The following is a 144,179-nucleotide window of genomic DNA, read 5'->3' on the forward strand; positions in this document are numbered from 1 at the left end:
AAATGGAAGGTAAATGCTCAAAAAACCCTCAAAACCCATCACTGGAAAGCTCCAGTTGGGTAAATCCGTTCTTCTTATTAACTGAGCATTTTCACTACACCTTTTATGGCTGTCACACTTCATTACTCTTCATGTTTGGTAATAGATTTTATGGTATTGTCAAAGTGATACTGATCACTCCCTTGAAATGTTCCTAATTTGAAAATGTGCTGTGCTGTACTATGACAACTTTGCTTAGGTGTCTGATGCAACTGTCTTTTGTTATAGGTCAGCTGGTGTGAATCCCATCACTGGTAATGAGAGAACTACATAAAGCTGATTGTATGGAATCATTACTATTTATTAGAATAAAGATCATTCATTGCCGAAAATTTACACTAGATGAATATGCATGTGTATCTAGTAGAAATCATGCCAGCTCAAATAATTTAAAGTGATTATAATTTTCCTTAGCAATTTTTTGTTAAACAAATAGAAATCAAACTTGAGATGAAAAGTACTTGAGAGATTTTACTACCTTAAAATTGATATTTGTGTTCTTTATCTTTCAGTTTCAATGTCAATACTTTTACTTTAGAAATTATATTTACTTGTTAAAAATTCATAGCTAATATGAATCCTGATTACATATTGTTCCTAATCAGAAGGTAATGAAAATTATCCTTGATATAAGTGACAACAACAAACATAGGTATTTATAGCATTACTCAAAAATTGAAATTGTGACCCATAGGAATATTTACTGTATTTCTAAAACACAAGTTTTAGATTGTGTTGAAGACACTGACATGTCAAAATGTGTTTTCATGTTGAACCAAAAAAAAATGAAAAATGTCATTTCTCTCATGAGTAAGTTTTATAAAAAAATAGTTTATTCCACTTAACTGGAAAAATCTTGTTCTATAAATATATATATATTGAAAAAAACAGAATAAATAGAGTCTGTTCAAGTTTTATCTCTTTTATTTGTTGTTTTTTTAGTTGATTCTTATAAATAAATACATAATGTCTCACTCAGAACCATGCAATTTACTGCTGAGTAGAATAAAAAGAAGCATGGAGACCAAAGTATATTCAATAATGGATGTCACGGGTTAAGGCTGGCCAGACACCCACCAAAGCTGCTCTCTCACTCGTCACCACAAACTGGGCATAGGAGAGAAAATTTAAAGAAGGGTTAATGAGTTGAGGTAAGGACCAGGAGACAGACCACTCATCAAATACCATCATGGGCAAAACAGGTTCAACTTAGAGATATGAATTTATTATTAACAAAATCAGAGCAGGATAATGAGAAGTCATAGAAGCCCTTAAAAACACCTTCCCCCTACCCATTCCTCCTTCCTGGCTCCACCTCTTTCCCCAGTGGTGCAAGGAGACAGAGAATGGAGGTTATGATCAGTTTATCACCTGAGGTTTTCTTCTGCTGTTCAGGGAGAGAAGTCCTTCCTCTGCTGCATTGTGGGGTCTCTTCCATGGTACACAGTTCTCCACAAACTTCACCAACGTAAGTCCATCTCGCAAGCGGCAGCTCTTTGCGAACTGCTGCAGCATGGGTCACTCTTCCACAGGGTGCAGTCCTTCAAACTCAGGCTGCTCCAGCATTGGCCTCTCTCTCCATGTCTCCCATGGGGTCACAGCCTCAGGCATCCACCTGCTCCAGCATGGGCACCTCCATGGGCTGCAGGTGGATCTCTGCCTCCCTGTGGATCTCCAAGCACTGCAAGGGTACAGCTGCTTCACCATGGGCTTTACCAGGGGCTGGAGATGAATCTCAGCTCTGGTGCCTGGAGCACCTCCTCCCCTCCTTCTTCACTGACCTTGGTGTCTGCAGACTTGTTCTCACATGTTCTTACTCTGCTCTTCTCTGGTTGCAAATAAAACTGTGGCACAACCTTTTTATTTCCTTTTTCTTAAATATGTTATCATGCATTACCACCATTTCTAATTGGCCCAGCCTTGGCCAGGGGCACATCCATCTTTGGAGCCACCAGGGATTGGCTCTGCCAGACACTGAGGAAGCTTCCAGCAGCTTCTCAAAGAAGCCACCCGTGTAGCAACTCCCCTGCTTCCAAACCCAAGAAATGCAAACCCAATACAGTGTCACTTCACACTCTTATGGGTTCCAGCCTTTCACCATATCAAGTTGTAAATGCATAATCTTTTTGGGCCTTTTGAGTGCACTGGAATGCCAGCTACAGTACTCTCCTACTGAGCTCACAAATATCAGCATCAGATTTACCCAGGGTTTGTTTTTTGGAGGCTGAGGGGTGGAATTTCTTTTAGCACAGATAATTGAAACAGGAAAATTTTTTTTTCTTTGGATATTTTTGGTCTTTTGTTCATTTGAGAGCATTTTGTGGAAAAACTACTTTGTCCTAGACACTTATGTGAAAAATTCACCCTAACTAATAGCTAAATACAGGCTAGCCTAATAACTACGTTTATATTAAGCTAGTTGTACAGGATCTCTTTACAGTGAGTGAAAAGTAGAGGTACTTACAGAAAAGGACTAAACTCACTTAAGGATGAAACTTACTAAAAATCCAAATGCTCCAGTATGATGAAGGTAGTATTGAGGTTTCCATTAAGTAGAATATCTAAGTTTTCAGTGAAAATGGTCTGAAATGGAAATTTAAAAAATCGTCTTATGTTTTCACTGCAGTATTATTATCACTGCAAACTTATTAAACTGCAATATTTCAGTTACTCAGAAAGGGGGAAAAAAAGAAAAAAATATTGGCATGTGGCATACTCTTTTAATTATACTGAAGACAATATCTAAAAGTGGAAACTAATTTCACAGGTGAATTTTTTGTAAAGGTGTGATCAACTCCTTTTTTTTTTTTTCTCTTTAATTTGTTTATCCTGAGCTGGAATTTAATGTCTTACAGAAAGGTTTTTTTCTTATTATCTACCACATTTTTATATTTAAAAGTGATATTCAATGTACATGTATATTATAGATGTGTTTGGTTTATGGTTCACTTGGGAAATATGTCACATTCTAAGGTTTACTGAGGGTCATTTTACAAAAGGCAGACTTTCTAAATAGCTATACTGTCCTGAAAAAGGTGGTATATAGTTATCATAGTTAGTAGATCAGATGGTTTCTGAAATGCAACACCAGAAATAACTTGTCCTTTTGAGAAAGCATGTCATGTGTCATATTTTCATATGGTGTTTGTAAGAAATTGAACATTCACTATAGTCAAACAATATTTTAAAATCGTGCCTCATGGAAAAGTGATTATGAAGTTTAACACAAGACCTGTTACTAATATATAAAGCCCACAAATAAAATTGTGCATATAATCTCTAAAAACTAATTCTTCTCTCTTTTTTTTTCAAACAGATAAAACAAATAATCACTCTGAGCTTTATGGCATTTTGAAATTGACAGAGGCTGCATGTAAAGTGGAAGTTATGAGGTGTTGAAACATATCTGTTATGGGCACTGTACAAATATAAGAATTTTGTTTCATGCTTTCAACTCTGAAATAATAAAAACAAAGCTCTGTGAACTGGAGAAAATGAGGCCAGGCTTCCCATAAGTAGACCTGTGGAGATATTTTTCACATCAGTGTGAACTTCTGCTTGTGTTAAGGGCAGAGTACTGTCGGGGGGAAGTTTATAAATATCACTGTTGGGTTCGATGTCTCTCATTTGGAGCCAACAGATTAAGAACAACACCGGCTTCAGGTTTGCTACTAAATTTCCTATATCAAAACTAAAATGAAGGCTTAGCTCCTTCAGTGTCCTGCCAAAAACCAAGCTGTTCTTTAAGCCAGGTTCAATGTAACTGCATGTGTATTCTCTGTAAGTAGTTTTGTTGAGCTGAAATAATTCTTATGCAAACTGTAGGCAAGATAGAGCACCGAATCAAAGAGAAATATTATATTTGGGGATTCAAATAACTTGTATCTGGAAAAATTTCTGTTTGTTGATGTTACTGCTGGAAATACACTCTTGTTTTTTAAAACCTGATCCCCTAGGGTCCCTCATGTTTTACGTATGAGGAAAGAAATATTCAAGTGAATGCTTGTTTCTCCACTATATCACTCCATGAAATAGCATAAATAAATGCAGAAGTGAGAGGAAAGACTTCTTGCCAGCAAAGGAAAAATGGATGACAGAATAAATGGCAATTGAAAGAAATTGTTCATTCTGCATTTGTCAGTGGTCCATACAACAAAATATGGACATGACTAGAGGGTATCTATAAAGTATATATGAGACTTAGTTTAATTATTTGCTCAAACGCTGTTCTGGAATTGATGTTCATAGGACTTTGGAGGATCTGACTAAAGGGTTTCCCTCACTGTAATCATGAAAAGAAAACTCCAGCAACACTCAAAGGAACAGCTTATGTAGTTAATTACTACTTGTGAGGCTGGTGCCCAGTGGATCTGGATTTAATCTGTTACTCTCCAGGTCCAGCTTCAGATATGTGAGCATGGGTGCTGGGGTCTGAGCACAGCCATTTTCATTTGAAACAGTGGTTGCATCTCAGTAAATCAATGTTTGAAAAAGAAATAGTCTCAAAACCTGAATAACAGATAAATAAGACAAGTGGGCTAATGAAAATACAAATGAAGTATGCAGATGTAAACTTTCATATGTGGTCTTTGTCTTCTTTCAGTGATATTAAACCCCGTGGTTTAGTCATGTGTCACTCAATCCCTCTGCCATGTCTACCCTCCCTTTGGAATGGTCCAGATTGTGAAACATGCATCCCAAACCCGCTGGATTTATCTGCGTCTTCATTGCAACTGTTGCATACTGCCATCTGCCTCAGGAAGCTCAGCTGTCCTGTACTCCACTTGGTATTCAAAGATACCTTGCAGAGGGGTATTGGTCCAGTTACCATCTGTCCTAAGGGGTTAATCTCAGTTCTCTGTCTTTGTCCATAGCTGAGGAGCTCCAGGAAGAAGAGGTGTGGCAATGAGTTGCCTAATACAGCCTGCTCTCCTTTCCTAAGGGCCCTTCAGGTATGAACAGGGGGTACACATCTTCCTTTGGCTAACTGGATATAGATCTTTAAGCTGGACTTTCCTGCTGTAATGAATTGGGATCTCCAAACTACCACAGGTGTTCTCTATGACCCTGAATAAGCTACTCAGTTGAATTTTGATCTCCTGTGTTTGCTCATGTCTGTTGAAACGATAACATTTTCAAGGTATCTGGCCTCTCTCTGTGTATTTTCCAGTCCAGCACAATGGAGTCTTGATCTTTGGTGGAACCTCTATATACTATTTGATTACCAATCATGAATAGAACATATTTGCCTTGCAAAGGTAATGGATGTAGAATACAGAAGGAGGAAGACAGGCCCTTATTCTTCTTTAATGTTTATTATACATACTGAGAAGAAACTAAACATCTTTTGCATGGGATTGGAAAATAACATTTTTAACCTCAAACAACAGCAGTACCACAATCTGCTGTTTGCACAGTAAAGAAGCAGAAGTCCGTTCATTTTGTGCTTGGTTATCCATGCTCCTCTAAATTTCCTCACCATAAATTCTTCTACCTCAGACTTTTGCTTGTATTGTCTCTGGACAGTGGATGAATGTAACTGTTTTTAGGTGATTTGGGAGGAACCCTATAAACATATAAAGTAATGCTGGAATATGTGTAACACTGCTTTTGTGACCCCATAAATGAAGAGCAGTGGGCTTTGGGACTGTAGAGCTGTCATGCAGTCATGCTCCTGAGCGCATTGTTATACAAGAGACAAAATTGCTTAGACAGGTACCTAATTTCTTGTGGAAACTCTGATTGTCATCTCCACCCTCACCACTACACTGAGCAAGTGACTGTCACTCATGTAAGTCTTTACATACTTTTTTAATATATAATTTATAATGAGAAGCAAATGAGGCACAAAGCAGACAACTGAATAGCAGAACCTGATGCAGCTCTGACTATGCCTGGGACTACTGCGTGGGACCACAGGAACGTTCCATGTTTCTCACCCTCTCTTGTCCCTAATGGAAAAGGAAGACTGGGGCAAGAAGATCCTGGGTTTCTGGGAAATGCAGCCAGGAGACTAAAAAGACTAAAGATTCAAAGTTGTTTAGAGGTAGGCTTCCTACTGAGTTTGATGGAAGAATAAACAGCTTTGATGATTTGAGATCAACTGCCTCCATCAAAACCATGTCAAACCAAACTTAGGTAGCCCAATTACTAAATAATTTTCTGTGTGGTTTTCTGTATTTCTGTGGCTCTAAATAACAGACATTTTACCAGATCTCACGAATGTGAGTTCTTATTTTTTTTGGAGAAATCCTAGGAACTAGAGGACATGGCACGTAACAGCCTGTGATTGTTGGAAGGCACAGTCACAGGTTCAGGAGGCCATTGTAGTCCTGAAAATGCATTACAGTAGAGATAATTCCTAGGGAAAACCAAGTTTCATGTCTTCTCCCTGATTGCTCACATGAGAAGCCCTGTCTAACACTTCACAAGGAAATAATTCTGACTATGGCAATGGCATGCTGATAGAATAGGTACACTTAGACATGCTTCTTTATAGCTGAAGCACTCGTGCAGTAGAGAGGAGAATTTATCTTAGAGAGGAACTGTGAAGCAAAATGAATGAGAAAAACATGAGGAGGTCCAGAAATTGCTCGAAAGGAAGTGTCTACTGAATGGTGAAAGTTGTCTCCCTGCACAAGTGCAGAACTATATGCTGTTCTCAATCTACTGCACAAAGGCAGCCTGACTTGAAATTGTTAAACAATGAATTACAGCAATCAGAAATCTAAGCCAAATTCTTGAATCATATAGAGTAGCAACACTCTATTGATTTGAGTGGAGTTACCTTGGTTCTCACCTGCAAAAAGATATCAAAAGCAATCTACATAATTTAACAAAGAAGCTGAGTGGGATTTACATTTTATTAAATGTTTCAAAAAGTCTGTTAATCCCTAAATAAAACATAGTGGCCATGATGTAGGTAATATGCAGCTTCATAAAGATACCGTCCTGCCCCAAAGATACAGCACCTAATAAAGGAAACAGCCAAATATGTGGAAAGAGGTCCTTGCACCAAAGTATTGGATGACAGATGGAATTATGAGGATATATTATATCTATATAATATATAATATATAATATATATAATATAACATAACATAACATAACATAATATAATATAATATGGATTAATATATGCTCTTTTAGTTTGTTCATGCAAGTTTATAATTCTTAGTGACATGCAACTTAGGAATGGATTGGGACAATATGGTTTATGATAAATTGGTTACTCAATTTAAATTAATAAAACCTTACGTACATTAATTTTGTTGTTTATAAATTCTTGTGAAAGCACTGGAAAATATTTTGCCCTCTCCTTATAGATGATGTCCAATCACCTGTTTTTTCAGTTGGATAAATCACCTTTGAACTGGTCTCTTTATTTAACAGTATTAGATTCTTTATCAGTCAAAGTATTTATTTTGCTTCACTGATGTAGTAAGTTGTGGTCCTTCTGTGCAAAGATTTTCTTTGACTACCCAGGGAGGACAGATCTCCCTAGCACCCATCACCACACAGTACCATCCCTTATACAAAAGACTATTTCAGAGAATAAGTAAATCAAATGGAGGAAAAAATAAAAAGAAAACCTATTAGTAAAATCCAGCATGGATGAATGAATATATTTTTGGTTTTTCTAATAGAAAAATGATAGTATTTGTTGAATTATAAAACAGTGACTTTCATATTCATTAAATAAGGAAGAAAAATTAAAAAACCCACAACTCTTGACATTAAGAGCATGCACCATATTCAGTGCTCAAATTAAAATATATATTTATAGACATACTTCAGGTTGCTTTGATCTTTAAAGCTTTTAATTTAGCTGAAAAATGTAGAGTTTAGTTTTATGTACTCTCTGATTTACTAGGATATATTTAAAAAATCTGTTTCATACAAACGCTCTCTGTCTCTCTCGTTCAATAAAGATAAGTAAGGAACAGCATGCAAAATGATGGATCCCAAGTATACTGACTCTTTTTGCTTTCCGATCTTCTACTTGGTCTTTAGTTATTATTGTTTTAAAAAAGTTTTAGATTGAAATGCCATTGTGTTAACTGATTTAGAAACACAGGTGCATAAAATGTAAATTAATGAAAAGAGAGGTTTCTCCTCCTTTCCTTAGCCTAAGGAGATGTAACACAAACTAAATTAACTCTGCTCTTGGACTAATGGTTGTAACAAAATATAAAATTAATTGACATTAAGCACTTCCATTTCAGCAATGATAGGGTTTATTTGTTTGGTAACAAGTAGGCTAGAAATTTGAAACTCTGTTTTGAATGTTTATATATGCATGTGTGTGATTTCATTTAAACATGGTCAATTATTTGCAGAATGGAATTTTTACTTTTATTAAGTACTTTTCATTTGAAACACTCCTTAACCCATATATAAACTGAATAGTTGGATGCTTTAAGGTTACCTGAAGATGAATAAGGAGCTATAACTAATCACTGAAAACCCAAAGCAGAAATTCCTTTGAAGTACGGCATGTTTATGATTTTTCCCTTTTAAATAATAGCAAAATAATCTCTAATTTGAAATGTAATATTTTATTGACATTGAAGCATTTTCCGCAGGTATCTATCCGAACATGAAGCAGATCTTTTTGTTCAGGCAAGCTGAAGCAGAAAAACAACGTCTGAAAAAATATGGACGATCATGGTGTTATCTTTTATGATACTAAAGTGTTAGGATCATAAATTGCCACATTGCTGCTGGCATACACAAATGTGTGAATGTGAGCATCATTAAAGAAAACTATATAGATACTTGAATATCTTAGAGTGGAAAATATAATTATTAAGGTTTTTAATTTAAGGATCTCAGCTGTGAGATGTTACAATAAAGGCTTGTTATATATATATATTTATTTTGTTATTATTTATTTTGCTTCAGGGGACAGAGCATTTATACACAAGGCAACAAAGAGTTTGTATTGCCTCTCATTTATCCTCTTAAAACCAGAGACCCACCTAGGTCCTCACTATTTAGAAAGGTAGAAATAAAATCTCAGATATAGACAGTGAAGTATTTCAGACTTACCAGAATGCAGACCTTGGTCTTAAGTTTATGTGTCATAATTTGTCTAAGTAGCATAGTACATTATATATCCAGGACATTAGCTGCATGCACTGTTTTTTTCTCATTCAAGAATTAATCTTGCAACTGTACACCCAAGTTGATAGGTGTGGCACTGAGAGTTTTATTTTCAGTCCTAAATAATTTCTACAACAAATAATAAAACTGTAATGTTGGGACTGAATCATCCTCCCTCTGTACTATCACTTTGGATTCAGATCCTGTTCCTGTCCCCATGGACCACTCTTGGGTCCTTTGTTTGAAGTTGATGTTTTGTCAGAGTAATGATATGGGCTGCAGGCATGAGGTAAAGCTAGTGGTTTTATCTTGTGTACAGCAGAAGCGTTATATACCAGAGTTGAATGTAAGACAGATTTAATTAGAAGCCGGGGGGGAATGAAGGTTTGTGACAGGAATAAATCAATGTTTTTGATCATTAGACCTTGTGCAGATTCTGCTGCTATAATGGAAAACTAGTGCATGCTATTTCCTTCAAAACCCTTGACATAACTGTGATATATTTCTCTGACGTACTGTTGGACATATTTCTTTGACTTTCACCATCCCCCTTTTGATCTCACCTTAAATTATTACTAAGGTATGAAAAAAATATTATTCTTTTGGTTGCTACAGTAACATGTCCTATAACCCCCAGGCATGTGCTAGCTCTTTATCAAATGTTTATGGCAACAGCTAAATGAAAGTCCACAAGGAAATAAAATGATAGTCATAGTGCACTTAGATTACTGGACTCTCTGCGCACCACAGAGGTGATGGACCATGTCCTCAGTTGGAACTAGACTAATTTATTTCAGGTGAAGATCTATTCCAATCATTCTAATTTGCGTCAACATAAAGCCATGCTGGTTTTGAATGGCAACTTCTGCCATTAATGTCAGTGAGGTCATTGACATTGAGTTCATCTGGGGCTAGGACTGACACTGCGTCCATTGTTTGTATGCCACCTTCTTATGTGGGATTTGTGTGCTAGACTTGGGGGCAATAAGTTATGGATTATTTCCTCTCTTAGAGATAGCTGTATTGGGACTGCAAAAAAACCACCATCTCTTCATTCTCTAATGCTAATTATGCAAAATCAGATGCACTTTGGGAGATGAAGTGGTTGTGTGTCTCAAACTGTGTAACTATAAATATATAACTGTGTGCTGAAAACAGCGTGTGGAGTTCTGTTTCTGTGCCTGTGTGTGTTTCTCTGGTAGATGAGTCTGTTCTCCCACCTGGAGCAAATAGCAGATAATACAATTATAGAAAGTTAACTCCTCACTACCCATGGGTGGAATATTTGTGTTGTCTAATATTTAGGCCAAACTTAAGAGTAATCAGAGCTTTTCCTTTTCACAAGTGTAGCCTTGATTCAGGTATCACATTTATGTTCTCAAAGGTCCATTTCAATGTGTACTCTCTGGTCTTACAAGCCAATTTATACACATTTTGTGTTACATATATTCTTTACCGAATTTACCTTAATTCAGAATTTTTGTAGCTATATTGAAAGCTGATGATTATTTCCTTTTACTGTAATTTTGTCCTAGTGTTATGAAGACTGTGAACACTTCCAGTCACAGTTGTTTAGATGAGAAGAAATAATATAAATAATGTTTTATTTCTGGTAGAAACTGCCTTTTGTGCTCGCATATATGCCTGGTAGGCCAGATGTGAATGAACAACAAACTACAGAAAATAGTAAAACATTAAATCACGAAGGCATTTGGAGGAAACAGTTTTCTCTTCCTTCTCTGTAGTGCTCACTACATGCTTATTACAGTATTCAACTCTTTTATGGAACGGACTGTTATGGTTAACCCATAAATAGAGCTTTTCCTGTACACTGCGCTCTCTTGGCTGCAAGTAAGCTTAGGAATTTATGTTGGAGGTGAAAGGTCCAGCTATATTCACAGAAAAACACACCTACTACTTCCCAATAAATATGAGTGTGGCTTTATAAATTGCTTAATGTCATCAGTCTATCTTCCAGATTCATAGAGTGAAGAGTGTATGACTCTTTATAGCAAAAAGCTTGTAACTGTCGTACAGAATCTTTTCCAATTCAATGGTAGTGGCTTTTTAATAGTTTCAGTTTGACACTGACTTGGAGGAACAGATGAAATTACTCCTCCATAGCATCTGCAAGACAGAAAACAATTATGATGAAACCAGGACTACTAAGCAAACCACTAAGTTACATGTACATATGTACATGCAACTATTCCTCAGCTATTACTAATATTTTTTAATGGAAATATTTTAAGTAAAGAACATGGAAAATTAATTTTTTCCACATATTAACCTCATCTTCTACAATAAAAAACCTGCAAAAATACAGCTATTTTATGCCAATAATTTTTAGTTGAGCTATGACACTTCTTAAGATAGAGATGCTATCATTTAGAACCTACATCTGTCTCTGCCAGCAATTTAGAAACTGGAGACCTGAGGTTTATCAACTCCATATTTAAAAATCCATTTATTTTATCCATTTTTTACTGGGGTATTGATATTTGATTACTGTTGGTTTGGGGTTTTTTTTGGTTCATTTTGTTTTGGTTTTCTTACTTCTCTCTAGTTGACTTCTTTAAATTCAGCATTGTTTTCTGTAGGTATCTTCTTTACTTTTTAGTCTTTCTGTGAATGACCCCTGACTCACTTTCATTTCAATAAGATGTTTGCCAAGAAGCAACACAAAAGCTCTGGGCTTTGTGCCGGCTCTAGTTCCAGACATTCATCTACATTCTGTTGAGATAATGGAAGTGTCCATAATGAGATCATTTAATGTCATTGAACTGTTTGATGCATTAGAAAAACAGAAACACATACAAGCATGGAAGATTGAATCAAAATGTAAAGAGACATGAATTTTAACCACTTTCTATTTGGCTTCTCTTGCACTTAAATCTGGTATTGTGGTTTTGGGCTACAGTGGGAGACATGATATTGGATTTGAGTAATAACATCAGTATGCTACTTTTAATGTTTCTGTGAAATCAAAGAAGTTCTGCTAGATATATATAGCCTCTCAGAAAATCAATAAGCAAAATTACTAAAAAGTATGATTTGGGTAATTTTAGTGAAATCTTTAGTTCAAAAATTTATAACATTTTACAAATTTAGGCCAGAAGTCTTACTGGGAATTAAAAAAAAATATAGCCTATCTTGTATTTATCACAGATCCAAAAAAAGAGAGCTGATATTAAGAGCAAAATAAACCATCTGATTTTCAATCCCTAGGGCTATTACATTCTTTAGCAGTAAAGAATGTCATGGAAGTGAAAGAGAGTCACACACAGAAAAGAGATGTAGTTCAGTAGTTTGGGTGCCTCAAATAAACTTTATGTTTTCTTTGAAGTACCTTTTCATAGCTCCTTTCTTGTCTAACAACAGTTTTATATCATAGAAATTCCCCTGACTTTGATAGCGTGATTCCAAGTTAAGACCTCCCCGTAGTCTTGCACTGAACCATTTGACTGATTGATTTAAAGACATGTTGGAGTGCCTGAACGGAGACAACCATTTTGTTGAGGAAAGGGAACAGAGATCTGTCCTCCAGTACTCTCAAATGATAGAGGGCTAAGCAAGTCTGCTCCCAAGATAAGATCACAGCACACACAGTTACTAGTGTTCAGAAGAAATATTTTAATGCATTAAACTCTGGTATCACCTTTGTCAATCACTTGAGCTCTATTAGCTCATATTCATTCCACTTAACTTTTTTTCTTTTTCTCTTTTTCTTTTTCTTTTTCTTTTTTCTTTTTCTTTTTCTTTTTTCTTTTTTTCTTTTTCTTTTTCTTTTTCTTTTTCTTTTTCTTTTTCTTTTCCTTTTTCTTTTCTTTTTCTTTTTCTTTTTCTTTTTCTTTTTCCTTTTTCTTTTTCTTTTTTCTTTTTCTTTTTCTTTTTTCTTTTTCTTTTTCTTTTTCTTTTTCTTTTTCTTTTTCTTTTTCTTTTTCTTTTTCTTTTTCTCTTTTCCTTTTTCTTTTCCTTTTCCTTCTTTTCCTTTTTCTTTTTCTTTTCTTTTTCCTTTTCCTTCTTTTCCTTTTTCTTTTTCCTTTCTTTTTCCTTTTTCTTTTTCTCTTTTCCTTTTTTTCTTTTTCTTTTCCTTTTCCTTTTTCTTCTTTTCCTTTTTCTTTTCCTTTTCCTTTTCCTTTTTATTTTTCTTTTTCTTTTCCTTTTCCTTTTCCTTTTTCTTCTTTTCCTTTTTCTTTTTCTTTTTCTTTTTCTTTTCCTTTTCCTTTTCCTTTTCCTTTTCCTTTTCCTTTTCCTTTTCCTTTTTCTTCTTTTCCTTTTTCTTTTTCTTTTCCTTTTCCTTTTTCTTTTTCCTTTTCCTTTTCCTTTTCCTTTTTCTCTTTTCCTTTTTATTTTCCTTTTCCTTTTCCTTTTTCTTTTTCCTTTTTCTTTTCCTTTTTCTTTTTCCTTTTCCTTTTCCTTTTTCTTTTTCTTTTTCTTCTTTTTCTTTTTCTTTTCCCTTTTTCTTTTTCTTTTTCTTTTTCTTTTTCTTTTTCTTTTTCTTTTTCTTTTTCTTTTTCTTTTTCTTTTTCTTTTTCTTTTTCCCTTTTTCCCTTTTTCCCTTTTTCCCTTTTTCCCTTTTTCCCTTTTTCTCTTTTTCTTTTTTTGCTTTTTTCCTTTTCCTAAATCATAAAAGCCTTGGAAGAAATAAACCTTCAAACACTTCCACAGCTGTAACTCAAAAAATATTTGGGAAGACATTATACTGTCCTGTTTTTCCTTCTTTAAATCAGTTGATTCAAACAAAATAATTCAACTGACACCTTGGTATTTCAAAAGGTCATTTCTGCACCTACTAAATCTATGATGCCATCTTGTTTGACTTTTATACAAGGACCTCTGTGTTTTAAATCCTGCTATCTGTTGGTAGGATGTGTCTGTAAACAACTGAAAAATGTTTCTTTTATCCTTTTCCAAATTCCTCCTTCCCTGTATTACTCCAAGGAGTTCTTTGAAAACAAAGCAAAGTAAAAGCATAAGTCTCCTGATATGGCAAGATCAGCCACGTCTCACTGCTTTCTCTTTGTTCCTTGTCTGTCTACACTCATCTTTTGTTTCAGCCTCTATATTTAGACTGTGAGCTCTCTGAGACAGGGGCTGTCTTGTTTTGATCCATGTTCTGTGCCACGTACTAAAGCAGTGCAAATAAATAACACTAATGATGTACTGCTCAAGTCTGTCAGGCTACTGTACTGCTGTACTCAGCTAATCTGGCTGGTGAGGCAGGAGATGTAGGTAGGTGTAGTGACAGTGCCTGTCACTGTGTGTTTTTGCATCTTAACAGCTATGGAATCTATCAAGTTTCATATCAATTCACTAGTTTCCAAAGCTTGTTCTGAGTTTTGAAAAAATCTGTAGTTCTTAATGTGCTGTGGAGGTAAAAGCAGCTTGTAAACAGCAGTATGAAATGCCCAGAGCTGGTAATTTTCATTTTAGCAATGTCAAGTTTTCAAAAATTTTGGTTTTTAGGAGGAAAAAAATCTACATTGGAAGAAACTTTGGGGCAGAAAAAAAAATAATTGAAATGCATTTAAAAATGTAGTTTTGGTCTTTTTCAAAGTAATTACCTAATTTTGAAATACTCTTTCCTTTTAAAATTATGAAATTGTAGGAACACCTTTGAAAGAGAGGCAAAGAGATGCAGACAGTACCTGCTAATTTAATTTTACCAAAGTGAATTTTAGAAAAATTATTCAAGTACTGGTATTTGGTTCTACTTTGGTAGCTTAAACATAATCATGTGAGAAGGAGATAATTTGCCATTTGAATTTAAGAGTATTAATATCAAAACCACCATTTGAAACTCAAACTTTTGGATTTTTTTTTGTTGTTTTGTATTCATTAATAGCCCCATTTTCTTCTTAATACCTCCATAAAAGTCTTCCCTGTATTAGAAGGAAAGGACTGCCATAGGAAAGTAGGAAGATGTGGAAGTATTACAGATGAGACAACTGAAATGTACTGTTCAGTGATTACAAGAAGGTTAGTTGTCAGACCCTCACACTATTATTTTTAATCTATATCTGTCTGAAAATTCAGTGAGAAATGGATATTTGCCAGATTTCTGCCCTGTTTCTTTGTGGATAATCTCCAGAATAGAACATCTTTATTCTTTGACATTAAACTTCTGAACCCTGTTGCATACAGAATTTTAAAAGGATTGCTAAAAATAGTACAGATTATAAAGCCAAAGTTTGGTTCCTGTCTAATTGCAACAGTGGACCTTCATAGGATTTGTAAATATTTTGACAAGAAGCTTTTATCAGCAATTTTTTAAAAATCACAATATAGCCACTATTCTGCAGTCCTCCATTGTCAGTAAATTTATGCTCTGCTCAGTTAGCAAGGCACTTTAAACCAAAACTGATCCTGTAGAATATTATGTAAGAGAGGAATTTTCAGGATGAGACTTTCCACTATAGAAGAATAATTTTTCATACAGAATTTAAAGTTCTTTGATGAAAAATGGGAAATTGCTTTTTTAAATGTTATTATATTCTGTCAGGGAAATGTTATACTTACTGAGTCTAGCTAGAACTTGAGCTTTGAGATTAAGTTCTTTGTAGTTCTTCTCTTGCTTCATAGACTCACAGGACAATTTACATTGGAGAACACCTTTGAGTCCAACTCTTAACCCAGCGCTGCCAAGTCCACCATGTCCCCAAGTGCCACATCTATGTGTCTTTTAAATACTTCCAGGGACGGTGGAAGTATTATTCCTCCACTTCTGTAGGCAGCCTGTTCCAGTGTTTGATAACTTTTTTGGTGAAGAAATTTTTCCTAATATCCAATCTAAACTTTCTCTGTACCTTCCATGCATGTCAGATACCAGGTGAATGGTCAGATAGGGGAGAACCTGTTGAGTGCGAGTGCCTGTCTGCACGGTTTTTCTAAAAAATCCTGAACATATGTGCATTCCAATCTTTGTGAGCCAGAGATCAGTTTCCTCTGATATGCTTTAGCTAACTTACCTTGCAAACATTCCTTTTTCAGGAGCTTAGGTTTATTTTTGATTCTTCTTCTGTCTCAGTAGAGATAGCACTTACCGCCTTGGGTTTACAATGTCTCTTTGACAAATTGCCTGCAAGTTGCACAGTGAAGTGCTGAGCCTAAAATCACCTTGTGAATCTAGCACAAACAGGTTCACCACTTTTTCCTAGGATGAATCCTGAGAGTGTCAGTGGATCTGAGGCTCTTGCTTTATTGTCTGTTGTCTGTCAAATCATTCTGGCAATAACAGGCTTTGAGAGTGCTCCTGCATCTCAGTAAGGTACTACTCTGCAAACCTTTGAGGACTTTGTCTTATTTGTGAGGTGTCACTGCTTGACAGTAGATGAGCCTTAAAAGGTCTTGTCATCCTCTTGGGATACTTATTATTTGACATCTCTCCTCAAATCATTATGAAAAGTAGAAAAACATTAAAGTAGAACTGAAAGTGATTTTACTTACTGAAATGCAAAATTTATGAAGTTGTTTACTTGGAAAAATAAGAAGTGAAATAATAACATATTCCTAATTAACTTAGTCTGATTTAAATTTAAGTTTGTTTTCACATCTCAGTCAGAGTGAAGGCTCTGAAGCCTGGGTAGTTCTTCAGGTGATTTTCACAGATCACACAGCTGTGACCCTGTCCTTTAGAAAGGCCAATCCTCAGGCTTTGCTTTCCTCAAATAGGATCATAACTTGTAGTGAACCTGCCAATCTTTTCTAACTAAAAGTAAATTCATCTCCATCCACTTCCTATAAATCCTACATCCTTACAACTGAGTCAATCAGGGCATCACTTCTGTGCTAGCAGAATCCTGCCTGACATTGGATTTATCTTCATTAGAAAAAGATTTCCTTGTCTGTCTCCATGGGATCTATCTGCTGGGTGGGCTCTATTACATTTGGTGTCTAGTTGACTACAAGCAGAGCCAACCTTCAGTGAGAGCAGAAAAATGGGATTTTGACCTGGAAGTGGAAAGATCATTTACCATGTTAAATGAAATTCATCCTACTGAATGATCTGAACTTTATTAATTGATGACTTAAGTTCATGGCATATGGTAGAAGGTACAATGGCAAACATAATTTTTATAAAATTATAGTGAATACAATGTATAATACATACAAGGAAAGTGTAATAAAACCAAAAATGCAGAGTCACTCTAGATTTCAGTCCAGATACCCTTAGTTATTTGAAAGTCATTTATGTATACCAAGATCATTTTCTATACTTATTCAAGAGGAGTGATCTATTCCAAAGGGGATTTCATTAAATCCTTTAGCAGATATCAAGCTGAACAGAATGGCTCTTCACTTGATGAGCCAACTTTACTAAGAAAGTTGGTCTTAGATACCTGAAGTTCAGTGAGGGGAAATGCCAAGTCCTGCACCTACAGAGGACTGATTCCAGTCAACAGTACACACTGGGATTCACATGAGTGTGACTCTGTGAAACCCTGTTTTATTAGATTAACTGATTAATTAACTTGTTCACCATAAAATAAAGATGAGTTCATCAGATCATTATTAATCATTAAGGAAGTCCAGATACAAGAGATATTAAGCTTGTTTAGGAGTCACAACATGTTTCGAATGTATATATTGGTGGAAGTGATGGAGGGTATTGTTCCAGAAGGTACCAAAGGGGAAATAAATAGTATCCAGAAGTTAGATTTGGGGTTTTAATTGTTATTATATTCTTTAATTATTTTAATTTTTTTATAATATTCTCTCAAGTAATGTAACCTACAGGCCTTCTTTCCTCCCCATTCTGTGTTTAAAACAAATGTCTAGGTACTACTAGTTGATGGATAAAAGATCACAAAGCTTCCCTGCACCAAAAGGAGGTTACAAAGTGTAAGAAAACTGATCAGTTTATATTCCTTCTTTTTTCTGCCTTTATAGCATTTTTGAGTCATTGTAGGGTTTTTGCTATCCCTGAGACAAGGCAGAGCAAACAGTCTGTGATTTAGTCCGTAGAGTAGATGAAATTCAGCTGGGAAAAGTCTGTCTTGAGAGAGGGTCATGTCTAGCTCAAGTGCCACAAGAGAACGTTAAACAAACCTTAACCACTTCACTAGCACCGATCTATCAAACAAGCTTCACAGTAAAAACTAAAAAGATATTAGCATGGCTCAAAGAATTTAAAATCTGATATCTCACATGATAAGAAAAATGGTAGGAATAAAAGCTACAAAAAAGAGAGAATATGTCTCTCACACTCCATAGCTGTGTAAACCCCATCACAGCTGAGCTCCAAGAATAGAAGTGAGCAGACACATTGGCATAAATAAACCAAAGTTTGCGTAGCCTGTAGGCATGGCTGGCTGTAAGACAGAATTTCTAGAAAATACTGAGTTGTCCTGTAGAGAAGTGCAACATTCCTGGATTTGTGCTTTCAGCTAGTTTTCAAAACAATAATTCCTTCTGAGGAAATGTCATTTTGGAGACCCTAATGAAGAATTTTATCCTTGGCTTGAGTCATTAGTTATCTACTGTGTATTGCCCCTCACTCAAAACATTAGATAAAACCTTTTCTTGAACCTCAATAGAAAACCAAAGGGCTTTGGATGATCTGACTTAGAATTCAGCACCTTTCATACACCATTGTGTCATCTAATGCGTTTCTTAAAAAAAGGGAAAACCATACAGGCCTTGCTTTAAAAAAATAGAACAAGATTAATAGGACAAACCCAGCGATGAAAATTCAATATATAAGCCAAGATAAAAAGAGGAGATAATAGTAAACATCTCTCTGGAAAATAGAAGTTTTGGTGATTAAAGGCCAGAGCATGAACACAGCAGGCAGACACTATAGGGGTTTAGAGGGTAAAAAAACTAATTAGTGGAATGGATTAAGAGGCCAAGGGCAAAAGCAAAGTAGTAGTTTTGCCTGCAAGAATAAGATTAGATCATGAATGTAGTTATGCTGTTGATTCTGTTACTTTTAAATCTGTGCTTTTGAAACAGATTTGGCACACGCAATATTGTGTCATATGAAGTAAAAAAAAAATCTTAACTGATAAGATGCTGAGCCAGGACCTCAACTTTCTCTCATCCAGGGAACACAAAACAAGGAAACAGAGCTTCTCAAGGTAAGCTTATTTTATATTTTGTGTTTTCATTTATAAAATATTCCAGAGAGATATGAGTTCTGAGAAAATACTTGGATATCTTTTATTTATGTAAGACTCAAGACTGACTGAAGTTTTGAAAGGTCTGTTTTGTTCCTACCGTATTCAACTATACTTCTAAGTTATTATAAATGTGCCCTTTTCCTGTTTCCCTGGTGCAGCAGGATGTGGTAAGAGCATATGATTATTTATGAAAAGTTGCAGCAAGGCAGAAATTCTTAACACTAACAGTTGTACAAAACCAGCACTATGAATATGGATAAAAACATAGACAAGGTATTCACAGGCACTCAGGAAAGTTATCAAATACCTTTACCCTTGTTATCTCTATCTTTTTTTTCAATATAAGAATACAGTAATTGCAATGTTTGAAAAGAAAGAAAAAAATCTTTGTATGATATTGAAGCCTTCTACTGTAACATACTTATAACTCTTCACATATATTCTAAGCATTTACTAATGTATTATATTAGTTCATTGTCTTTATCCAGAAATAGTTATGGGCAACACTCTTTTTAAGTAGCTATAAAAATTGTAGGCCAAATACAATGGTAGGCAGAAAGCAAAAGTTGGGAGAAATAAAAAAATAATGAAAAATATGAGGGGTAACAAGGAGCTATTTAAGAATGCTTTGGTGGGTACCAGAAAAGCCGCAGTCACTCTGGAGAAAGAAGGTCCCACTAGTTAGAAATTATGTAAAAGAGAGCAGTTACATGCCACAAAACAACAAAAAGGTATTAAATATGATAGGAGTCATGAAAAATTGGCATGGAAATCCATGCTATACAGGACTAACTTATGTCTATTAGAAACAGTAATAACATGAGGACATACTTTCATATAGATCCCAGTAGAACAAGGTATAATTAAAGAAAAAAAAGAGGTCTTTATCTTGATAATGTTTGTAGAATTATCAGTAAATTACTAGATGTTCAATAAATATATTGGTTCTATTTGAAGAACAAACATTTATCTGAATAATGTCACATGGAGAGATGATGAAAGCAATGAATATGCTGATTGGCTTCTCTAAAGCTACACATTTGAAGTGTTCTTATGTAATTTATGACTAATAGTTTAAAGGACATGGTTAAGGATCTCTCTGGGCTGTTAATGTTGATTTTTCAATAAGCCTCGAAATGCTGTAAAAGCTCCAATGTTCTGAAAGAAGCAAATGTTCCACAATTTGTTTCAAAGAGGGTAAACTGGTCACCTTTTCTCAGTTAAAGGTTCGTCATCATAATGCTAGTTCACATAGAAACAATGATAAATCTGATAAGTATTAAAAGGTTAAAGAACTGATATAATTAGTCTGGAAAAACTTACAGAAAAATCTTTGGATCATTTATTCTGTACAAATTTCTCTAAAGCTTCTGACTTGATTCTCAAGAACATATTTATGAAGTAATTAGAATGATATAAGAACAGCCTGTGCAAGTTCTGCAAAACAGAAACCAGCTGATCCTGGGCTTTCACTGTAGGAACTACTCTGTAGAGTAGGCCAGAGACTTAAAAGTCTCTCTGGCCATCTTTTTTAGGATTCAGTTCCTGGCATGTGCTTTGTACTGTTATAAGAGACTTGCAAGAATACAATAAATCCTAGCAGCATTTGTAGTGAATCTCACTGGTCTAATTAGTGAACCTTCTTTTTATTGCTATAAAATTATGTCATAAAATAACACAGATTTTTTTTTAATTTTGATTTTCACAACAGGCTCAAAAAAATTCATAATAAATGCAATGCTTGCAGAAAACCGTATTTGTTGTGTCACTGTAGTAAAAGTTATTGTGAGGTGTTAGATACAGTCTAAGCTAAGTAATGATTAGATATGTACTCCCCGGTTTTGACTGAAATATGAAGAATATATGTGTTCTTCAATCTGTTCGTAGAGTATCAATCAAACAAGACCTTTAAAAGGTGTTGCAATTGCAAGTTTTCAAATTATTTAAGGAATATTTAGGCCAACAGGTTCTTTTCACATCAACCGAGTTATTACCTACTATATGATAGTAAGGCAAAAAGCCCAAAACAACCCAAGCAAAAAGTTGTATTCAGCATGCTTTATTTTCTGAGATAGATTTTATATATCTGAACCCAAAACATTTTTGTAGTATAATGGAACTTCCTCATTCAGCTGTAAATATGTTTTCTTTTGCTCTAATGAAGCAGTTAATCAAGTCTGTTTACTCATCTACAGAACATATATTCCTTATAGCAGCACATAGTTTTGTACACATAATTGCATGTCTTCCACATTCACTGACTAGCTACTGATATAAACAAAGATATTATGGTGGGGTGTTTTTTTTTTTTTCCCTACAGGCAATTCAAAATCAAATGCCTAAAAAGAGGAAGTGAGTACTAAGTAGAGTTCGTATATTAAAAAAGAGCATGCAAGTCCTTCATTCTCCATATGCAAATTTGAAAACAACTTCTCCATTTATGTCACTACAACTGGATGTTTGAAAATCTAGGTATCATTTCACTTTTTTACAGAAAAATTCACAAAATCAATTACTGGCAATTTCAAGCTGAGAAGTTGTGTTGGAACTGAACACCTCCCTGCCCATGGGAAGCAGGGAATGAATTCCTTGTTTTCCTTTGCTTGTGCACATGGCTTTTGCTTTACTTAATAAACTGTCTTTATTGAAGCCTATGATTTTTCTTACTTTTAGCCTTCTGATCGTTTTCCCCATACTGGGGGAGAGGGGCTGTATGGAATAAGTTGGGGTTAAACCATGGCAAAAAATACGTGACTAAAATTAGCATTTCTGGTCTAAAGATGGTACACTCAAATGCACACATGAGCATATCTACAAGTACTTTGGAAGGTAATGACAGAGTGTAAATAGTACTATTGGTGGTGGTGGCTGTTGCAAGTGAGCAAAGGATTTTTGGATGCTGGAAGACACTATTTGGTGTAAAGTCATAGAATAATTTAGGTTGGAAAAAAACTTTAAGATCATCAAGTCCAACTGTTAACTTAACACTATAAAGCCCACCATTAAACCATATCCCTAAGTGCCACATTAACACATTTTTTAAATACCTCCAGACATGGTGACACAGCCACTTCCCTGGGCAACCACTTCCAATGCTTCAAAGCCTTCTCAAAGAAGAAATTTTTCACAATAGCCAATCTAAAAGTTTTATTTAACAGACTTAAAGAACTATGTAGGAAATAATCAGTTCCACAAAAGCAAATCTCTACAAATATAGCACCTCTCTATTACAATGTGAGCCTAAAGGTGTAGCATATTTTGCCATTCTCATTGTGTTACCAGTGAGCTCTTCATCTAATATGAGACAGAGCAGATATATTTGAGACAGAACCATTTTTATCACACTCTCTGTATTGAGGAGCAGGAGGCTCCAGATTTATCTGTACTTCATGTTTTTACCATACTGACACTCTAGGTGACAGAATGCTCGCAAGGGAACAGTGCAGAAAAGGTGATTGAAAATTGGCTCATTTATTGTAATTTTAATCCTCTGAAGGATGTAACATGTAATACTTAAGTATTCCTTGTGTATATATCTAGTTGACCACCTGGAAAGTATTATCTAAGAAAATGTGGGGAAAAATAGAGCCATTCCTTTTCTTGTTTTTAGGCTGAGTTTGTGGGGTAAAATTTGGCTGCATATTCTTCTCTTGGAACTTCACCAAATGTTACTACAAAGCATTTTGACACTGGTATAAATTATTCACAGGATGCACAGTCTGTGTTGTAACAGCCTCTGTCACCTCACGGCAACAGAGCAAGGGAGGAAGGGTAGTAGAGTCTCCAGCTGTGGATGAAAACATGCCTCTCCCCTCATCCATCCATCTGGTAAAACAAATACCTTGTCTGGTTCCGAGGGGAAAATGACAAAGGATTCATAAATGGGAGAAACTGACCTTGAGAGTATGATACAGGCCTTGACACTAAAGTACATACTGGCAAGAAAAAGCTATCTTTACACTTTGAAAGGCTTTTGAAACATCTTATATATTAGAAAAAATTGCTTCTACTGCTACCAGCACTTTGCCAAAGAGGTCTCTAATGATCTTTCTCCTTTTTGTTTAAGAAATATTTGATGAAAATCATAAAAAGGCAAGCTGATATTTTTCTCTCAGTTACATTTGCAGAGAAAATTAGAGGGACTATAGTGCCTTGACTGAAGCTGTTGCCATTACTATTCTCTGAAAGTAACAGCCACTGCAGAGTTAATCACTTGATTGTCATTTAGAAATATCTCTAGAGTAAAGGCAGTGTGGCTGAACCAACCAAAACAGATGCCAGTATTAACCATGTGCTGTTCTTTTTTCTACCTCATCCCAGGACAGAGGTAATTTGCCACCAGCCTCTTGGGGCTGTTCCAAGTACAAAATGGGTAGTGGACGCTTAGTAAATCTTGGTTTGTATTTATTTCATACTATCTAAATACTTACTGAAGCTTTCAAAAGTGAAAGAATAGCTGGAAGTTTTCCAAAATTATTCTCAAATTCTCTGGGTTACAGTGTCAGAGAGGTCAAACCACTCAAGTAATTTTTAACTCCCAGCTTATTTCTAACAGACAGAAAAATCATTCATGACTTGCTTCTGTGAACTGCAGGAGTACTGCTGTCATTTATATCTCATTTTTTTGAATATCACAGTGTTACTTACAGTAGAAGGGTCTACTCTTAGGCTACCGAAACCTTCTCTTCCATTTCAGCAATTGTGTGACTGTGTTTGGAGGTTTTGATCCCTATAGGACTTCATCTCTTGTTGATAATTCAATCTCTGATTAATGTCTGCATTCTCTGCAAATCATTCTGAATAATTTTCTTAGTAATCTGTGTCCTGAAAAGGAACTAGGCACCTGAGATTAAACACAGATGTGCCTCTGTCTTCAATTGCACTGCATCAGGTTCTGATGCCTAAACGAAAACATGGTACCATTTCAAATCCAATGTTGTTTTTTCCCCAAACTTTTATCATTATTTCTGCTCCTTTCTTTTGTGGAGCTCAGAGATGTTAAAATACAATCAATTCACTGCAGGCACCTACTAATAGTACTACTCCACCAAAAAAATCCCCAAAACAACAACAAACTCAGACCCAACACAAAACTAAAAAATAGATAGAGAGATACTGAAAATTTTTGTGGTGTATTTCCAGTCTTGTTTTTACATGCATAACTGCTTCAGGCCCAGGTAGCTTAACATCTAAAGGGCCACAGTACTCAAGAAGCTTTACTCAAGAAATTGTATTAATTCCCTTGTTAGCTGATACCTGTTCTAAAAGGACAAGATGCTCAAGAATCTCACCTCTCTTCCACCTTACATTATTCCATCTTTTACCTTCTGTTATTAGCAGCAACAGCAAAAACGGATCAAATACCCATTCCTGCAAATTATTGTAGGATTTCTTCAGCAAAATTGAAAGTTATGATGATTTACAACAGTCTTTGCCTAAACAAAAAAGATAGCACATTGCAAAAGGTAGTAAGTACCACATACCTGTAATATATTCAATTCAGATCTTGTAAATCAAGACAAGGAAAGAAACTGATGAGTCCACCTTCTATTTATCACTAAAGGTAGCCTCTATATCACCTAATATTAATAACACAGCTGTCTAACCTTATCTGTCTAAAAGCTGTCAAGTCTGAGCTAGTCAATCAAAGTACCCTCTGTAGCAAATGGAAAGGAGTGGTTTCATCCATACGGTGATCTATGTCAGCCTAAGATAAATGTTGAAGGTAAAAGATGGAATAATGTAAGGTGGAAGAGAGGTGAGATGCATCATTCTCCGGACAAATGTGTCTTCCTTTTAGCAATAAAGGTCACGGAGACAATCTGGCTAGACTTGACCCACAGGCAGATAATATTAGATGAGAGAAATCCTACCAGGCACTGTGGCACTTGAGAAGTCATATTACTTTCCTATGACTATTTGCACATCCATAAAATGGGGCAAATAATATATCCCTATATCAAAAATATGCTGCAAAATTTGATGCATGGTAAGTCTGTATGATCCTTGAGTAAAATGTAGCATAGGGATTTTACAACATATTTCTCTAAGGGCAAAAAGTGCAAACTCAATAAATTTATATTATCACCTTTTCGTAAATACCTAGGTTTTGCATGCAGCATCCCACCTTGAGCCTTGTAACAGGCCTCAAAAGGCTGAAAAGATACACAGAAAATGTGCACAGTTAAATGAGTTTGGTGATTGTCAAGCTATTTCTATTAGGCTGTAATAGGCTTGGTATCTAGGTCATGTATTGCTCAGAAAAGAATGAGAAAGAGCTTTAAATGCACTTTTCATCTCAGCCGAATGACCCCATATGAATGCAAAATTGAGCCAGGGAAAGCTGTTAATCAGAGATTAAGCTCCAACAAACAAGTTTTTTGCCAATAATGTCTGTGGTCATCTACTGTGATGTGTTCAATAGGATCATGTTGTGAATTAAAACCCAGTCCTTTCTTGTTCTATCTCTTTCAGGAGAATGCTGATGTACCACAGTTGGAAATTGTTCAAGGCATTAAGAAAAAAAAATGGGCAAACTCAGAACTTCAGGTATCACGTCTTGTTCTCTGCATGTGAAGTACTAATGTTGAGTGGGTTTATGGAGGCTGTAAAATGAGAAATGGTCCACAGGAAAAAGTGGTGAAGTAAAGGAGAAATTTGGGTTCCTGCCTGAAGTCTCACTTCTTACCTAAATATTTGCCTATTTGCTTCAAAAGGAAAAGAAATAGGCTTCAGATTTTCATGTCTGTTATTACATTATATCATCACCACTATGGACACAGAGAATGTAGTAATCAAATCAAGAAGTGAAGAGATGTTGTCTACTCAGTAGAAGGTAGGTGAGATAAAGACAAGATGTGGCCAGCCTGTGGTGCTGACCCAGCAAAGCTTGGACCAGTTGCAGCAGTGAAGCCTCTTGGTATTCTTCCTTTCTGGGTCACATAACTCAGGTGATATTTGTTGAATGCACAGAGGATCTGCAGGAGGGTGGACATAGAACACGTGTTGATTTTTAAGTTACTGGTTCATTCAAAGAGGCAGCCAGGTCCAGCAGGCCAGAAGGACCAGTTTACATTCACACACCTGGAGAGACAGTGCTGCACTCAGCTATTGATCATGCAGGAAGAGTTTGTCTTTGTTAGTCCGTGGAAGAGTCTGTTCCTTGATGTTTTGAAGCTGGCATCCTAGAGAATCTGTAGCCTCCTTCCTACCCACCTCTCATCCCCTTCTCCTTATAGGGAAATCCATCTTTCCTTATCAGCTTTTCTTCCTCCAAAATCCTCAAGATGCTAACTATTAGAATCTTAACTATTACATTTCTATATGCCTTTTTCTTTTCTTTTCTTGCATGGATTTAGCTCATGTGTTCTTGTCACACCCTGTCACAATTCCCTTAGTAAAACTGAGTCAAGATCACACAGCTGCATGAAACCAGTACTTGATCATGGATAGCTGAACCTCTGGGTTGAGAATTACACTTTACATGATCCTGATTAAAACAGAAATGGTTGACTCTTACATATTTTTTTACAACAATCATGTATCTTAAAAGAAAATGTAAGTATATTGTGTATACCCCTATATCTAACTCATCATGCTTGAGAATAAATTAATTTCTTCTTGTGTTTCTTTCTAATTATTGCCTTGAGCTACTGAAAAATGTTCCTAATGATGCATGAGGAGACACCCACAGTATTCATTTACCAACCTGATGAGAAATTTCATGAGATACAGAACACTAAACTGAATCCCTGAAAAGGAAGGTAATCAATATCATACAATTTGAGGATGCTTTGTTTATGTGCACTGGACATTTGATCTGAAAGAAGGTAGATATTCTGGAATAGTCTTCCAGTAAGAAAGCTGGGGTTTTAAAAAGTGGATCAATATACAGTGTGCCTGTTTATATGAGCACAGGTCTGCACAGATGTCCTAGAATTCTTTCCAGTCCTACACAATACCTAAAAAACGATAATAAAAGGAACAAAGTAATAACTCACTGAGGAATATATACAAACATACATGGAAATGAGTAAAAGAGTGCCCCATGTGTATTGACCACAGCATATCTTTTGCTTGGTTTGGAAGACTCCATTAGAGGAGCACAATGATTTAGGATAGTACTTAAATGTTTTATTTCAAGCATGTGCTTAAGGTGATCCAACAGCTCGGTGCTGAAGGCTACATTGTGGGTTTCAGTTAAGATTATTAGTTTTCTTAGTACTTCTATAGTTTTCTTTACGAAGTGTAGGCATGAGAACATATCACAATAAAATTTGCTGTTTAATTTCAGTGCTTTGGAAAATCTGGGTACAAATTTTTACTTACTGAGTCAGTCAGCATTATTTTATAACTAAATTTGCAGTTTCTCTTTAATGCTTCCAGAATATCTTTTTAGTAGTCATCTGAATGACAAGAGATCTGTTCTGATTATGCTTGAGGGATTCTTTGAGTTACTGTAACATCAGATATGAGACATACAGATGTTTAGTCTTAACCCATGTCATCTGTGCCACAGTCGAAATTGTGCTTGTTCTGACACCATTATAATGACTCCTCAAACATTTTATTATTTTTTTCTACCGATTGAAATAATGTTTACTTCATGCAACATGATTCTCATCTGATCATGAAGTGATCAGATACAACATATTCTTTAGAAGAATAAAAAGTTCTCAAAGAATAAATGCAATGCCCACATATATGATCAGTGGTCTGGTATAATTCTGGTTGCTAGACAATGGTGCTTTGTAGCCTTCTGGCTTCCATCAGTCTGTTTACCTGCATCTCTGCCTTTCTGGGGCCAGCAGCAGCTGACTAGTTCTAGCACTGTGGCACCAACAGGACCTTGCCTGGCACACTGAACAAGGGGAAGGCAGACGTCTGGGATGTCCTTGGCTCCTTGTCCATGGACCATATTCCTGAGAGAAGAGTATTTTACTGGTTGTTCATTAGGTTGAGTTTTTAACACATATCTTCAATTTACCTGTGCAAGTTTTCTCTACTGATGTAATTTTAATGCCCAGAGGCCTCTAATCTCATTGAGTTGAGAAGCAGGTCTTTTTGCTTCCCAGCAGCATAATTTACTCTCATAATGTAGCTTTTTTCAGCTAATACTAAATAACTCCATTCTATCTACCATTTTTTTGTCAGATTGAATCGCAAAGGGTAAACTGGAGTTCACAGAGTCCAGGTAAAATGTTCCTTGAAAAATGATCTTGATGGGTGCAAAAGTAAAAGGGGCTATTCAAATTTTCTGATTATAGAAAGTTTGTATCATGTGGTAACTTTTCTTTTTGAGAAGCTGCCTAAGCATAGGTCATTCCTTTTTGACACTCTTCTCCTATTTGCTGCTTTCCATGCATGATAGTGTGAGCAGGAAAGAGTGGGCATATTAAATAACACTTAAGATATTTGCTAGTTTACCATTTCCTCTCCCAGAACGCCTTAATCTCTGACACCAAAGTTAAATTCCTGCACTGAATCACACTCATTAGGAATCTAAACAGGTTAAATTAGGTACCCACAGTGAAATAGCATAAATATCCCTTTTAATCCTCCAAGAATTAAAATTGACAATCCTATCACATTGTCATGCAGGTTTTGGAGCAAATTTCCTTTATTATTTATGTTATTAACTCAGAGGACTTATAGAGAATGAAGAGGTGGAGAAAAAGAACTTGTCTCATCTTACACTGCGATACAATTCAGTGGCCTAACTCCGGCAGAATTGTCAGTGATGGTATTAAACATTAGCCATTTAATAGAAGATCAACTACTTGTGAAGTTAGAGCATTAAGTGATATATTGCCAAATACCACTTTGGCCATTGACTAATAGTAATCATCATAATCTGAAATTATGTGTTCAGAGCACTGTTTGATCCAACCTAGCTAGAAATAGATGGAAAATGGCAAATAGTTGACTAAAGATTCCAGGATGGTGAATGAAGAACCCTGAGGAAACTTTGTCATAAGGTTTCAGAGCTGGAATTTCTTCTTGTTGGTTTCCAGTGAATTTGCCATGCTTTTTCATAAGGAAAATCTGGTTGAAGAGAGCTGCAAAATGTTCTGATGAGTGAAGAAAATGCTTTCCAGTGAGAAATCAATATGCATAACTTATCAAAAGTAGATTGAAAAGTGACTTAATTAAGGTGTATAAAGGTATTTGGGGAGGAAAATAGCAGATACTAATTGGTTCTTCAATCTTTTGGAAAAAGGATATTGCAAGAATGAAAATCATTGGAAGTTAAAGCTAGAACAATTCAAATGCGAAATACGACACAGATTTTTAACTATGGGATAATCAAGCATTTGCGGGGATGGAGATGACAAAAAACTGCAAGCAGTGATGGATTTCTTTGTTTCTTTTGTCTTCAAATGAAACTGCATACCTGTCTGGTAAACATGCTTTAGATAAACTAACTTAAATGGACTCAGAACAATGTAGCAGTAAATTATATGGTCTGTGGAAAATTTAGGTGATTAAAACAGGTGATAAATTTGCTTCTGATTTTAACTGATGACCAATCACTCTCTAGGCAAGGCCTGGTCAATTTCTATGTATTTACAGTTCCTTATAAAAAGCTGGGGCTCAGATCAATATAACTACTCTTGCACAGTTGTAGCTGATTTAATAAATCCTTTCAGTCTGCACTGGAGTCTGTCCTTCCCCATTATCTAGCACCCACAATACCCAGCTTGCTCGGCTCATCAATCAGACTGCAAAATCATGGAGGAGAGAAGTGTTCTCTAGTCCAGTCCTCGCTTGCTGTGGTCCATGGGATGGCTATCCCTCTCCCAGACTGCAGAACACAAATTGTCTCAGTGTGCTTTGTTCCCAGTTGGCTTTTGTGAAGGGCACAGTCTCTTATGGTATTAGTCTCAGTCTAGGACTGCAAGTGGCTCTTAGAGACTTGAATTTCTCCAGCAAAGTGAAGTGCACCATAAGACAAAAGTTCAGCTCACTATCATTTATTGGTTTCTCTCCCTGCTTTGTTTTACCTGTTTATAACTGTCACAGTGCATATTTCTCAGTCTCCATTCCAAAAGTGAGATTCTTCCATAAGCCTCTGTATTTCTCTACGCATGACCACTCTGAGAGTAACATTTACACATAAGGGCTAGGGCCCAGCAGGCAAGAGAGGATTATGGTTCAAAGAGACATTGAAGATTGTAAGTGCAGGGCAAATAAAACACATAAAAGGGGAACTGGGAACACTGAGATCAGATGACAGGAAAATACTCCTCCTTCAACTGGGTGTTCTAGCTATTTATCTAAGATTTTTGGTGGCATTTCTGAAGTATGTAAGTAAGATAAGGATTTTCCCTCAAGTGGAGTTTTGTATATTATGTTCACTAAGCTCCAGCACTGCACTCAGAGAATTCATTCTTGTAGGCTGTCCCTATGAAAATAATAAGATTTAGTATATTTTCAGAATGAGTTGCAGGAGAAACTGGAAACATTTTATATCAATAATTTACACCTTTGACCCTATGGTGTATTACTTTTTGCTTGTTCCTAATCTTTTTTATCTTGAGATCAACAGGACTGTTGTCACCAACTACAGTGAGAATTGGGAACATTAGATCTTTTCCCATTTCTGTTTCTCGAAAGTATTCCTGGTGATTGTTAACATGTAAGTCAGGGAAAACAACTTGCTGTTAAACCTGAGAAGTGTCCCTTTTCAGTGCAACATCCCCTGGACATTCCTAAACTTTACAAGTGGTATTTAGTTTTTGTACTATGTATCTCACAGATCCACTCAGATTCCAAGTAGGTTGAGGTCATCTACTCTATTGCTGTGCCCCAAAGCAAGATCAGCAGTGTCTGTGTCACTCCTTGCACATGTGCATCTAACGAGACCTTGGAGAGCTCCAGCGATGTGGACTGCATAGCTGCTCATGGCAGTCTGATGCTGTATTTCACTGTCCTCACTGTTTTAAAGTTTCTTCATATGTTTATTCCAATCTTCCTCACTGCAGTTTAAACCCAGTAATTTTTGTCCTATCCTCCCTGGACGCAGAGAACAGATCACTCCTGTCCCTCTGCAGTAGCTTTTGTAATAGGTGAAGGCTGTGCCATACCTGATTCAGTGCTCTTTATTGTCAGCTAATTCAGTCCAATTATTTTATTTTCCATATTTCTGATTCTCATTGCTCTTTTTTCCCCTGTTCCCCTCCCCCAGCTTTAAGCACAAATACAGGAAATGAATACTAAAATCCCATTACCCAGTGCAAAATACATTACTACTTGGGTTATCTACCGTGTTAATATTTTCCTTGGCCTGTGTGAGTTCTCATTATTATTTTCTGTGTACTAATTTCTTCACTGATATGGATTGTCTGCAAATTATTTTGACTTAGGTGAATATTTGTCTCACAAAATAATTTGAAATATTATTAGGTGGACAGGTGCTCTGAATTGACTTTGAACAATAAATTTCCTTTATTAAGTTACCTTGACAATATCTTTTTTTATTTTCATTTCCTGGCTGAACACCTTGATATTGGAAATTAAGCAGCATGTTTCTCTTTTATTTGTTTTAAAGATCATAGTAATTCACTGTAGATAAATCTCACCTCGAGTGTGTAAGCTTCAGTTTTCTTCTGGAGAATATTGATCGATGTTACACAGCCTTAAAACAATCTGTATGTTAAACCTTTCGTTTTTAAGGTGTCTCTTCTCTCTCACACATTTACTTTAAGTTGTAAGCAGAAGGCTTTTAAGGCTTGGCCTGAAGGTTTTGAGTAACTCCTTTGAGGTTGGAAAGATGGATCTAGACATTTATAGTGTTTAGCACCTCATGGATAGAGAAAATCCATAGGTGGAATAAATTTCATTGATTCAGTGAAACAGCACCAATTTTAGCTATTTAGGTTGCAGGTCAGCAGCCCACAGATCCTTGTGAGATCAAGGCTTAAGTTGCATTATTTTGAGATAAGGTTTTGCATTCAATTCTACAGGAAAAGTAGAAATGGAATGTGGGAAAACAAGACAGAGGCTCCATGTGGGCCATGAATCACAATGTGGTTTTGCACACAGACTGTTCAAAGCAAAAGTGGAGGGGACTATGCTCTGGCAGGGAAGGTGTTCTAAACATCCATCAAAAGGGTCTGAACACCTTGTAGGGAGACTGGTTCATGGTGAGGCATTTATCAGAAGCATTCCAGTCAGAAAACAGACCAAACTAACTTTCTTTTTCCTTGTCCACTGTTTTCTAAAAGTACAGTTAAAAATGAATCTCTGGAAAGCTATTATTTTTTGCCCATTTGTGGGAGTAATCTAGCCTTTGATGTTTATCAGCCAGGGTATGAACACAGGACAATTAAATATTAAACTTCTGTGATGCAAATCCTTTTGTGAACATAGCTTTTAGTGTTGTCATGTTTGTTTCCCAGTCCTCCTTTCAACAGCACTCAAGCTCTCTCATGGAGAAAGACATAGCTCTCAATTCACTCTGCTTTACTAAACAATAAACAAGACTCATCTTATTTGAAGACCTTATTATGGTTACCACTTTGCTCAGATTTGACAGGAATGTTTCAACACACAAAGGTTCAGTGAAACAAGCAAAGAGTTAGATGCATGGTGAATGCCCATCCTAAAATGCACAAATAGTTAAAACGCTGTGATTCCTGCTGGTTGCTCTGAATAAAGCATTGCTGGAAGGAGTTCATAACTGTATTTGTTGCAAATTTTGAGATAAAGAAAATGAAATGGTTGTGACAATGAATTATTTAGATTGTTATCATATTACTAGTTTATGCTTTTTATCTGAAAAAAAACCCAAACCATTTTGAACATTAGCCTTTCTGGCATTTTGTTATGGTGGTTTCTGCTCCAGCACCTTGATTTCAAATTTCCATTACAAGCATGAGTCAGGCATCCATGCTACTTTCTTTAGAATTTACTGCAATAAGATTTTTTGTTCACCCACAGTCTAAAATAACTAGGAAGACTGTGACTCATCATCAGTCTCCTTCTACTTTCCTTCTCTTACACCACAATTTCACAAAAATTGAAATAAATTCCTTATAATCTACAAAATGTGCTATGGAAAACATTCCTTTTAAAACTAATCAAGAGTCTTCAACGGGAAAGATTTGTCTATGATAACTTAGTATGTTGTTATAACCACTGATGTGATGAAGGGTAATTGTTAAGTTTTCTTTGAAGGAGGATTAATTTTCAATTAGAGTCACAGTCCCTGGAAGAGGTTTTGGCACCCATCTTTCATTCAGCATGAAGTTTTCTCTAAACAGATCTCAAAGGTGACATTTCTGTAGTGATACTCACCTCAGAAACCCTAGATTAGATCTGAAGAGCTGGCAGTTTGCATAGTGTTTGCATGGCAGGGTTTTCGTAGCCATGGATCTACAGGGATGGCTTCTGTGAGAAGCTGCCAGAAGCTTCCTCCATGTCCAACAGAGCCAGTGCCATCTGGCTCCAAGATGGACCAACCACTGGCCAAGGCCAAGTCCATCAGACATGGTGGTAGTGCCTCTGAGATAACATGTTTAAGAAGAGGAAAAAAAAACTATGAGCAACAGCAGCCAGGGATGAGAATATGTGAGAGGAACAGCCCTGCAAACCCCAAGGTCAGCACAGAAGGAGGGAAGGAGGTGCTCCAACCTCTGGAGCTGAGATTTCCTTGCAGCTCCTGCTGCAGCCCACGGTGAGGCAGCTGTGCCCCTGCAGCCCATGGAGGTCCATGGAGATGCAGAGACCCATCTGTGGCTCCTGGAGAACCCCATGCTGGAGCTGGTAGCTTCCTGAAGGAGGCTGTAACTCTGTGGGACGCCTGTGCTGGAGTAAGCTCCTGGCAGGATACGTGGACCTGTGAAGACAGGAGCCCATGCTGGAGCAGGTTTGCTGTCAGGACTTGAGACCCCACAAAAGGGATCCATGCTGGAGAGGTTTAGGTTAGATATTATATTTAGGGAGTTTTAGGATGTTAGGAAAAGGTTCTTCATCCAGAAAGTGGTTGGGTACTGGAACAGGCTCCCCAGGGAAGTAGTCACAGCACCAAGCCTGACAGAGTTCAAGTTTTTGGACTACATTCTCAGGAACATTGTGTGACTCTTGGCATGTTCTGTGCAGGACCAGGAGTTGGACTCAATGTTCCTGATGGGTCTCTTCCCACTCAGGATATTCTATGATTCTGTGATTCTGTGTTCCTGAGGGACTTTACTGTATGGCAAGGACACACACTGGAGCAGTTTGTGAAGAACTGCAGCTCATGGGAAGGACTCTCATTGAATGAGTGTGTAGAAAACTTTCTCCTGAGGGAGAGACCCCACATTGGAGCAAAGGAAGAGTGTGAGCAGTCCTTCCCCTAGAGGGAGGGGAGTGGCAGAGATACCACGTGATGAACCATCTGCAGCCAACATTCCCTTCTTCCCTGTGCTGCTGCAGGGGAGGAGGTAGAGAAATCTGAAGTTGAGCCTTGGAAGATTGGAGGGGTTATGGAAAGGTGTTTTAAGAATTGGTTTTAATTTCTCATTACACTACTGATTTGATTGGCAATAAATTAAGCTAATTTCCCAAACCTGAGTCCGGCTTTTTTTTTGTGACAGTAATTGCTGAGTGATCTCTCTCTGTCCTTATCTCAACCCACAAGCCATTCATTTTTCCTTCCAAGCCCAGCTGAGGAGGGAAATGATAGAGCTACTATGGTAGGCACCTGGCATCCAGCCAGGGACAACCCACTACAGAGTACTAAGCTTTACAGCAGTTTCTCAGTGGCCTGCTCTCTTCACTAGAAGCTTTTCCCTGTCTGCATAAGAAATGGAATATATTTCTTAGGATGTTTTTAGACACACTGATGCCACCAGGCTTGGAAAGGGCACTGGCATGATGATACTGGCATGGTGATACCAGTGTGCTCAATCCATCTGTCCTAAGGGCTCTCCTGATTTCAGGGAAAGGTGCTCCCATTTCCTTCCCTATGCCCCTGACAAAAAAACCAATTTGGACATGATCGGTATAGGAGAATCAAAAGTGAGTTTATTTTCCTGCTTGAAGTGATGGTGATCAAGCACAGAAAGAACCAGTCTTAAGATAGTAAGCCTGCCTTACTATCCCTTTTCCCGTTTCTTGGTCCTATCTTCTACCTTCATCCATATCTTTCTCTGTGTCAGTTCCCTTCCAAAAAAATCAGTAAGAATATAAGTATTTTTTGTCCCAGCCTTGCTACATCCATGTTCAAATCTGGTATTACTGAGATGTGTTCCTGGCCTGGCATTGCAAATTCTGTTATCCAAAAATTCTGCAGTACCACCATCCATTATTCATGAAGTTTGGTCATTCCTCTTATACGTTCCCCTTAACCACCTGTTAAATCTGGCCATCTTGTCAAGGAGTTATTCTTTTTCTCTTGTCTGTCATATCCAGCAACTTCTTATGTCGTGTCCAGTGGTTTCGTACATCCTGTCCAGCTAGGTTAATCTTGGTCTTAGTTAGCAACATAGTCTGTCTGCAGTCCTAAAATCTTGAAGAAAAATTTAAGGATTGCAAAAATTATGTTAGAAATTGAAACGTACAAACTACATTTGCATGTTTTTTATATACTATTATTATGTATATGATTGGTTAGAGAGCAGTAATGAAAACTTATTGCATAGCGAAATGTTGACCTACTATGAGAGGAGTGCTTGAAAACATCACTGAAGCTGTGGAGTATGTACTCTAATTAAGTAAGAGCATGTCATATAATTAAGGGTTTTTGGGAATAGGTGGAAGAAGGGAACTTGACATTTTAAAGACTAGCAAGATACATGACCATAACATCTAGATCACATTGATGCTATGATGGTAGAAAATGAGTTGTTAAAAGTGTTGACTATCCGGAGACAGTGCTGCTCAATAGATTTGTATGCTTAGGAGAAAGAAGCGACAGAAAACGCATATGGGGTAGAAACAGCAAGAAAATCCAAGACAACTGAATAAAAGCTCATAGCATGAATGTGGGCTGAGGTTGAGTGAGTGCTTTTGCAAGAAGCGATGTCTAAGGAACTGCTTTGTACTGCCAGCAAGGCAAGATAATTTTATTTATTGAGTCCATTTCTACTCAAGGTAACGGGACCCTTTCTGCTTTCTCACATAGTTGAAAACTTGCAATGAAGAAGTCCATTATCACTGGGATTTTCTTTTTTTTAATTTTCATGATGGAAATTGTGCAAAGGATCCATATTCCTATGGCTGCTTCAGTGAAATTAGTGCCCACTATTTCTTAGATAGAGTGCCGAAATAAAATATTAGGTTCTATTAGATGAGCTAATTTATTGATCTGCACTATTGTTAGCTAAGTTTTATCCTTGTTTTATAAGGATGATTATCGATTACTAAATGACCTTAATTTCAGTAAACAGCACAGAGAGTGAGTTAAATTGAGTTATTAATAATTAATTGCTAAATGTTAGCATATGTTTGCATTGATCTTTGGCAGGGCACTTAAATTCAGAAATTTGAAATGCTTCTGTAGTTTCTTCCAAGAAAGTAATTATTATTATATAGTTATTAGATTCCCTAGTAATTTTAAAGATAACAATTCAGCTCATTATAACTGGCACCATCTTTTCTTCCTGTTGCCATTTTGGGATTAGCACTATAGTCTAGTGACAACTTTGAACATTATAACCACCTGGTCTCCTTGACATTTCTAATCTGAAGTGTTCATAAACATGGCAAGGTTACTAATAGGCAAAAAAAAAATTATTCCTAAATCATTACAAGCTGGTACTGTTTAATAAATTTATATAACTTTTATGGATAAAGTAGGGAGGATTAGCCTTACATATTTAAGAGACTGATTGGTTGTTTTGGGTGTTGTTTTTGTGATGAGTTCTGAGTTCCTGTGCCGCTTCTATGGGTCAGTGCTTCCTTGTAAGTGAGGGAGAGTGGGAAAAATGTCTATGACTCTTCCCTTGTTCCTTGTACAATGCCAAACCCAGTTAATTTACATTTTAAGTACAATGGATTGAGCTTGGTTGGCTAAGAGACAAACTTGAACTCTGTTCTGCCTCTGCTGCTGCAAGGAGGCATTAGCAGGAAAGGGGAGCAGGAAAGGCAGCTCAGAGCTGTGAGAATGCTCAGACATGAAAGACACATGAGGTCATCTGTCAGCATCCAACAGACACATATGAAGATTTATCTTCTCTCATGAGGGTGTATGCCATAACAACAGGACTTTCTCTTTTGTTTATTATGTCCAACAAGTTGTAGAGTACCAGATATTTGTTATGAGTACTAAAATCCCACTGATCTCTTGGCTTCTCTATAATTAAAAACATCAGCAAAGTTAGGACTTCTGTCTCTGCATCAAAGTTCCTCAGGAGATGAATAGGTTAGATGAATAGCAGGCAAGACAAGAGGGGAATAATTTGTCTAGGAAACGCTGGAATATTTAACTTCTGAAGCACTATAAGGTTAAATTCTCCAACTGCTTGTTCAAATTGGATTCATCAGCAAAAATTAGGGGTGAAGAAGATGATGACAATGAAGATACCTACTGCACTGAAGTCTGTTACTCCTATGGGAAAGATCTTTTAGTGTCTCTGTTTTCTGATTGTCAGAACTCTTTGTTCAGTCCCTAAGATAAGCAACTTGTGCAACAAGGGAATCCCAGAAAACTCCGGAAGCAGAGGAAATATCAAGTGTTTTGTCAGCAGAGTGCTGGACAGTGGGATGCCAAAGAACTATCTGCAATATCACACATTGCATTTGGATCACAGATCCAAATGGCAGGCAGATCAGGACTTTCTTTACTGCTTTTAGTGGTACACAAAAGATATGACACTTTATGCTGTAAACTAGATTCTAGAATTCTCAGATCATCCTAGTAGTATTTCTTTATACCACATGAAGCAGGTAGTTGTAGTGAATAATTTCCTGCTTCCATAAGCCCGGTGTAATTCTTCTATGTTGTTCAGCTGGGTTGTTATTTGTAATAGAGACCAAGTAAAACAAACAGGAATAAAACATGACTGAGCGAGAAAACTTAACTCCAATGAATTCAGCTCAGATGTCATGAAGGTATCTGGTATTAAAGCAAAAAAACACCCAGACAATAAGCAAAAACAACAGCAAAACAAAAAAACCCCAACCCACACTAAACAAATTAAAAAAAAAACCCAAAAAGCAAGAACCTTTTCAGAGGTGGAAGAACCATAGGCTAAGTCTAACAGAGAAAACAAGATGGGAGGACAAGATATCTAAATCTGTGCCTGGACTACATCCTAATTCTCACTAGTCTCAGAAAGGGATAATGTTCCCAAATCTTTCTCTCTCTTTCTCTCCTTAACTCCTTCTGTTTCTTGAAATCACTTTAATGGCAGGGTATTAAGTACAAATGTAAGAAGCAACTCACATTTTTTTCAGAAGACTTTATTATTATTCCTCACATTATAATTTTATCTATCTATCCTATTCCAAAATTTATTGAAATTAGAGTTTTCCATCTACTTCAATAGTTTTTAAGTCCATAAATATTAAAATTAATCTTCTTTTTTCGAAGTTATTTCAAGTTAAGTGCTAGGACATGAGTTAGGAAAAGACAAGAAGCAATCACACTTTATAACACTATAACTCTAACTATTATGTAATTACACAGTTATTGCAGTTTGTGTAATTATACTGTATCTAAGTAATCAGTAGTATTTCTTATAGCAGGGAGTTTAGCCCCATTTCTTGTACTGCTTTTTAATACAATTTTATTTCACAGTCCCACAAATCCATTTCACATGTGGTTACATGATGCAGTTACTTATACTTCAATTGCAGTTGTTTATGTACAGAGCTTTGCAGTTAAGCAGATGTATTATTAATTACCTGGATGAGAATACATAACTACCCCAATGCACACACTACACCAGTCTTAAAAGCCAACTACCAAGGAACTCTAATGTTTTCTGTAAGTAATACAATGTTCATCTTCTACATCTGAACTTCAGTTCTAGATAAAGTCAGTAGATTTCATTGTAGAGAAGGGTTTTGTTCAGCAAGACAAAGGGTGCCAGGCTTTTGCCCCACAGAGGTAAGAGCTGAATGCCTCCTGTGTAATACCAATACAAATTTAATAACATAGGGGGTTCAAAGACTTCAGTTTGTCACCAGAGCTCAAAAACTCTCCTAGTGATCTTAAAAACAGACTGTAGACGTGAAAAAATACTAACTGGTTTCTCTATGTTTTTTGGTTACCGGTGGATAAAGCTTGCCTAAGCTTTATCCAATGTGGTTAGGATAATGCCAGGTGTAGACTTCTATATACACCCCTGGTGAAGTCTGGGACATGGATTTCCTTCAAAGTGTTTCAAATAGAGACGACAGCTTACAGACAGCGTATAACGCTCACATATCAACAACTTACTTTGGATGGAATAATCATTTTTTTTCCCTTAAAACTTTAAAAGGATACTTTTACCAAGATCTTAAAAGTGGATGAGACTTGAGCTCCTTTTCTTTCTCATATATCAGATTGAATGATGAGCACTATTCTGATCCAACAATAAACCTGGATCAGCAATTCTATATAGCTGATATCAATGGTGCTAAGTGCTGGTGTTATCTTTCACTGCCTGTGGTATTTTCTGTATACCACCATACCCCTAAATCTTAATGCTAAGAAGCTATAGCTCTTACCACCCAAGCTCAGTCTGTTCCTGTCAACTCCCTGTCCAGAAATGGGGAAAAGTCCCCCATCCCCCAGCAACATTGAAGGGGAGCAACTGAAGGCAAGTCACGTACCCACCTCTCTGCTCCCAGCAAATTGTTGAAGCAGAGAAGCATTTCCTCTCATGTACTGCTAGAAAGGATCTGAAGTTTCAAGAATTCCTCTGGGAGTAAGTATCAGTCCCCAAGGACAATCAGACCGGCTCACTTCTCTTGCTTCAAGTCAAAAGTGCTGTCACTTGTGCTCTGCTGACTTTTCAGTGATTCTTGTCCATAGCACTTAAATGTGTTGTGCCACCTGGGACAGGATGGCACATTCGGGTACTCTGACCACCAGGACTCCACTAACCACACCCACTCCTATGCAGACTGTTTGCATGGTTGTGCACACCATTAAACCTACAAATAGGTTCTGCAGCAGCAGGATCCAGGGTCTGTGTAAGGTGTTTAGGGCCCTGAGTGATGCACAGAAGCTTCTGAGGGGAACTCAAAAAATTCCTTTTATGATACAATAACCTGAAAGATTAAACTCTTTTATTTAGTCTGTGGGTTGAAGACTTACCACATTTTTATCTTCCCTCAGTGTATATGCAACAGACTCATCAGAATTATATTGGCAAAACATGGCAACCTCTTCGGCCATCCTAAAATAGGGAGGATCCACAATTCTTTAATTATTTGAAGAGAAAAAAGAAACACAACTGCATACCGCAAGTGAAAGATATTTAGATCAAATTATAAAAGTTATATTATATACATATATAACGGATATATTACCTAGCTATCTGGCTGTTAATGAATTCAATTAATTTCCCCAATTTGAGTTTGTTCTGCCCATGACAGTAATTGGTAAGAGATTTTTCCTTGTCCTTAGCTAAACCCATGAGCCTTCTGTCATATTTTCTGTCTCCTGTCCAGCTGAGGAGGACAGTGACAGAGTGCCTTTGGTGGGCACCTGGTGTCCAGCCAAGGACAAACCACCTCACTCTCACATATTCTCACTCCTCTCTCCAGATGCATTTGCTCTTCCATTTTTTTCCCTCTGCTTCTTAAATATGTTATTCCAGAGGCTGTACCACTGTTGATACTTTAAGCCTTTGACAGTGGCAGATCTGCCTTGAAGCCAGCCAGCATTGATTTTACCAGACATGGGGGAAGTTTCTGGCAGCCTCTCACAGAAACCATCCCTTTAACCTCCCCACCACATAAACCCACTACCAAAAAAAAAAAAAAATCTACATTTAAGCCATGAGTCAAATGACAATATTAAAAAGTATGATTGCAGCCTACAGAGCATTTTTTAAATATATATATTTTATCATTTAATTGACAGTGGAAATTATTAGTGAAGTATCATTTTAAAGAAAAACAACATAATGTCCTGTCAAGTTGAGCTTGTTCACACAATGGAAGCTTAATTTTGATTTGGCATGATAGCTGTGGTTGTCAGGAACTTGCCCTCTTGTTCAAGTTATGCTTTAACATTTTCTGAACCTCCTACTAGAGCCAAAGTTAAATTTACAGTCTTGACATTTTCCACTGCCTTTAAATATCCTTGTGACTAGCTATTCAAACATTTTTCTAGTAGCATTGTTCCCTTGTGTTTCTGAAGTTTGTAATGATCTTCAAGTTTGAAGTTCTGAAATAAAGCAAGGGATAATTTGAAGGGGAAAAAAAAGTATGATTATGACATCAAAATAACTTTTCAACTTTAGTGGGCTGATGTACTAAGATAAAATCTAAAATAGAGCATTATCATGTTCCATCAGTGAGGAGAGGAAAGTTTGAGCATGTATAGATGTACATAGAAAATTGTTAACCAGGTCTTCCATTTTGTCAGGCAAAGCACAGGGAAAGTCAGAGATGGTCATTCCCCTTAATTTACAAGGAGCAGATCAGTTCCATTAGTATGAAAGCCCTCAGAGTTTGCCATGTCTTGGTGATGCCATGAAGACTTTTTGCCTTTTCTTTTATACCTCTGTTATACCTTTTTACAACTTCTGTATTCTTAGTGCTTTTTGCTGACATTCTTGGACTAGCTAGGAGACTAGCTAGGAGACTAAACATTTTAGAAGCTTCATAGGTAGAGGATAGTGTGCCCCAGACCCCAAAGTCCTCTCCAGAACACATTCTGTAAACTAAGATACAACCATCCAGGGGAAGGTTCCTTGGGGAGGGGGGCTCACTTGAGCCTCTCATTGGGGAATCTTTGATAGATATGCTAATTAGTAAAACCTATAATGTTATACCCGATCTTTTGGGAGTGTGCATTGCAGTGGGCATTTCAGTGCATTTGACCTGGACGTGTGCACCTAAGGATCCTTAAAATAAATAACAAGGTAAAATCCCTTTTCCCCTTCTAACCATGTTTGACTCTTGTTTTTAAGACCAAGAGAAGGCATCATTGGTTGTTAGAGCCACAAAGAAGAAAGCTGATGCATAGATGAGAACTCCTCTTTTTACTTTACCTTTCTGCTATCATCAGTCTGCTACGAAAAATTCTCAGGCTGCCACTTTGAGTCACCTTTTTGTGGTTGAACTCCTCCTCATTTAGTACAGCTCTAACAGGATCCGTCTTTTGCTAATTCTCCCTGTGATAAAACTAGATAAAGTTACTGTGATGTGAATCATGTCACTGGAGAAACTGCATCTGGAAATTGAGCTTTCTGCAGAGGATTAAGCAAGAGGGTTAGAACAAAGGGCTCCATGTCCCTTGGAAGACCACTTTATTGTCTACAGCTTTCCCACATGTAGATTTTTACTCAGTGTAAGTTGCATACAGTGTTTCTTCTCCAGAATATTCCTATTACTAATAATTTTTAAAAGAATAGCTAACATAATGAGATGAAGGAGAACTATAAAGGCAAAAAGAAAAACATGAGAGCAAGTTATCTTTGACTCAAGATCATTTAAGACTACAAATTAATAACATGATTTTTCTCTATTCCAGTTGGGTGTAAAAGACCTATTTCTTTTCTCTGATACTTATAAGGTGCTTAGTAAACCTTATGTACAGCTTTCAAGCGCTACTAAATGGAGATGCTCCAGCATTATGTTCTTGTTGCTATGTGCTCAAAAATTTTAGAGATTGTAGTAGTAACTTGTGATGTATGTGTTACCATGGTGATGGCTTTTTTAATGAACAGAGTATGAAATTGGCTTATAAAACATATATACTTTTAGCCTATAGACTGCAGGGGCTTTGTATGAACCAGTATTCACACTTGCTGGAATGTATGATTAGTGTATTACACCAGGCTGATGGTGTATGCTCAAAGTTTCTTATTGCAGATCAGATGCTGATCTGCAGAGAATTAAATATCATTTCCTGAACCCGAGCCTTCCACTTGCATATAACAAATGTAGGAACAGTTGGGTACAGCCAACTCATGTTACATGCAGCGAGGCTACATGCAGGGTCCTTCAGGCCTGAAAGAAATACTGCTTTTTTTTTTGCATGGCAGCACACTGAAGATAATAAATTCCCTCTCTCAGAACAGTCACAGGACAGCCACTCAGCATCTTGTGTACTACAGAAAAGAATCACCCAAGGCAGGTTGGTGTCTTTAGCCCATTCACTGAGAGGGAATAATACTTAAAAGAAGAGCCAGCTTGCTTAATAGCTGTCTAAAGGGCCTGAAGACCTCCACAGTCATCCTAGAACTTCAACAGAAATCAAAACTCTCCAGCCGAGCACCACTGTGTAGGCACAATGGACTGCCAATTCTCCAGTGTACTTCCCGTTCAAGCTCATAGTCCCTGCTCCTGCATGCCCTGAGAACAGGCTCAGAGCTAGTGAGTCTGTCAGTGCACTTAGCGAAGAAGGAAAATATTACCAAGGTGATGGTTTTGGCTGGGGTAGAGTAAATTCTCTTCAGAAAAGATTTTAGGGAAGTATCAAGTTCTGGTGATGATGGGTGATGCTATCCCCAAGGTAAGTATCTACCTTGACCTATTCTGGTCTAGAGAACTAGGACGATTATATTCTTATTTCTGCAACTGAGTGTCTCCCACTCCACTTTTTGGTCCCCAGATTTCACTAAGACAGTAGGCAATAGGTCCCACATACGTAAAAGTGAAAATTATGGTTGAGAACTTATTTTAAATAATTTGTCAAAGACATCACAAAGGCAGGGTTTAAACAGAGATTATAGAGCTACTCAATCCTCTGGACAAACACTGAGAGAGAGAGATAGAATTCCCTGTGTAAAGAGTGACAAAGTCATATATTTTCATACAACTGAAAAAAAAAAGTGTGTTAAGTAATATTACATAAGGAGACCCTAGGCTTTTTTTTGGCTAACAGACCAGATGCAGAACACTGGATTCATTTTCACTACCATTTGAAAAAGCTGTTGCAAATGGACAGGCAGGTAACAGATGAAATATGAGGATCTAAGTACATTATTCTCACTTTAGCACAACATCACTACTTATACTACAACTAAAAGTAATTAGTATTTATCACCTGCAGACTTCAAAGTGCTTTTCTATACACATGATTTGATGGGTTTCTTGAAGGTGTCAGAGAATGATTTTTTCTGGATCCTCAAACACAGATTCATGCATTAGGCTATTGACAGAGTGGCAACATAATCCTATGGATGTGCCTTGCTCAAAACACAAGAGAAAACATTTTCATGCTACATATCTTTTCTTCACTCAACCACACAATGCTTCTTCTCTCAGTTATTGCTTCTTTGCTCCAACTGCATCCATTTTGCCCAGAAATCCAGAAACCTGCCTTCTTTCTTTTTTTTTTTAATAAGACCAACTTAGAAAGTTTTTTCCTGGAAATCATACATGACATGTTTATCCAGAACATTGTTACATTATTTTATAGTGTACTTGAAATTGCAGTCACAGTATGCATGTGGGAAAACCCCTTTGAAAGCTTTATTAATATCAAATGAATGGATATTTTCTCAGTTTTGAAAACGTAAAATAGAATTTTAAGAATGCAATAGATTTCAATAATATTCCTAATGATGAATACATTAAGAATCTCTAGGTGTTTTTTATACCAAAATACATGGCATCCTCAAGCATTTAAATTACTTATCAGCTCTGAAAGTGGTAACTCTGTTATGTACATAGAGGGAATTACCTAATCCTGTATCAGAGTATCTGAACATATTTACATTATGATTTCTATAATTCAACACACCCACTTCTTCCCAGAATCATTTCCTTTGCTCCGTAGTCCTGCTAAGAACTAATTTGGCCACTGTCTTTGGTGACACTGACAGTAGAACAACTCCTTAAGGTGCTTATGGATTTCTCTGCTCTGGCCAGTAATAATTTCCCAAGCAGCAGCATTTGCAGAAGATAGATAAGGATGGATAGCTAAATCTGGTCTTGTCAATCCATATGGCACCCCTCAAAATCTCCCCAGAAATACTCAGAGAAGGGATCTAAAGTTATTAGAATAATACTTTTTCGTTGAATCAATTTGGCAGGTGGGGGTGGTATTATTTTGTTGTAATTGTGGTAGATATGAGTTTCTATGGAAAGACATTTTCATTTTAATATATAAGAATCCATATACTATAACTTTTGGTGATATCACCTTTACCAGTGACATAAGACTATCCATTCCTGCAGCTTAACGCCCGTATTCTGTTCCTCATGATTTTGCCAGACTTGGACAAAAGAGACTAAGGTTCTTGTCTTAAATTTATGTATGTATTTCACACAAATGCTGAGAAATCTGATGGATGTAATTGTAAGGATACTGCCCATTATCTTTGGAAGGTCACAGGGATTTGGTGGACAAGAGTCTTCCTGAGCAATGGCAGAAAGCAAATGTCACACCTATCTTCAAGGAGGGTAAGGAGTAGTTAGGATCAAAGAAACTACAGGCTGGTCAGCCTAATCTTTATGTTGGAAAGGTGATGGAATAAATATACTTTTCCAAGCATATTAAGCAGAGCTAAATGAATAGGAATAGTCAGAATGGATTTTCAAAGGAAGGATTATGCCTGACAGATCCATTAACCTTCTATGGTGATGTGACTGGCAAGACAGATGAAGCAAGACCAGTAGTTCCTGTTTATCTTGGTTTAAGCAAAGCTTTCTGCTCTTCCATCCATGACATTCTCATAGACAAGCTGATAAGCATGCAGTCTATAAGGACAGTGAGATGGATTAGAAAAGTGGCTGAACAACTGGGCTCAAGAGGTTGGGATCATTGGCACAGCTGGATGCAAGTCTTTAATAGTGTATGTCAGGGAATGATACTGGGATGAATACTACTGAACACCTTCATGAACAGCTGGGGTGATGAGTCAGAGCATACCCTCAAATAAGTTCACAGATGACATAAAACTGGAGAAAGTAGATGTTGCATGAGATGGAAGAGCTGCCATTCGGATCATCCTCGACACAGACTGGAGAAATGGACCAACAGGAACTTCATGAAGTTCAGCATAGGGACATCCCAACTCCTACCCCTGTGGATTTATAACACCAGGTTAAGTACCCCAGCCCCCAGCCCCCTCCAGCTGGGGGCTGACTGGAGGCAACCTGGAGAGGAGGACCGGGAGGTCCTGTTTGCACCACAGTGACCATAACATAGCATTGAGCCCTACCAGTAAAGAAGGCCCTAGATGACCCTTCTTTGAGCAGGGATTTGGAGCAGGTGACTTCCAGAAGTTCATTCACTTGTCAGCTGTTCCATGATTGTGAGGATGGAAATGTTCTTTTGTCCAGGAGAGGAGCTTGCAGAGGACTTCCCAATACACAAAGGTGAAAATGAGTGTTCACAGGGGCAGTTGAAAATGGGCAAAACAATTGAAACTTGAGACACTCTGTTTTCTTAGTGTAGTCTGCAATACTGCCTACTGACGTGAATGCAGAGTGCTTATAGTCTGGATTTTGCTCTCTATCTTTCTCAGGGGAATACTCGCTTTCCATTCTGCTTTTCCTTCCTGCAGTCATACGGCAAAGTTGATGCACTTGATACTTTTACCATCTGCACAGTAAAATCACTCAGATTTCTTTGATGGGAACTGTGTAGCCTTGTACACATTAGAGATGTCTCAGATTTCCAAATGTCCTTTCACTGTGATGGAGCTTAATATAGCTTCCCAAAATAGCCTACTTACTAAATTTCTAACTTCCTGCAAATGTGGTTTCCTTAATTCTTATAACCTTGTCCTGGTGTACTGCGAAAAACAAACACTTCTTGAATTATTTTAAGCTGAAAACATATTGGCCTCTAATTCTCTAACCAAATTAAACAGAAGATCAAGTTAAGCAGTGATCAAATCAGCTGGTCCTGTTATTTGTGTAGCCAGATTAAATTCTGAATATCTACCCAGGCAGGTATCCTCTAGCCATACATGAGTACTTCTGTTAAAAGCTCTCAAAATTGCATTTGCTGCTGTCTTTTTTCATGATTTTATTGTGAGGAGTCATTTAGGATATAAAATGATTATTATCTCTACAGCTGTTAGAATCAGGTGATTACTGGAAAACCTCATCTTTCTTAAAAAAAGGTAAACAAGTAATTTGACAACATTTCTGTTCCCAAAAACCCTGAGACAGTGAGGATGTCTGCAGAATATGTATTTGGTCAGTGATAGGAAGAAAAAAATGGAAGAAAAGCCAAAATTTAATAGTTTGTAGCTTTGATTTTTTTACAGCAATAACTTCAGGATTTTGGAAGCTTTATTTTCTTGCATAGCAAGCACTTGAGATTAACAAAGTTCAATTCAAGAAACCAGCAAATGAAAAAAAAATGAAATGAGATATTGAGAAACCAATTAGGTCAGTTCTCTATGGATCTTGTCTTTTTACAAATCAAGATTGATTGTACTGAGATAGAATTGCAGGAGGCAAACTGAACAATGCTACAGATAGAGCACTGTGTGCCCTGTGCTTCCTGGCATTCTGGCATTACCTTTATGGACAAGTAAATTAAACAGTGATTTTTCTCTTCCAGATATGATTTCTTATACCAGCCTGGTCTTCCGTGTATACCAATACACAGGCTCTTTATTAAAATTTTTTGTCCTTATGGTACAGGTTTTTATTTTAAAATAAAAACCCCTAAAGAACTATATTTAATTTTCAGGTGCTTTCATGTGTTTCAAATTTTTAAATTTCATGACGTAAGAAATCTCCTTATTGGATGCAGATAATTTTGATCTTTTGTTCAATCAGGATACATTTGGTCTATGCATCAATGCAATACGTTAAAAATACAAAATAATATAGTATTACTTTGATAATAGAATGCTAGTAGGGTAATGCATATAACTGAGATGCTATAAATTCCTTTAAATTATCTGTTTATTAATTTTTGGCAGAATACATGTAATTCCAGTGTTTAAAAAAAATCACCTGGGTCACTTGAGAATCTGTATGTACTAATAATCAAACTCAGGTAACTTCCCTTTCCACAGGTGTTTATTTGCTCTTTCTTTCCAAACATCCAATGTTTCATGGGCGCTATTGCAGAGTTTTCACTGATGCTGGTAAAACTACATCTTTAGACATATTCCTGTAGCTGTTTGGAAAGCTGCAGGAAATATCTGTCTCAAGAACTCAGAAAACTATCCTTTAAAAAAAGGGAAAAGAAGAGGTGTTGTTTCTAGATTTAGAGCCTTTAGGCATTCCCTGTCTGCAGTCACTCTGTGCTTTGAACTTGTTCCTGTATTAACCTCTCATTCTATAAACATATCTTGTCTCAAAAGAGGAAAAGTAGAATTTTGGTATAAATCCAGGAGCTCTGCTGTCAAAGGAGTCTTAGCCTTTACTTTGAAATTGGCCTATTGAAAAAAATCTTTTCTACAAGCACCTAAAGCCAGCTGGCTTGAAGGAAATTTAATTTTTCAATAGTAGAAAAGAAGCAAACTGGGAAGATTACTGAAAATGCCCATCTTAATCTAGTTACAAGTTCTATGGTCTTGCACAATAAACAATCACAGTTTGAGAACCAAATAAAAAAATATGTTGTGGAAATGGACTATAAGGGACTCAGGGAAATCTATTTTTATTTACAGTAAAGTAAATTAGTATCTTGAGATCAAGAAATAAACATAGTTACTGAAATGGGAGGCATACAGAATGGCTCATGTGAAAATACTCTTCATTAATCACGACTGCATTAAATTGACACAAGGAGGTAGTATATGGGTGGGGTTAAACTCCTAATTGTAGTGACCTACACTTCACATTGGATGTGGGCTCCTATCACTACCTCCCAGGCATTTCCCTCACTTTAGGCATCTCTTTTCATCTGGGACACTCTAGAACATCTAGGAATCTGCAAATGTGACTCAGGACCTAGAAAAGCCTTTTATCTTGCTGGAACAACCTCTGAGAGCCAGAGAGATACTGATAGCATTTCAAATGACACCGCCTGTCTTTGAATAGGCAGCAAAAAAGAAAAAATCCTCTAAAAAGTATCACTCTCTGAAGTCCACTGAACATTTTGAGCAGATCTCTGTCAGTTATGATGGGAAAACACATCTCCGGACCACAAGCAGGCAACAGGACTCATAAGATAAAAATTTAAATATATAAGAATTTAGAGCTGTTTGTTGCCTTTTGACAGACATGATATTGGTATGATCCAATTTTAAGAGCATTGACCAGATAGCAGAGGGGGTTCTTGCAAACTTTCCTATGGAGTTCTCATCTTCAGCTCTTTGGTTACGGGAAACCTTAAGTGAATCCGTAAGAACTTTTTGAGGTTATTATATAAACAGTGATTAAATTGTATATATGTTTTTACAGGCGTGCTTTTCTACAGTTATTTCATTCAAGAAACAAATGAAGTTTTAGCAATTTAACTGATTTTTTTTTTATCATGCTTTTTACCAAGCAACAAAAGAAGATGTTAATAAGTCTATGTCTTGTTTGTTTTGAAACAATGGTAGGATTTTCTTTTCACAGTCCCATACACAGATACATGTGTACAGGTCTATATACACACAGCAGTTCTATGTGTACACATGGTAAAGAACTTTGATTTGGACACAGCTTTACATTTTATTGTTTTTTTTCATTAAAGTGCATTGCCAGGAAAATATTTTTTTCCATTTCCAATTAAAACTTTTAATGTTTAACTAAGTAATACTTTCACTGTTTTCGGTTTCTGACACTGTGTTTGCTGACAGCAGCAGTGTGGTTGTGCAGAAAAAGTGATGGGTCTCATTTATTTAAATTGACTGCTCTGAAAGTTTGGGAATTATTTTGACTTTGGCACTTGTTCCAAATCCAGGAATAGTAGCATGAGTTAGATTTAGCTAATTAATCTTCCTATCTTTCATTATTCACACCTTATTTTGAATCTAAATAATCATCCAGTCTTTTCCTTAGTTTAGTGGACCAGAGTGTTGCCTTTTAGGCCTGAGGAGCAGATGCAGAACATCAGTTGTGTAGTGTGTAACAAGCTCCAGGTTCTGAATGTCAGTGGTACTAGAGCTGTGCCGAAGAACATCAGGTGAGTTGGCTTGTCTGTAATGGGCAAGTACTTTGAAATGTACTTATTATGGGAAATCACCCAAGAGCAGGGGGACTGAGAAAAAGAGAGCCTTAATCCCATTGGTACAGTGTCATCAAATCCCATTCTCTCAAGGATTTAGAGAGATAATCTCAGGCAACCCTGTTGAAGAGTTTTTCACCGCCTAGTGATAGCGCTACCAGAAACTCCTTACAGCGCTGTGATATTGCAGTTGTGTGTCAGCTTAGCTGCTTGCCTGCTCAAATTTATGGAAAGCTGTTTGTAAAAAGCACAACATTCCCTCACCCACTGAATATATAACAGATGCAAAAATACACTTGAGGTTGTATATACTAGAAGACTAAACTATTCAATTTGACACATATAGCTTGTTGGCAATGTGCTTTGTTTAAATTAAAAAATAACACTTTGCTAAAGATGATGAAGGAGAATGCTGCACTGAAAGAAAGTATTAATCATAATTAGTGTAGTGATTTCCTCTTTATTAACACTGTTACATCAGTAGCCTCAGGCCCAAATCCAGATCACTGCCCCATTAGGGTAGACCAATGCATATTAAATTACTAGTGAATTAAAATACACAACATTTCCTGTACACCAACACCTAACAGAACTGTTCCCTTCTCCAGAGAAGCCAGCTCTGCTTTTTGTGTTTAGATGGTAAGGACCCTGGTGAATGACTGGATTTCATTTTGTCTGTACAGCGGAGGAAGCCCCACCAACCATTAACAAGCCCAGAACGTTCTCAGTGCTGCCATTCTTGGAGTTTTGGCTTCACTGGTGGCAGAGGGCTCTGCCTGTGCTTGGTCATCTGTAGCACCAACACAGTCACGTGTTTGTGTGTGCGTGTGCAAGGGGCCAGTGCCACTGGGGATGGTAGGAACATTTTGTAGAGGGTGTGAGAGCAGAGCCAAGTCTTGGCATACTCACAAGGGCAAACTGCAACACAAAATAGTGAATAATATGTTTTTCTGTGTATTAGGGTTTTTTTCCCTCATTTCACATTAATTATTCTTAAACATTGGCTACCTGTGCTGTATCTTGCAGGGAATCTGCAGCTAATTATCAGAGCACTGGTTTTGTATGCCCTTTTGGTGGTTATAAATTAGTGTAAATCCTGCTGATTCACTAATTTTACTCCTCAGAGGGTGTCAGAGTCACACCTGAGATTTGTCAACTAACTTCTCTTCACTTCATTTACTATATTTAAGTAGTTTTCAAAGGCTTTTGCAAAAGACTTGGCCTGACTCTGCTAATGCAGCTGTATGGGTCACCTCCACAGCTGCAGTGGGAAATCAGCACTACTTGTGAGGAGTGGAGGTGTTCCTGGGCGGTGTTTCCTGGATGTGCTGCTGGTTGTGGGAAGAGCAGGAAGCCTTATGGCCACAAAACTGTAAAGGCTTCCAATTAATAACAAACCAAAACCCACCAACCAAAACCCAACAAAACCCCCCAACCAACCAAAAAAAAAAAACAACAAAAAACCAACAAACTAACCAAACCAAAAACCACTTCAGAGATTTATATTAGAAAAGCAGGATTTTTTTTCAAGTATTTAATGTGAATCTATATCCAAAGCCCTATATGAATTTAGGTAGGAAATTCCAAGAGAGTTTCCCTGTGAGACTTCTATGCTCTGATTCTGCTTGAGAGATACATAATATCAGCAGATTTAATTCTCTCACAGGAAAATGAGGTGTTTACATCTCAGCATGAAACGAGAAACCTGCGGGTTAGAAAAATACTGCAATTCTGAGAAAAAATAGAACTAAACTTTTATTACCCCAAAACCTCTGGGAAAAAACAAAAGCAATCCTTTTCTCTAAAATGTTGCTTAAGTGGGAAATGTAGGAGAGTTTCTCTATTGTCTCAGAAAAAGCAGTATTTATCTCCTTTAAATGAAAACACGAATAGTATTCCTTATACTATAGCTTAGTGATCGGAATTCGACCCTGGGATTTTGCTCTTCTTCCTTGCAAAACCAACAAACTGAAAATTCAAGGGAAAGATGCCTAGTGTCTGCCTCTTTTTTCTATTATGGTTTTGACTTTTTGAGTGAAAATGTGTAAATGGCTTCACTTTTCTCTTTCTTGGTTTTTGTAAACATCTTACAGATGAAGTCTTCTGTAAAAAAACATGATTCTGATTGAAGTGCAAAGGGAAAATTTGTAAGAGACCAAATACTTCACTGCTGCAGAACCATCTTTCCCAGATATGTCCGGGACACAGAGAGAGACAAGGTAAGGGATCCATAGAGCAGTGTATCCAAATGTCTGTGAAAGCCTTGTCCATAAGACAGCAATTTGTGTGTTTTAAGCTTGTTGAAGCTCAGAATTTCTTTTCCACAGTGAGTCTTCATGTATTTAGATAAATATGTAATAACAAAGACAAAACCCATGAAGTTATTGGGTGGCGGCGTGGGAGTTAGAGAGACAGGGTTGAATCACTGCCAGTGTCAGAATGTCATCTTATAAATCAAAGTCTGTGCTAGTTTGGGGATAATGTGGTTCAGTTCATGTCAGAAAATGAAACATGATTTAAAATAGAAAAGATTTCAAAATGATGCCTGAAAAAATGTAAACATTGTGTTCCAAAATTGCCCAAATGTTCTATTGCCTCAGCTGTGTTTTCAGACCCAATTTTGTCAAAGTTGACATTCCACTTTAGAAACATTGATGTTGATGAAATGGCATTTTTGGATGACAAATGCTTGGAAATCTTTAAATTGGTTTTACTGGGACTGTATTTTAACTACTGATCTTTGATCCCTTGAAGTCCTCTGGATCAACAGAAATTAGAAGAGACTTTCCCAATAACTTGCACCAAGTACTTAAGATCTTAAGGACTTGTCACTGCATCCTTCATTTTCCATGCACAGTTGTCCTGGTGAAGCCTTCTTCACCCTTGTAATTCATATATCATTTGTAGAGCGGAGAAAGTGACTTTGCATCACAAGAGTGAATTTCTGACATCCAGAGATGTGTATCAACTTTATACTTGTAGAGATTCTTACAGCTAGTTGAAACATGATGAATCAAAGCCTTCTGATGTTGAAAGCAGCCCAGTATCACTCTTGGAAGGTTAATTCTTCAGAAATTGTATAATCTCAGTTTCTGATGAGATTAAATGAATTTTTAAGGTAGTGCATTTTGATGTATTATATTATTACAAAATTTAATAGAATTTGGTCTACAGAAGGGATAGGAGTTGTTCAATTTAAAAAGTCGCTGTGCCCTGCACAGTGGCTGGCTTGCAAAATTCAGTGTACTGGGACCATTGCTCCAGACTGCACAGGTTTGTAGGGGTTTTGATTTGCCTTTTTGTTGTTTATTGAGCTGTCTTTGTCTTAACTAATGAGTTTGATCACTTCTGTTTTTCCTTTTCTCCTCCTCAGCCCTGCTGGGGAGTGGAGTGAACAGAGGGAGGTCTGTGTGGTGCTGAGCTGCTAGCTGGGGTAAGTGCAGAGCAACTAAAGGTTTTCCTTCATTTTTAAGTTCCACAAGTTTCTCTTATGCATATCAGTGCTGCAAATTAAGAAACAAATTAATAAAGTATTTTTAAAATTTCCTTTCCTTTTAAAAAAAACCACAAATAAATTAGTTAAGCTTCTCTGGGAGTTTTGAGAAGAGTAAGAAAATGTTTTGTTTCAGAGGACAGACTTTGCTGTTATTATGCTGCATCCCAGGGAGGGACCACGATGTGCTCTGTTGAGGTTGTGCTCAAGTGGGTAAGCGCCCATCAGGGCACAGGGACAGGGACGCCTCTGACAGTGGTACAGTTTGTGCTGGCGTGGCTGGATCGTGGCTGAGGTTCTGCTGTGTGAGGCCAGCCAGGTGCTGGGGAGGGGGGCTGCCAGCTGTTAACTAGCGAAGCATTCCAGCAGAGCTGTGTGACATAGCTGCAACCTCACAACTGCATGTCCTGTGGGAAAGTCTGCTCACTAAAACGTGAAGTGAAAGCACTCAGAGCTCAATCTTCTATCAGAAAAAAAACCAAAAAACCCACTTGTTTTTAAGAGCAAATTATATCTATCATGAAAAACAGTAACTTCAGATCAGCATAATTCTGTGGAAAATTAGCCATGAAGTTAAATTAACAAATGAGTGCTAGTAAATGTTGTATTGCATGTTGTATCCCACCTCATAACATGTACTTTGATTCTTTCTATGGACACACTCTGCTTATAAAACAAAAAAATACCTTTATGAGTTTGAGTATTGCTGATAAAAAGTAAGTTGTCATAATGAAACTGAATCAGAAAAAAGAATAAATTTTTTATGCTTTTATCTTTTGTTATTTACTTTTTTCTTCTAAAATTCTAGAACAAAGTATGTTACCAATAATAGGTCTCCCACTCTCCTATTTTCTTACCTTTCACTCATCTGAAAAAAAATTAAATCACAAGAGAGAAAATTCTGTTTCCCAAATTTCAATCAGCTCTATTGATGTTGATTGAATACAAGAGGTGGACACAGACTTCATCTTATGTGTTTTAAACACAGCTCAAAACAGTAATATGTTAATGTCATGATTGTCATATAGAGAGGGAACTGAGGCACATAGAATCAGGGTCTCCAAAGGCATGTGGTGCAGTGTTTAATAATTTCTTTCTTTTTCCTTACAGAAATCCTTGTAAGGACATTAAAACCCACAAAGTTTCAGAAAGTTTCATGAAAATTCTTGCCCAGATAGAGAAGCAAAAGCTTAATAGAACTCCTGCACATTATGATATTAAAAGCATCCTTTTCCAGATACAAGTTCATTTTCACTGGTTTGTAACTACTTGTCTTTGAACCAATTCTTCCTTTCTGTTTTCAAACAGCATCAACCTCTTCTCAGAAAACAAAAGCTAATGGGTGACATGCTCCTACTACATCTTAAACCTAAATTTTAGGTTTAACTATTTAAGATATGTGTGTTCAGAACAACACAATTTTCACCAAAGTTTTTACAGTCTGTCTTACCTCTCAGGATGCTGAAGTCTAAACCCAGCAGTATTAGTAGGGAATTCAACTGATGTAAATTCAGCCCTGACGTATGGGCTGTGTACCTGAGATGTTCCCTTGCTGGCTGTTGATCTGCTCCACACATAAACACCTAAGGGGAGAGTTCACCTTTCCTGCATCCCCAGAGAACAGTGGATCCTGCGTGACACCATGGGAAGCATGGATGTAGGACTGGGGCAGGCCCTTTGTTCTAGAGGGGGAAACAACAGGGTCGCCTGCAGGTGTGACTGTGCCTTAAGTCTTTCCCAAATTCTGCACTTGAACTTACAAGAAGTGAAATAGCAGCCTGTTCTTGGTAATAAATAATGTTTTTATTTTTATTTCCTTTTTTGCTATGCTTCTGTGCAATTTAAATAATGAGTCTAGTTGAAGTAGGGCTTTCAGTACTTTCAATGCTTTGCGAGGAAATGTATTTCCCTAATTACTGAAACAGACACTTAAGGAAAAAAAAAGAGCAGGTGACCATTACTAGGTATTTTGTTAATGCTTTTCAGAAACACACAGTACTGTATGGATTAGTGGGTACACTTCATATGCTGAGACATGTAATTGACAAACGAGCCTTAATCTGCCATCCATGTAAAGGAATGGAATGATGCCTCTTGCTTATCTACAGAGAAAAGGATACAGGTAATAAAACCATTAAGTGTTTGTTTATTTGCCATCTGACAAGCATTTGAATTTTACTTCAGGGATGTAAGTAATGTTTCAGATAGATAGAATCTATACTGTTTTCAAAAAAGATGCTGACTCCAGTTATTTAGATTCTTTCATTTATTTCTTGATGGGTTTGGTTTTCTATTATGTTGACAGAAATGTTGAGAACTGGTATTAGGATACTATGAATTGCATTACATTATATACTGAAATTCTACATCCTGAGGAACAAAGGTAGATGAAGACTTTGGAAGACAAAGTCCCCATTTTCTTCATCCCATTTTGTCACTGAGAGTGATATCATAAATATTCTTGGTGGTTACTGTGGGTGTTCATCTCCTCTCTGGGAAGGGGAACGCAACACAAAATTACAGATTATAAAGACCATTTTAAATACACAAACATTTGCACTTTACTGAAAACAACAGATATTTAAAAGCATGCTTCTTGTTTTAGTATCTCTGTTGGGAAAATAAATAAACGACCTAAAAAAGATTATTAAATTTTACTAAACTGACTTCATTTTATTATCCTTTAGCAAAACAGCAAGCCATGTTTTCTTATCATTCATGGACATTGAGTCCACAGTCACAGCCTCACATCAGTGGATAAGGCTCCCTGTCCACAGCAAGAATCTGGTGTTTCCATATTGCAGTTGCTGTTGTACCCTGCTCCTATGTAGAAAAATGCAGTTTAGTATTGAACAGACTTGTGAAAAACAGATGTTTCCACATTTTGCCTTTAGATATGTGTGGTGGGTGTGACTACAGTGAAATGGTCCCTTTGGGCTTGTTTTATAGCCAAACACAGAGGGCTGGGTTGAGGGGAATATGACAATAATGAGATCAATGACAGGAACAAAATTTAGGCTCTCATAGGTGTAGATACTCAGAATTAACCAAAGGAACAGCTCCCTAGCATTGCCTAATTCTATGAGCTGCTGAAGGAGCATAAAATGACTCAGATGAAGACTAAAATTAGGCTTAATGAATCTCATCCTAATTTTTACAGGGAATTGCCATTTGGGGAATGCACAGATTTTTTCATTTTAATTAAAATACCATAATTAGGTTCTTGAAAATAATTTGCATTCCACAAAATGTTTTTGAATTTGCCTCCTCCTTCCTATTTCGAGACTAAAAAAGTCTTGAATTTTTTGTCTTTTAAAAGTTGAATTTCACTTAGTATTATTAATTGTGGTTTCATTCTTGTGCAAAGTCCACCTACTGATAATTTTTTTGAGGACACATCTGGATTATGGTGTTTCCTGGGATTGCCCACTCAGACTGTGGTGATGCTCCAGCATGGCTGACTGGAGCAGAGAATACTAAAGCTCTGCACTCTGTGCAAGGGGCCAGTGACGACTATTCACCACCCCCAAACAAAAGAGTAAAAATGAAAAAAATAAAGTCTGTAATGCTTAAGTGAACTGAACTGTAACATTTTAAGGGTGCACAGTAATATCTTACATTTTTCCTTACAAAAGAAATAAACAATATTAAAATCATAGTAGTATGCAAAGTGGATTTCTCACATTTATTTGAAGAATATGAGTTCATGGGCTTCTGTTTTAATTAGAATGAGTCATAGGTTTTGCATTTTCTTTTGTGACAATGATTTTTCATTCTATTCATAGAATACATTCTTTTTTAATCCCAGTTAGATAAGAAGCAGCATCTCAGAATGGCATGAATGATCTATAATTATATTTGAAAATAAAGTTTTTTTAATTATAATTATGATCTGAGAATTAATTTTAAACTGTATTTTACAGGTTTTTTTTTAATGCAGGAAAATAATTTTATCTTTCTGAACCTTCATATTATTTGACTTTGTCAGAGGAACATGTTTTACTCAATAGTTTCTCTGCATCATAAAGACAATAATGCTCTCATCAATTCACTTCCTGGGTATCACAATGGTTTTGTGAAATAATTTTTTCATAACAGTCTTTATAATATTAAATTTGAGCTTACTCCTCATGTTCAGATCCAGAACCTCAGTGCTCAAGTAAATAGCAACATATTCTTATTTCCCATCCTAACTTTACTTTTGGATCACTCAGTTTTCCTATTGATGAGGGATTTAGGGGTTTCACCCCTGTGTTTGCAGATCAATGTGTATCTGTGGACTACTCTGAAAGAGACTGGAAGAATCATCAGAGAAAAAAGGAAGTCTGTTTTTATTCCATGTACAGAATAGCACCTATATGATTTTCCTCAGTATATCAAAGACTCCTTAAGAAATGTTAGATGTCTACAAATGGAAAAGCTTGGAAAATATTGGATCAATTGACAAATAATTCTGATTCTCTAGAACCTCCTCCACAGGTATGTTTCTAGACAATACTTATGTGCCCTTTGGGAATTAATGTGTTTTAACACTTTTCTTGTCTCATAAAGCTGTAAATCCAAATCCCTGATCTCCTTATTTATGGGCTTTTGGTTTTTGCTGTTTATTGGTTGATTGGTTTGGGGGGTTTCTTTAGTTTGTTTTAGTTTGGTTTATTCTGGTGGATTTTTGATTGTTTTGTTTGTGTTTTTTTTTGGGGGGGAGGGGTCTTTTTTGTTTGTTGTGTTTGGTTTGGTTTTGGTGGGGGCTTTTAAGGTTTTTTTGTGGTTTTGATTTTTTTCTTTTTTCTTTTTTTTTTTTTTTTTTTTAACTATTGTTCTTATTTAATGTTTCTGGACCCTAAGAGTGTGTCTATTCTGATGAATAAAAGAAAGTCAAGAGGCAGTTCCTGGACCTGATGTCAGGTAGAACTGTTTGGTTCATGTCTATGCTATGCCAGGGACAGCTCCTCCCTGGCAGGCTGGCTACATCTACAGGCATACAGTAGCCCTTGGCATCTTCAGACTCAGACTGTGCCCCTAAAATATAAAATGCAAAATTATTAACATGTGTTCCAGTAGTGCTAGTGAGAAGTGCCTGAAATAATGCAAGGATTATATTGCAATTTGATAGGGAAAAGTTTTCATAGCATGAAAATGAGACTATGGCTTCTGTGCACTGGCATATTGCATATGTGAGTACTCAAAGGTACGAAACAGGTTTGGATAATATTTTAAAACTAAGGAGAACTGTATCAGACAGACTTTATGCAGTTGAATATACACTGCCTTATGGAGAGAGAATCTGTGTGGCATTGTTCACTGAACTGGAATGGAGAGAACTTGTGGAAAACTTGCTGGAGTGCTTCAGGAAAGATCTGGAGAGTGAACTGACAGTTAAGCAGTGTGGAGAACAAAGTCTGACTTGTTTATAATAAGTTCTCACAACTTGTTCCTGACTGTGTTACAGCAGGCAATGTATACTGAATATTCCAGATAAAATCTTGTCTGTGATTGGTGATTCATTTCTAGTATAGTTTGAAAAAAATATGATGTTACTGGTATATTCAGGAATCTGTCTTTATGTTGAATTTTTCGTGATGGTCGTTCACCCTTATCCTCCAACTGATTAAAAATTTAGGATTCCTTTTGATGTCTTTCTCAAATTCCAAATAAATTAGAATTATCCCTATATGTAAAAATATCTTAATCACAATGACATTCTAAAATTACGGATACTCACACAGCTATTTCTAGGGAGTGTATTGTGTTTTTTGCTTGGACTTGGGGAATTACAAAGATTCTCTGGGCATTTCCTTGCTTCACTAAATCATATCTGTGGATTTTTGTTGAGATAAAGCTAATGCTGGAAAACTTCCCACTATTGTCAGATTTGCAAAGAACCCATTAAATATCGCCAAGCAAATGCTGACAGGTTTTCACTGGGAAAAAAAAAAAGAAAGTATTATGTATTCACATCGCTGAGCAGGGCATGCTTAATATGAGTATTAGGATGCTAAGCCAAAAAAAAGAGAAAAGATTTAAAAATTTCAGCAGATACCAGAAGTGCTGCAGCTGTTTAGGGGTGATACACAGGGCCAACTGCATTTAATTGCTGAAATAGATGAAACATAAGTGTACCAGTACATTTTACAAAGTTCAGCTGATGAGCTTCCATTTTATGGCCAAAATGTATTTTATTCATCTTATAAAACAGATCTAGCAACTAAACACACTGCTCAAATGGTATTTACAGTCAATGGAAGGCTCCCCAGAAAATGATTAATTCCCTTGGGATTCTGTATCTCAGCCTAGAGGTGCCTGTCTCTCTCAACTATTTGTTAAAATAACCTACAATAGCAGGCATCCAGACCTGTTTAAATCAAGATTATTCAAGACATATGTGCATGAACAAATGCCTTAAAATGATTATATTTCACAATCTCACTGTTTTTCTGTATCATGTAATCCTCTCTAAGATATATTCTGATCTTTTGGTGTGTTAACAGTGCTTCCAAATTTACAGTCATCAATAGTCATCATTAAAATGATAGCTTTTTTTTTCTGCCAAAAAACACCACAAACCCCCTCCCCCCCCCACTAAAACCCAACTATCTGCAGGTGTTTTTTGTAACATCTGCAAACATGTTGGAGTTGAACAGAACTGGCCCTGGTTTGAAACCCTGGCACACACCACCAGTGATTGGCCTCCAGCTGGACTGGATGTGATGATCACCACTCTCTGAATGTGGAAGTTGAGCTACTTTTCAATTGGTCTCACTGCCCACTTTTCTAAACTATACTTTATCAGTTTGTTCATGTGGATTTGATGGGAGACTGTGTCAAAATCTGAAGTAAACATGAGCAACAGCAGCAATATGCTGAGCCAGTGATTTCTTTGAAGAAGGCTACCAGGCTATTCAGGCATTTGATATAATATACATGATTTATATAAGATAAAAACCCAATATATGTCATTGATTTTCCTTGTGTAAATTAATGTTGACTAGTCTCAAAAGGCATATTTTCCTTAATATGATTGGAAATGTATTTTGGGATTATTTGCTTTCTTATTTTCCCAGGGATTCAGGTGAGGATAATAGGCTTGAAATTTTCCTGATCCTCATTCTTGTCTGTCTTCATAAGTTTGCTTTTTTCTACTGCCCAAGAATCTCTTACAGCTGCCATGATCTTTCCAAGGCAGTTGAGAGTGGCCTTGGAATAACATTTTCCAAGCTCCATCAGCTCTCATGAGTGCCAGGTCCCCTAGACTCATGGATGTTCAGTTTCTTTAAATATTCCCAAATCTGATCCTCCTCTATTGAGAATAACTCTTCTTTGCTCCAGACTTTCCCACAGATTTGAGGAACCTGGAAACCAGAAAATAAGTCTTAGCAGTAAACACTAAATATTTTCCATGTTCTGTTACATCAGGTTCCCTGCCCTGTTCAGCAGCAGCTTCATAGTTCTGGTCTTCCTTTTGCTGCTGATATACTTGTTGAAGCCTTGAGAGATACAACTCCAAATGAGTATTTGCTTTCCTAACCACAACCTTGCATTTGGAGAGTGTCTCTACTGTTTCTGTATTATCCCGCTTCCACCTCTCATGTTCTCGCCTTTTTTCCCGCATTTGACTGTGGTTAATACAAGCAAGATCCAATGCATGTTCATACATGCAGACATCTTGTCACCTTGATTTCCCACATATTGGGATGGACCATACACAAGCTTGGAAAAGTGACCCTTGGAAATCAATCAGCTCTCCCAGACCCTTCTTTATGCCTTGCTTCCTCTTTTCAGGATCACAAATGCCACCAAAACTCTGGGGTCAAGACTTCCCCCAGCCTTCACATTCCAGACCAGTTTATAATTCGCTGTGATTGTGAGATCCAGCAAAGCAGCTCCCTTCAGCAGCTTCTTGACCACTTGCCAGGAAATTGTCAACAATGCACTCCAGAAACCTCCTATACTGCTTGAGCTCTGCTGTGTTTTCCCTCAGCAAGTATCAGGCTGGTTTAACTTACCCATGAGGGCCAGGACTTCCAGTTGTCTGAAGAAAGCCAGACACTATTAGGGCCCTTTTTTTCTATCAAGTCTTTCTCCAAAGAAGTGCTATTGCATAAAAGTAGCTTCTTTTTTTAATACCAGAACCAAATTTGAACTAAATGTTATTAAGTAATTAACTAGGACAGTAGTCAGTCTGAAATTATTCTTTCAAAACTGGGGAAAGCTCCTATGCATTCTGCTAGGAAATTATTTACCACAGCTACATATTAACATATAGTGGTGGTCTGTTTGCTGGGGGTTATTAAAAGCAGAAGTAGTCATATGTGCTTATATTTAAAAAAAGCCAATGCTACGCTTTTTTTTTTAATTCATTCTTAAGTGCCTCAGTGGCATTCAGAAAGAATTACAACAAGATAATGACTGGAAAATAACCTTTCTAATGATTGCTGTTAAATTTTAAAAAATGACACATAGGCAATAAAGACTTTAAAAACCCCCTTCAATGCATAACTTGGTGAATGTGAATGAACATATAGGCCTCTTTAGGAAAGATCTTAAGAATGTGTGCTTTACCTGACAAGGAACAGAGCTCATTACCGCTAGAGTAATCAATAACCCCTGCTAATGTATTCAGTTGGCGACATAGACCAGATCAATAAAACCTGCCACATGTTTTTGTTTTAGGAAATGAAACCTTTTAGTTCTTAATTAAGGGAGAGACCTCACATCCTTAATGATGTTTGCGATGACTGTTGCCACAGAGGACAAGAACAACTGCATCTGAGGTTTGCTCTAAAAGACTTTGACAAAGTAGTAAGAGAGTTGTCAAAACTGATCTAAATTTATTTAATTTATTTTAATGCAGCAAAACCAAGGGAAAATAATATTTAAGAAGAAGTATTCTGATAAATTACTGTGGTTATCAGAGGAAATAACACTTCCATTACTGTAATGTGTGTCTGCAATCTGACAGCAAAAGATACAGAATCGAACCATGCCAAAGTGCTTTGTGTGCTACTGACTGTGGACCTTTAGATTGGCCACTGTAAAATGTAAGTTATTAGTTTTTGCTTCATCTCTGCTTCATCTTTGCTTCATCTGCTGTTATTATTCTTCTGACTTCTCTATGCTGGTGCATTTCCTACAAGGCAGTTTAGCTAAGGGAAAGCTCATGTGGAGTGGAGAGCAGGAGCAAACTAGAAATAATGACTGAAATGAAAATGGCTCAGCTATTTACAGTTAATAGAAGGATAAACATATGAGAGGGAATGGATTACTTTAAATGTTTAATCAAAAAAATCCTATTTACATAATACATGAAAGATGTGAATAGGCCCATACACATGCATCTTGGTGACGGTGTTACTGTCTTTTCTAATGCTGGTATGCTGGAAAACAGCTCACATCAAATGTTTGTATAACTGGAGCTAACACTTTCATTTACAATGTAGTTTCTTTGATAATATTAGCTCAATGAAATCTTAAAGGTTCAAACAGGATTTAAGAGAAGCATATCTAAGGGTTTAGATTTGCAAAGCATTAAACCTTCACAGAAATTGGCTATAAGTTCACCTGTCTAAGAAGGTGTGGGGATATGGAAGGGAATAAAAATGGAAGAAATCAGAGGGAGAATTGCTAAGCATTTGCATAGCAACCTAACAATGCCAAAGCTTACATTGTCATTAATCCTACAAATGCAAATCTATATGACTAATTTTACTCACATGAATGATTACTTGCAGGACCGAGCTCCAAAATCATAATTATTAGCTGAGAAATACAAGAATCTAAAAGCATAATGATTGACACCCCTTTCATTCACACAGTACAAGACACACCCTAAATGTGCTGAAAGTAATAGTATTGCAGCAGTTTAAAACCAAGAGGTTAAATTTAGGCTGAGTATACATACAGGAACAGTGTGATGTGAGGGAGATCAAGATATGTAAAGAAGTAAAGAAGTAAAGATATTACATTTCATGCACTTGCTCAAAGTAATTTTTTTTTTTTAAATATACATAGCAGATGATTGGGCTTGGGAACAACACTTGCATCATGAATGCAAAATCTGGCCTGGTTAAGAGCTAAGTTTTCTACAACAAAAGTCTTGGGTTTATTTAGGTTTTATTTTTGATGGGTTTGGGGTGTGGGGTTTCTTTTTTGCTTTGGGTTTGATTGTGGGGTTTTTTTTGGGAGGTTTAGGTTTTGGATTTTGTTTGGTTTGGGTTTTCTTGGGTTGTTTTTTTTTTTTTTTTTCTAATCCCTGGCTGAAACCAGTGTGGCAGGACATCCCCTCTCTCTCATGGCTGGGGCATTTAGAAGAGATAACTCAGGCCAGATTAATAGCCGTGCGAGGGACCAGAGAGCCCAGCGGGGGTCACCCCCCCAGGCACCTGAGAGTCTAAAACTCCAGGCCCAGTAAACATCTTGGTATAAGAGCAGATGAGGAAAGAGGTATAAGAAAATAAACATCGGTGACCGAAAGACACGGTTTTTATGTCTATGAAAGCCCAAATGAATTAACAAAAAGGCAGAAGTTTCTTACACACTCCTTGGGAATGTGTGAGAAGATTTCTTCCTGGAGCTTGGATGCAGCTTCAGGTCACTTTCCTGGGAATTGAGAGAGAGGATTTTTCGATGTGTACTCCATCAAGAGTAGATGATAAGAAACATTAGATCCTAAGTTATACTATTTCTTAGCTAGCTGTAAATTTAATGGTATGTTTAACTCTGTGTGTTCCTGGTTTTGTCTGATACCTGTGTAGCAATTTAAGTCTGATCCCTGCTAGTTTTGTGTCTATTAATACATAATTCATTTTATAATAGACCAAATCAGCCATTGTTAAAGAACTTGTGAATAGGAGTGAATCTTGGGGTGCTAGCCACCTCAGTAACGTGACTGCCTGCTGCCAGAGGCGTGGGCAAAAGGAAAGATCTGATTTAAACCCACATCATCCATTCATAAGAACCAGGACAGTGACTTTGTTGGTTGGTTGGTTTGTTTGTTTGTTTAAATTTGTCATTCTTTTTAAGCTTAAACAAATTATGAAGCAAAGAACTGCAACTAAAATTTAAATTTTATGATTCCATATGTTCAAGTGTTTGTTCAGGAGAATAAGTTATTCTCTTGGGAAAAGACCTACCTGCACTCATTACTAAAAGAAGCACAATGAACAGCTTCATAGCATTTCTTACCTACCTCTAGCCAGATGCAAATGCAAATATTGATTCAATAGTTTAAACAGTTGATTCAATAGTTTCAATGCAGGTATTGGCTGCTCTCAATTTTCCCTATCATATCTGGGACATCGGCATACAGCTTGTATCTGACAGAAGACCAAGGGTAAACCTCTTGCCTTTCCGGCTGGATACCATGTGTCATGTCTACACCAGATGTTTATGTGTAGCCAAATGAGCTGCCTCTCAGCCAAAACTAACTTCCTTTATAGGCAGCAGAGCAAGGGAGGTGAAATGAGCTAACTTAGAGACACCTCTTGAAGATGTCTGTGTTGGGGTTGAAATGAAACATGGAGGGAAAACTGTGCTCTCTTTCTGATGGCAAAATAAGTTGCTTGATGATTTGCCTAGGCCACATATTTCATTCTTTAAAAAAAGGGTTTTACCTGCTGTGAAAGTAACAGTACCTCTATATGCTTTAATAATATATTCTGTCTGAAGCTACTGAGGACCTTGCTGCTAACTTGAATGATAGCAAGGCTGGTCATTTTATTCAAATGAATTAAAGTACTACAGTACAATAATTATTCTCCTACACTTTCTATTTTTGAACAAGTTATTTCAAGTCTCAAATTCCTCATACCTCCAAGTATCTCTAGATGTGCACATAGTACACCGTGGACTAATAGAAAACAGCCTATTTTAGAAGATTAAGCTGTCGAAAATACAAGGTAACTTTCTGAGAAAATAAAGAAGGGGAAAATAGCTCTAAGAGGCTCTATTTCAACCAGATGAGGAAGCTTAGTAAAGAAATATGATCAAAGCAATGAAATATATGCCTGCCAGAAATAATAGGTACATATTGAAATTTCCACTTCTAACTTTGGGTATGGTTGTTTGAAGATTTGCATATATCCATAGCTGTTGAACATTTTGCTTTCTACATATTCCATGAAAAAAGTTGTAACTCAATGGAATGTGCTAAAATAAAGTCAGGAAAAGGGAAGAGAAGACGCCAGGGAGACTTTCAGGATTAACATGCAATGCTGAATATTTAATTAGCCAGAGATAACAACAGGTAATTATGAAATCAAGCAAAGTTCTATTATGCATCATTTTATAATTCATGCGGGTGTGTCATAAAATTACAAGCATTTGTACTTTTAAAAAACTAACCATGTGTTTAATGCAAATGCAATCATGCTAATGTGATTTACATCTTTTAAAGTGCACATTGAGAGAGTGGGTAATAATGAGAGGCTTTGTAAACAAAATCACTGGGAGATACTAATAACGTAGCACTACTAAAGCATGTTATTGCAAAATTTGGAGGAGAGAAAAAAAATGACCTATAATCAGCTCTTCATTTCCTCTTTTTAATTCTCAGGTATTTTAGGATTGCACTTTTCTTTTGTTGTTCCTTTATTTGTTTGTGCTTAAGGCCTTGGCTATGTAAGTCTGGGAGAAGGAGTGAGTGACCAGAAGGGGCAAGGACATATTCATAACATTTCCCTTTAATTCAGCTGCTTAAATGGAAGGAGATAATCTCTTCCTCTGAAGTGCCTCTGGCAGAAACTCTGATGACTCCAAGGAGGACTTTGCCTATGTGGATAAAGTTATATAACAGAGTTACATATAAAGTTATAATACACAGAAAATGAAAGGTGATTTGCTGTCTAAGGTTTATTGCTACATCAATGTCTAAACCTAGATTGTCTGTGGCTTCTAGTAAACTACAAAATTTCCAAGAAATTCACATAGGATGGCAAATATGATCTGGTGCTTGGCAGCTGGAGGACATGGGGAATTCTCCAGACCTTTTTGAAATAGTACAAAACATCTGCATTTAGACAACGGAATCTCACTGTGAGTATCTGTATTCAGGTGAATTGAACAGCATTCCGTTCCCCACCAGTGACATTGAATAGAACTACATGAATTTTGATGTCCAGTGCACTCATAGACGTAAATGCCCAGTACAAGAGAGACATAAACTTGCTGGAGCTAGTTCAGTGGAGGGCCACAAAGCTGATGAAGGACCTGGAGCATCTCATATGAGAAGAGGCTGACAGAGCTCAGGCTGTTCAAACTGCAGAAGTGAAGGCTGAGAGGGATTGAATTGCATATAAATTCCTGATGAGGGAGTAAAGAAGGTGAAGCCAGAGTCCTCAGTTGTGCCCAATGAACTGGTTACCCAGAGGGGCTGAGGAATCTCCTTCCTAGGAGATACATAAAACCCAGCTGACATGGCCCTGGGCAGCCTGCTCTGGGTGACCCTGCTCTGAGCGGGGCATCTGGCTGTGGAGCTGCCTTTTCACATCAGCTGTTCTGTGGTTCTGTTCTGGTGATATGTGCAAGAAAGGAAGAGCTTTTGAAGGAAAAGATACTTAGAAATTCCTCAGCCAGGGAAATGGGGTTTCTAGTATCTGCATATATATCTGTATATGTAAATACAACAAGGCACACAGCTAAACTGAAGTTCCTGGATTTGTACTCACACACATCCAATATCCAGAAGTACCTATAGTGTGAACACAGAAGGCTCTAATATGATAGGCCCATAATGCAACCTTAAAAGCAAAATAAAGTGTCACTGCAGACCCTTCCTTCTCTCCAAAGAAGTGCCATTTCATTAAAAATGTGCCTTTAATGCTTTATAAATGTCTATTGGTGAGAACATGGGCTTTCGATAAAGGTTTTATACAAATTCCTAGGCCTCTACTCATGAGCAAAATATATCCAGAATTTTTTTTTTTTTAGTAATTTCAACTATTTGCCCTCAAAATGGTATCAAGGTATTGTTCCTATCAGGATTCTTCACAAAAGTCACAGAATTACAGAATCACAGAAGGGGTCAGGTTGGAAGGGACCACAGTGGGTTCATCTGGTCCAACCTCCCTGCTCAAGCAGGGCCATTCCAGAGCACATGGCACAGAGTTGCATCCAGATGGCTCTTGATTATCCCCAGTGAGGGAGAATCCAAAGCTCTGTGGGGGTACCTGTTCCAGTGCACGGTCACCCACACAGGAAAGAATTTCTTCCTCATATTCATGTGGAACTTCCTGTGCATCAGTTTCTGGTCGTTGCCTCTTGTCCTATTTCTTGGCACCACTGAAAAGAGTGTGGCTCCATCCTATAGGCACCCTCTCTTCAGATACTTGTAGACATTCATGAGGTCCCCTCTCAGTCATCTCTGCTTGAGGCTGAACTGTAGAAATGTGACTGTATTGGATTTGCCTCTTTATACTGTCCAGAGTCCTTCAACATATCCCAATGCTAATGCTCTCAAACACCACCCCAAGTCCTCACAAAAATATAAGGTGGCTATATTTAGTCAGATCAAGGATGCCTTCAATTCAGCAGTCTGTGTTCAACAGCAATAAAAAACTGCCGAGAAACTACAGATAAAGCTTATAAGGTGCTTTCTTTTAATAGTATCTCATTATATCATTCATGCCTCATATTATTACTCATTACTCCATTATTTAGACAAAATATGTTCTACATAAGTTAAAAAGTATTTTATAAACAAAGCATATGTTCTCTTACTAATTGCAAGGGAAAGATTTTGCTTTGATAAATCTTTGCTTAAAAGCTTTCAATGTGTTGTTTTTGCACCAACATAAACTTGCATCCATGACTCAGCTGCATATATATTTTCACTTCTTTGTAATGAGCTTAGTTTCAAAAAATTTTTCTTTAGAGGAATATGTGGAGCAGGTAGTAAAATTTAAAATGGCAGCATGGCTTCTTTCATTCAAAGACTCTATACAGTCTCTCCACCTAAATACTTTAGCTTCAGTCCCATTTTCTTTAAGATGCTGTTGTAAATAATTGAATGTCAGGGAAAGAAAGCTAATTTTATCACTGCATTTCCAACTACAATTTCAGTCCAAAAAATTTAAATTATATTTTCAAACTGATACCTTGTTCTTCAACTCAAGACATTTTGTGAAGAGTAATTGGTATTTTTCCTCTACACTGTTGTAATCAAAACTCTTTCTAGAGCATGATCTTCCAGCATTAGTCTTAGAAAGATTTTTAAAAAATCTTACAGATGACTCATAAACTTTGAAAAATGGATCTTATAATGAAAATGCTGACATAACATTAACCACAGCAGCAAGAACAGTGCCACAGTAATTTATTTACATGTTGCTTTTCAATTTCTTTGCATGCTATTGTTATCATTTTTATGGCAAGTATTATTTTTCAACAAGTTTCTGATTTGCAATTTTATACTGCAATCTTTACTGTTGGCTGGGGTTTTCTTATAAATTAATTACACTCTTCAAGGAAATTGCTTAGATGTAGAAAACTGACACAATTTATTATTTCCAAAGGGAAAACTTAATGTCTTCACTGCAGTATGGGCTCAGCCCTATCGTAGTTTTCTCTATAGTGATAAGTATAATAACATAAATAATAATGTAATAATAATTCTTAAAAATCATCAGAAGACATCTGTTCAAGTCAGGAAAGATTGCTGGCCTAAGTCTCTTCTCAATTCCAAAGATTTAATATTAGTACAACTCCAATTTCTGTGAATTTATTACATGAAAGTACTACTTAGAAGAGCTTAACTTATCTCTTTTCTAATGGAATGAACTAAAATCTGAAGGAATATATATAAGCTGCTGAATTTAAGCTCAATATTTATGGGGAAGGAGAAGACAAGAATTTTATTCAAAAGAGAATTACAGGAAGAATAATGACACTCTCTTAGTTGTCGGTAAACTATGAAAGCACAGGTACGAGGAGATACTTCAAGTCTTAATTCATGATCAAAATGATGACTTAGCTGTCATCACAGAGGCTGTGGGATATGCTGCACATCTGACACAGACATAGAAGAATACAATTTGTTCAGGGAGACAAGCAAGGGAAAAAAAGCAGGAAATGTGTTTTATATCAAAAGTGTAAATACTAGTTTAGATGCTACATGAGAATAGAATGATTGAAAATCTGTGACTAATGTGAAAAGGAAAGAAGAAAAGGAAACTGCTATGACTGGGGATTACTCTAAGCCACCAAATGCATACAATGAATAAAACCCCAGAGAGAAATCTTTTTGTGACTAATAGAAGAATAAGCGAAGAATCTTAAATAGTAATAAGGGGAATATTTAGCTATCAAGGGGCCTGTTGGGAGCAGAAAAAAGGAAAATGGATGGTACAGGAAGATTTTAGAATTAGTTTAGAAGTTATTTAAACTGAAGATGGAGACATAAATTAGACAGGAAAGCTCTTCTGTACCAGTTCTATCGAAATGGGAAGAAGTGGTTGAAGTGAAGGTGTGAGTGATAATACTATGATATGATCCTTAACAAAACATCAGATAGAGAACAACAAATGAAGAGCAAGGGATTCTAAGGAAAATAACTCTCAGAACTGGTAAGGAAAGAAAGGATATATAAATGTGTGTGTGTGTGTGTGTAAAGATGGGGGAAAAAACACTGCAGAGGAGCTGATAGCTTTTAAAGGAAACAACTTCCAATTATTCCATTTTAGATGGTGGCTAGGGGAAGCATCAATAGATTAACTCAGCTAAATCAAGTTATCTTTGCTGTCCTGAAATTCAACAGTAAAGTTCACAAAATGCTAACATGAACAAATGCTGAGAAGAAGTATTAAGGGAAGCATTCACATGGGACTATAGGCCTTGATGAGAAAAGAGACATAACCATAAAGGGATTTCTAAAAAAAACCTCCACTCTATCAGTACATTAACAGTACTAGGAAAGAAGGTGTTATTTTGTTAGAGAGTGGAGACAAATTTGCTGTGCTAACAAATAAATGTGTTTGCAGTCTTGTTTGTAAAACTCCTACCGGGAAGATTCAACCCACATCCCAAATCCCACTGTGTACTTGGAGAAGCTTACATTCCACATGCTGCCTTGAATTCCATTTCACTTCAGTCTTGAGGTGAAACCACAGAAGGACTTCTCCAATGAAATGCATGAAGTTCAAAGTGTGAAGTCTGTTTATTACATAGAGTGCTACCCCAAAAGTTTAGGTGCCAATGCCACTACTCATTATGTTAATTGTTCCAGCCTTTATCCACTAAAAGTTAATAGGGAAATCTAATAGAGAAAAGAAATAGTCGCCTACTTTCTACTCGTGTGTCAGCTATATCAAGGTAAAAATATTCTGATTTATAGCACTGAAGGAGTATGAGGGAGGATTTGATTTTTTGTGGGTTAGTCAGTTTCTTTCCCCCAATTCATTTACCTCACACTTCAGAATATTACAGAAAATGCCAAAATATCCTTCTTCAGTTTTGAGATCTTCTTGCTTTACCCATATTATTAGTACTATCTGTCCTATGGTAACATTCAGAAGTTGAAGAAATTACAGTATAAGTAGGCAAGAAAGCAAAGAGTGCAAGAAAGCCTTGCAGCATTCCTCTGAAGTACATATTTTTTACTCACATTGCCTGTCCACACTCTATACTGCAACTGTGCCAGGGGATGAATAAAGAAACAGAGAAGAAATAGTCATCTTGACATGCAGGGGAGGATTTCAGAGACTTAGCAGCACCAATCCATAATTATCTATGAGAGGGGAGGTAGTATATATTACATGCATAAACTTGTAATTGTATTTCACCAGGCATTCCCAGGCACTGCCTGATAAGGGGTGTATCTGGGTACATCAATCTTGTGAGGTTAGAAGAAAACAATCTCTCTGCTATGTCCATATTATCTTAAGGGAGCAGCGGCTGCCTCTCCTCTCTGCTCACCTCACTGATATGTAGTTTCGTACACAGCGTGCTGTTGCTGACTCTGTGATGTACACTAGGCCCTGCCTGCTTTATTTATTTATTTTAATACTCACCTTCTGCAGTGAGATCAAGGGAATGGAGCTCAGTATGGCGTGCAGGGGAAGGGCACTTTGTTTGCACAGGAGTGACTATGGGATGCTTTAGGGACAAACCAAGGGTGGGGAAAAGGAGGAATCAAGGTACGTTGGGGAAGAGCAAGTAGGAAAATAGAGGTGGCAACTGAAGGTGCCAGTGTAAGGGATCTGGAGTCCAGGCCAGCTGCTGGAGAGACAGTAGGGTCTGGGGGTGCACTGAGAGATATGTTTGTGTGTGTGTATATGTGTGTGCGTGCAAGGCTGAATGTACTGGCAGCTAAAGTGGGACTGTGGCCTTGAAGGTTTGTATGTCCATATGCCAGCAACTGGAGAGACTGGGACACAGGGACAGCTACTGGTCAGACTGATGGTCAGCATGGAGCTGCCACAGCGTCCTCCCTAGCAGGTATCTGTATTTGGAAACTCTGTAACCTCTATAAACCAAGGAATTAATTATTTTACCCAATCCAAGTGCTGCATATCAAGTTAAGGAGCCTTACTTTGTTCTGTATTCCCTGAAATTATTTTAGAGCATACAAACATTTATTGACATATATAAAATATAGCCCTATTAAAATGAAGATTAGGTTTATATTAGGTTTATCTTTCTGTTTGTATGTATTTAAACAGACTGTAGACTTAAACTACAGCCCACATTATTTAAAGAAAGGACTAATGTATAGCAAGGTTCTCCAAGGCATGGAAACTAAGAAGTTTAGCAGTTCAGCTTGTAAATCTATCATAATGTAGAGCTAAAATCCCAGAGTCATAATCCCTGGTTATTCTTCTGGATCAATGGCCATTTTGCCAGCACCAGATCTTCTGTTCTTTCTCTTCTCTCTTTTTTTTGACTTTCTTCTTGAGGGATGCTAAGTGAAAATAAATGGTAAGGGAAAGAAAAATAAACACTCTTCCCTGTTCTGCCACCCCCCCAATCGTTCCTCAGTGTTTGAATAACCTTTAAAAAGTTGCTATAGAAATGAATTTCCCATTGATAATATGAAAATCATTGAATTCAGATGACTTCTAATTTACTTTGTAAAGTCAAATTCCATGTAAATATTCAAATTATGTGAAGATGAAATGTAGTCTAAAATTGCACTTTTCACAATTCAAGAAAATTTCCACTCAAAACACTCAAAAATCTAATGTCATAGCCTGAGTGCCATGTCTTAGAGATAAGCCATGTTTATTGCATGCCAGCACTCTCCCGTCCTTCAAAAACTCTGTAGGAAGAGAAAGAAAAGGAGGCACAAGTTTTAAGCACTTTGATGACATGTTTGGCATTTGATCTCTTAAGTAAATAAGAGTTTCATTACTGTCATGGGCTATAAAGCTTTCTGAAAAAATAACATCCTTCCTTTGTTCTATGGAAGTCCACTGAAAAAAGGTCTTACTGGAAATAAAGAATTTTGTCATGGCTTATAATGGCAGTGTGTATACTGGGAGAAATATTTATGTATAGAAGACAAATGTAAACTTTAGGGAGAATAACATCCTTTCTAAAATAAAGCAAGAAAGAGCTAGAGAAATCCATCAGCCGATTAAGCTGAGGAGGAACCAAAGCAACAGAAACTAGAAGACAATACTGGTCCTTCAGTCTGCAGCATACCTGGTACTGGGTCCTTTTTCTTGATTCACACTTGAAAAAGCAATCAGTGTAGAGCATTTAGCTTGGGCAGATCAAAAATATCACTATTTTGATGTTATCTAGCACATTTATTGATGTCTGCTTTGTCTGTGTGTAGTTTATCACAAAGAATAATTTCAAATGGGCGTTCATAATTTGTTTGCAGAATCTCCTTTTTCAGCTGTGAATATATTATTCTAGTGATTTTTTGGGACTGGTTTAACCCAAGCAGGCGATTAAGTACCATGCATCTGCTCACTCACTCCGCCTCCTTCACAGTGGGATGGAGAGGAGAATCAGGAAAAGAGTAAAATTCACTGGTTCAGATAAGAACATTTTAATAATTGAAACAAAGCAAAAAAAGCCACAGATGGTGAGGAGAAGGGGGATGATGAGGATGATAATAATAATTATTAATAAATGTAATAATAAAGTGGGGAGAGAAAGAGAGCTGAGAGAAACAAGTGATGCACAATACCATTCTCAAGACCAGCTCAGCTCGCCGCAACACTCAGCCTGTCCCCAAGGCACAATTGACCCCTGCAAGGTAACTCCCCCCCAGTTTATACACTGGGTAGGATGTTCTGCAGTATGCAATATTACTTGGCCACTTTGGGTCACCTGTCCCAGCCATGCTCCTGCAGAGCTTCCTGTGCAGCTCCTCACTGGTGGACTATAAGACACAGAAAATTCCTTGACGGGATAAGCATGACTAAGCAATAACCAAAATATCACTGTATTATCAACATTATTCTCATACTGAATCTAAAACACAGCACTGTATAGCTAATAAAATTAATTCTATCCCAGTTAAAACCAGGAGAGGGACCTAAAAACTCTAATTTTTTTCCTTCCATGATTGCTTTCATAACTTATCAACATCTTCACAGCATCTAGGCCCTTTTTAACATTGGCAACTATACTTTCCTTTCCAAATAAGTCAACTTTTGTCTGTCTTGTAAAATCTGAAACATTCTATTAAGCAATACACTGTACAAAGTGGCCAGCTTTGCTGGTCATGTACTGCACTGTGATTAGTGAATGCTCTTGGCAACAGAGACCTGAAAACCAACAGAGCATCTAAAAAAATCTGAAAACATCTGTAAGGCTTTTTGTCTGGACTTGTCCTGTTATTTTCAACATTTCAGTGAGAACAAAAGGAACTCTACATCATAATTTCATTTAGAGATCTTTTCTTCCCATTTGTAGAGATAATTTGCTTATTATCAGCTTACAATTTAAGGCTAGATTCTGAATATCTTGTTCTTTACTCTGTTTCACGGAAATCAAGGCATTGTTCAATAAGAATGAATTTATCACGAAGAAGCCATGCTGGAGAAAACCTTAGGCAAAAATGTTTTCATACAAACCATTCATTAAATGAATGCGTGAATAATGAAGAAACTAATGTAAATTGCTGTCTATTCACAGACAATTCAGTAATGGGCTGGATTTGACAAACTGTTTGTTACAAATAATTCACACAAGCAATGAATGTGATCTCTCCAGCTGTATGTCTGTTTGGGATTAATAGAGGTTTATTCAGACCCATTTTTCTCCCTACATCATCTGTTTGTTTTGTTCTGTTTGTACAGTTTGCACAAAATTGCTCAGCTTGTGGTATATAGCCAGCAATTAACACCACTTAGCAGCTGTTAAATAGGGTAATAGCCTGTTGTTATCCTCATTCAGGAACTAATTGCTCTCAGTGCGCCACTCATAAACCCACCAGAGCACCAGGTGTGATCTGCTGAAGATGATCTGATGTGAAAGGGGCTTTACTTTCTTTCCTCAAGGATCAGTTCCACTGGCTACTAAGGCCTGAAGAGAGTGGAAGGACATAGGAGCACTGATAAGCATTTCCTTTGATAGAAGTCAGGGGGTTGGTGAGCCCATGGGTGACTAGGTTTGGTGGATAAGAGGACTGGCAGGTAGAATCACACACAGCACTGAGTGCCAGTGTGAATGGCACTGGCTGTATTGTTGTCCTGGTTTGAGCAGAGCAAACTGCAAAGCGCAGCATCTTCTGTGATCGCATGGTTTCTGAACGGATGGTTAATGTTTTCTCATTCCTTTTTCTGATTACTATCCTGAAGACATTTTTAATGCAGATGAAACAGATTTATTATTTTTTCCTATTAAAACTGCCTGCTCAAAACCAAAAGAATGCTAGTGGCAGAAAGAAATGGAATTAAATTAATTAATTATTAATTTATCACAATAAAGTAATGTGATTTTGTTACATTATTTACATATGGAATACATTTAATATACTCTTTTTGGTGAAGTAGTCTTGAAGCACCAGTAATCAATAATGTGAATATATTTCAAATATATGCACATCTTTCCTTGGTCTGCAGCTACACATAGAAAAAAAATATGCCTCCTAATACAAATGAAAAATATGCTCTGTAATTAATGGGGAACTTACAAGGGCAGCAGTCAGAAGTAGAAGATTTGGGTTTTATTGCCTGCACATATCTCTTTGCAGCATATTGAATGAGGTTCCAGAATAAGTAATGTGAAGTGAATCATGGTGTCTTGAATGTACCTCAGACATCCTTCATGAGCCTTGTGCTGGTCACTTATGCTGGATACTTTAGAAACACACATTGATTTCAGGTTTCCTCTATTTTAAAAAGCTACTAGTATTCTAATTGGAAAATGTAAGAATGACTTGTACCTCCTTAAAAGCTGGATAAGAACTCTAGGCCTCCCATACAATTGGAAGGCAGTTTTGTCCATGCTCTTCAAGAGAGGATGCAAGTAGAAATACACAAAAATGGTTATTCCAGTAAAAATCTCCCTGTTCTTCCTACGTATTAAATCATATACTTGCAAGATAATAGGTGCATTGGAAGGAACCAGTTTTTGATAGTTTGTGAAGTGTTAAAGTAGGATGTTATTCAATTTTCCCGTCAAGATAATTTAAATGACTTAGGTAAAGATCCAGGTAAATATCTAGACTGGAGGGCTGAGGTTTATTTGTCTCCGGTATGAGCTAACACTAAAAACAAAACAGAAAGTTTTTGTTTACGCTGATAATTGGTTTTCTTTATTGCCTTTCTGTTAACTTGACACGGTTTATGAACGCTGTTTGGATGTGTGTACATGTAGCAGGGTCAAACACAAATTTCAGGAGCTATAACTTATGCACATAATTCATATTACCACACAAACATACACAAACAGAAAGCCAAAACCCAACAAATCCCAAACAACAATAAAGAATGTGAAGCAACACAAATGGCTTGCAAGCTGAAATTCACAAATATTGAATGAAATTCAAATGCATCTGTTACAAGTCAAATCTAGTTCACTGTATGAATTTATACCATGACTATATGCTTGTTTCTATTAAAATGTTCTGCATCAGTAGGAGAGAAATGCAGAAGTTTAGCATGATTTCATTGTTTTGACTGTGAAAATGATGTGTCCAAGCATAATGCTTCTTTCTGTGATCCTAGTTCCCAGAAATTACAAATCCTTTTGTTCTCATACAGCAAAGGGAAAGAATTACAGCTTTAATAATAATAATAACCAGCCTAATGATCAAGAGACCTATACTGCTTTCAACACCTCATACTAAAAAAAAAAAAAAAAAAGGGTCTGAAACCTGGGCTACGTCCCACTTTATGTGTGTATACATCAGAATTAGGTATCCGTATATACATATGAGATGGTGATTTCCAGATGGACCTGCCTTGATCATTTGTTTACAGATGACTCACACCCACTATTACTGCTACCTATTACTACCTACTAGTTGGATTATTAGAATAATCATCCAGATAAGAGTGGGATTTGAAAGTTTTTTGCTGTACGAGAAGGCTCAGATTTACAGCTTTATCCCTCCACAAAGGCTGGGACGAGGTGAGTAGCTTGATGACAGTTCTTAAGGGTTCCCAGAACGCCTCCCTCGGTCCAGAAATTTCACACATGCATTCACATCCTCATAATTCTTCCCTTGCTCCTTCCAGCGAGGTTCAGTACTTTCAGCCTGATATCTGTCCAGGTTTCTCCAACTTCTTCAGGAATATACTCCAGCAGATACACTCTCTCAGAGGTATCAACATAACATTACCTAGTAGGATGAAAACAGCAACATTCCAACGTTTCCGCGAGTGTCACAATCAAAATACAAAGAAAAGCTTTTCTGAAGCTGTTATGCATCACACAAGAATCTCTTGCTCTAGGCAAATGCCCGATATTCCTATAACTGTAGGTATTATAGATAATCTCAAAGGGAAACATGACAAAGATTTTCCATTAACCAGACCACCTGAAACCCCATGATATTTCAGAGAAAAAATATCCAGTAATCAACTGAGTTTTGGATAGAATACAGAATTGAGAAAAAGAAAAGGCACCTGTGTAAATTAATTTTCTCATTTGATTTTGTTTTTTTTAAAGTGACCAGGATTTTTTTTTTCTGATCATTTAATGAAATTTTCAGGTGTTTTACAGCACTGTTTGTGACATGTAAAGGCAAGAGACAACTTTCTAAAACTCTACACTCTCTATGTTTCACACATTGTAAATCTATTTCATTAAGAGCATTGAAATTCAAAACAGTTATCAACAATTTGCATTCATGTTAGTTTTATGTTTGTAATTGTTGTTATTATTCCTTCTTCCAAGGCACATCAAATTATAGTTCAGCCTACTAGGGCAGGCTCAGTATCCAGTAGACTAGCAGTAATGTGGACTTTCTATTTCTTTTAATGGTAAGTTGAAAGTAAAACGAGATACTGTTTAAATAATTTGTCTGCAACTGCAAATATAACAAAAGAGGCCAAAAGAAAAGTACAAATAACTTTTGTGAAATGCTATGTTCTTCTGTGGGGGATGACTACTGGTGAGAAATAAATGCCTAGGTAAGAAATTAACTTTCCTATTAGAACCTTTAAGATTCGGGAAATTTCTCATTTTTGGCTTGTTGCTAAATCAAGAGTTTTTTATAGTCATAATTCAGTTTTCCTTCAGACTAATCACTAAATAGGAAATATTTCAATGCACCTTTGTTTCCTTTTCCAAAATGTCATAGGCACATATATAGAAAAAATGGTGTTTCAGTTCAAATAATAAAAAGATCGTTAAACCCATGCTACCTGCTAGTGAAGTACATTAAGCTTTGATTGGTGTTCCTAATCTTGCCCTGTAGAAAAGTAGAAAGATATAAATCTAAATATCAACAGTTGAAATATGTCCCATAGAGGTATATCTGCCTTGTATTACAAAAGCTTCTTTTGGTATACTATATGCAATGAAGACAATTATTCTGTGGCAAATATTGGCATTTCAACTGATCGCTAAACCCACCATGTTATTACGGTTTAAATCCTCCACATCTTTTATATCATGAAACAAAACTGAAGGGAATTTCCATATGGAGGGTGCCTATGAGACACAGACTCCTCTCTGTAACACCTTGTCGGAAGCAGTCCTGGACCAGATTGTGGTTAAGGCTCATTAATATTCTCTGCTGCTGAAGAGCAAGGGCTGCTGGCATTTTAGCAGAAATCATGTCAGCCACTTGACACTGTTCTGGCCTTGAGATGCATAAATTGATTGCTGCTGCCTTATTTCCATAGCAAGTGAGCAGATGTAGAATGGGATGGTAGGGGGATGCTTTCACTTGCTTTCAGCTGACAGGCCTGCTAGCTTCAGGAAGTTCTGTTTTCTATCTACCTTTTCTTATTCATGAACATCCCTTGCAGTCATGTCAGTAATTGTGAAAACAGATTGGAAAAAGCAAGTTGTTACCCTGCATCTGTTTACTGATCTCCTGAATTCCCCAGTTCTTAGAATATCAGTAATATCTGAACGCAATAGACTGTATAAGTTCTTGTCATCAGGAAATGTATCTGGAACCAAGATACCAAGCTGCAGTTTTAAAACATCCGTTTGAAGTTCCAAAATGTGCTTTAGACAATGGAGAGAGAGCTGTTTTTCTGAAAAATACAAGATTCTTGCTTTAATGAAGAAGGATTTTCAGGATACTTCCAAATCCTAAAGCTCTTTTCTTTTTTCAATAAAATTGAATGTGGCCCAAGAAATTTGTAATAACTCTGCACAAGTCTCTGAAGCAAGGTCTGTAGAAACCCATTGAAAGTATTTTTGCTGCTCAGCTATAGAAATATATTCAGTGCCTCCTACCACTCTCATTGCACTAAGAACATTATAGAATGATTAGTTTTTATTATTTTCCCATGAAGCATTTAATCCTTTTTTCTCCTGGCTTGTCTTGCATCCAGTCCATGTCTTACACTCCCCAAATCTAGGAGATGCTGGAAAGGTGCTGAGAAGGAATGAAATTCTTTTCTGCACAGAGCACAATTAGAGCATGTAATTTATTGCCACAAGATGTTATGAAGGCCAAAATAGAAATGAGTTAAAAAAGGAACTGGACATGTGCACAAAGAATAGGTCTTTAGTGGTTGCTAAACACGATCCTAAGGATGTAAACTCTGCTTTGGAAAACTTCCTGAACTGTAATTATGGAAATTTGGGAGCTGTATGAGGAACAGAACGGCTTGATCTAAGCCTTAATCTATTCAGAGGGGCTTTTTTTTTGTTTGCTTTGGTTTGTTGTTTTGTTTTTTTTTTTTTTTTTCTCTTGGCCATCTTAGTAGGGATAAATGTCATTTCTTTATGACTCTGTATAGCAGCTCTCATTCTGCTTCAGATATTTCCTGTGCTAGATACAACCTAGTTAATTTAGAGCTGTGAGACCATGCTCTGAGTTAAAGAATGGAAAAAATAAAGGAATGAAATGGAGTCAGTACACTATTTGCAGTAAATTTTTGGTAAGCATATTAGTAATTTTTTTCGGTCCCTTCTTTCTGAAGTCCCTTGTGCATTAATTCAGTTGTTCATCTAATATAGACCAAAAGAATTTTTGATTCTCTAATTATTATTATAATTTTCTGGTCAAAAACATTTTAACTACTGATATTTGGTTTTGTGATACCGAAACAAAATGCAATAGGCATCTAGCAGAAAACTGCTGAACAAATGGCTTTTTGTTTGGTTTGGGTTTTTTTACCCCAGCAAGATTGGATATTTGCCTAACTAATTTTCCTTAAAAAGTAGGAAATAAAGCACCTATTTTCAGATTTTATATGCTGGCATTTGCTTTATACTAGCTCTCATTTAGCATCTGAATAACCTTTAATTAATATTCAGGCTGCTATGACAAATAAAAAAATATTAATAAAATAACTGTTCAGTGGTGACTTACATACAAGATATCTTTGTAACTAATTACAAGCAAGTGAACATGACATCACATCACATCCTTATCACAGACATCCTCTTTGAAATCTACTGTTGTGTATAAATAACTGTTAAATTTAAATGCTTAATATGTTCAGATATATTTTAAGGATTAAGTGGCACCTTTTTTTTTTTTTTCCCCTCATTTTAGCCCAGTAGAATGAGATTCCTCCCACACACATGCTTATAGTGGTGTATGCAGATATATCTTGTCAAAAATGCTTCTGTAGGGTCTGAAATGAGACAGTAGGTCCACTAAACACTTACGTAGAAGCAGCTTAAAGAGACTGATGGTTTTAACCATTAAAATCTTGACTAATCTGAGCAGTGAGATATCTGTATTTTTGTAAAAAAGTACCAAGTAGCCACCAGCTTTCTCTTTATCCCTGTTAGTCAGATGACGATCTTCAACAGGGATCAGTCCAATGTTTCCTTTAGTTCTCCTCTTGCTGTTAATGTACTTTGAAAGCTTCTTGTTAAATGACACAACACAGGTCAGTTTCACTTTAATTGAGCTTTGACGTTTTTGTGTCTTCTTCCTGCAAAACACGGCTCTGTATTCTTTCTGGAAAGCTTGACCTTGCTTCCAGAGTTCATGCAGTTTTTTTTTCCTCTTAATCTCAACAAGGAGTTTCATGTTCAGATAAGCTGGTCTTCAACCCTGCTTGCTTATGACACAGTGGAATTGCTGCTCTTCTTGTTCTCTAACAGGGTTCTTAAATACTGACCAGCACTCTTGAACTCCTAAGCCTTCAAAAGCAGATTCCTGGAGTACTCTGCTAAATAGCTTCTTGAATATCTTAAAGTTTGCTCTCCTGAAGTCTAGGGTAACAACTCTTCTGTCTTTTCTGCTTATTAGCGACAGCACACTGGAACAGATTGCCAATAGAGGTCTGGAGTCTCCCTCACTGGAGATATTCAAGCACTATCTGGACACGATCCTTGCCCTGTGCTCTAGGATGACGCTGCTTGAGCAGGGAGGCTGGACTGTGGTCCCTTCCCACTTGAACAATTCTGTGATTCTGTGATTGCACTGAAAATTTTAAACTTGACTATTTCATGATCACTGTGGCCAAGGCAGCCACCTACCATCACATCTCCCATGACTGGGTTTCAGATTCACTACAACTAGTATGCTATAAGTTTAGATAGAATGAATATCCTTTGGAGAAAAATTCTCTGAAACACGAATCATGAGGGTTCATAATAAATCTAAATTCTTAGCCTGCCTATTTCTTACACAGGGACAGTTCCCTGTTTTCCCACCAGGATCCCATGCCATATCAGTTCTATAGCACTAGAAGGTCCTCCCTGATGGATTCCTGTTTAAAAAAAAGTTCTGTGTTTATACCGCATGTGGTCAGTGTAAATAGCTTTATTATATTATTTCTAGAAAAATTACATAACATGAAATTATGGTTATTCTGAGTTAGAAATATAGTACTAAGTGTAAATCAACATTGCAGTTTGACATAGAGATACCAAACCAGCCTGAAGAGTGCGAGCAGTCTACTGTGGTAGGAGAGAGCTCACTGAAGGCTCATATACCCTGTTGAGAGAAGGTGTTTCAAGTGTTGACTAACTCGCTAGGCTTGCTTTGGTCTTTGTGTACCCTTAAGGTGGATTTTTCCTTATTCAGTATGTGTAGAGCTTATCAGGAAAAGAAACAATATGTCTTCAGTCCTATTCTTCAGCATTAACACTTTCTATCTCATGCTACCTATACTCAGAAATAAAAATCCTTTAAATGCTGCCCATTGTACATTCTCAAAGACAGTGGAAACAGACAGGCATGGAAATTCAGCATCAGAAAATGGCTTGTGTGTTCAGGGTCAGAATCACTTTTTCTTGTGCTGTTTCTGAATAACCTGAATGCAGTGCAGAGCTCAAAAGACCACTATATACTGCCAATATAAAGAGGACTAGAAAATAAGTATGTTCCAGCATTGTCAGTCACCTTTTTGCCTGGTTGTTGCTAGGCTATGAAGTGGAGAAGAAGTAAGGTGAAATCACCTGTCTCTGTATCTTTTATTCATTACTCTTTGATATGTTCAGGAAAACTGAAGTATATAGTCACTGAAATGCATTGTTCACTGTATTTGTAGAATGGATTCAAGGTGTAGCCACTTTTAAGTTATTTGTGAAAATGTTTCCCCTTCAACATATTTCTCCAAGATTTCAAAGGACTGTTTATTTGTTCTTAAGGAGTACTCACAAGGTCTAACTTCTGTGTTTAAGTACAGTAACTTTCGAGTCCTGCTGTCAAAGGAAAGAAACGGGTTCCACTTGAGTGCAGCTGAGTTATTTTCTAGCTTTAGCTCACCCTAAGAGAAGCCTTTTTATCCACTGACTGAAGAGGGAAACTCAAGCAACTCATCTGCTAATGCAGGGCTCTGATGGATGAGTGGTGAGAGCTTGCCTTAGAATGGTGCACCCACATCTCTATCTTGCTCTCACTTGATGGACTCTGGACCTGCTCATTAATCAATTTCTGAACCTCTCAGCTTCTTACAGTAAGATATCACTGATACCACCTTTCCTCAAGACATCCTGCTATAAACTACAGATGCTGATTGATGGGTGGGAATGCCTTAAATCAGTGGCCAGCCTTCATCTGTGTTCTGTCCTTGCTGCAGGGACATCTGAAATGGACATTAATCAAATCTTGCATAACCAGAGTTTATGGTGCAATCTTCTGAGGGAAAAAACCTAACTGAATTTAGCCTGCAATCAGGAGGTACTTGACAAAGAGCTCAGAAATCTCTGCAGCAGTTAGTTAGAATGGGCAGGAAAGGGTAGCAGCTTCATCAGTTTTCTCAAGAAACAACATTCTTGCTTGCCAAGAAAACTTTTAGCTACCTAAGACATGTCTAACATCAGAGAGTGCAAATAGCTTCTTTAACATCTCTCTAATCACTTTATTTCTGATTGCATGCACATGTACTATCAATTCCTGTCATGATGTACACTTGTTCTACAGGAGCAGCACTGAGGTCTTTGATTTCTTATGCAGAGTTATGAGACAACCATGACAAGTGGCAGTCATAGCATGGCTAAAGGACTGCAAACTTTTAAAACCTTGTACTTTGTATGCTTTCACCAGGTACTTTTAAACCAAACATTTGATATCACAAACACACATTTGCATATCTGACAAATAATTTGCAAGTTTCCAATTTTAAATTTAATTAATATTAAGTAAGCCACAAAATGTGGTGAATTCCAATGAATAACATTTTCATTTCTGTGGGGTTTTTAATATCACCCAAAAGGCAACAATGGGGGAAAATCTAAGTTTTGCATTTGACCTAGCCTCAGAATCAAACCTCAAAACTTCATAACCCTTGTCTGAAGCTAAAATTATTTTTTCTGTGTAGTGTTTTACTTAAGCAAAGACTAATGAAATAATATATTAGTATGATTAAAAACTAAAATACAAAGAGGTAAAAATCACATAAATGGATATCTTGACCTTAGATGACTTTGTAGTATCTATATATGAGGAGGATTAAAATGGAGCTGCTTAGGAACAAATGATTATGAGCTGTTAATGTAAGGACAAGAATGTGAAATTGGCATTTTGATTTAATTTTTTAAGAATGTGTATTAAATGGATTCCATTAGGCTTTGTGTTCAGTCACCACTCAGCTGCACCACTCGTGTAGCTTATTCTGTTTCTGTGAAATATTAAAGCTATTTGAAGACCCATTTTGCTGTGATTGATACTGATGTACATACATATGCTCATCTTGTAATGGTGGAATCAGAGACTGGACTATATTGAATAGATAATTCAGAGATAACAGCATGTTTATTGGTCTGATATCAGGACTAGGTACCGAGATGAAGAGTCTATCATATGAAGATATGACAATTAAAAAAAAAAAAAGCCAAAAAAAGGCCAGTGTTTCACAGAACAGTTGAGATTTGTCTCACTTATTCACTCCTCCCAAGAGCTATGTTAGTCATTGATCCATCTTTCCTATGCCCTAGACATCTAACATAATTTGTGTAAACTGCTCATGGATGATGTCTGTTTCTTTTCTTTACTGTGGAAATAATCTAGATGACTAGATAAATTTGAAGATTAACTTTTTTTTCTTTTTTTGTGGTTACAGCTAGATGATCTAAATCCCACTTTTCATGTTATGTTTGATCTGAGAACTATTTTCTCTATTTGACTTTACCTCAGTCATTTACAAGTCATTTTTGATACAATAAAAGCTACTTTATAAAAAAGAAGAAAGAAAAGTAGAAGAAAGCTATTATCTGTCTTTCCTCAGTACAATGGGGTAAGCTTGGGTTTTTTGCATTTTTTCACTTGACGTTTCACCTTCCTGAGTTTCTGAATTATTTAATTTAGTGTTGCTTACTCCACACTATTTAGCTGTATGTTACACTTCAGAAAAAATGCATATTGAAAGTATTGTGTGCCTGTAGAAAGGATACAAACCAAATACTTTCCTTCCATTGTTTTAATTTTAACTAGACCAAAGTGTGAAATGACAAAACTAACAGCTCTTTCAGAAATGACATTTTCAAGCTGTCATTTCTTTATCATAGCAGAAGGTGCTATGGTCTCATTTTGGCTCCCAGTGTAGGATCCAGGCTTACTCAGAAATGCCAAACTTTCTCAGTGAGCTGCCAACAGTTTGCCCTAACATCTGGGTGATATTCAGAAAAGCTTCTTTGCTGTCAATAAAACCTCTAGAAAATCAAGGAAAAAAATAAGAAAATGTTGAATGCTACTAGAAATAATTTTTGGAGGCATTGAGGGAGCCCTGATCTATGATGAAAATGGTCAGTTTTGTGTTAATCTTAACGTCAGGAGACATGGCAACACGTATTACCCACCATGGGTCAGTAGCAAGGTGGGACTAAAATTCCAAAAACCCCCTTTTTCTGAAGTTGTCCAGTAGATTTGTGCCTCTGTGAACCTGTACTCCATGACTTCTTATAAAAGCACAATTGAATGTCCATTCAGTAATTTAGAGACCATATATAAAAATAGATGTTTACAATGGAAAGAAGACAGATAAGCAGAGGCGACACTTAGCTATCAAATTTCAGAAGACCAATAGAGTCTACCATCTATGTTTTTATGAGGTTTCCTTGTCTGAATAGTTTATAGTAAAAATGAAGGTGGATTTTCCTTTACATTTTTTACTCAAGTTTTATCATTAGTTTTATTGGTTTTATGGTTATATTTGATGATTTATTTTATTTATGTTTCAAAAGATAACCATTATTCTGCATTTTAAGTCTTATAAATAAGTTTAAAATATGATAGAATAAAATTTTAAATATGCGTGTCTACTTAAATCCTTTTCAGTATCAAAAAAAACCTTGCTTATAATCCACAGAATCTCACAGGCAGTTTTGCAAAGAAATTGGGAGACTATGGCAAAACTGGGAGACTGAAAACTTCTGTTTATCTGGAGGCATCCAAAATACACAGACACCCCTCTTGCACCCCAAGTCCCCAATTAAGAAGTGATTCAGTTTACAAATTAGCCTTTGGGCACTCAGGTAACTCAGGAAGATGGAACATTTCATTTTTACACATAGTACAGTAGGTTGAGTAGCTCATTACAGGTCATCATCAGCTCTAGCAGAGCTATTGTGTATGTTGGGCAGTTCATAATTATGCTTTAGTTAAAACTTTGTTATCTTCTGTCTTTGACTAGATAACAGTAGCATTTCTATGGTGGTTATGGTAGGTGCAAAGTAGGTAAGAGCGATAATTTCCTGTCACAGAGACATGCTGCTAAGACTTAACTGCAGATGTCTTTGGAGGTCAAGCAGTCATAAAGTTTGACCTTCACTCACACTGATAAAATTAGCTCGATTGCTTTTTGTCTGCTGATGGCGAATGTCAAGAAAAAGCATTTACACTGCAAGTCTGAGTCTCCTTGTATTTTCCAGTGTATATCCTGTGAAAGGTTTCCACCCTTCCTCTGCCATTGCTGCAACAAGTAAGCAACCTGTCAAGCTTCAGAGAACCTGTGAAGCTTCTCTTTTCTTCCTCTGGCTCCTAACTAAGTGATGGGCCTGAGCCATTGTGCTCTACGACACACTGCTGAAAGCCTCAGATGCAACTTCTTTATCTTCATAGAGACCTTCAACTGGCCACTGACAGCTGGAAAGGAAACCTTCAGGAACAGGTCATCTCATTCCAGCTTCCTGTTTCCAGCAGGAGTGTGAGGGTTTTTTTAAGAATTTAACTTGCTACCACTTTTCAACTGAACTGCAATTAGAAAAGTAGGCACATTCTATCTTCTTTCTGACAGACTGAGCACCTCTTAATTGTCCAACTCTTCAGTATGTCAGAGCAGACTACTATCAGGAGTGCAAGAAATGGCCAGCTAGGATCTTGCTGCAATTTCCTTTTACAGGTCAGTAGCTTGGAACAGGTTCTTTTACAATGTTAGGCTGCAAAATAAGATATGAGGTAAACCTGAAGATTTTTAATATTTCATTTCACAGTAAACCTCATGCACCATCTGTTAACACACATTTTCAGTTGTTGCAATTCATGTAATTATGGTTAATTTGTTGTATAAATTATTAATTTAGTAATCAGTGCACAATACTAAACACAACTTAGTATTAACTCTTGGTTTTTATATTCAATTATCGACACATTTATTGATGTTTTCTGGGATTTACATTAACATGAAAATGTAATAATTTTTGAAATTTTCCTAATTAACAATTACTGTCTTGTCTTTTAGGAGGAATTTGAGATCTTACAGGGCACATTTAAGTTCATACTTTCATGTTGTTTGCTTTATTTTGCTGTTGGAGAGTAAGATATCATGATAATCAGAAGTGGTTTCATCTTGCACCAAGATAATGGTTTAACAGTCAAAACAAGAAGTTTCCAGAAAATAAATGCAGAACAAATAATTGGTTTTTTTGGTGCATATGTGATACACAATTCAGTTGAAATCAGACTGCAAATTGTGGTTTTTTTCCAGAAATATATGTTGAGACTTAGAGCTGCTTTGAAAATATGTGCATATGTGTAAGCCAAATGTGATCCAATTTCAGCATTAAAATGTGGTTTTTATTTGAGACTGTTGTAGCAGTCCAGTATGAAGCAGCAGCATAATCTAGACTCCCCAAAATAGCCAATATCCTCCTTTAGTCATAGGTTGGAGCAAAAGGATCAGTGAGTGCTTCAGAGCACTGTGCTATGGTTCTGTTAGGTTTTGTCACTTGACTCTTACTAAACCCAGTGGGATTTGCAAAGTTGGGATTTGGAAGGTAAGAATGTCTGATAGTACTTTTTCTATATCTCAAAATAAAAAACAAGTCTTACTGGCTCTTTCTACAGCACTGTAGAACATTACATAAGGAAGTAGGCACATGGCAATTATGCTAATTCCCTTCTTCCTTCAAACACCTTTCTAAATCACTTCTTAGACAATGTAATCTTGTAGCAAAGTGCCATTGCTTATTTTCAGAATCATCCAAATGTCCTTTGAGAAATTAAAAAACACAAGAAAAAAAATTACAAGCATTTTTTGTTGTATCTAGCCAGTAAACATGAGGACTTTTTCATCTAAATGTCATGATTGACCTTCCTTATGAAAATTTTGTGCTTAACATGACAATGATTTATTTTATTCTAGTATCTGAAAACAGAAAGGTTATAGAAGAACACAATTTCAGGCCTTCAGCTTAATAAATAAAAGGAAAGTTTTTACCCAGTAGCAATATAAAGTGTAAGAAAAATAGAACTATGCACTTGCACAGAGGATAGCTCCTGGGTCTGGCTCCAGGAATTTCAAAGACAAGTTTGAGTTGAATATCAACATTGTATAAACTAGCTTGGATTCAGACTGTTAAAAAATGAATATTGAGTTGTTAGTGAGTTTTTATGAATTTATTAGATTGTGCAACTTGATACTATTTCCTCAAAAGGCTCATAGAAAAAGGTGTGAATAGAAGTTATACTACAGTGCTGACAATTTGTAGCAGATTTTGTGATAAAAATATCATCTCATTTACCAAGTACAAGTAGGATTTTAGAGATTATATTCATTAGTTCCTTTGCAATATTCAGGCGAGCCTGTTTAGTTCCCAATATATGCACAGATCTTGCTGGTATTCAACAAAGATAGAAATTGCAATAGCAAGTTATGTCATCAATTCCACATGCAGAATACAACTAGAATTTTTCGTCTTCTAAATGTTTCCCAATTCCAACGTTCACCTCTAAACCTAAGTGACTAAAATCACTTTTTTATGCTGTATGCCTGTTTCCAATTTTCAGCCAAGTATCTCTGATTTGCAGTACCTTAGATTTAAATGAGAGTCTCCATCCAGGAGAAAGAACTTTTATTTATTCCATCAGGTGTAGGCAATAAAATGTACTTCAAACCAGTGTAAACACAGAGGCTGCTTCCTCAGAATTTCTTTTATTTAATGCATTGTATGGGAAGTTCCATATTTCTCTAATCCACTAGCTTGTATTTCATAACCAATTCCACTCAAGTTTGATACAATTTGTACCAGAAGGGAACATGGCAGTATTTAAAATGGACCATCTTACAGCACTTAGCACTTGTTTCCACAAGAATTCCTGCAATAGGGCCATCATTCTTCTATGACTGTCATCTCTAATGATTTTATTATAGCTTTTGTGAATATTTAGTGCTATTCCTTTAAAGTTTCAGATCTTGAAATACATCATTATATCTGAATATCGACTTTCTTTTAAAAAGTTGAGCCTTAAGTATTCCAAATTTACAAGAGCAGTGAAGTGCATGGTGGGTGATCAGACCCCTGATACTTCCCTGGAACAGTCAGTTCCCAAGTACCACTTCAGAGTCTTGTCGTCCTTCTCCTTGTTTTTCATTTACCACTCTTAATACCCCTTTCTAAAGTCAGGAAGAACAGGGCAAAATGTCATGTAAATAGTTGAGATGCAGCAGTTGAGACTTTATAAAGCTGTTATGTCAGATTCAAGTGATACTTCAGAAGGAAGAGCAACGAGAAACTGTACAGTAATCATTGCAAAATAAATTGGAATGTGTGCTGATTCTAGGAGTCTGGCAGACCTAAGTCAGAACAAGAGAACAGCTTTAGCCAGCACAGGATTTTGACAGGTTTTCCTTTAAATTAATTTTGCTAACTTTGTATCAAGTCAATCATGACAGAATTGTTAAGAGACAAAACACTACTTTTAAAAAATATTTTTCAGTAACAGACCCTTTACGAAGTTGGAGCATCTGTCAATAGATGCAGGCAATTAATTTACCAAACTTTTAATGTCTTTCATCTGTTAAACTGAACATTCAGAACTTTTATATTATTCAGCCATTCAATATACTTATACATAGTGTGAAATCTAGTCGTTGTTTAGCTGCATAAGACAGAAAAGTGAGGAGAGTTGAAAAAGTGGCTCTTTGCCCCGAAATGGAGAAACATTGAGGAAATTGAGAAACATCCTAGGCTTTTGGATTTGCTTTCTAATCGGGCTAGAAATACAGAAAACACTTTTGTATTTCTCTACAAATGACTCGGATAGCAAGAATTTCTGGACAAGACAGAGTTAAGCAGACAAGCTAAAAGGAACATTAAGTAAGATTATTTTATGCCATGATCATTTCAACTTCCCTGGTCATGCTGAATACCATCAGACAGTTCTGTCTGTTCTCTGCAATTTTCAAGGGGTTATGTATAAAATTTCTTGGGATAGCTTGCCATAGAACAACTACTTATTTTTAGGAAAAAAAGCAATGCATTTTTATCTGAAACTGGAATTTGCAATGCCTTACATTGCATTTATGAAACATTGTACTGAGTGCTTGTGAATGGTGCTTTATTTCTTGCAAATGCATGAAATACTAATTTTTTCAAGAGCTAAAATTGGAAAGTTTTATTATTATTTGTGAATGGTAAGAGAATGAACATCCTTAAACTGATTCTGTCTAAGTATCTGACAGGTAATTCTAACAACAATTTTGAAACTGTCAGTATAACAATCCTTATATAAATTTCTTTCTTTTGAGAGTAGCTTGGACAAACAGTAAAAATAATTTTCCGGAACCTGAATCTGGACTTTTGTGAAAGAAATGTATTCATTGTAACAGAATGATATAGGAACTTAAATTTTACTTCAGAAATATATGAATCCCAGCTGAACTTAGCTGGGTCTTCAAGTCCCACAGGATATAAGATTAGAAAACACTCCTTATTCCTAACAGTATAAAAACTAGGGATCAAGAAATGACTTCATCATTGAGGAGGTTGAAAAAAGCAAACGAGAAATATATTTTTACCTGAACACATACACTGTGGAAACTCTGCCAAGCAGCATTCCAGATGTCAAAAGTGCAAATCGGTTCAAAAAGCAATATGACAAACTCATGGAAGAGATACATATTGAGACTTTAGCAAACAAAAATATCTCTGGCTCCAGAAATCCCTAGACAGTCTGCTGAAAGCTGGAAGGATAGAGGGGAAAAAATGTAGGATAAGCCTGTATCTTAAAAGCTTGCCTGGTTCTCACAGGCTCTGTCTTGTCAGCTGCCACTTCCTATTGTCAAAGAGCATTCAGCAAAGAGACCCTTGGCCTGGCTCAGTGTGCTCTTCCTATTTTCTTGTATATTATGCAGCCCCCCAGAACCAAGTGAGTCTCCTATTCACTCATTTGATCTAGACATGCAGATCTGTTGACACAGATGTGCTTCATTCCCACAGTGGAGCTGCTGAGTGGATTCTTTAGCCATACAGATAGATGTGGGGGCTCTAAATTATTACCAAGTTAGTGAATCATTTGTTATTATTTGCTTATAAATGCTCCAAAAAACCCAGCATAACTATGAGGAAAGCTATTCTTAAAAGAAACTTGACTTTTCTTTTGCCATCACACACACACACACACACACTGAGGATCCTAAGGCTTCTGTCATTACAGTCAGCAGAGAAAAAAATTATAAATTGCCATTAAATGACTGGTCGACTCAGACTTGAGAGTGTACTAAAAAGAATATTTGAAGAAGATATGTACACTGAAAGCTCTATTTACAGTGTCTACTTCACGTGTGGGCATACCTTCTGACATGTCCTCCAGCTATTGAGACCTTTTTCCGTAAATAAGACAGGCTGCCAGGGTATTCCAGTGCACTACACTCCAGCAAGTTATTTGTGTCTTTCTGAATCTACATGCTCCATTATTTCTTGTGCATGTGCTTAAGTTTCCTCCAAGGAAAATTTCATCTCCAATTTCTTCTGCAGTATTGCAATGAATTTAGGGGGCAGGAATTGACATTTAATAAGTAATTTTTTTAAAATTAACTAACTTAGTCTATTGCTTGCAAGAATTATTCTTTGTTTTTCACTACAGAAACTCCATCTTAAATTTTATTATCTGCTTAAGTCCACTGCTGAAAATTCTGTATGTTAAGAAAAAGTTTATATTTATTTATCATTATTTAATAATCTATATTAATATAACATGTCAGCCAAAATTTTTAAGTAGTTGAATGTAATTTTTTTTATATGAATGGTCATTTGCAAGTCAAAGGTTGTAATTAATTGATGTGGAGATATCTAGTGTTCTTGCAGATTCAAAGCAAGAATCATAAAACACAAGTCCAAAGAAAGTAGAATTTCCCATTTTGACTGGGAAATCTTTCAATTAAAAAATACTATTTCATCAAGCATGAGTTTAGAATATTTTCTGTAGAGATCTTTGCTGGGTCTGGCTGGGATGGAATGAACTTTCCTCATAGAGCCCACCCTGCAGGAGAGGGGGCTGAATGAGCTGCTGGGTGAGAGTTTAGCTTTTGGCAAAGTTAATCCAATACAACATGACTCAGTTTTGTTTCCAACAGTTTACTGATAGCTGCTCTCCTTTTTGTCTAATTCACTAATAGTGATCAGCTGAAAAGAAACTGATTTATTTGTCTCATTCTCATCAATGTTCTTTTTATCTACTACTTCATAGCTCTATTTTATTCCTACTGATTCTGTAGATCTTTGCCTTCTGATACAAATTTATCTGCTGCTCTGTACAGTATGAGCAAAAGAAGTAAAGCCAGTGATCCACACCTTTCAATGTCATACATAAATGATCTTTATCTTGGGAAAACACAGTTTGAAAACTTTAGAATAGACATAATTTATTGAAAAATGTAATGGAAAACAACCAATGCCATAGGAAATTTTCAATAGTTTTTAATAATTATTTTTAAAAGTATATGTTTTCTACCTACTCACTTCCTTCTGCTTTCCTCTTTTTTTAACAGTAAACACAATAGATTGAAGGAATCCACAATTCAGTTTTTTACTTAAACTTTTGTAAGCTTGTTCAAATTTGAAATGAATCTTAGTCTTTACTTTCCATTGCTTTAAGCTAACTCTTCAAACTATAAACAGGTTGTAAAAGGAATGACTGAGTATCAAGTTTTTCAGACGATTTCTCTTCCCATGAATAAACAAAATTTGATATAAAGGAGTATTCCAGTCCCTTTTTCTGATAAATGTAAAAAACCCCCAAAACCAAAAGTGAAACAAAAATCAAGAAACAAAAAAACCCCCAAACAAACAAACTACCACAAACAAAACCTCCCAGCACCGAACTCCAAACTTATAAAGAGAGTCAGTGAAAACTTGAACAGCCTCTTGTGAAATAAAAAGACATCTGGAAAAATCTCTTTATGACATTAAAATTCTGTGAAGATCACACACATAGGTGACACACCTGACCCTGTTAATTAGACATGGTTCATTTTAGAGGTTTAGTTGTGTACCCTAGAGTTGCTTCCTCCTCACTGCTAAGGGGAACCCAGGATGAGAAGCTCAAATATAAATATGTGCCCTGGGGAGATGGAGCCTGCTGCATACCCTGTATAAATACATTACCTTTGCAAATGCCCCAGCATCTCATTGTTTTAATGGTGAGAAAATGCTAACTCTAAATTCACTTATTGCTTGTTTATATTCATTAATTCTTAAGATGGTGTTCTCCCTGGGCAGTATCTGGTGGAGAACTCTGATACTTTATATTAAGAAAGTCTGGGCTGTATCATTTGAGAATGTCATAGTTCCTTGTGGAATTTTTTTCCTCTAACATTATAACATCAAAATCAACCTATGCCAGGGTTCTAGAATGGTGCCTTTATTTCATTTTTCTCTTCCAAACTTAGTTTGGACAAAGCAGATTCTGTTTTACTGCTGTATGCTTAGGGTTGTATTCTCTTTAGTCATTTGAAGAAAGCTATGTACATTTGGTTTCCAACAACAGGTTAAGCAGAGATTGAACTGAAATGATATTTGCAACTGTCAGTAGGAACTCATCTATTCAATAAGACATTTTATTTATTTAAAAACATCATAAGGGTAATATTTCTACTTCTGAGCCTTTCAAACTAGGTGAGTTAAATTTTTGACTACTAATCACAAGTCAGTTACCATTTATTACTCTAATAATAACCTTTTGTGGTAGAGAGGTAGAAATAATGATACCAAAGCACTGCTCAGTGAACTTCTTTTCTACATAATCCTGCATTATAATAATTACATAGTAAGTTTACCATGCTCCAATATAAAAACTGAAGTTTTCTATCTTGGATTTTTGAATTTTTAAAAAATAAATAAAACATGAGTTAAAAGGTTCTCACAATGAGATTGGAGAGATAAAGTTGCTAGTTATATTAGAAACACTAGTAATAAAAGATATATTGTGACTGGTTGACGGGGAGGCAAAGTTTTCATGTGCTGACAGGGCTGTATGAAAGTAGAGCAGTGCCAAAATACACACAAAACTTATCACAAGATAGCACTTTAGTGGAATCTTCAGGGAGTTTCATGGTTCATTTTTCAATTGAGATGAGGTCTGAGGCAAGGCAGGCTGAGTACAGGCAGCTGGAGCAGAAAGAAACAGCCAATCTACATCTCAGAGGAGGAGGTGCACGACCAAGGCCCAGAAGAATGAGTACACATAATAAGGCAATAGCAAGGGAAAGAACTTGGCTAAGAAAGGCAGAAACAGAGGACTACAGAGACAAAGCAAGGGCAAGAGAGCCTGGCAACAGCAACAATAGCACCAAGCCTGGATTGCTCCCAGGCATCCTTCATCAGCACCTTTCAACAACAAAGATGTTGGAAAACTCTCAGTGCTGATGTGTATTCCAGTTTCGGGTAACTGCCCCATGTAGGGGTTACTAATAGTACCAGGCCTGCCTGGAGTAGGTAGGTCATCTTTAGCCTTCTGAACTGTAGTTCTGAAAGATTTGACTCTCAAAAAAGCACAGCTTGGCTCCAGAGGAAAAGATTTCTTCTCCTTTTTTTTTTTCATTTTCTGCCTCAGCAACAGTGGCTGTTTTTCATGTTTTTAAAAGCTAATTATAATTGATACATGAGAAGTGCTGCGATTGCAAGGTCAATTACTCAGAAGTTAGAAAAATGTCAGAATTAAGGTTGCCTATACAGCCTTAATTAGTCTGTCTTAGATGTAAGAATTACCATCTATAATTACATTAGCACATGCAATTTTTTTCTTAGCATTCTCTCCTCATTGAGCTCACAGACTGCCAATCAAGTTTTATAATGAAAGCGACTGTCTACTGTAGGATACCCATGTAATTTTTTTCCAGAAAATGAAGATACACAGCTAGTAAAGCGGAGCTGAATGTAGGAAGATGTAATAACTGTTATTGCTGGGTACTTCCCAAGGAAACTGGACTTCATCAGAGTGTTCCGCTGTGATTCTGGGCAAGTCACACTCATGCTGTGTGGGCATGGGCCACAGTCTTTTCATCACTTCTGTGCCTGGTTGCTCTAATCTGGAGCTGGAGAAGAACAAAATACAATGTGATGATGCAGAGGCTGTTCTCATAATGCATAAATGTACGATGTCAAATTGGGGTTAAGTTTGAAACCTTAATTCTGGTATTTATTAATTTTGGAGTACTCATCTGGCAATATTTTCATTTAGTACTTCTCCTTCAATGCTTTGTTTGTGTGGTTCTTAGATGTTAAATGTGACTGGGCTATTCATTAGTGCCAATCTTGATTTTTGTCATCCTGACAAAAGAGTCTAGACTTGAAACATTTTGAAGCATGACTATGCCTTTAACATTCAGACTGCATTTAAGTCAGAGCTGTGAACAGCAGTGGTTAATTCTTACATTTCCTTACCCATCTTTCTTTTCTTTGGCTAATTCCTATATTTCCTTATCCTTCCTTTCTGTAAAAGTGCAAATTCATTACCATAATAACAATAAAATTAATGTAAATTGTCTAAATTATCTCAGTTAGTTTTAACTATCTAGCCATGAAAGTCACAAAGTTTTAGAAAACACAGACGTGATAAATCAAACCTGACGTGATTTATATACAGTTGCTTTTGCTGTATGACAAAGAACCTAGGCTAATATATTCCAGACTCATTTCTCTTCATAATCAAATACCAATGCTTGTATGTCACTAAAGTAAACAGTCTGTGGGGGGGGGCAGGGTGTGTCCTGCATCCTGTCCCTCCCCATAGGGGCATTCCTATGGAGAAGTATTGCTGAAGATATGTTGAGACGCTTCATATAGTATCGATTCCCAAGGTGTTCTGTTGCTCTTTCTTGTGGTTCCCTAATGTGCTCCTCCAAGAAGCCGTGCACTTGTGATAGTTGCATGACAAGGATGTTTCTCATGGGCTTCTAGAACAACAATGACTGGTGAATTCTCACCTTGGACGGCCAGAACTGTCAGGAGAAAATCTGTGTGAATATCACCAGGGTGGAGGATTCTTGCATAGCTCTCACTCTGGGTGCCCAAACAAGGGAGCACACAGCACCCATCTGCTTTGTCTTTCGGCTCAGCTCTCTTTAGGTAAGAATTGCAGCCAATTTCCTACAACAGAGAAATGAACACTATCTATACAAGATTCATCTGGGGTTAGAATAAAAAGATATTAGTAGTCATATCAAAGTTCTTCTTCATGACAGTAAATAGGTTTTTTACACTGTTTTTTGTCAACCAGTCTCAGAATACTTTGCAAAAGATTTTTTAAAGTATATTTTCTTTAGTGTTTTGTCCAGTTTAGATTTAACGTTAGTGTTCAAAAATATGCTACAATTTCAGTTTGCTTGCAGAGCTCCAAGGCAGGGAAATCAAGAAGTATCTGCTTGTCATATAAAACTTAATGATGAAACCATCAGAGGATAAGGATCAAGGCACACTGCATGTAGTTAGTTTCTCTTTGATAATTTCTCTTGCCATGTTAGCACCCCTGGAAAACCAGCTTAATCAGAAAGAAAAAAAGGAGTGAAAATAAAAACAGCGGCAAAGCTTTTTCAAAATTGAGCATCCTTTCTGTGGATAGAAAACATAATTTCATTTCTGAAATTAATTTTAAAAAAGGAACAGTTATTTTTTTAAATTACACAATGGTAACCATTATTATTAGTAGTATATATTCTATGCTAAAGAAATTCATGCAATCAAAATCATCTGGAAGCATGTCAGATGAGTTTATCAGCATATCTCATTCTTTTGCCATTATGATGCACAGTGGTGTTTTGACTAGTGTTATATTCAGCTGTCAGGTTGGCTTTTACAGCTACGGATATGGGAGTAACCTTTGTGTGCAAGGATTTTGCTCATAGTATGATTAACTTGTAGCTCAAAATCTTTTTTAATTCCTCTAATTTATTTTTCATATTAACCAAAAGTGTAAAATGTTGACTGACAGCTTGGGTCAAAGATGAAAAGTGAGTGTAGATTAGAAGTTTTCCAATTAATTATTTTTAAACAAAGGTAAATTGGAAGAAAGAATTGGTTTTGAAAGAAATTTAACTACTTTTTTTTTACATTTCAAGAATGTTGATAAGTCCTTTGCAACAATTTTGGGGTTTCATTACTTTGAATTTCAGATTTAAAACTATTTTTGCATAATTTGTGCATAAACTTACTAAATCATTAAAAATGAAATAAATTATATTTTCAGGATAAAATATTTCCACTTCTCTCATATTGTACCATTATCATTATGTTAATATATTTTAGATAAAATTTTCATTTTTGTCTAAAAAAAAAGTAGGCTCTTAATGGGACAAAACAAAACTTTCCGCACAAGTTTATTAAGCATGAATTTTGCTCTAGGCAAAATTTAGACATGATCTATTTGATTGGCAAAATTAGATCTATAACTTGTGAATTATGCTTTCCAAATCTATTTTTTTTTCTATGCCACAACAGTGCCACAGCAAGCAGCCATGGTATCTAGGGATGGGCTGTATTAGTCTTATTTCAGCTTAAATCCTCTTAAAGTATCCGAACCTGTGTAATATATAACTTATGAAATATTAAGGCATGTAATGATATCAATATATCACAGTAAATTAAAATAACTACATTATCAAATCAAATTCAATAGAGTGCATATTTTATTAAAGATGTAAATGTTTATGCCTCCATCATAGTTCCCAGGTAAAATTTTGTGTTAATGCTGACAGATCTTCTCTCTTTTTTAGAGAGATTCCAACTCTGCTGTTTCTTGAAAAGACATGAAAAATCAAGACAGGAGAAGGAAAAGAGCAGAAAATAGCTTGTATCCACCTGGTTTCTTCTCAGTAGGTCCTCCCTATTTCTTGGTTTGAAAGAGGGCTTTGAAACTTACATCTCCCTACAGTTGTTTTACTCATTATTCTTAGAAAACTTCTTCTCTCCTTTCATTGCCTTCTTTTATATATATATCAATATAGTTTAAAAGACACGAGAAAACCTTATATCTTGGTGGATATTGCATCAGTTGAGATTATTTCTAGTCCATGATTCAATGAGTGTGTAGGCAATTATATAGTTATGTACAAACTAGTAAAGACTGTCAGCTTATTATTTACCTGAACTAACTAGTTGCTCGGTGCCTATGCTGCTTACTTAGAGCCTTTAGAAACCTAAACGTGTTGTTTTTTAATATAAAGGTGGATGTGGTGATATATCTACCATCTATCATGGAAGCAGCAGTACTAAAAAAAAAAATCTATTTCAATTTCTGTGTCATGTGAGTAGACCTTTCAGATATGCTACTAGTAAAGAAAGAATTTTAATTGTCCTTTAAAATTAGTTTGATGAGGCCCAAATAATCTCACTAGGCTCTTGTCTGAACAGACAGTCTAAGATTATTGAAGACAATCAGAGATTTAATTCATGCGAGGTAGGGATCTGAATTAACATTCTTTTTTCACTAAAATTAAAGTATCTGTGTTCCAGTAGGGTTTCAGCTTGTTATCTTCTTTCCTTTTCACATGGCCTAGTGGAAGCAAGGTGGTCTGACATTAATAAAAACCACCCTGGGGAAAATTCTGAAGAATTTTTTCTTTAAACGTGCCTCATTGTGTCTACTTTATATACTCATTCTCCAAGATATCCTTATACACATTGGGATCAATACATTAGAGTGTCGAATTCTTATTACCTACACAAATCACTCTTTCCATTAACATCACACTTACATTAGCAATTATTAGCGTATTACCATAATTACATCATTATTATAATTTAAACTTGCAGATAATTTATTGCCCAAAACCAATTCTATTAAGCAACTCCGATGTTGAAACTTGTTATAAATATCATGCCTCTGTTCTCCTTTCTAGCCAACAAAGTTACTTTCTATCAAAACCTACATGCTGAGTAGTAGGACAGCTTTCTCTAATGCCATACCCCTTATGCAGTTATATCAAACAAGGGGAAATTTTGTTCTACTAGGCAAACTTCTGTTGGGCTAGAAGTCTTCTGACCTGTTTCCTTCTGGAGCAAATGCATTCATCATACCAAAACCTTATGAGGAAGATGGTGTTGCCACCTCAGCTATGGTGACTCACTTGAAGAAGAAAAGTTCATATTAGGAAGAGGTATGATCAAGCTGAACAAAGGAGAGAAAAAATTGTGACTGGCAAAGGAGGCCCCCACTCTGTAGAAAATCCAGAAATGAGATCTTCAAAATCACAGGATTATCTCAGTCCCTGAAAAGAATGTTAAGCCAATTCTTCTTTGAGTTCAGTTCCAAAGGCATGAAGGAGAAAGCATCCATCAGGAATAATTAAGATGAATTCAAAAAAGGGTCATTCATGCCCATTCAATATGAATGGCTAAAATGAAATGACTAGCTACATGACCAGGTAAGAGTGGTGTAAAATACATTTATTGAGGGTATATGTATAACTGAATTTACTAAAGCTTTGGACATCTCCTCCATCCCCTCATTTGGAAGTTGAGGAAGTGGTAAGTAGATGGAAGACAGTCTGGTCAGCTGTATTCAAAGGGAAAAGCACATTAATTTCCAATCTGGCTTTCATCCTCTGATGAATGTTTCAATTAACAGCTCCAGGGACAGAGACTTGACAGAAACCTTAAGAAGTTCATCAGGCAGCAGTGCCAAGTTCTTCAACTGGAGTGTAGTAATTCTGTGGTATAGGATAGACTACTGGCTGAGAACAGCCATCATTAAAGTCTTCTGAGGATCATATAGATTTGTGCCAGTTTGGGCTGGGATAGAGTTAATTTTCTTCATAGTAACAAGTGTGGGGCTATAGTTTGGATTTGTGCTGGAAACAGTGTTGATAACACAGGGATGTTTTAGCTGCTGAGAAGAGCTTATACAGATTTAAGGTCTTTTCTGCTTCTCACCCCACCCCATCAGAGAGGAGGCTGGGGGTGCACAAGGAGCTGGGACGGGACACAGCTGGGACAGCTGATCCTAGCTGATCACAAGAATATTCTCTACCATATGGCATCATTATCAGAATATAAAGCTGGGGGAAGAAGAAAGAGGCACAGGACATCTAGAATGATGATGTTTGACATCCCAGGTCACTGTCATGTGATGAAACTGTCCTGGAGATGCCTGCTGATAGGGAGTGGTGCCTTAACTGCTTGTTTTGATTTGCTTGTATGCGCAGCTTTTGCTTAACCTATTAAACTGTCTTTATCTAACCCATGAGCTTTCTCACTTTTACTCTGCTGATTGTCTTTCCTGTCCCAGTGGTGGGGGGGAGTGAGTGAGTGACTGCATGGTGCTTAGCTGAGGTTAAACCACAACAAGATTCAGCTCCACAGTGATATTCCATTGCAAATATCAATATAGTTCTAATATATTTGTCTATATTTGAAGAAATATGGCTACTATATATACTACTGTATGGAAGGAAGTTATGATTCACCAGTTGCTGGTAGTGCTGAGGCCAAATCTGATCTGCTGCAGCCAATATTGGTCCTCTTTTCCAACAAAATTGTGGAAAATCTGTTGGAGCACAGAGAGTAGAAATGACAGAAGCTTTGCGCAGGAGAGAAATAAGAAAAGGCTCAACAAACTGAGCTTCATTAATCTGGTGTAGAGGTGATTAAGAGGTGACCTAAGAGATGTCTGAAATTCCTTGAATGGCAGTTATAAAGAAGATGAGATGAAATTATTTTTTTTAGTAGCAAGCAACAGAAGAATGGACAAAGATCACAAAATCTGACTTGGTGGTTCATGTTGGGCATTCTGAAAAGCAAAATCAGTACAGGAGCAGGGGAACACTGAGCCAGATTACTCAGAGAGCTGGTTGTATATTAAATGTTGACAATCACTGTAAAAGATTTTTACAAGACAGAGATAAAATTATTGTTTTACTGATCATCGTGCCATCACATGTGTGATTTACTCCTACTAGTAAAGAGATTGATGACCATTAGATAGCTAGATGACATTCTAAACCTAAACTCCTAGGTAAATTTCTACAATTAAACTTTGCTGTGGAGAATTGAAAGGAACACTTATACTTTCAACAGGGAAACACAAAATTCTAACCTGAAATGCACTATTTTAGAAAGCAAACATTTCTCCAGTGCAAGAATACTGAACTGTATATAATTTGGTTTGGTGCACTCAGCTTTGGTTTGTTGCAAGATGCCAGATTATTGAAATGAAAAAGGAAAAATATTCACAGCTTAAAGTTAAACAAAGAAAATTAAATTTAAAAAAACATTTGGAAAATGAAGGGGGTTTTTTTAACTTCTCTTTGACTTGTATTCAGTTGTTTGATTGTTTTCAGCAGTAAGTGTAGAATTTTGTGTTACAGATAATTGGAATGTAAACATAGGCTAGTCCTTTAATTTTTCAATTATACTTTCCGTTAGTTTTACATGAAGGCTTATTTTGTATAAAAAAAAGCCACAGAAAAATAAGAAACACATGCTCTGAATTAATGACAGTCCAGTCCCCAGATATTTCCAATTCAAATGTTTGTCAAGGTCATAAATCAAGTACATAAGATTCTGGCCTAATGAAGAAGGTTGCCACTGTCTTCTATTTTTCACCTCATCTGTGCAGTGCAGATATTGTCCACAACATCTGTACTAGATTGGAGTTATTAACAACACTTTCTAAGATATCTGAGAAAAGTTCCCTTCTGTCTTTTATGTTCAACTTAATTGTTCAGCTATAATGGAAAAGATAATTTGGCATCACAGTCTTTAAGATACATACTTCCAACTAAAATATTCCACTGGGAACAAGAAATAATATAGCAGCTTTTAATTAGGGTATTTTGCATGAAATGTTTGGTATAGTTTAATATAAATAAGGCTTTATTGCATAAACTATGGAAATCAGAGTATTAATTCAACAAATGCATTGTAAATAGTATTTTGAAGGACACATTAGGAAAAGCCAAATAAGCATAAAAAACCCTCAAAAGAAATATGTCTTCCTTTTTCTTCCTTTAAAAAAAAAAAAAAAAGAGGGAAAATTGTACTATTTTCCATCTCCAGTATAGCCTGTAGATGGATATCCCAAACCCAGCTCATTAGGACAATTGATATAATGAAACTGAGGCACTGTCTTCTAAACGTTAAATCATAGGACAGAATAATTTAAAATCCCTAAGCATGCACTCCAGGAAAAGCCCTGCTCCATCCTGGAGTCAAACCTGAGAGTAGTGTGTCATGGTTTAACTCCAGCTGGCAGCTAAGCACCACACAGGCACTTGCTCACTTCCCCCTCAGCAGGAAGAGAACTGAAAGGGTAAAAGTGAGAAAAGTCATGGTTTGAGATAAAAACACTTCAACAACTGAGAAAAAATATACTACTACTCCTATACCTACTACTGCTACAGCTATGATGTTTCTGATGTTGAGGTAATGAAAATATAATAAAAAAGAAAAATAAACCCCAAGAAAGACAAGTGATGAAAATTGCTCACCATCGACTAATGCCCAGCCAGTCCCCAAGTAGTGGCTCCCTGCCACCTCCCACATCATTTTATTGCTGAGCATGATGACCTATGGTATGCAATATCCCTTGAGCCCCTACAGCTGTCCTGGGTGGATCCCATCCCAACTCCTTGTGTTCCCCCAGCCTCCTTGCTGGTGGGGTGGGGAGCAGAAAAGACCTTGATGCTGTGCAAGCCTGGCTCAGCAGTGACTAAAGCAACCCAGAACTATCAACACTGTTTCCAGCACACATCCAAAACACATGCTAGTTGACTGTGAAGAAAATTAGCTCTATCCCGGACAGAACCAGCACATGGATATTGTCATGTTCATATTCTGCATTCATTCTTTCTTTTCCAGTAAAAGGAACCCTGGGTAATTATGGGGAGAAATAAGATAGAATTGGGTTGTGAGCTGCAAAACCTGCCTGCAGAGGCACATGGCAGCACAAAGGAGCACATGGCAGCACAGAGAGACTTGTCTCTGCCGGACCCTGGGGGGAAGGGGTGTCACACGGCAGATCCCTATGGAGAGGAGCCTGCCGGGAGCTGACCAACGGGTGAACAGCGAGTGACCGCCCCATAGAAAGAAGTGTGTTGCTGATGTGGCAACACGGGATAGGTGACATTATATAAGGAAATACCGTTCCTTGGGAAAGTGAATAAAAGCAACTAGTGTCTTTGAATAAACGATTCAGATTCCCTGCCAGTCTGGGTCTGTGCCTCAATTGCCGACAGGTAATAGCAGTATGCAGGAAATATACTCTACAATGGGCTCCAATCTGGATATCTAGGGACCAGGAGCTGCAGATATTGTTCATCATATACTTGCAGAGCAGGTAGTAAGTTACTGAAAATCTCTTTTCCAATGGTCAAGAACTCTCTTTTATTATCTTCAAACTGTCTCTGTATGTGTAAATTGTCTATTCATAGTCACATTTCCATTTGTATTTGAAATTACTTGCTGTCTTTTCATGAGATAAGCACATGTATTCAATAAAAACTACCTTTCATATGCAGCATGACCAGTACAAAAAATTTGCTTTGTTGTACAAATTCCATTCTCACTTTCACATTTACATTGATGTGGAAACATTCCAGCTAAATCAGTGTTGCCACTTCTGCATTATAACACTGTAACATATTACTATTTTGTTTTTTATATCCTTGCAAATCAAATCTTCAGAATATCCTAAAGGCATAAGAAAGGGCATGCCAGATTAGGCCTGTGTCTCAGTGTTTTGTCTCCAAAGTGTGTGTGTGTGTGTGTAGTAACAGATGTAAAATTATGTATACCCACACATACATATATATATGTGCATACATATACATATATTTTCAGAATACTTTTATTCTGTTGTTTCTGTTCCCTCAAAACTTTCACTGGGAATGGTTTGCACACGTGTATAGCATCACAGAATAATTAAGGTTGGAAAACACTTTTAAGATATCAGGTTCAGCACTGCCAAATCCACCACTAAGCCATGTTCTATAGTGCCTGTCTTTTAAATACCTCTGGGGATGGGCATTCTACAGGAGAAAGTTTCACGAAGGATGTCTGGACTTCAGGCGGCTCTCTTGAAAGCTGTTTCTTGCATAGGCGAAGTTACAGCATTTCAGGGAGTGGGTATCCAGAGCCAGCCCTACAGCTGCCAGCTCCAGCTGTAGGCATACCTGAAGCCCCCTTCTGTTCAGGTTACAAAGCATTTTATACTTTTCTTTGCAGAGTATCTTGATACATAACAACCAATAAGTACCATACACAATACCTTTACATTTGCCTATAGCCTATCATAACTACTACCATTACCATATTATAGTCATTATTATCCAATCACAAGAGTAAGTAAGTTACAATTTAAGCTTACAGTGGAAAATTCTCAAACCTCTTTTCTTCTTCCTACATCAACATTTCTTGTTTGCCTGCGATATCTCTCTTTTTGGTAAAGACATGTTTTCTATTTACTTATGCTCTTCTTGAGACTTATTTACTTGGTGAAAAACATGTCTTTGTTTGTAGTCACATACCTTTGTCCTATTCAGAAAAATCTCCTTCCAACTCATCTCCAACCTTTGCCTTCTCAGTTATTCAGTGGTCAGTGTTTCAGCAAAACATTTTTTACTCTATATCAAAACTTGCTTTCATTTCTATCTCATCCTCAGTTTCTACATTCAGAGATCTTTCTGCCAAGCCTACATATCTGTGAAACTTTCTTACCAAACTTTCATCCTCCCCAACAGCACTCCATGTCTTCAGTTTTGGGCTTCTCACCATAAGAAAAACACTGAGGTGCTGGAGCCAGTTCAGAGCATGAAAGGTGGTGAAGGGTCTGGAGCACAAGTCTTAATGTGGAACAACTGAGGGACCTGGGGTGTTCAGCCTGGAGAAAAGGAGGCTCTGGGCAGACTTATTCTCTCTCTTGTCAACCAACTCCAGTCATAAAGTTATATTTACTTTGTGTCATGTTTTAGTCCCATTTTTAACTGTATTCCAGAAGATGATGTGTACAGATCTAAAAACTCTCGAGCGTGATTTGTTAGAAGTGTGCAGCTGAAAGATGATTAGATATCAAAAAAAGAATTGGGGAGTAGAAGCTGGCCCAACTAATTCTACAGCACATTTCTATGATACAGAAGAATACTTGCTTTTTTAAGAGGGTTGGTCTGCAGACAGAAAACTCTTCCCTTGTGAAAAAGTCATCGTATTTGATATATTTGAGTGGTGACATGAAGAAGCCCAGAGTATCAATGCAGCTCCCAATGCAAAGTTCTTGTCCCTGTAAGACAGAGATAAAACTTTGTGTCTTTATTGGTAGAAACCAAAAATCAGGCAAAGCATACACTGGGTTGTAAGAACTTCTAAAAAATATAATTTTCTGTCTATGTAGTTATCTAAACTCTATCTAATGTAAATATCATAATTGAATTCTAGGCATACATAACCATTTGGGAAGATGCTTTCAGAGAAAACTACCCCATTTAATTGAGAGACCATGTATCTTAATTTTTCTGTGTCTCATCTATATATTAGATGTTTGGAAACATGTAACAAATATAATTCTAGACAGTTGCGATCAGTTACAATTCACAAAAGTTTATGACATCTGTGGATCTGTTTCATTTATTTAGAATTACGAATCCATAATTTAGATTTTGAGCTACTATTTTTTTTTAAATTATTATTCCTGTGTAGATTAAGAATAACTACACTGAAGTAAAATGTCTCAGTTAACACCTGGCTTAAGTTATTGCAGTGAATCTCCACCTATCTAATGAAGATGCATGTATGGTAGATTTGAATCCCTGTTAGACATACATGCTGGCAAGCTTCCAAGAACGGTATCATTTTATACAATGAAGCTGCTATCATGGAACATAGTACTAATGCTGTGACATTTCACAGTGTCTAATGAGTTAGGCTGAGATATTTTCTCTCAGGACTTATATTTGTTGGCCAGGTGAAGAAGATCTTTGGAGGCTATTACTTGTTCATGTGCCTCTGTTTTTAAGAAGCAACTGCCAAAATGAATAGTGATGGTGCAGTTGGAACTTCTCTGTTGTAGGATGTGAAGGTTTATAGACGAGTTTATTGAATGTCAAGTCATATTATCAGCTACATGGGGATATGACCTGATGGGCAGAAATCGCATCTTCAAAGTGCCATACAGATACACTAGAGACTGAGAGCCACTGCCCTGTGTTTCAGTGGTATAAAGTTGTTTGTAGTGATATAAAAATAGCTTCCACTCTGGATACAAAAAGACTACAGCTTGAAAGGTCAATAAATTGATAATAATTTTTGAATAGAAGATCTTAGGCATGAGGTGCAATGCTTTTCAATTCCTTTTGTTTGTTCTATTATACTAAACATAACTGTATTTTCCTGGGTTAGTAGGAGGGGCATTATTTCGGTAATGACTCAAGGCTGTTTTTGTAAAGACAACAGCAGCATCAAACTTCTATTTAAAGCCTCTGAGCTCAAAATTAAGGCATCTGAGTTCAGACAGCTTTCAGGTGGTGTTTGGGAGTGAAGACTGAGGGAGTTGGGTGAGGCATTGCTGTCACCCGGCTCCTGTCCTACATGCGTCTGGTGGCTTTATTTTAGATGTACAGTCTTCACCTGTGCCTTCAAAAGTGGAGTTCTATTCACACCAAAGCCTAACCTTGGAGGCACTTCAAGCATGTAAAGGACTGCTGTCAATACTGACATTTTCCAGGAAAGTGAAGTTTGGCATCTGAACAGTCCTGGCTTCTTCTTCAGTTGTCCCCCTGGGGTCCATGATGTGGCTGTGAATCTGTCAGTGTTATTCATGCCACATGTACTGTAGCAAGCCTTTAACACACTATACATAACACTTGTACCACTGTTGTTCCCTGCTTAGAAATTCTGTCCCAGGAATAAGAGAGCCAGATCCATTCCTTCCTTTATTTGAAGGAATTACAGGTAATCTCCATTCTGATATGCTTTTTGTCGCTTTTCTTTGAAGTTTCCCTGCTTAGAATTAAATAGAGCTGTCATGCAAGTGATTTTTCAAAGGGTTTGAATTAAGAAGAATTTGGGTCAGCATGCTGTATTTTATCAGGGTTGTCTTTTTAATTGGTTTTTAATTATGGGCAATAAATGTCACTAAAAAAAAGCCTGCAAAGGCACCCACACCCCCTTTCTCTGCCTCCACCACCCTGTGACCCTCTGAGAGCAACAGAACTAAACCAGACCAGAAGCTCACCTTCAGTGGTGCTCAGCAGCAGATGTTCAGGGAACGAATATTAAGAGCAGAGTATGCACAAAGTGGTACTTTCCTTGCTTCTGTTCTTGCAGCTTCAGGCTCTCTCTGGTTCAGGGACCTCCTGAACTAAAGCCAGAGGCTGTAATCAGACCACCATGTTTAGCAATCCTTGGTGGAGCTTTCCTCCATTACCTTGCCTAATCAACTTTTGAACCCATTTATACTCTTGGCAACCAAAACATCCTATAGCCACAGGTTCAACAATCCATTTAAGTATTGAATGACAAAGGTATTTCCTTTGAGTATTTCAGAAAATTTTCTTTGTCATTAAATTTGAGGTTCTCTCATTTCCATGTCATCAAAACCAAAATACAATTACCCATTCCATATTACTTATGTTTTTACAGAACTCTGTTTTATCCCAGTCATCTCTTGTCTCAGTTGAAGTGTCTCAATCAGTTTAATATTTTTGTAGACATGCTTTACATGTCTTTCAGCCTACCAGTGGCACTATGTTTGTTTCTTTCCCTATGAGATGACCAGAACACCATGAGGTTTTCAGAATGTGTGCATCAGTGATTTTTATAGAAATATAAAAAAAAATTTATAGATATTTATAGAATTATGGAGTTTTCACTTCTTTTTCAGTTCTGCTCTCTATCCTTCACTCAGCTGTTCTTGACATCGTCTTTTAAACCACAGTTAAGTATTAAACTCAGACTTTCAGAAAGTTATTAACCATAATTTTAGATTCTGTGAGTTTTTTAATCTGGAAAGTTTATATGGACTTCAGTGCATACAAAATTTAATGTATAGTTAAATGAATAAATTTTAATAGAACATATGAAATAAATTATTATAGAATGTTCACATGAACTAGACTGAGAATTTAACATTAACAGAAAGATGTTAATTTTTTAAGAACTTGAATAATACAAATTAAGGTTGTATGGAAATCAAACCTATGTTTTTGTTTATGCCTCTTCTAATAAACAAGACTTTTAGAGTTGTAAGCAAAGATCAGCTCCCTTTCAGCACAAGTATGACCCAAAAATTCAAAAAAAATTTACAGATTAGGAAAAAATTAAGGAAATTAAATACCTTTGCACTGTTTTATAGACAAAACAGAAGCAGAGAGTGAATTTACCATACCACAGCAAAAGACCTATAAATCTTTTGGAAATATGTCTGTAACTTCTGAAAATCTTAGCCACTGTTATATCCCTAAGACTATCCAACCTTGTTAAAAATCCTAAAGAGAACCATGACTTTTCTATCTGTTTACTCATTCAGAAATATTCATGTCTTATAACAGAGAATATACAGATTTGCAAGGTTTTTGAGTTTTGTAAACTTTTGAATGATTAAAATTTTAAAATGGATTTTCCTGTTTTGCCTGTTACAGGAATTTCTCTTGCGCTGTTCCTCACCAAGGAAACAAGGACAAACACAGCGGCAGAGAATAGAAAACAAGTGGTCCTATTTCATGTCATTCACACCCTGTGCCTTTCTCCTGGTCACTGATTTGATACACCATATCTGTTACATTTGATTCCAGCTCACATGAAATCGTATTGCTGCTCAGAAGATCCTTTCTTGCAAGACTCTGGACTGGAAATGAAGATAAATATACCCAGCTGGAACCTAAGAGAAATGTATTGATGGCTGGAAGTAAACATTCTAAAGAATCTGGAGCCAATTCCCTAGTGTTGTGGAATTTTCTATGGAACCTTTAAAGGCCATAACAGCAGGGTGACTCAGCTTTATGGATTTTCTCTGGGGGACAAAAAAAACCCAACAACAAAGTCACTTGCAGTGCTCCATCCCATGGCACCATGATGGGACACTGGGTTATTTCTGATTTGTGGCAGAAGAATACTACTCTAAAACGCTAATACTGTTTCCTGCATTATTGTTATACCTTTGGAGGACACATTTCTGGCCTAGTCATAATATCTGCAAATGTCATAAACCAGGATAGGAATTCTACTGAGGACATTAACAACTGCATGGAGGCTTTGTGGAAAGATTTATGCCATCGGAAATTTTGCTTGCTGTTAAACTTAGCCTACTACTCCGTCTCACGCCCGCCTTTCACTCACAATATTGGAAATATGCCAGTTCTGTTTCCTTTCCTTTTTCTGACTGACACACATACTCAGTTTGAAGAGCAAACAGCTCAAAAGGTAATTTTGGGATCAATATAAATAAAACTGGCACTTCTCTGATGGCAATTTCTTTGTTATTGCTCTGGGTAGAAGCAGTAGTGGACAGGCTTGGAACATGGTGTGGCGTATGATGAATCACTTCTTCTGTGTCGATATTTTCTTTGTCTGATTTATTGTATTGCTAAGAATAAGATACAGATGTTCTATGTAATATGTTGCTCTGTGTATATGGATGCAAAAGCATGACATAGTAAATCTATTTATAGTTCACTTCTGAGTTTTAGGCCGCATGCTCTCTTCCACTAATTCATCAACTTTAGACTTATTCTTCTATTACAAAAAAATGAAAAGCCACCATCCTTCAGGAGCAGGAAGCAGTCTAATACCTCCTTTTCTTCTCAGATGTAGAATTTTCTGTTTTATAACGCACACCAGGTTTATGATGGAAAAGGCAGATCAGAATATTAATTAATGTGTCCTGGCATAAAAATGTCATATTTTTTAATTAATGTAAAATCTTCAAGAAGACCTAGTTTTAGGCACAACACTGATTATTATGGGGAGACTTTTTTTGGCATGTTGAAGATGAAGGTAGATTGAGGGTGTTCTGCTTATCCTTGAAGCTGGCAGTCTAAGACCCAAATTCAGTCTGAAACTCAAAACCCTGTGACTGCCAAGATGAAGCCAATGAACCCCATCTCTCAGAGGGACTGTGCTCAGTGCCATACTGTGTGCTGATATGCATTTCTGATTTTCTGGGAACGGGGTGGATAGCAAGCCCGTGACTCTCTGCATTTCCACATGAAACGTACTCCATGCACTCTAAATGGATCAAGTACCAAAGGAGAACATAGAATAGTAGAGAGAGCAAGAGAAATAAAGGCTTAATTAGTGGAAATGAGAACTGCACTATGATAAAGGGAAAAGACATTGCTACAAAACATGAGTTTTCAAGATTTCAAGAAGTGGAAAACCACTTTTTGCAGTTGTGCTTCTGAAAGTGACATAGAAACTCTGTGTTTCCAAAAATCAGCTGGGGACTGAGGAAGATGCTGGAGTCAAAAGTAGAAGCACTGTAATATTCTTACCAAGAAATGCTAAATGTGTGTGCTTTTAGTTCACTTACTGCCACCAAACTTCTAAGCAATTCACAGGGTGTTGGTCACTTTAATGTTGCAGAGCAACATTTTCCACCAGAAAAGGCATACTAGAAACACCAGGTTCCCAAGGGAGGCTGCTAAGATCATTCAGACCCCAGCCAGCAAGAACGAATTAGCAGTTTTATGAGGATTCTCTTGAGCAGGCTATAAGAGTTTCATTGACATTTATAACCATTTTTTATTAGATATAAAGGGTATCTAAAATTTCATCTTCTACTTAGTAGTATTTCTTGTTCCCATCTCTACCCACAGATTCCTCTGATGTTGTGCTCAAGCTTAAAAAAAAAAAACAAGATGAGTCGGCTTTGATGGACAACTGTAAAAAAGCCTTGTCATAGGTTAGCAAGCATAGTCCTAGAAAAGATGTCCTTGCTGAGGGGTGCTTACAGTTTCCTCTGGGAACTGATAGAACCTATCAGCTGGCCAGTTTGAATATGGACAATTCTCTAAGCCACTTAAAGTTGTGACCGCCTCTGTGATCCACATTTAAGAATAGACAAACTCCCCTCCAAGCTCTCTCTCGTTTCCGGCGCTGGGACAGGTGGCTGCAGGCCCCGTGTGGGGCCCAGCGGGCCCGGCCAGGCCCTGCTTGGGCCAGGCCGGGCCGGGCCACGGCCATCCTGGAGCCGATGGACCTGTTCCAGCCGTGGAACCCCCCCCACTGCCTTGCCGTGGGCAGCCGGAGCGGCTCGGCTCTCCCCCCTCTCCACTTCGATAAGAAAAATTCAACATTCCAGCTGCAAAGCTGCAAGGCCGAGGTGAGATTAACCCTTTTATTGCTGTGAAGAGCTGAAAACCTGAGGGAAGAGAGAGAGGAGATGCTTAAAGCTGAAATTCTGTTGTGAAGCTATGATATATCAGAGTATCCCGTTGTAATTCCATGAAGATATGGGGGGTGGAGTGTTCAACTCGTAAGCAAAAGCACCTGCGCTGAGATAGGCAGATGCTGATGCAGCTATAATTTCATGAGAAGTTTGGACAGGGAGAGATGGACCAGATGAGGACTTTTGCTCCAAACGGGAAAGGAGAAAACCTCAGTCCCTAGAGATGCTCCCAGAGATAGTCCTAACGATGAAGATGATGAAGACCCTTTGCTCCCAGGGAAGGAGAAGGGCCTCTGTTTTTGTTTCTGAATGGCTCAACCTTAAAATTGTACCCCAAAAAACTTCAAGAGTGGACCCTCGAAAGCAGTTGCGGGAAAAGCTGCAAGTCGGGGGAAGGGACTCACATGCAGGCAGAGAGACTCCTCTTCCTAAATGGACGGAACAATATTTGGAAGTGGGCGGCTGTCTCGTTATGATAATGTTTTCATAGCACAAGCAAGAAGAGACTTCTCTTTCTAAATGGACTGAACAAGATTATTATGGAAGTGGTAAACAGACTGAACATCTTAAGGGTTGTCTTTTTACATTGTCAGTGGGAGAAGAGAGGAAGGTGGGGGGAGGAGGAGAGTTCTGAAGGTGGTATATTTCTTTTTCTTCTTTTAGGTCTGTTAATAAACTTCTTTATATTCTTTCAAGTTTGGTGCCTGTTTTGCATTTCTCCTAATTCTTATCTCACAGCAGATAAACAGTAATGAGTATTTTGTACCAAACCATTACACTAAATTGGTGTTTCTGCCCGGTTACAAACCGAACCCACGACAAGCCTATAAAATGGATTCTGTCTCTGTGCCTAGTAAACCTTGATGGGACCTAATATTTCCTAGGCATCATTGTCTCCTCAAAGAATAAGCAATTTCTGACATAAATAGAATCCTAATTTTCCTATACACTAGTTGCATGAAAGCTATATGAAAAATCATGAAGTTGATGGAATCAAACTCCTGTAAGACGTACAATGCTGGATGTCTGATGCTGTCCAAAAAACAGCTAGAGCAAAAGCCTACAACTCAAGCAGGGGCATAACTTCTGCACAGACAGGAAAAAGTTCACTGGCCAAAGGTTTAATTTGGTAAAAGTTAAATAGGAAATGAATGTAGAATAAGCAGTTACGCACACAAACACACACTTATTTATTCACAGCCATATTATGTACCTGCAGAGTTCAACAGGCTAATAAATAGCACAATGAGCTTATTCATTGTGAATCACTGATGGAACTTAGTTGTTTTCATAGTGTGAATTACTAGCAGACACATCAGGGTTTCCATGATTCTTTTGTTATTCAAAATAATTCACTGAATGTCTTGAACAAATAGTATTTCAGTGTACAGATTTTCGTATTTATGAATATTCATGTATCATTTACTGGTTTTATGTAGTGGGTTCAGTTCGTAAACCAGGCAGCTTATTTGGAAATTCAAATTTCATCTGTTTTTTGATGTGTTTACACATGTTAATATATCCCTACACTCTGTCTAATATTGACAATATTTACAGCTGGATTTTTGGGGCAAATATTTGCATTATTATTATATTCTATGTATTATTATTCTGAAAGAACATGCTTAAAATTCTTCAGATACTGTTTTCAGAATGTATATTTGAATGATTTTCCCTTTTTGTTTGTTTATTTACAGAAAATAAGTAGAAGCAGTCCAGGTAAAACTGGATGGAAACTTTCCCAGTATATCTCCCTTCAGCAGTCTTATTCAAAGGTTATCAACACATGCAGTGCTTTGTGGATGGATTGTTTTATGACCAGTATTAACACACATAGTTAAGAAACCAAAATGAACAATCAAATTTCAATATAAAGTTCATTTTCCCTTGAAAAATTTGCCTTTGAGCTTTTTACATGTACCATGCCATACTTTAAATTAGTATTTTTATCTATTCACCTTACTCAATGTATTCAGTCCTAAAGAACTTTGGGATCCATTCTTAAATTTATGCCTCTTAAAATTTCCAGTAGTTACTCTTAATTCAACACTGATCACTGTGTTGTGACTATAGATGTTACTGATGTGGGCAGAATAAAGAGAAGACTGAGAAACTCTTATGTTTAAGAGTTCCACCACACTCAGGGCGATGTGGTGTCATAGATCAGGGATAATGAGGTGTCGTAGGTGTATATGTTTATATAGGTGTGGCAAAGTAGATACAATTAATTTACTATTAATCTACATGTTGATGTTTTATCAGAGGATAAAATTACACAAAGTAACACTTGTGAAGGCATGTCTCAAGTACTGTTGTCTAGCAAAGCTTTGAGAACGTCACTGAGCTTCATGTTTGACTTTTCTATATCAAATATTTGTCTAAACTCCTTTTGCTTTCTTACAGTATAGCAGCATTGTAAATAAGAAAAATCAGAGAAACCAAGTGCTAGAATTCAGAGACAGGAATTAATTTTTGCAGAAGTGTGATGTCCTCTTAGCGAATCTTCAAGGAAAGCTTAACCCAAGTATCACCACAGGAAAAGTTGTGTATCAGACAAGCTTCTATCCTGGCTTTTGGTCTTATGCCAAAATAAGACCACTATATATGGTCTTACGCATTAAAGAATGATGCATTAATGAAAAGAAGATGAAATTCAAATTTAGCCCAAATGTAACACTTAAGTCCGTAGATGGATTTACATGTCTAGATTAATTTTTTAAGCTTTCCGTCTGCAAGAACAAAATTGCTATTATGTAATATGTTGAACACAAAGAATAATATAAAATTAGTTCTATCTCCATCAGGCAAAAAGTCCACCTTGCTCAAAAGCCTGTCTCACACATACCTATCCATATTTTATAAAGCTATATGTGATATTATGGAACATACATTATCTGCTGTCAGCACAGCACTTGATTCCCAGACAGATACAAAATGGGGAACCCACAAATGGTTTGGGTTAGGTCTTGTGACTAGAATAATTTCTGGCCAAGAGGGCACAATTGTCACAAATTCCAAATGAGAACCACCCCTCTTCAGGTAGCATTTGTCTCATAACAAAATGTATTTAAAAAAACATTTTGCTATTTATCACAAAAGCGATCCCATCGATTCTCTTGTTGAGGGGTCTTTGCATCTCTTCCAATATTGCCAAGCTCAGCCGAAGTACCGGCTCACAAAACAGAAAGATGGGTAATAGAATTTTTGCCACACACAAGTATTATTTTTATCATAGTAGTACATGTTGATTTATTTTTAAATTTGTATTTTCATAGATCTCTCCCTCTCATATTCTTTTCTACATTTATCTCCCTGTCATTTAGTCTGCTTATTTTTAAGGAAGTGGTTGTTTACATTGGGATTTTTTTTTCCATTTTTTCTGTAGAATTATTCTTGCTGTAATTGCTTTTAATTTTTAAATTGACATTGGTGTTGCTTTCTAAATGTCTTTTTCATTTCTGATTTATAGAAGTTTAATTTATAGCAGTTCTGTTTTACATACTCCCACCTCTGAACAGATGACAGCTTATCAGGGGAACAAAGCTTCTTGTCCATTCTTTTTGATACCAATATCAAGATAATGTTGGCCTTACCTTATGTTTTTCTTTTTTATCCCCCTTTCCTTCTCAGCTGCCTTCCTCCCTCACTTTGTCGTTGTTGTTTTGGTACATTAATTATATTTTCTAAGTCAATAGCCCTTAAAATTGAGTAAGGGAGAAGGTAAAAAATTAGCCCCAAAGATTCCAGCTCTGTATTGTGAGAAGAAAAGTGTTTAAAAAGTACAAATATAGGTATAGGTAATCAAATTAAGAGAAAAAGAGCTTTATCTATATTGCATATTTTTAACACTGCTAACTACAAAGGCAGACCTGTGTAAACAAAGAATACAAATAACAAGTATTTTCAATTATGTTTAAGAAAAAATGGCTCTGAAAAGGATTGATTTTTTCTTTTTGTGGATAACTAGTTGTGTCTCAGCTGCTGTGTTGTGCCATAGCTAAGAGGGAAGATGCCTGTGGGCAGAATGATGTGACCTTCTGGTGTTTCAGGCCATTTTGGCCAAGTTGCAGAAAATAGTGTGGAGAAAATGAACGTTTTTATTATTTTTTTTTTATTTCTCCAGAAAAGCAATCATGTTCAACTGGGAAAGACTCTCAATAGAAGATTTAGACTTCTTTAGCCTTTTAAGAGTTTCAAAATTTAAATGTAAACATTATTTTATAGTAATAATTGTATCTTCCAATTTGTGTTGGTTATCGAAATTAACCCCAAATTCTGAATGGTTGCAACAGAAAATAAGTTAGACTCCTCAATAAACAAATTATTGCTCAAAAATTTTTTTTCTGTTTTTTCCACAGATATAAAATCCAATAATATCTCCAATAACAGACCATTATGTAATTAAAAAAAAAAAAAACAAAAGGAAAAGAGGGATAATGATATCCACTAGATGGGAATTTTAACTAGGTAAATTCAATCCAGGAAATAACCTTCTCTTTCCTCTTTTTCTTCTTCCTTTCTCTCCTTACCTCAATTAAACATCAGAATCGTGAATCTCAAAAAAATCAGAGGTACAGGAAGGTGCTCTGAGATCTCCCCAGAACCTTGTTTTCTCCAGGCTGAACAACCCCAGCTCTCTAGGCCTGTCTTCACTGGAGATGTGATCCAGCCCTCCGTTTGTCTTTGTGGCCCTCCTTTGATCCCATTCCACCAGATCTTTGTCCTTCTTATATTGGGGGTTACAGAGCTGGATGCAGCACTCCAGCTGGGGACTCAAAAGGGCAGAGTAGAGAGGCAGAATCCCCTCCATGGCCCTGCTGGCAACTGCTTTGAATATAGCCCAGGACACATTTGGCTTTCTGGGCTGTGAGTGCACATTGCTGGGTCATGTCTAGCCTCTCATCAACAAGTTGTTAATTACTTACAGCGTTACTACATGGGAGAAACATACAAAGGAAAATTGAGTTAGAATCAAGCTAGAATGATTTGCCACAGAGAGAGAGGTCAGAGATGCAAAAGGGTTAAGAGAGAACCTCTGACTGAGTGATGAGGTTCAGAGCGGACCTTCTTGCTTTCTAAACTCCTGATGGAGCTTAGGGGTGGCTGAGTCCAATCTTTATCTCAGACTTGAGCAATTTACACCTAACAGAATCAGGTACATGGTTTTAATTAGTATTAATTCAGCATTCTATCAGTTACTTATCGAGGATATACTGTGGTTAAAAGGTCTCTCTGGTCTGGATAAAGAAGGATCTCCTAGTCTCAAGTGAGGAATTTCAAACCTTGAGAGGCATCCATGCTCAAGGGAAGAGTCACTTGGCATGCAGTCCAGTTGTAATTTAGAGAGAACTCAAATTAGACTCATCCAAAGAAAACTGTCATTAGTAGAAGGTCTTTCTGCCTTGAGGAGCAACTCTGGGAGTCCCATCGTATCAGCCACATTGCCCAGCAGGAAGGGCTGAAGGAAGGCTCCCTTAGTCTGTCATATTTGTGGAATAAAGTGGTTGGCTCCCAGTCAGATTGCATACAATGCGAAGGTGTGCATGAGACCTGGTACCCACAACTTTCTGTGTTTCTTGATAAACAAGTCTTGGAAAAGCAGATGGTTGGTGTTCCCAGCTCATAGACATCAGTGCCTGTTATGTCACACTACTCCTTTGGAGGTTTCCGGGAGGAGTCCTTGGCCCAGTTCTGGCTCAGACCTTTATCTCCTTTGAAGCCTTCACCAAAGCACTGCTGGTTGGGTTAACAGTCTGCATCGATCACAAAAGTTCACAAAATCATTAATTCCTCAGTCCTTTTTATACTGAAAGTAATGGAAATTTTGTACTAATGATAGGTCTGTTCTGATTAATCATAACTAAGTTTTTATGACACATAACTTAAAAGCTTGTCTTGTCATATTTTGCAGCTTTCTCTCCTAAATATATTTTTATTCCTCATTTGCAGAATCTTACTGGCAGATGCTTTTTTTTTTTTCCTGGAAAAATCCCCCCTGCAAAATCCTGGAAAATCTCATCTCAACTGTCAAGTGGCACTCCAGCTGTCATTAGCATAACTGCCTGTGGCAGAACATTGTGTAGGTGGTAATGGGACTGTGACATATACAAGTGCCCCTTTTCTGGAAGGGCCAATATCTACACTAGTGAGTAGTGTAGAGCAGTCAGAACAGTTCCAAAATTTTCTGAGGATTCAGTACTGATTCAGTTTTATTTCAGACTAGCTCATGTCTAGTACTGTGCACTAAATGCCTGGTAGTTGTTTGATGTATATGTAATTCTAGAGTGAATCTTCTAGGTTGGTCTTACTATAAATTAGTTTACTTTATTAGCTCAAAGATTACTTGAAAATATAATTTTTTACATTATAAATGGATACCATCAGGAGATTTCCTTCCAAAGCCCTCTACTGCTCTGACCTAAAATTCTGACATTACTGTACTCTGCAACATATCTTTTTTTCCCCTCCTACCTTTTTAGCAAAAGATTGGGAGTTCAGATCAGAGATCTCTTTTACAGACTTAACTTCAATCTTCTTTCTTTTAAGAAACAAGCAAGCAAGGCAATCCTCTGAAGAAACTTCAGCCTGTTAGGATTTCAAAATTAGACCTGAAAAGAACACACCTTTCTCCTCTTCTGAGATATTGACACTGGCAGTGTTCAAGATGGTAATAAGAGAACTGCTTTTGTTCAATTGCTGCGGCAAAATACTACAGTGAAAGAGGCAGGGTGATTAATTGCACTCTCTTCACTTTCACAGCTCTTCCAGAAGCTGGTAGACATGTCCCTATGAAATGTCAGTTAGAGATTCCTAAATTATGTCTATTTTTGTTTCATATTAAAAATTATTTTAATAGGCACTATTAAAAGCTTAGAGTGTTCTGTACAGAGTTGTCTCTTGATGCAGTTCAAAACTATAGATTACCACAGGTTAAACACTTTTACCCATCAAAAACAATTCCATGTATAACGAAGTAAACAAGCAAGCAAAATAAAATTTAAAAAAATATAAACCAAAAGCACCTCAAACAGATAGACTAAGGGTATCTCAATTCCTTACGTGATTATGAGATATTTTTTACATCTTCCTCAGAGACACTTGCACCTCTTCTGCTACAGCTGCCTTGATTCCAAATTTGACTGTAGGAATTCTACCTCCTTCCTAAAAAACCTCCTCTGGCTTTCTACCCTTTGGTCCTATTTTCAGCAATTGATGTCTGAAGCCATTGTGCTGTTACCCCCAGAAGTATTTCTGCATTTACTTCAGAGCAGAACTGTGTGGCTTATGTATGTATATGGCATGTGCACTATATAATTAATGTAACTTGTGCCCTTCTCCATAGTCCTGTTTGTTTCCAGGTGTCCCTCAAGTGTAAGCACACATATTTAATAGGATAGAGGCAGGCAGTGTCTGAAACACGGTCCCGTTTGACTACATAATAGAGTGGACAACAACTGCTCCCTGAGTTGTGTGATGGTGTCGTGACAAGTGTACAGATGGTGACATGATAGGATGGGACTGGAGCATAAGACCCTTATGTGACTATATTAGGCCCACTCCAGGTAATATGGTGCTTTAAAAATAATTGCATAAAGTGCTACCAGCAGAAAAACAAATCCTCCATATCCCTATATAAATGCCAGGAACACAAGGCTCCTGATTCATTCTCCCAGTACTCTCTTCTTTCTCCCTCTCTGAATTCAAGAAAAAAGAGAGGAGACTGATGCTTTCTGACAAGGCTACTTACAAAATCAAAAAATTCCAGAACTGTTGAGGGACCTCTGGAAATTGTCAAGTCCAACCTGTGCTGATGTGGGACCCATAGTACAGGATGCTTAGGTCCATGACCAGTTGGATTTTGAACAACTCTTAGATGGAGACTCCACAACCTACCTGTTACAGTGTCTGACCACCCTCATAGTAACTTCTTCCTGTTCTTTAAGTAGAATTTCTAGTTCTAGAATTTCAGTTTAAGTTCAAATCATTGTCTAGGTTCTATTGATTGCGTTAACCAGCTTTACACTAACTGAAACAAGAGCTTAGATATTCAGTGCACACAGATACCTACATATGAACATCTAAATGCAAATGTCTAATCTTGAACTGATTACCATTTCATATATCTGTTATTTAAGATCTGTAAAGCTTAAGGGCATGAAACTTTAACAGCTTGAGAAAATCAAACAAGTAGGTAAACAAAAATATGGCACAGTGCACAAGAGAACATATTAGCAATGGTTACTTAGCAATGTTACTTGCTTAACTGCTTAAGTAGCAAACCCATATTAAGACTTAATTGGAATTTTAACTGGAAGACAACATTAAGTCATGCTACTGCCTAGTTATTCCCTAAAGCAAATGAAATGGGTTTATTACAAAAATTATGAATGTAAGGTAGTTTCTCAGAACCTGCTCTGAGAGGTTTCCAGATGGTGTATTTCTTCAGGTAGTAAAAGAAACCATATGTTTTCTGTCTAAACTGCTTTCTGCTTCAAACAAAAGAAAATAGTAACAGAATATAACATAGTTAAAGGGAAAGGTCTTCACCTTCATCAGTTTTTATGCAATATAAGGATGTACATGAGTTGCCAGGGACCCACCACATCCTTCTCAATACACAACTACAAATAATACTAAGTGTTTTACCTTTGCATCTCTTGACAGTTTAGGTGATTAGGGACCCAAATGTCAGCAGAAGCCATTAGAGACTATGTGGGTATTTCTGGCAAGGCAGTGAGTTTTCAGACTAAGAGACATTCTGGGGGTGAGGAGGTATAGCTGGGAAGGAGAGGGGAGAAGATGGTTTTAAGGTCTGTTTTTACTTCTCATTATCCTGCTCTGATTTTTTTAGTAATAAATTCAATTAATGTCTCTAAATTGAGCCTGTTTTCCTCATGACAGTATTTGGTCAGTGAACTCTCCCACTCCTTAACTCATGAATCCTTTGTTATATTTTCTCTCCCCTGTCCAGCTGCAGAGGGGAGTGATAGAGAGGTTTTGGTGGGTGCCAGGCGTCCAGCCAGGGTCAAACCACTACAATTGGTTTGCATTTTCACTGCTTAGGATTAGTTTAATTTAGAGTAGATTTTTCTCAGAGAGCTGCAGTGATCCAAAATAGTGTGAGGGAGCAAGACTGTGATTAAACATAATGGTCAATCAGAGCCTGATTTTACTCCTTGAAGCCTTTTTATTCAAAGATGTAGATTTTATGACCTTTTTTTGCAGCTCAGTTAGTACTTCAGGAACAGCAGCATGAATGAGAATATGGTTCATTATCATCTTTAGAGGTGCTGGGATTTTTTTGGACATAGTGCAATCCACCAATATTAGAGATTCCCAAGCAGTCTCTGAGTAAGATACCAGGTCTCTGCAGAGATATTAGCTTGCGGAATATAGTCATTTTAGAGCAGTGATTTGTCCATTTTAATTAGCCCTGCTTAGGCAAATGAATCCAGTAATTCAGTTATACTTCTTCTAATAGTGATACTTTGTTCAAATTATTCCATTCAGATTTCATTGCTGATAATATTTTAGTAAAATATATGATGTATGTGGGGACAACTTCTCAGTAGGTTACAGTAAGTCTAGAATCAAAAGTGGAGATTTTCCATGTGAAGTAAATAATTTTGCAAATGGGCATCAAAGAAAGCACCATTTAAAGCCCCAATTAGTACAGAATTTCACAGAAAAGAGGGCATAGTTTGCATCCTGCAGAGATATAAAGCTCAGCTCCATTCCAATTATAAAACACGATGATCAGTATCTTCTCAGCACAGCACACCACACATCCAATGATTATGAGATAATACTGTCACTAGGAACAGTTTACCCAACACAGACCAAAGATCTGTCTCCTGTCCAAAAATCTCTATAAAACCTACCCCTCCTAAATCAAACAATAATTCTATAAATAATATTTTAAGATACTTTTTAATGCATAGGATTTAGGAGCCAGGTATGAAACTCTACCTCAGTGACCAGATCCATTACCAAATTCTATAGTCGATTCCAAAATGTGTTGGTGACTTGTTCTGTTAGAGCCTGACCCATTTGTATTCATTTAACAGCAGCTGCCAAAGGGAATCCACAGGTAATATAGCACAGCCATAAGCTGTAATTAACCTCCCATGGCAGTTCAGCAGATGCAGAGAGCCTTGTGTTTCATTCCTATTCTGTGCTGCTATCAAAGACCCTGTCCAAAGTGACCTAGACACAGGCACATCTGATCAAAAGGGTACCTGGAATCAGAATGTGCTATAACCAGCCTGCTTGCTACTGCTGTTGCAATGAACCCTGAGGCACACCAAAAAGTCACTTGTCTTCTCGAAAGAAGACAAATGTAAGTTTCTATTTAAATTCTTCTTGCTTCAGTTTCCCTTTTGCCTTCAGTGATATCTTTTACAAAAGATAATTAGCACCATGAATGAGCCATCTGCATCACTCATGTTGATTTTGTACTCCCGCTGGAGCTGAACCTTTAGCCTTTAGCTTAGCCATTTGGTGCCTGTGAGACTAGTCGTATGTCATGGTCATTGACAAAGATAAATAACGATGCCTTACTGAAGTAAAGAGAAGCTATAAATAAAAATAATGTGAAATGGGCTGATCTGAATGCTTCTCACTGGTACCATGCTTAAACAAAAGCTTAGTCTTCTATTAGCACTAAAATTTCATCTATAGGATATAAAAAAAAAAAAAAAAGGAAAAGAAAAAAAAGAAAGAAATTATTTAAACATTATGTAATCTCCTTCTATCTCTGCATAGACTTTAGCTACAGCACTCATGAGAGGATGTGTAGCCAGATTAAGAGAATATTGCTGAATTTTTCACAATGTCAGGGTGCAAGCTTTATCTTTACTGATTTCAGCGAAAAATGCTAGCCAGGTAAGAAGAGCTTTTCTTGTTGTCTGCCACTTTGAAGAACCATATAGAAAAGGTTTCAAAACAACCCCTCTGCCAAGTTTATTGTCCTTAAATCAATTCCCTTTTAGTCAGAAGAGAGAAACATCAAAAACATAATTCAAAGATGATTCTGTGTCAACATGCCTTGTCATCCAATAATTTTGTTCACTTCTTTTTCACCTTTTACAAGGCTCCAAGATTTCATATCCTGAAGTTTGTATCAGGAATTCTCCTGAAAACTTTAGCAGGATGCTCTGGTCTCTATATGCAGTTTCTTACTCAAACAGCCTGGAGAGTTGGTAGCTGTTAAAGGATCCAGGACTGGACCTCAGGGTCCAGTCCAACATATAGTAGGTTCTTGATATAACTGGAGACTTAACTGCACAAACAGCAATAGATTTTGACAAAAGACACACAAAATAAAAAAGCATGCATGCTGTTGCCTAATACTCCTTACTGGAAGAGAAAACCAATTGGATGGTTATAGAGATGTGTTGATCTTTGTCACAATATTATCACAAAAGAGATTTTCTCAGTAGGAGAGTAGAGCTTAGATAGGAAAAATGAGAATAAATCACTGAGAAAAAAAAATCTTGTGGTACCCAATGTTTAAGGCTGTTCTTATACCGATGTTAAGTCTGACAGGCAATATTGACATTTAGTCTTTTGTATTTTATAAAGAAGATAGAAGATACCCAACATTATTTTCATTCGTATTTATTTTTCAGACATATTAAATTCATGTAACTTACTTGTTACAGCTGCTATTGCATCTGAAGTCAGTAGATCAGTGAACAACTTAAAACACTTGACATTTGAGGCTGCCAGACTGGTGTACAACACAATCAGTAGGGACAATCACTCACTGCATGCAACATAGAAAGCCAGGGTTTTGGGACTTGCACAAATTCTGTCTCACCATAGACAAGTTAATGCAGTGGTTACCTTCATGCTAATATTTTTATGACTCCAAGATGAACCACTCAGACCTTTACTGGAAAGCGGATTTAACTTTCCGTTCATGTTTTTCTTTTGTTTGTTTACTGTTTGTGGCTGTTCAGATATCAGCTATCAGAAGAAGTATTCAAATGGGTTGCTTTTTAAGTCAACTTCAGTAGCACAAATTTCAGCTCTTGTATACAAACTGCAGTTTTGGGAGATCTAAGACACATTGAAACTGGAGCCTGCAATACTTAAATAAATAAAATGTCAGGATGTCTGTTTTAGGCTACAAGTTAATAAAAGAACAAGGAAAGAAGTGCTGCCATTTCTGACAGTTCCAGCCCCAGCATCCTCATTAATAGAGCAGACGATGGTTTTTTTAAACACATTCATAATCATCTCTGAACTACTCTCTGAAACTAAAACTGTTTTTGCTTCCTCAGTGGCTGACATTACCTTCCTGGATGTTTTGATTCCTCACAGTAGAGACTTTGTGATGTTCCTTGGGTTTAGGCTTTATGGTTTTTGTGAAAGGCACATCAAAATACATAAAACAAAATCAAAGTGTCAGAACATCAGAAAGATATTACCAGATACTTTAATTAATGTGAGAGTGTAGAAAGGGAATTAAAGTCTAGATTTTTTTTTTCCTTACTGAGGGCTAATTTAGTCCACATTATTTATTTATTTTATTTTGGAATCTTCAGAAATCATGTCTTATGCAAAACATACAAACAGCTAGGGAAACATCTGAGCAGATATTAAAAAAATTGTGTTCATTTTCCTGGGTACATAAAAACCTTAGCCTTTCTTGAAAAGGTATTAGGGTACAAGGAGAAATTCACAGCTAAAGATTACATAACAAAGCTTGAAAAATTAGCATGCTATTGTTGGAATTCCAGGAATGGTATGTCTGTAGGACTAAAAGAGCAACACTTCAACTAAAATGGGTAATGTCTCCAAGTATGTCCTACATTGAGTAGAACAGGTTATTAAAATGTATACCAATAAATGCATTGTGCGAACACCATATGAAAAGCCAGGAAATCTGGCAAATTTAGTTTATCCATCAGCAAATCAGAGTAAAAAGAGATAAATGAGATCTGTGTGTGTACCTAAATCATCTCTCTATCAAACCCAGATTATTTTAAACAGATCATTGTCTAGTCCACTTTACAGTGACTCACACAATATGTCTTCCAAAAACAAACCACAGAGACAGTTTCAGGATATAATAAATCATATGGAACTGGTTTAGGGTATTTCATTCCACTGTAAATAGAAATTAGGATGCAATTCAATCCATTAACAGAGACTTTCTCTACAAATTCTATCATTTTTTTCCTGTTTTGTTAAGTGCCAACTTATTGCTTCATCACTACTCTGTTTCATTATTCCTTCCTTTGAATTCCCTCCAAACCTGAACTCATTGTATTCATTGTTATAAAACTCATTACTGTCATTCAGCAGTTCTGCATATTTTTTAGTCCAATCTGACCTTTAAATACGTTACTATCTTTGAATAATTAATTCTGCCCACTTTTAGAAGACAAGCATCCTAAGGAAAATTATTTTGTGGGAAAAGTTTTGTTCAGCTATGTTTTGGGAAAGTTTGCTACAAAAACACAAAGAAAGAAAAAAACTCATCCCAGAAACCAACAAATAAACTAAAACATTAGAAAGATGCCAAATTATTTTCTGTCAGATTTCCAGCCTTTCCAGATGGAAGTAAGATGTGCAAACTTGGATAGCATTTTTTGTTTATCTTCATACAGTTTGGATGATATTTCTCTTTTTTAACTCTTTATACAATTTTGCAACAATACTTGCAAAAATTTATTTTTCTTGTTCAAACCTTACTTATACCAAGGAAAGGGCTTTCCCTAAAATAGACTCTTTTACAATACTAAGTCTGGTGCTTCAGAATCTCCAGTTAGAATTCGGTACATCTTTTTACTTCCATGTCTTCCCAGATTTGCCTTTGAGGACAACATCTAAAACTAGTGGAACAGGAATTTAGTATTAATTTTATAATATCTTTAAATCTTAAATAGTTGCCTTAACCACATCATTATCGTTACATATTTGATGAATAACAAATTGTTGCTCAGTGCTTAGTCTACCTACACATCTGTTATTCTATGGATGCTTTGTATCATTGATTACATAAACTCATTACATAATGATTCATATTATTGATTATCTAAATCATGCAGTAATTGTCTGAGTGGGCAATCTAGGTTTCTTAAACAGGAAGAACCTTTTTCCTACTTTACTGAGCCTTGAAATGTTCAAGACTAATTCGTGCAGATTGAAAGAATTTGTGCATTTATTTTTCCTATTCCTCCAAGAGAAAGGCCATCAGTGGCATTCCACAAGCCTTCAGGATGTTACCTGAAGTAGTAACATTTGACTCAGTAAATCAAATGGAATTTACATGCACTAAGGCTTATTTGTCGCATACATAAGGCTTTATTTATTGAGGAGTTTGAGGGTTTGTTAGTGATAAAAAATGCACTTACTTATTTTGTTGAGAAAGCATACCCTGAGATACATTTTCAGGTTGCCATATGCAGTCTTGGACAAGCTGCTGGCAGGTCAAAAGAGTGTTGGAGCATCAGAGCTCATGATACAGCTGGAAGGAACTGAGATTCTCATGCTGACAGCAATCTTGCAGCTTCTACCACCCCACCATTCAGTGACATTAACCTTTGTCACTGAGTGCTGAGTTCTTAATTATAAAATTCTTTGAGTTTTATACCTTTGGACCTTTGGCTAGTCTCTAGTTTGGCTACTGGAATACTCTGTGTGTAATGATGGAGGGTGCTACATATCCAGGCTTCACCAGTTGCTGTGTTCCATTTTCTCAGCTGCTATTCCTTCCTTCCTTCCTTCCTTCCTTCCTTCCTTCCTTCCTTCCTTCCTTCCTTCCTTCCTTCCTTCCTTCCTTCCTTCCAAATTCCTTCTGAATTCCTTCCTTCCTTCTGAATTCCTTCCTTCCTTCCTTCCTTCCTTCCTTCCTTCCTTCCTTCCTTCCTTCCTTCCTTCTTCTTATATATAAGGCATGTTTTTCCAGCTCAAGGTTGTACATTTTCAGTGATCAGTAACTGAGTCACTAAGCCCTCTGAAAGTCAAACTCCCTTAAACACCACATTGTTACAAGAGACACCAGATTCCAAGTTCCTGTTACTTGATTCCCACAGCAAATTCTCATAACAAGTGTTCTTCATAACAAATCAAATAGGCTCTATCCCTGATGTCTTGTAAAATTAAGGGGAGGAAAAGTGATGTAATGCCTGCAGCCTTTTAATTACAATGGCTGGCTGGCATTTTGAGCCATAACAAAACAAAATCTGAACATAATGGAAGTTTGAGTACTACATGAAAACATACATGAAAACAGTGGGCAGTGCCTGTAATTGCATGCACCAAGACCAATCAGTTCCTTAACAGGACCTGCCAAGTTCTATATTCCCAGATTAATATGAAGATTTTGATTAAATGCTACTGTACAATTCCATTGTCTCCTTAGCATAAAACTCAGCTTTGATAAAAGTGTTTCCTCTTCTGTTTCTCTAGATCTGTGTATCTCAAAGGGGAGGGTTATTGAAGTTTTTAAGTTTTTAAACTTTTGATAGACATCAAACTGTAGCAATTATACTTTTTGTTTAAAATTAAATTTTCTGTTGTAGTACTCACACAAATGGTGTTAACTCTTTGCAAAGATCATTCCAGAAAGATTAATGCCAGAGGGATAAGGTATAGGAAGGTCTAACCCAGACAGTAAAGCTTTTAATTGGTGATTACTGCCCTTTTTTATCATCATTATAAGCTTTTAAAGCCTGTTGACTTTTAAGTTTTCTCTAGCTTTATTGCTTGGTTTGATACTTAGCCTGAGTCTGTCTCCTGGCTTCCTAAGAGTTATTTCAGGGAGTTATTATACAAGTTATTCCTACATTGACCTTTATAAAAGCACTGTGATAATTGCATGTTTTCCTACAGTAAACCCTCATCTAAACCAGTGTCATCTGCAGCAATAAGGAAACAGCTCTTCCCAGAGAGGGTAAAGTGTCCATCATATGCAATTTAACTTGGTCTATCACTCACATGAAAAGAGTTCACATCCTGCCTGCACTAAAGGAGGGTGGAGGTTTGAAGCCTGGGCTACAGTGCCTGTACCAGAGCCATTGAACTGCAGGGTGCTCTCATGCAGCAGTGTTGTTTCTAGCAGAACTTCTATTCCCTTTGTCCAGAAACCTGGAATTCTTCCTCAAAATTTATATTCCCTATGAAATGTTCCAAATAAGGAAAAGGATGTATTTTCCACAATTTTAATATTTTTAATGGAAGACCGGTAGACTTTTGTACTTAAATTTGTTGTATACAGAATGGAATTGAAAAGTGTCATGCAATACAAAAAGATAATAAAATGAATCCTAAAACTGATTCCTAGATAAAGTTTATTTTACATGTAAATAGTTGCAGAGACAGTTATAATACCTGTTGAGCACCTGGTTTACCAAAGATAAGTGCAAAGAATACACAAGTTTTAGGGCCCAAAGGGAATCAACTTTAAATTATTTAAAGAACTTATGATCCTGATCTCTTATATAGAAGAATGCTTGCTGCTTGTGATAAAATACTTAAAGATAATATTCAACTCCAAAATTGTAATCATAAGTGCATAAAGAAAAGGACAGAATTGAAATTGGTGGCATGTGCTGGCACTATGCAGGTTGGGCTTTGTTTGTTTGGTTTGGCTGGTTGGTTCTTTGTTGTTTTTTAAATTCACTTTGCAGAAAGCTTTTATGCATGTAGCCATTTTTACAATCAACCCCAAGAATGTTACATAGCTGTATTCCTATGCATACTTGAGCATGAAGAAAACTGTTTATAGTTCTGCACAGCACACTACGCAATAAAAATTGAGTCAAGTGCATGCTGAAGTCAACAAAGATTTTCACACAATGGTCACTGTGTTGCCTTGAGCTTGTCAGTATAAGAGATTTTCCACTTCTACAGAAGCTGGGTCAAAATGTGTAGGACACTGTGGATGGCAGTGAGGACTAGAGGGTGGCACCTGTGACCAGGCGAGAGAGAAGAGAATTGAGCGAGCAGCTGCATGGTACTTAATTTCCATCTTAAACTTAGAAGTGGCTTAAACCATGACAATTATCCATTCTGTATTATATTTTGACTCAAGCAGAATTTCTTCCACATAAACTAGATGTTTACTCCCACAAACAAGTTGCCAAATAAAAATGTTTCCAGTACTGTTGGTCTGACTGTCCCCTAGGAATAAGGAAGGAAATAATATACTGTTTTAAAACTTCTAATTATAGATTTCCTTTGCCCTTGAAAAAGCTGGCAGACACTTTATTAGAAGTTATAGTGGCACTGTAAATCAGACAGCAAAGGGTCATACATGAATTATGGGTCTCAGAATAATTTCCAGAAGACAACATGCTATGTTAGTTGAAAATAATGTGTTCACTCCTTCACTTTCTTGCACCTTTGGTATCCATTTTCACCCTTGTAGAGGAAAGCTAATTGTATTAGTGGCACTTTTTATTCTCTGCACACAAGAGAAATAACAAACCACAACATTTTGACTACTTCATTTTTATTTTAGTAAGCCCAAATTTGTTTTATTTTTATTTTTATAATGAACAAGGTAATCCAAAGTGAATTCAAAGGACAATAATTATTCAGCTATTTATACTTGATGACCAAAAGACTTATTGTGAATATCAAAACTGCTTTGCTATCCTTACTATGCATTTTTGTACCCAGAAAAGCTCATAGTTGAATATTTTCTAAATAGGTGTTAATTCACTAGTATTCTTGATTGTATAGTACTAATATAGTACCAAGAAGAGAAATTTCATTTTTATCTCAGCCTGTGATTTTATTCTTCTGTGTGAGGATGAATAGCACTCTTGATTTTAGTGTGGTGAGTGTAACAGCCAAGTGTACTCCAACTTACAAATTATTGTAGACATATATATAATTGAAAAACAGTTTGCATAGAAACCAAAAGTAGAAGACACTTATTAGAATGAAGGTTGACAAAAATCAATAGCATACAACACCATTCCTTTCAAAACAAGACTTTTATACTGATTTATGTTTTCATCATAAGCTACAAATACATGGCAAAAGCATTTGGAGTACTAACATATTTTTGGTGTTTCTAAACTTTGAAGCCACAGAAATTGCATTCACAACAAATAATTTAGCTCCAGCTTGCATACAGTCTCAGAGGTTTAGTCTCCTGCCAAGGATATAACGCAAGGTAATCTGCTCTTCCTGTGTCTTCTCTTTCCATGAAAGCTTTGTCACAGGCTGATTCTCACAGTAACTGTACTTTTTGGAATATTTTGTGATACTAGGTGAGTGCCAAAGAGAGTAGGTGTACTTCGTGTGAGAAACAGAGAGGCGGCATGGTAAACACACTGGGAAGATCAAAGCAGTTTTCAATGCAGAGGGAAAACAAAAACATTCTAATACAAATGTGGGGAACTTGCAAATAATATATTAATAAAATATTGAGATAAAGTAACAAAGTAGAAGCAGAAATCAGCTGAAATCTCATATTCTTTTTTTAGTAAATTCAAGAAGAAAAGCACGTAAGGAGCTCAGTTGAATCTATCATTAAGAAAACAGATAAAAAAGAAAGCAGAGAGTGTGGTAAAAAATAAAATCCATAGTAGGATCACAACAGAATAATATTATTTTGGGTCTGAATATTGACAGACGGTTATGATGAGGTCCACTCTGAGATGCATTTAGTCAGAGATACACACTGTAACACAAAAGTCAGTGTGATTCCTTAATGTTTAGGTCACAAAGGAATTTTGGGGAACCACATGATAAGTGAAAAAAACCCCAAAGTCCACAAAAGGATCTCGGAATCAATGAGGATGCTGAAATATAAGGATTCTGTATAGAGTTCCCAGGCTGAAGACAAGAGTATTTTTTTATTTTCTGTGTGTTGTGTCTCATGGCAACAGGCATGACAGAAAAAAGAGAAAACAATTAGAATGATTCAGTAGACTCTACTTGTGTCTAGACTTGGTGCTGAGTCTCAGAACCATGACCCCAAAGTCAGAGGCTGCACTAATTACTCATTGATCCAAGCATTTTAAGGGTATGCTGTTGTCTGACCATCTGCATGCAGAGACCAAGATATCTCATCAAGTACTTGTGTTTAACAATCCTGTAACTTCTGATTGTACTACAAGAGGACTAGTAATGACAAAGAGCTTGTTGAATCCCTATTCTAAAATTCAGATCTTTGTTATTTAGGAGTTCCGTATATTTTATTTCTGCTTACAAATTTATTCAGGTCAGTATGTAAATAATGACTTCCTATTTTAATCAAATAATTCTCTAGAATCACCTAAAAATGTCAGTAGTTAACGATTTTAAGTTTTCTTTTAGGGAGCTGATAAAACCAGAAGCAGCTTAGGAACAGATAGACAAATGGCAGAATTTTTTATTTCACAAAGAGTTGGAAACTGTGTTTGGAAATATACCAGCTGTCAAAAGTACTGGGACAGTCATCAAAGCAAAAGCCTTTAAATTTGGTATCTTGCATGTGATGACAGGTAATAATAGATGCATAGTTGAATGTGTGAGGAAAAGACTAGCAAAAGCAAAAGTTTTTTACTGGAATGGTCTCCAGTACACCTATAACTTTGCAGATCATGAACTTTTTGAAGAAGTGGTGTATTTTTGTGTCCCATAGCACTCAATGGGGCAGTTTCCTATTAATTTCTCTGAGTTTCAAATTAATTTCAGAAGCCTTTGGTGCCTCCTGAAATTCGAAGTAAGTGTGCCAGACAGCTCCACTATCAGTTTACTCTGATGCTCCCAAATGTTTATATTTGAAAAGACAATGACAAATACTTCCCCATTCATAGCCTCCATGTCATTTATGATTTTCTATATCTCTGTTGCATCTCCTTGTCCATTTTCTCCCTGTATCAACTTAGCAGACTGAGTAATATCATTCTCTTAAGTCGTTCCTTGCATGGAGAATACTTTCTTACTGTCTAAAACTAAATCATTCCTGTCACTTTTCTTTGTACCTTTTCCTTCTAAAACTACTATATCCTTTCCTTAATAAGGGAGTCAGATATCTAAGTATCTTTCAAGGTGAAGGCATTTGGATTGAACAGTGTGACAAGTTTTCTCTAAAAAAAACACCAAAATAGCCCCACTCTGTTCTTTTAATTCTTCTTAAGAATTCCTAACATTTTTAGTTTTGCCTTGCTACTGATCATTGAGCTGACATTTTCACACAGTGAAATCAAGATCTCTTTCCTAAATTCTAATTGCTCACTTAGAGCCACGAATGTGTATGGCAAGTTTGGATTATTTTTTCCCGAAGGGCATTATTCTAGATATATATGCATTGAATTGTTCTGTGAAGATATTCAGCATTATTAACAGACTTTATCTCATCACTGTCTCCTTTTCCTGGAGTGTTTATGAATAGTCTGTGGAACCTTTTTCCATTAGTGATCACTCTCCATGGGGAAAATAGACCATTACCTCTTACTTTTGTTTCTTTTTTTTTTTTTTTTTTTTTTTTTTTTAAGAGGTAGTCCTCTTGTGCAATGGCTTCCCCTTTTACCCCACAGTAGATTACTTTCTTGAAGAATGGCTGGTGAGGAATCGTGTCAAACATCTTTTGGAAATCCAAGAAAACCATATCATTTTTGTCTGTGTGCTGACTCTCACAAAAATTCTGAGTTGATCAAGTATGATACTTTGCAAAGAGGGGGAAGACTGTTTTCTTGAATTTCACATTTGTCCTCTAACCTTTTCTTACATTTTTTTTACCAGTCAGAAAACTACAGACAAAATATGTAATTGTTCATGGCTCTTGCGATTCTTCATGGCCACCACTGGTAAAACTGGTAGTAGTAACTAAAGAAATAGTCAAAGCAGTCAATGGCAACCTAGGAGCAAGTCAGCTGCCTGCCATTAGGCAAGATTTAAAGTGCTTCTAGAAGGCGGGGTTAAATATCTAGCTTTATGTATAGATGCCTACTGTTGATACCTACATTTAGGAGACTAAATCTGGAGCTGAATCTCACCTTTTAAGCTGTCGAAATCTAATTTCTTTGGCTAATGTCATTGCTGGGCTACTTTTGTAGTTTTTAAAAGGTCTCTGGTTGCTGAAGAACGGCCATTACTGCTCCCATCTCCAGAAAAAGGTAGGAGGGACAATCCATGGGGCTATAGGCCACTCAGCCCCAGTTTGGTCCCTAGGAAAATCAAGAAGTTAGTCATCTTCACAATCATTGTTGTAAACAAAAAGGTGGAGAAAGTAAATAGGAACAGTACACATGATGTAACCAGAAGTCTGGACTAAAGACCTACTGAAGTCCTTTCCAGTCCGAGGAAGTACACAATCCTGTAATTCTGTGCTTAAAATCCTTTATTGCACATAGTGAACTTAGAGATCATTGCAATGCTAGTGAAAGACACTTCAGAGATTTCTCCTACTGGAATAGGGTCATTGGAATATGATGTATCATAGCCCTACAGTGTCTAAAGTGTTCTAGACATTCTATAGTATAACATAATTCCTGCCCCGCAGAACTGAAACACAGAGAGAAAAAGCGAGATACATTAAAGAAACTGGTGAAAATGTGAAGTATTTGAAGTTTGGTCGTGTTTGAAGCTAATGCATATTAAATTGTTATGTCATAATCAAGTAAAATAAACAGACTGCAGATCTAATCTTTTAACGAATCCAATTTAATTTAGTTGAATTTTGTTTAATTACTCATTTAATTCCCAGATTGGGCATGCAGCTGTAAAGCCAGATGACCTAGGTTTTGTACTTTACAAAACTGGACACAATCAAATTCCAGCAAATTTCAGTATGATGAATGGTTATAATAATCTCCAAAAGAAATCAGTATCGTGAAGGTTTTTCAGAATAATATTATCCACACTAAGAAACCTTGGTGATGTTTAGTCACCATATTGAGCACTAATAATGCTTTGTTTTCAGAAGAGGTAGTCAGAGTACTAAAGGTAGTACAGTATCTACATACTTGCTGAAGGAAAATATTTTTGCACTAGATACTTGTTCAACTCACCATTAAAATTTATAAGTATCACACTTAAAAATGGCATTCCATTGAAAAGTGCTGACTTATGGCAATATCTCAGCAACATGTTTAAATTAAATGTAGTTTGTAAAAGGCAGAGTTTTCCAATCTCCCCTAGTTACAGTCTGACAGACAATATAAGAAGATTTTCTTCTAATTAAATATATATGGGACAAGCAGACAGCATCCATTTCATCCAGTCACCTTAAATATTCAGAGGGAGTTAACAAAAATCTCTAGAGAATTGTCATTCTGGGGGAAACAGGTAAATCATGGTTCACAAAATGACTTACAGAAGTTTTATGGTTTCTTCTCCCATCTTGTGTCAGAAGACGGTACATCTGAATTGTTCTAGCCTGATGTCTGTCTGATCTGTGTTTATCTTCATGATGTGACTTTTACAGCCCCCATCACTTAGAGCTCACCTCTACTCATAGAATGAAATACTCTCTAAAAAATTTCTTTTTCTGAAAATTGAGATGTTAATTTCTCATACTGTTTTCAAAATACACATAAAAAAAGAAACCTTCCATAAATGGAAAACTTAATTTCATGAATGGTAAATTGTTAGCATGTCCTTCCTCAGTTGAAGAAAACCTGTCCGTCAGCACGACCAGCATTTTCTTCCTCTTAGTTTTGTAAAGGTCATATTTTTATTTGTTGTTCGGTCTTGGTCTATAATGTTATGCATATTTTGTAACATGTTGTGCTTAAAATTTGACATTCTGCTTCCGGAAGTCTGCTACAAGAGAAGCAGAACTCAGAAATCATCTCTGAGGTCTTTCAATGCTGTTTATCAATCCCTTCCAGGATGGGAGGCGGGCAATGCCTCTGTCATTCCCACATTCACTGATTTACTTCAAGATTCCACTTACAATGAAAATTAATAATTAATAAAATATTGAATATTGTAGGATTTAGGACATTTGAATCCTTCTTAAAAATGTTAAATAAGTATTACATCTTTAAAAATACTGTTTTTCCAATTTGTCTATAATCACTCTGTTATAATATGGCCATCTCTATTACAATTTCCCATTGAAGCCATACAAAGCAGTGTAAAAATGCTTGTCAGATTTTAAATCAGAATTCAAAATTCTTGACTTTCTACATCAGTTAGTACTTCACAGAGGTCTGACAATATGCTTTGATACAAATGTCTGTAAAGATGTTTATGCTATTATCATCTTGTTAGTTCTTAAATGCTTACAGATTACTCAGTACTTTCCCTGATATATTTATAGGATCCAGAAGTAATATGTATATGGCTCTGTTGACAAAGGTTTACTTTGCAAGGCAATTACACTTGTCTGTGCTCTCTGGTCTTGTGGGAGTTCTTAAAGATAATTGCTAATGGGTTAGAAATTGATTGGCACATTTCTTAAGTACTTTAGTGTGGTCTCTTGCAAGTTGTGGCCTGTGGACTATTGGAGGTCTGTAAGACAGCAGATAATAATTACTTCTTTATCTGTCAGGCAGAATAGACTTCAAAACAGAAAAGCACGGGAAAGAAGACAATTCATCCAGCAAAATTTCTATTAAATACTTAACCCCTCCACTAAAATAAATCCAAAACCCCTCCAAAAAGAGTACATAAATAAAACGGTTAAGAAGTGAGAGATAAATACACAAATCATAGTGACAATACTATGAAAGATGCGCTATGAAAGTTTTTTCCAAAGTATTGGGGGGAATAGGGAGGGCAGGAAATGACTTCCAACTATGCCTAGTAGTATTGGTAACAGTTACCTACAGGAGTGAAAACCACAGCTGAGAAAGTTTACTGATATCAAAAAACAGGTTGCCAGTGGATAACTCCACAGTGTTTTCTCAGCACAGTGAATCACTTCATCTAATTCAACACAAGATATTTAAACAAAGGAGTTCTGAAATGAAAGAGCAGTTGACAATGGTACATTTCCAGAGCTTTAAGATTGAAGGGCAAAGAATCTACTACATAAAACAACATTAAAAATCTGTCAGTCATTTATTCATCTGCCAGCTCTCTTCATGGTGCATGGTGGGATTAGATAATTTTCCTTTCAGAGATAAATATATATCTTCAGGTAATTAGATTGACAGTAGAAAATGTGCAAGAGGGTAAGATACAGAGCCAAGTGCCACTGTTCTCCTGTCTGCTTCCTTGGCTAGAATTCAAATTTAAGCAGAGGAATAAAAAATAAATGCACACTACCACTCAGCTCAGAGAGAGCAGAGGAAACCTAGAAAAGAAGTTTCAATTTTCTTTCCTTTGTTCTTATTAATAATATATTTTCATCAAGGAGAACCAGGCTTCTTAAGAGTTTATGTTTAATCTCTCTATGCTCTTTCTCCAAAAATATCTGTAAGACTTCCTTCATCAGATTTTTGCTAATATGAAATACATGAATAGCTAATTTAGCTGTCAGTGGAATAATTTCATTATTTTTGCTCTTCTACCCCTTTTCTCAGCTATTTAAGAACCTAGAAAAAAACCAAACCAAAACAAAATCCACCCAAACCCTTTCTAAATAGTCTCTATGTTCTGTTGTATTTATGAAGGACAATTAATTATAAAACACAAGAATTTGAAATGCCATATGACATATTGACCAGCCTGAAGTGAGAATTGATGCTGTGCACTCCAACAGCTGTAAAAAGTATAGTTTTGATATACTTAACTGCAAAATAGTAAAATGACTGTGATTAACTGATGTCTAAATTTCTCATAATATATTCTTATTTGTATAGCAATTTTCCAAATAAAGGCATCAGCAGTTTTGTTTAAGAACATATCCAGGATACGTCTGTAGTCTGTGGGTTTTGATGATCCCTATTCTGTATAGATGAGTTCCCAAGGCACTTGAAGATTCTGTTTCAGTACACCTACAGGTGTACTGTGTTACTCAGGTAATTCTGCTTTAATAAGCAGCTAAGAGTTGTGGTGACATAAACCATCTTAAGGCTAATTTACTTTCACATAGTGGCTTGGATGTTAGATGGGGATGAAAATCCATTTTCGGATTTCTCTTTAGCCTGAGAACGTTCAGACTGAAAACTTTACAAAAGGGTGAACTAATAACTCTGACATACATTTAGGTATCAAATAAAATCTACTGCACCTATACCACTTCTCACTGTGAAGCAAAGAAAACAAGTTTCATTGAAGAAAAGAAGTTAAAATGATGTTGTGTGAACTTAAACTAGTGCAATCACTCAGCAAGGAGTAGGGTGTTTACTTTCTAAAGTATGTATTTTGTATTTAATAGGCCTCTTGACCACTTTGATACCAGAATCATTCTGGAAGACAGATCAAGGAGAGCTTTTGTTTTCTGAACAAAAAAGGTGTGTTTTTAAATTACAGCAGAGAGAAGACTGTATGCCTGTTCTGCATCTTCAATGAAGAAAAACATTACTTTGCTTCAGACTGGTATTATTGGTTGCACTTAACTTTAGGCAGCAAAAAAAGGGAGAATCTTTATCACAAATTGTATTCATGATATTATATTAAAATCAAACATGACAAAATAGTGTGGAAAGACAGTGAAATTGCCACAGGCTCTGATCATATAAAGAATGCTGAGCAGGAACTGCAGTGCACCCATGCAGAGCATTTCCTTGGAGTGTTTGGCAGGGATGAGGTAACTGTGTTCTTTCCTGGAAATCAAGAAATCCCAAAATATTTCCACTGAATGCCACTTTTTTTTTCCTGGACTGCCAACCAAGTGCCTTCTAACATGAGAAAACAATGACTTAACAAAGGGACAATATTTCAACTCACCTACCTATCCATTCCCTGAAATGAATACTTATGTCCTTCAAAGCACACAGATCTGATGCTCAGATTTCTGGGACAGAATTTTCCCTTTTTTGTATGTGTTTGTTTATCATCTTGCATAGCAGGGAGCTAGTCAGTGTTTTGGAACCTACAACTTTAGTGCTTCACAAATTTTTCCATATAGTTGGATGTCTATCCTTATTTCTTTCCCATCTGACAAGAACAGTAAAAGCATAATTTTTCTGGACCTTATAGGAGAATAAAAGCAGAAATGGCTGACAACTCATCATACAGTACAGCATACTGGAGAATGAAGATATAAAAGAACATAGACCTTACCAAAGAGAAGTAGTAATACATACACTGAAAAAACATAATTTGGAAAATTGATTTTATAATATAATTTCTTTCCAACGAATCTTCTGAAGGATGGAATAGAAGAGAGGAATGAAAAGAGCAATAAAATCATTGACCATGACCTACAGTTAGCTTTCCCAAGCATTATTTCCATAGCATTGTGTTGATATGAGGGAAAAACCCCACAATTACCATAATTTTCTGCAAGTATTTGAAAGATTCAGAATTCTAAAGTAGTTACATGGCTCTCTCTTCAATGTGTAAATTTATCCCTGATGTCTTGGAAAGTCTAATGTTACTAAAGGATGATGGAACAGAAAACACTGTATTCAAAACATTTGGTCTTTTACTAATTAGCTAGTACATATATTAAAAAAACCCCCTCACCTAAAGTGAACAGCTTGTTTCATTAACTGAAATTTTCTTGTCTAACTTTTCCTGAGATCTAGAATTTTACATGTTAAAATTGGGTTTTTTAGTGATGCTTCTCTGTTGAGGGCAGTCTCTACATATGTAAGGTGATTAAAACCTTCAGTTGCAGTGAGATAGCTATTAGTTGTGTCTCTGGTCCAATTGACTGGACCTGACTGAATCTTCATTTTACTAGAAGACAAGTATGATGATTCAAGATGTACAAGTTGCATATTAAATCACCCACAATGTGCAACATCTAATTCAACAAGAAGGAAAATGGCAAGATTTCTTTTTTTCTCATTAAATGCTACTTATATTTCTGATAATTCCATATTCAAGATATAGACAAAAGAGAAATAATCCATGAAAACAAATTAGATAGACACCAACAGGATAGAAAATTCTTTACACAATTATATTTACGACTTGCTTAGTGTTTGGAAGTTCTGCCTGTGCATACATTAGGTAGTGACATAGCGAAGCAGTCACACAACTGCTCCTATTTAGCTTATCTCATGACAACTAGGGAAAAGATATTTAAAGACAATGGAAAAATAGGGAAATATCTAACTAGCCTGTGGAATTTATTGCTACCTCATTTTACTCTTCCCAGTGAATTAGAAGGTTACACAGAAGAAAATGTAATGTGTATCAGAGGTGCAATATCCTTGTAGTACTGCGTATACAATCAGAGCTTGCCTGAGGTTAGAAAAAACCCATCCTTTATTTTGAAATTATTTTAGAATAAATTCTTATATGCAAATCATAGAGAAACTTCTGACTGTTTCTGAAATGCCCAACACCTGACTAGTGTTTCAAAATAAATTGTTTGAATCCTTAAAACTCTTTCATCACTGAAAAAGGATGTGGTGAAGCCCAACTGAAGTGTGTGAGACAACTTCGTGTCCATGGGCTGAAAGGACTTTACTCTAAAACGTGAGCCAGACCGAACTCTGAAAACTGACCTTGCATGGTGTAAAGAAACTTTTCTTGACTGTGTCAACCAGAATAAACAGCTGTCATGATACAGATTTTCCTCAAAATTCATGGAATGTACAAAGTTCCCATTTTGCAACTTCGTGTCTTCATCTATTTGAGACAGTTAAAAGGAAGGTACTTCTACCCCTACATTATCAGCTGCTCTTTATTAAATATAGTCTCAATGGACTCCTTCTATAGTAAAATCTTATTCACTGAATACGATATGGTCTAGCTGAAAGTTACTATCTGACTATTTCCCTCCTCTTGAAAAAGCATTTGCAGGTCAGTGTTGAAGTATATATGACAATGAATAAAGTGATTTCATTTTCATTATTATCAGTCTGGTATCTTTCATAAGTAATAAATCCACTCAGAATAAAAAAAAAGTGATATTCTTGGTGACAACATAAGGATCTCAAGGCTATTTCCTAAAATTGACGTATTTCAGCAAAATATCTATAATATTTATATTGTTGAAGAACAGTCTTTCCTTTCCTCCTCTGAACTTGTCTGGAAGTCAAGAATTTTATTGCAGTTGTACAGAAAATACAAATAAAGTTACAAAGTCAGTAAGAAATGTTCACAATCTCTTTTTTCTTGGTAATTATAAGCATAGAGACAAAACAGAGGTATAGACACAAGATTTAACTGGTTTTTATTTTTCAGAAACAAATTATACTTGGTTTGCATTCATAGATTTATTTTTAAAACTAAAAATTTCTTTCTGACTTGCAAAGATTCTGGAACACAAGCTCAGTCACGGTAGTACTTACATATACACATAAGAAGAGATTTAAAGTAATTTTTGTACTTAATTTCCAATAATTTATGATATCTTCTCATGATTTCCAGATCTGAAACATGAAGTGGCCTGATCAAAGTTATAAGTTCTTAAAGAAAAATAAGTATTTAAAAATAGCTAAAAGTACAGTTCATGGAAGTTTATAAATCATTTTAATCTTTGAGGATTAATCAGCTCTAGGTTAAGATTTCAGCTGTTTTTAACTTAGTTTGACAGTGTCCAGTGCCTCAAAATGTTACCCTTTGAAGGCTCCTTGGCAGTTCAACTGAAGCCATCTGTTAGACATAGTTTTCTACAGAAAAATTATCCACATAAAGAAAATCAGTCCAATGAAAAGAAACCTTTTTATCAGCCTCAACTAAGGCCGTGGAATAAAATAGCATGAAGATCATTAAGGGACTATTTACCTTGCTGAGATGAAATTTGTCAGAGAGTTCATAGAGAGAGGAAAGGAAAGAAGTAAGATGGAAGAAAAGAGGAGGAAATATTCCACAAAACACAGTTAACAGCTTCAGAAAGAAACCTTACCCAGAATAATTTTAGCAACATAAGAAAAGATTTGTACCTAAAACATACGGAAGAAATACTATATATGAAACTACAATAAAGTATTGTGAGATATCCTGATTTACTTAACCCACTCAGATGTTTTCCAGAATGTCTCCAGCAGCACACTGTAGGTAAATTGCAGAGATGTTCTGGTTTTTGTTACTGATATTGCTATGACAAAGAAAGCTGATTCTCTTCCTAGACTTGGAAGGTTTTCCATCAGGACTTGTCCTGAAAGATGTCTGTGACAAATCTTTCATCCCTAGAACATTAACTTAGAGTGAAAGAAACAATGCCTTGCTAATTCTTATACTATGAAGTGTCAATGAAAAGCCTGCAGAGCTCTCGTGCTTAAGGCCAATTCCAAATTACTCAGTGGTTTCCAACCAGCTTCCTGGTATTACTGTGATTAGATTTAGGAGTATTGAATTATTGTGAGTAGAAAAAACCATGTCTCTCTTACTGATACTGTGTGCTTCATTCAGCACAGAGAGATCCTAGGGCCACTAACTTCACCAAAGAAAGAAAGAAAGAAAGAGAGAGAAAGAAAGAGACAAAGAGAGAAGGAGAGAGAGAGAGAGAGAGAGAGAAAGAAAGAAAGAAAGAAAGAAAGAAAAAGAAAGAAAGAAAGAAAGAAAGAAAGAGAGAAAAAAAGAAAGAAAGAAAAAGAAAGAAAAAGAAAGAAAGAAAAAGGAAGAAAGAAAAAGGAAGAAAGAAAGAAAAGAAAAAGAAAGAAAGAGAAAGAGAAAGAAAGAGAGAAAGAGAAAGCGAGAAAGAGAAAGAGAAAGAAAGAGAGAAAAAGAGAAAGAGAAAGAAAGAGCAAACTTTTTAAAAACTAGTTTTCTTAGTGGAATAAAAGTAGGCAGCTTTCAGGTTGTGTCAATGAACTGAAAATTATTTAGAAGATTTTATTTGTCTTCTAACAGATGTACTGAGGAAAGATTGGAGCAAAGTGCTGGTTTTAAACAGTGGATGAAGAGAGAGTTCATGATTGTCAAATTCTATAGTATATTTGCTTGCCTGCAACCAAACATCTAATCTTGCAAGGATAAAATGCTTTCAGTAGTCTCTTTCCAGATGATCTCTCTTCCTTCTTCCTCCTCAAGTCCTGAACAAAGTCTTAACAGAATTTGCAGTAAATCAAAGCTATTCACCTTATCACAATTATTTAATCAGCACGTAGGTTTGACTTAACCCTCCTTTCTGTCCATTCTTTGTTTGTAAAAGAAGGGATGATGTCTTTAATTATTATACTCATTCAATCACACTTTTCTTCAGGTAGATATCATTCAGTCTTTGAATCAGAAACCCTTGCTGTCCTTATTCTAAAAATCCCCTCTTTCTGTTATGGACTATCAGAGAGTCTTCATCTGATCTTTTAAAATCTCTTCATAGAGCTGAAAAAAGGCAAAAATCTGAGAAATAAGGCTGGAACTTTTCTACATTGCAATAAAATACTGGAGAAAAAAAAGAAGAATCTCAACTTTGAGTCAGAAATTAAAAATACTGGCTAGCTCTTTCCTTCCAGATCCTTCAAAATAACAGGAGAAAAGAATCAATGAATAAAATTTGTAGTGTTACTCACTTTCTGTGGTAGCTATTCTAAGTCTGTGTTATATCCATGCTAAATTTGTAAGTGGTTGATTTTGTGGGCTGTAGCACAAAAAAATAACAAATTTCTGCAACAATGGTTAGTTTCTAAAATCCATAAAAAATTCATGCTGTGTTCTTTTTAATTTAACATATTGGATCTATGTGCTTTTTTGATTTACAGTTTACTTTTCAGGATACAGAGGAATCTGATGACCGAATGGCTTAGAATTTCCTCTGTGGACTGACAGTGCATCCTTACTGAGAATCACAGTTCCACATAGATAATTTTTGTTTAATTCATTACATTTTTCCAGCAGAGGCTCTGACAACACAGCCTCATGCTCAGCCAATTTATATCTGGGTATTCTTTACATTCAGGTAGCATTCACCTCTAATCAAGATCAGAATCCCTTTTCTCTGGAATCAAACTTATGATGCAACAGAGCTCTGCAATTGTTGATCTTGATTTACTGACACCAGATAACAACATAATAAACCTACTTTTTCCATTTTCTTCATTTCAGTGGTTCTACTGTTATTCCCATCTGAATCTTCACAGAAAAGACAAAAATACCACAAGATGCTGCTTCTGTCTTATTAAAATATAATGATCTCACTAGATTTTGACCATGTCATGTCATGTAGATACTAATCCTGCTGTCTACCCAAGAGACAGAGCTTTACACAACTGTTGCTAACATGTTATAGGCCAATGACCAGTTAAATATGGGTTTTGTTGTTAAATCAATCCATTCAATAACACTGCTTAACAATTCTTTTGAAAAAAAGGCATGCTGTAGGAAAGAGAAATAAGTTCATTTCAGATTGGATCTTTACAGCAATTAACATAAAGTTTGGGGTTATTTGGACACAGTAAAGAGCAGAGCACACACTTGTTACCTAATCCAGCTTTGACCTTAGTGTATGTTGCAGGTTTGAAGTCTACAGCATTTTTGCTTGGACTTGCATTCAGGAAACAGAGTAAATATAAAGTGATTTAGGAGTGGAATCTTAATTGTGCTCTTAGTTTATGTTTAAATTCAGTGCAAATGAAACTAAGTGAAATGTTATTCCCCTTTTGCTAAGGTTTCTGAGTTTCCAGTTTTGAACTCTAAAAATTTTGAAACAAAACCTTACAAAAGACAGACCAGATTCCAAACCAGTTTAGTAGCTATGGCTTATTTTCTAGAATAACCATGTTTAAGCTCATGGTGAGAGTCCAACAGAACAGAAAACTGAGCTTCAATCTCCTGCAAAGCCAGCAAATATACTTAGCACCATGCTGTTACTCTCTGTGAGTGTAATAGATAATAGTGCACCTAAAATGTGCACAGACAGCTGTGTGAGCAAAAATCTGCCATTAAACTCTGACACCTTCCCCAGAAATTCAGAAGTTCATTAAAATATTTTTAATAGACATTAGTCATCCCTCTCTAAGGGATACTAGCTTTCTTGCAGTGCAGAGATATTAAAGACAGAACTTCCACACCAGACAAGCAATTAGACATGTGCAGACGGACCACCTAGCTGCTCATTTATTCTTTAATTGATTTGAGTTAAATAGATATTTTGAAAAGGACCCAGTTTCCGAGAGGAGTAGTCTGAGTCTATAGAAGGACCTGCAATTTTATTTATCTTCCTGTACTCTCATCCCAGATGAGTAGAAACAGTAATGCACATAGTTTCCATCTTGTGCTTTAAATTCTTACAGACTTGTAGCTTTGCTTCTAGAGATAGTCCTATATACATAATAATTTGGCAAACCACATGGTAAAGAATGACTACAGGGAATAAAGTAAGAGTGTCTTATG

This window comes from Corvus hawaiiensis, chromosome 2, assembly GCF_020740725.1.
Source record: "Corvus hawaiiensis isolate bCorHaw1 chromosome 2, bCorHaw1.pri.cur, whole genome shotgun sequence".
In the NCBI taxonomy this organism is placed as follows: Eukaryota; Metazoa; Chordata; class Aves; order Passeriformes; family Corvidae; genus Corvus; species Corvus hawaiiensis.